General features: G+C 44.4%; 2 protein-coding genes across 4 annotated transcripts in view; both read right to left on the bottom strand.

The window, feature by feature from the left end:
* The window catches only part of LOC144782118 (uncharacterized), a 32,360-nt gene extending 19,054 nt beyond the window's left edge, over positions 1-13,306 (bottom strand). Inside the window, exons 1-7 of one of the 2 annotated variants that reach the window (XM_078661293.1) lie at positions 12,724-13,306; positions 12,199-12,231; positions 11,806-11,898; positions 11,343-11,374; positions 10,412-11,109; positions 9,014-9,089; positions 1,480-1,553 (exon numbers count right to left, since the gene is read on the bottom strand). In XM_078661293.1, coding sequence (XP_078517419.1) covers positions 11,091-11,109; positions 11,343-11,374; positions 11,806-11,898; positions 12,199-12,231; positions 12,724-12,795 — 249 coding nt within the window. In that variant the 5' untranslated portion in view covers positions 12,796-13,306 and the 3' untranslated portion in view covers positions 1,480-1,553; positions 9,014-9,089; positions 10,412-11,090. Of the gene's footprint in view, positions 1-1,479; positions 1,554-9,013; positions 9,090-10,411; positions 11,707-11,805; positions 11,899-12,198; positions 12,232-12,723 lie in introns of those variants that run through there. The other variant, XM_078661292.1, reaches the window with a different exon arrangement.
* A 15,896-nt stretch (positions 13,307-29,202) lies between these two features.
* Positions 29,203-131,463, bottom strand: DAG1 (dystroglycan 1). 2 transcript variants are annotated; one of them, XM_078661290.1, is made up of 3 exons: positions 131,020-131,463; positions 65,025-65,418; positions 29,203-37,933 (listed from the first exon to the last, which is right to left on the bottom strand). In XM_078661290.1, exons 2-3 carry the CDS (start codon positions 65,313-65,315, stop codon positions 35,531-35,533), a joined length of 2,694 nt encoding a protein of 897 aa, XP_078517416.1. In that variant the 5' UTR covers positions 65,316-65,418; positions 131,020-131,463; the 3' UTR covers positions 29,203-35,530. The 2 variants fall into 2 exon arrangements, with proteins under 2 accessions (XP_078517416.1, XP_078517417.1); XM_078661291.1 differs by having other exon boundaries at positions 130,885-131,431.
* Positions 131,464-144,179: the final 12,716 nt, after the last annotated feature.

Below are 144,179 nucleotides of genomic sequence, written 5' to 3'. Positions count from 1 at the left end.
AAAACCATTGAAATTCACTGAAAAAACCATAGGTTATAGACCATATATAGTTAGGAATTAGCATTTACAAAACCTTGAAAATTCACTGAAAAAACCATAGGTTATAGACCATATATAGTTAGGAATTAGCATTTAAAAAACCTTATTTTACTCACACAAAACCATTGAAATTCCATATATAGTTAGTTGCACTAACTATATATCGCGCACCTGCAATCCACTGGTGATGATGTCACATATTACATCATTCATGACATGGTCAGTGACATCACTGATGACATCACTGATGACATCTCAAATGACATCACTGATGACATCACTGATGACAACATCCAGTGACTGTATGTTTCTGTAAAGTTAAAATGTGTCTTACATATTGAAGAATGAGTGGAAGTATAAGTGTCTGGACAAAGGATTTAGTAGGTGCATGACTGAATGCATGAGTGAGTGATTAAATGTGTCTCACTGAGTGCATGGGTTAGTGACTAAAGTGTCTTAATTTGTGCATCATTATGTCTGTTGTTCTGTAAACTGCTGCATGTTTTGATCAGTAGCTATATGATTAACTATATGGGTTACTGATTGATTGTCCAAGTATTTGTATGGGAGACTGAGTGTGTGTGTGGCTGGCTGGGAGGTGTGTGACTCTGTGCAGATCAATGTGTACTTGTATCAATGATTGTATAACAAGGTAAGTATGTGTTAGTATATGTTTGAAAATGTAAGGTGCTCTATGTTTAACTGTATAGACAAGAAAATGGAAGTGTCATTGATTCTTTACAGGACTGACTAGGTGTGTGAGTAACTCCATGGATGAGTGGCAGACTGTGAGTGTCTGTATAGGTGTATGAGTGCATATGATAGTGTTGTAAAGATGAGTGATTGTATGTATGAATGATAGTATGGGTGAATGAGTGAAGGTGTGTGTAGACGTAGGAATCAGTGAGTGCGTATGTAGTAACTAGTATTGGTGTGTCAATGGTTTCAAAAATTATATTCTGTATTTAACACTGGGTGAAACAGAGGTTATATTAAAATGTGAGGAGATGCATTGTATTGTCACATGAATGATATCATCAGTGATGTGGTCATTGATGTCAAATGAGATGTCATCAGTGATGTCATCAGTGATGTCATTTGAGATGTCATCAGTGATGTCATCAGTGATGTCACTGACCATGTCATGAATGATGTAATATGTGACATCATCAGCAGTGGATTGCAGGTGCGCGATATATAGTTAGTGCAACTAACTATATATGGAATTTCAATGGTTTTGTGTGAGTAAAATAAGGTTTTTTAAATGCTAATTCCTAACTATATATGGTCTATAACCTATGGTTTTTTCAGTGAATATATATATATATATATATATATATATATATATATATATATATATATATATAGTGTTGATATGGTTCTTTTTCTAACTATTTCTGTACTTACAGGTGGATATATACAAAAAATAGATACTTCTACCTTGGTGATGTTTTCACTGATGATGTTCTGACAAACAATGTTTCCAGTCTGATTTCCAATATATGAGTGGCAACCTAGTAAAGATTGAAAAGAAGCCTTATAAATGAGTTCACATAATGTTTTTAAAAAATTCATTTATGCTCTTACAAAAGTGTCTGTATGTTCTTAAATAACTTCCTATCTAAAAGTATTTAGCAAAGTATTTTAATTAATGCATTTGTAGTAATGAAACCTGTATTTGAGTAAGTTTTAAAGAATAATGTAGCATATATTGTAGGTTAAGTGTGTATGATACATTGTGTGTAGAGAGTGTGTGTGTGTAAAGAGTGCATGTGTAGAGTGCAAGAAGGTGAGAGAGGGCAAGATAGAAAGTGAAGATAAATGAGAGAGGGCAAGAGGGAGAGACACGGAGATTGAGAGCAAGAGAATAAGTGATAGAGATGGAATTTAAGAGAGATGGTGGAGGAAGGGAGAAGGAAAGAATGAGAGAGAGGACAGGAGGGAGAGTGAGGGCAGGATGGAGGGGGTGGGTGTGTAGAAGTAGGAGAGAAGTCAAAAAGGAAGGGGGAGGGATGTAGATTGAGGAAAGAAGGGAAGGCCAAAGAGAGTATGGTCAGGAAGGAGGGGGAGGGCAGGAGACAGCGGCAGAAGAGAGAGGAAGAGCAAGAAAGGCAGAGGGAGGGTAGATGATGAGTGCAGAAGAAAGAGGGGGCAAGAAAGAGAGGAAGGGCATAAGTAAGAGCAGAACAGAGTGGGAGAGAGGGCGGCAGGTAAGAGAGGGAGGGCGGAAAGGAGAAGGAGGGCTAGAGGAGGAGAGAGAGATGGAGGACAAGAAGGTGAAAGAGAGATGGAAAGGGAGGGCAGTAGAGACTAAAAAGGCAGAAGAGAGAGAACAGAAGAGAGAAGGTCAGAGGTAATAGAGTGAGAGAAGGCAGAAGAGATAGGGAGGGCAGGAAAGAATAGAGCAGAAAGGAGGGCAGAAGCGAGAGGGTGTTGAAAGAAAAAATAAGGAGTGCGGGATAGAAAGTGAGTAGAAAATGTGAATGTAGATGGAGAGTGAAAGGCAGGAGTGTGAGAGATGTAGAGGGAGGGCGAAAGGAAGTGACATTGAAACAAAGGAGAGAGAAAAAAGATCTTGAGGACAATAAAGTGAAAGAGCAGAAGAGAGGTGGAAAGGGAGAGAGTGGAAGAGAGGGGAAAGGGAGTGAGTAGGAAGGATGTAGGGCAAGAAAGAGAGAGGGTAGAAGGGAGAGAGGGGGCAGATATTAGTGTAGTAATGTAGACAGAAAGAGTAAATAAATGCGTGAAAAAGTTGACAGTGCCTCAGGAAAGCAACACCATTGGAGTTTGCAGATTTGTTCTCCATGCACTCACTTTATCATAAACACTTGTCAACTTATAGCCTCTACACATGCCCTCTTAAACATGCACTATTTGCACTTGATCACTCTGTACTTGCCCTCTCTGGAAAACACCCTCTTTGCACACGCCCTCTTTACTCATGCCTTCTCTTCACTTGCCCTCTCTACACTTGGACCTGTGCAGAGAGATCATATGGAGAGAGGCATGTGCAGAGGCTGTGTGCAGTGATGGCGCATGTCGAGAGGGCATATGCAAAGAGGAGAGGACAAGATACAGAGGTAGTGTAGGAATGAGAAAGTGCAAGAAGTAGTGGGAGGGCAGAAAAGAGTGGGAGAGCAAGAGAGAGGGCAGAAATAAAAGGGAAGGGATGAAAGAGGCCAGGAGTAAGAAAGCAGAAAGGTCAAAAGGAAGCGAGGGCAGGATAGAGAGGGAGGGCAGGAAGGAAGGAATAGACGCAGGAGAGAGGGAGGGCATGAAGGAGTGTGAGGGCATGAGGGAAGATAGGAAAGTGTGAGAAAGGCAGAAAGGAGAGGGCGTCAGGTAAGAGGGAGGGCGGAAAGGAGAAGGAGGGCTAGAGGAGGAGAGAGATGGAGGACAAGAAGGTGAAAGAGAGATGGAAAGGGAGGGCAGTAGAGACTAAAAAGGCAGAAGAGAGATAACAGAAGAGAGAAGGGCAGAGGTAATAGAGTGAGAGAAGGCAGAAGAGATAGGGAGGGCAGGAAAGAATAGAGCAGAAAGGAGGGCAGAAGCGAGAGAGTGTTGAAAGAAAAGATAAGGAGTGCGGGATAGAAAGTGAGTAGAAAATGTGGATGTAGATAGAGTGTGAAAGGCAGGAGTGTGAGAGATGTAGAGGGAGGGCGAAAGGAAGTGAGATTGAAACAAAGGAGAGAGACATAAGAGATTGAGGACAATAAAGTAAAGAGAGCAGAAGAGAGGTTGGAAGGGAGAGAGTGGGAGAGAGGGGAAAGGGAGTGAGTGAGAAGGAAGGATGTAGGGCAAGAAAGAGAGAGGGTAGAAGGGAGAGAGGGGGCAGGTATTAGTGTAGTAATGTAGACAGAAAGAGGAAAAAAATGTGTGAAAAAGTTGACAGTGCCTCAGGAAAGCAACACCATTGGAGTTTGCAGATTTGTTCTCATCACATAAGGAACACCATTGGAGTTTGCAGATTTGTTGTTACCTGCACTCACTTTCTCATCATAAGCACTAGTCAACTTATAGCCTCTACACATGCCCTTTCAAACATGCACTATTTGCACTTGATCTCTCTGTACTTGGCCTGTCCGGAAAACACCCTCTCTGCACACGCCCTCTTTACTCATGCCTTCTCTTCACTTGCCCTCTCTACACATGGACCTGTGCAGAGAGATCATATGGAGAGAGGCATGTGCAGAGAGGCCGTGTGTAGAGAGGCTGTGTGCAGTGATAGCGCATGTTGAGAGGGCATATGCAAAGAGGAGAGGACAGGATACAGAGGTAGTGTAGGAATGAGAACGTGCAAGAAGTAGTGGGAGGGCAGAAAAAAATGGAAGAAGAAGAGAGGGCAGAAATAAAAGGGAAGGCATGAAAGAGGACAGGAGTAAGAAAGAAGAAAGATCAAAAGGAAGCGAGTGCAGGATAGAGAGGGAGGGCAGGAAGGAATAGAGGCAGAAGAGAGTGTAAGGGCATGAAGGAGTGTGAGGGCATGAGGGAAGGTAGGAGGGTGTGAGAAAGGCAGAAAGGAGAGGGCGGCTGTTAAGAGGGAGTGCGGGAAGGAGGACTAGAGGAGGAGAAAGAGATGGAAGACAAGAAGGTGAAAGCAGAAGAGAGGTGGAAAGGGAGGGCAGTAGAGACTAAGAAGGCAGAAGAGAGGGATAACCGAAGAGAGAGCAAGAAGGAGGGCAGATGTAATAGAGTGAGAAAAGGCAAAAGGGATAGAGAGGCCAGGAAAGAATAGAGCAGGAAGGAAGACAGGAGCGAGAGAGTGTGGAAAGAAAACATAAGGAGTGCAGGATAAAGAGTGAGGAAAAAAATGGGGATGGAGAGTGTAAGGCAGGGGTGTGAGAGATGTAGAGAGAGGACAAAAGGAAGAGAGATTGAAACAAAGGAGAGAAAAAAGAGAGATTGAGGATAACGGAAAAGAGAGGTGGAAAGGGAGACAGAGTGGGAGAGGGGGGAGGGAGTGAGAAGGAGGGATGTAGGGCAAGAAAGAGGATAGAAGGGAGAGAGACAAAGGTATTAGTATCGTAATGTAGACAGAAAAAAGGAAATAAAAGTTGTGTACAAGTTGACAGTGCCTCACGTAAGCAACACCATTGCAGTTTGCAGATTTTTCACCTGCACTCACTTTCTTATTATTAACACTTGGCAACGTATAGCCTCTATACATGCAGTATTTGCACTTAATCTCTTTGAACTTGCTTTCTCTGCAAAACACTTTCTCTGCACACACCCTCTTTACTCATGCATTCTCTTCACTTGCGCTTTACACATGGACCTGTGCAGAAGCAATCAGGTAAGGAGCATTTTGTTTACAAATGTGCTTTCACTTTGTAAGTTTACCTGTCGGGCATGAGGGAAGATAGGAAAGTGTGAGAATGGCAGAAAGGAGAGGGCGGCATGTAAGAGAGGGAGTGCGGAAAGGAGAAGGAGGGCTAGAGGAGGAGAGAGAGAGATGGAGGAGGGGGGGGGTACATTTCTTTGAATCGGTATTTTAAATAGCTTTTTTGACGAAAGTGCTCTTGATGTTACGTTCTGGGTGGGGCGCGCTTCGCCGGTAAGCTGTTCCACGACGCGATCAGGTAAGGAGCATTTTTGTTGTAAATGTGTTTTCACTTTGTAAGTTTACGTATTTTCCAGTTTTAGCTCTTAATGTATTTTTTCTGTTTCCTTCGTAGGTTCGGTCGTGTATGCAAAGAGGAGAGGACAGGATACAGAGGTAGTGTAGGAATGAGAAAGTGCAAGAAGTAGTGGGAGGGTCGAAAAGAATGGGAGAGCAAGAGAGAGGACAAAAATAAAAGGGAGGGCATGAAAGAGGGCAGGAGTAAGAAAGAAGAAAGGTCAAGAGCAAGCGAGTGCAGGATAGAGAGGGAGGGCAGGAAAGAAGGAATAGAGGCAGAAGAGAGATGGAGGGCATGAAGGCGTGTGAGGGCATGAGGGAAGGTAGGAGGGTGTGAGAAAGGCAGAAAGGAGAGGGCGGCAGGTAAGAGGGAGTGCGGGAAGGAGAAGGAGGACTAGAGGAGGAGAGAGAGATGGACAAGAAGGTGAAAGAGAGCAGAAGAGAGTTGGAAAGAGAGGGCAGTAGAGACTAAGAAGGCAGAAGAGAGAGGGATAACATAAGAGAGAAGGGCTGAGGTAATAGGGAGGCCAGGAAAGAAGAATAGAGCAGGAAGGAGGGCAGAAGCGAGAGAGTGCTGAAAGAAAAGATAAGGAGTGCAGGATAGAGAGTGAGGAGAACATGTGGATGTAGATGGAGAGTGAAAGGCAGGAGTGTGAGATGTAGAGGGAGGGCGAAAGGAAGTGAGATTGAAACAAAGGAGAGAGACATAAGAGATTGAAGACAATAAAGTGAAAGAGAGCAGAAGAGAGGTGGAAAGGGAGAGTGGGAGAGAGCGGAAAGGGAGTGAGTGAGAAGGAAGGATGTAGGGCAAGAAAGAGAGAGGGTAGAAGGGAGAGAGGGGGCAGATATTAGTGTAGTAATGTAGACAGAAAGAGGAAAAAAATGCGTGAAAAAGTTGACAGTGGCTCAGGAAAGCAACACCATTGGAGTTTGCAGATTTGTTCTCATCACATAAGCAACACCATTGGAGTGTGCAGATTTCTTGTCACCTGCACTCACTTTCTCACCATAAGCACTGGTCAACTTATAGCCTCTACACATGACCTTTCAAACATGCACTATTTGCACTTGATCTCTCTGTACTTGCCCTGTTCGGAAAACACCCTCTCTGCACACGCCCTCTTTACTCATGCCTTCTCTTCACTTGCCCTTCTCTACACATGGACCTGTGCAGAGAGATCATATGGAGAGAGGCACGTGCAGAGAGGCCGTGTGTAGAGAGGCTGTGTGCAGTGATAGCGCATGTTGAGAGGGCATATGCAAAGAGGAGAGGACAGGATACAGAGGTAGAGAGTGGGAAAGGGAGGGAGTGAGAAGGATGTAGGGCAAGAAAGAGAGGATAGAAGGGAGAGAGACAAAGGTATTAGTATCGTAATGTAGACAGAAAAAAGGAAATAAAAGTTGTGTAAAAGTTGACAGTGCCTCACCTAAGCAACACCATTGCAGTTTGCAGATTTTTCACCTGCACTCACTTTCTTATTATTAACACTTGTCAACGTATAGCCTCTATACATGCCCTCTTAAACATGCAGTATTTGCGCTTGATCTCTTTGTACTTGCTTTCTCTGCAAAACACTTTCTCTGCACACACCCTCTTTACTCATGCATTCTCTTCACTTGCCCTTTACACATGGACCTGTGCAGAAGCAATCAGGTAAGGAGCATTTTGTTTACAAATGTGATTTCACTTTGTAAGTTTACCTGTCGGGCATGAGGGAAGATAGGAAAGTGTGAGAATGGCAGAAAGGAGAGTGCGGCAGGTAAGAGAGGGAGGGCGGAAAGGAGAAGGAGGGCTAGAGGAGGAGAGAGAGATGGAGGACAAGAAGGTGAAAGAGAGATGGAAAGGGAGGGCAGTAGAGACTAAAAAGGCAGAAGAGAGAGAACAGAAGAGAGAAGGGCAGAGGTAATAGAGTGAGAGAAGGCAGAAGAGATAGGGAGGGCAGGAAAGAATAGAGCAGGAAGGAGGGCAGAAGCGAGAGGGTGTTGAAAGAAAAAATAAGGAGTGCGGGATAGAAAGTGAGTAGAAAATGTGGATGTAGATGGAGAGTGAAAGGCAGGAGTGTGAGAGATGTAGAGGGAGGGCGAAAGGAAGAGACATTGAAACCAAGGAGAGAGAAATAAGAGATTGAGGAAGAGGTCAAAATGAAGAGAGTGCAGGATAGCAGGAGTGTGAGAGATGTAGAGGAAGGGCAAAAGGAAGAGAGATTGAAACAGTAAGGAGAGATAACAAGAGAGAGATGGAGGATAAGAAGGTGAAAGATCATAAGAGAGGTGGAAAGGGAGGGCGGAAGAAGAGATATAGATGGCAGAAGAGAGAGCAAGAGGGAGGGCAGAGGAAATAGTGCGAGAGAAGGCCTAAGGGATAAGAAGAACAAAAAAGAAGGAGCAGTAAAGCGGGCAGGAGCAAGAGAGAGTGAAAAAATAGGTAAGCAGTGCAGGATAGAGAGTGATGAGAATATGGGGGGTAGATGGAGAGTGAAGGCAAGAAGGAGAAGAAAGTAGAAAGGCTAAAGGAGAGAGGAGAGCCTGAGAGAGAGTGAAGATAGGAGGGACAGAGGGATGAGGTAGAAAGAGTGTAGGATGGAAGTGAGGAGAAAATATGGAGGTAGGTGTAGAGTGAAGCCAGGAGTGAGAGAAATATAAAGGGAGGTCAAAAGGAAGAGAGATTGAAAGTGAGGGGATATGAAGAAAGGAGTGCAGGAAGGAGGCCAAGAGCGTGAAAAGAAAAGATAAAGAGTGAAGGATAGAAAGTGAGGAGAAAAAGGGGAGGTAGATGTAGAGTGAAGCCAGGAGTGTGAGAGATATAGAAGGAGGTCAAAAGGAAGAGAGATTGAAAGGTAGGGCAAAAAGAAGACAGAAAGGAGAGAACAAGAGAGATGGAGGAAAAAAACAGAAGAGAGAGCTGGAAAGGGAGGGCAGGAGGGAGTAAGAAGGCAGAAGAGAGGGATGGCAGAAGAGAGAAAGAAGGAGGGCAGAAGGAATAGAGTGAAAGAAAGCAGAAGGGATAGGGACGACCGGAAAAAAGGAGAGCAGGCAGGAGCAAGAGTGTGAAAAGGAAAGATAGAGTGCAGGATAGAGAGTGAAGATAAAATGTGGAGGTAGATGGAGAGTGAAGGCAAGAGTGTGAGAAATGTAGAACAAAGTGTTTGTTACATGTTTTCCTTACCTTTAGGCTGGTTATCTCTCCTTCTAAATGAGACCTTACTAGTGCAGACCTCACTCACAAACAATACTTGAAGTTAGCATCACGAGTGAAAGTTTTTGTGCAATTATGCAGTAAAGAATGCCTAGGACAGACAGCAAGTAATACAAAGAAGAATGCGTAAAGTAAACAAACATTTGTTATTATAAACGTACCGTGTTCACTGAACAAAGTTTTAAGATGTGTAGGTGATGGTGCAGCTGTCTCAAATGGTTTAACGTTTTTTTGCTCCTGTGTAAATAAATGATAGTGTTAGTAAAAGATAACAAGCGCAAGCAAAACAAGCAATAAATTTTTTATGAATATTGCGCTCATAAACATCATATTAAGCCAATGGCCTGTAAAGAAAAGCTGATCAAAGAGAAGTGAAAGGAGAAGTCGAGATAAATGGATAGAACTCTGTGCACATAAGTAGCGCATAGAGTTTACTTGTGAGGAGCGTCCAAGTTTGTATTATATCGCATGCAACTAATAGTTACTATGAGTTCGTGAAAGTGTGCGGGAGCCACATTCCTGTGCTACTCTTAGATTTTACTAGATGTCACTGTGCTAATTCCCTGCTTCACGTTAGTTAGTATGTGTGTGTGTAAAGATATCGAAAAGTGCACATGCATGTAAATGGTGAAGGTAAAACACGCAAAGTTCAAAACAAATGTCTAACATTTTGCGCGCAATGTATCTAAATTTGTAGTGACGTGCGTGTAATGTTGAAGCCTCTCTAAAGCTTACATGCAATAAATTGGTACTATATCACTACACGTAAGTAGCGCTAGTAAAAACAAATTAATTTTGAGTCAAGTCTGAGCTCAGAAACAACAAACACAACGGCCTGTAAATCAAACATGAGCAAACAAAGTAAAACAAATGCGACATAAATGCATATAACTTTGTTCACGTTAGTAGCGCTGCTAAAAATAAAATACTACAATATATTAACACAATGGTCTATATGAGCAACATGTGCAAAGAGACGGTAAAACAAAAGCGGACATAAATGCATAGAACTTTGTGCTCGTAAGTAACGTTGCAAAAAATAAATAATTCTTAGTGAAGTCTACGCTAAGAAACAACACATTATCAAATAATTCTTAGTGAAGTATACGCTAAGAAACAACATCTTAACACAATGATCTGTAAATGAAACATAAGCAAAGCGAAGGAAAAGCAAAAGGACATAAATGCCTAGAAATTTGTGCACGTAAGTAGCCCTGCTAAAAATAATTAATTCTCAGTGAAGTCTGCGCTACGAAAAAATATATTAACACAATGGTCTGTAAAAGCAACATGTGCAAAGAGACGGTAAAACAAAAGCGGACATAAATGCATAGAACTTTGTGCTCGTAAGTAACGTTGCTAAAAAGTAATTAATTTTTAGTGAAGTGTACGCTAAGAAACAACATATCAAATAATTCTTAGTAAAGTGTACGCAAAGAACCAACATATTAACACAATGGTATTGAAAGGGCAAAGAGAAGGATAAAACAAAAGCCGAAAATAATACAAACACGCTATTGCAAGAGGCGTTGTTTTTAAAGGAAGACTAAGTTACTTACTGTTTTCCCAGAAAAGCTTTAGTCCGCTGGCTCGAAGTATACCTGCTGGGCTCGCTCCAAGAAATGATTCCGACGGTTGCCTTACTCCTTTAAATACTGCAAAAAGAAAAACTAACAGTTACTTAATTAAATAACAAAAGCGGTCAACTCTTTGTACTAAAGAACAGCATGTAGGTGTGATGTTGCGGAGGATGTTGCTGTCTCGCCGTATGTAAATTGCAGATAGGAGGCTGCCTGTAAGAATGAAAGGACTGTGGATGTTGTAGCTTGTTAGCAGCGATGTGCGACATCAGCCTATCTTGAATAACAAAGCATGGTGTCCGACAAGTTGGAGCCATGTCCCTTATGGTCTGCAAAAAAAGGGGAAAAAAATAACGTGCTGCTGAGTGGAATTGTAGAAATTTACAACAAAAACACGTTTACAGAATGTAACATTTTTGCTACACAGAAAGTACACAACATGCGCAATTTGTATAAAGTAAACCTAAAAGTACACTAAAGTATGAAATCTACCAAAATAGTTTACCCGACTTTACACAGCATCCATAGTTACCATGAGACACGATCCTGAAAAGAGGTGCATCTTCATTCCTACAGTTTTTAAACGAAAAAAAGAATACAAAATGCCTTACCTGAGGACACATGCACCACGGGCAAAGCGCCAAAAAGAAACAGTAGCTCACATGAAACGGGCAAACCTAGAAATAGATAAACATAGAAAGTGAAAACAAAACGTACAAAGCGGGTCAACGGAGCTCACAAGTAACAGGCAAACACAGGAAAGAGACATTAAGAGCGAAAAGGAGCAACTACTTAACTTTTACAATGCCTAAAGCAAACGTTTCCTAAACACCTAAAAACGTCAAGATGACTTAGATGCAATTCCTGGCACTACGGCCAAAGCGTCCAACCCAAAAACAAAATGGCTTACCTGTGCCGGGCCTTGCACCTCTGCCAAAGCGCCTAACATGGGCAAACATAAAAATGAAACAGACAAAATATTTAAAGCGAAAAGGAAGAAATAGTTTACGTGCAAACGGCCTAAACCAAGCATTTTGGAAACACCCCAAAAAGACAAAATGGCTTACCTGCCGGTCCTTGCACCACGAGCAAAACTAAAAGCCGCATAACATCTCACACGACAGGTAAACTTACAAAGGCAAAACACATTTATAAACCAAATGCTGCTTACCTGATCGCGTCGTGTAACTGCTTACCGGAGAAGCGCGCCCCACCCAGAACGTAACATGAAGAGCACTTTCGTCAAAAAAGCAATTTAAATTACCGATCCAAAGAAATGTCACCCCCCCCCCCCCCACAACAATAACATAACAGTTTGCCCGACAGGTTAACTTACAAAGTGAAAGCACATTTGTAAACAAAATGCTCCTTACCTGATTGCTTCCTGATCGCTTCGTGGGAACGCGGAGCCAAAGCTTACCGGTACAACGGAGCTTACGAGCCAAGCCCATAAAGCTCACATTACACTGCCGAACCAACAAAGGAAACAGAAAAAATACAGTAAGAGCTAAAACGGGAAAATACGTAAACTTACAAAGTGAAAACACATTTACAACCAAAATGCTGCTTACCTGATCGCGTCGTGTAACAGCTTACCGGAGAAGCACGCCCCACCCAGAACGTAACATGAAGAGCACTTTCGTCAAAAATCAATTTAAAATAGCAATCCAAAGAAATGTACCCCCCCCCACAAAAATAACATAACAGTTCGCCCGACAGGTAAACTTACAAAGTGAAAGCACATTTGTAATCAAAATGCTCCTTACCTGATAGCAACAGCTCACATGACACCGCCGAACCTACAAAGGAAACAGAAAAAATACAGTAAGAGCTAAAACGGGAAAATACGTAAACTTACAAAGTGAAAACACATTTACAACTAAAATGCTGCTTACCTGATCGCGTCGTGGAACAGCTTACCGGAGAAGCGCGCCCCACCCAGAATGTAACATCAAGAGCACTTTCGTCAAAAAAGCAATTTAAAATACCGATTCAAAGAAATGTCACCCCCCCACAAAAATAACATAACAGTCCGCCCGACACGTAAACTTACAAACTGAAAGCACATTTCTAATAAAAATTAAATGCTGCTTACCTGATCGCGTCGTGGAACAGCTTACCGGAGAAGCGCGCCCCACCCAGAACGTAACATCAAGAGCACTTTCGTCAAAAAAGCAATTTAAAATACCGATTCAAAGAAATGTACCCCCCCCCACAAAAATAACATAACAGTCCGCCCGACACGTAAACTTACAAACTGAAAGCACATTTGTAAACAAAATGCTCCTTACCTGATTGCTTCCTGATCGCTTCGTGGGAACGCGGAGCCAAAGCTTACAACGGAACTTACGAGCCAAGCACATAACAGCTCACATGACACCGCCGAACCTACAAAGGAAACAGAAAAAATACAGTAAGAGCTAAAACGGGAAAATACGTACACTTACAAAGTGAAAACACATTTACAACTAAAATGCTCCTTACCTGATACTCGAATCTTGCAGCCAACTCCAACAACAAACACTTGTCAAAAGAAGAAATCACGCCGACTCCCAAAAAAAAAAAAAATAACACACCCACCGCCGCGATGACGAACACAAGTGGGTGGAGAGGGAAAAAATTGCGGGAACGCCCCCGTATCTGGTCCGGCCTTGACGGACAGATCCGGCACCCAATGGCTAGCCTCTATTTATGGAGCTAGCCAATGGGAGCCGGGGGACGTTCCCGAAGTCATTATTGTAAGCAAAGGATTTCGCCTGCGCCGAAAAGCTGCGCAGAGCGCAGCCTTCGGCAGGCGAAACCCAAAAAGGGAGCAACATAGTCCCTGGTGCCTAGTAGACTGACTGCCTTCCGGAGGCACTATTGCCCCCACCTGCCTCTTAGGGGAGGCAGCAAGACTGGCACATTTTGGGGGGGGGGGGGGGGGCAATTGCATACCCATTTGGACAGGCCCCACCGCTACGTATAAAAAGAAATCCATGGCCATAGTGGGCTTTCTGCCCCCCCTTTAGGGAAAGCCAGAGGCTATTGGCCCTATCTGCCTCCTAGGGGGGTAAAGGCTGTGGCAAGGTTTGGGAGGTGAGAGGATTGGCATGCCCATTTTGGGCAGCACCCACCCTTACATATAAAAAGAACCAATCACTGGTGCCTAGAGGGCTTTATGCCCCCCCCCCCGGGCAGATCAGGGGCTATTGCACCCATCTGCCTCCTGGGGGGCAGAAATACTTTTTTGGGGGGGTGAGAGCATTGGCATGCCCATTTATGGCAACCCTCTCCCCTATATCCATTTTTTTAAAACTAGTGATTAGTGTGCTTTCTGCCACCCTGGGGAGGCATATTGGGGGCTATTGCCACCATCTGCCTCCCAGGGGTGGCAAAAAGGATGTGACAAATGTTTTTGGGGGGATGGGGCATTGGCATGGCCATTAGGGCAGCCTCCCCCCCACCCACCCGCCCGCCCCCAAGAGTGAATATGCCACAAATTCATTGGAGGGAGCAAAGGCCCTTGCCCATCCCTGGTGTCCAATGGGTGGATCCCTGCTTAGGGATCGTCCTCCTGAGGTGTTCCTCAATCAGGGATCCACTAGGGAGGGGTACCATTGGAAAGCACAGATTCACCCCTTTCCAATGATCCCTCCTGTCTTTCTAAGTAATTAGGGGGCTGAGATCGCCCCCACGTGCACGCAGAAAGTGAAACTGAAATGAGCCTATCAGCTCATTTAAATTTCGGTATCACTGTAATGTCAGCGCGATGTGCGACGGCCTTTCTCACATTACATGTACATCTCCAGGACTACAGAGCAGGGCACTGCCTCGAAGCAGTGGAGAGAGGGGAGAGCTGCAAATCTAAAAGGCGGTAAATGGAGACTTTAGAACTGTTTTTAAAACAAACAACTTTTTATCGTTCTGTCTTCATTTGCACAACAGAAACACTTGTAATACTCACCTATGCACTCTGGGGGAAACCTTTTGTCAACCACACCAGTTTGCTTTTGAAAGTGAATTAAAGAGGAGTATTCACTCCATGCTTACAAGAATGGAGAGACTATTAGCACAATTGTTGGACCTGGCCTCGTGGCGTGGTACCTACCCGCTCCCCAGCACCCCGTTAGCATAGCCATGCACCCAGAGTTCCCTGTGCAGCACCCCGCTAGCGTAGCCTGCACCCAGAGTCCCTGGTCGTCCTGCTCCCTGTACGCCCAGACCCCGTGACCGACGACCAGCCCCGCTGATCCCGTCCCACTCCCGGCTCCGAGCGCCTAGAACCCGCATGCCCCACAAGGCCCGGCACCCATCTTCCCTTCCCGAGATCCCTGACTCCCTGAGCCTAGCGAGATCCCTGACTCCCTGAGCCTAGCGGGACCCCGGCCCCAGCGAAACTCAGACTCCAAGGCGCGCCAGTCCCGGCTGGGGGTTAAAGGGCTCCCCGAGTGAGATAAGCCAGGGAGTTTCGATGGCACCTCCGGCCTCCCCTGAGAGACAGGTTTCTATCACACCTCTTGCCTTCCCCGGTGGGCCAGTTTCGATCGCACCTCTGGCATCCCCGAGTGCTGGCTCCAGACCTGCTGGGCGTATGGGAATTCCCGGACGCATCTTCAAAGGATCAAGGGGCCAACCGCCGGACCTTGCCAACGACCAGCCCCCAAGGCACAAGACGTCCGCCTGCGAGGGTCCGGACATTAAAGGGCCACTGGACTATATCAAGGCCCGCACCACAACTAGCGGGCAGTTGTATCCTGGACAAGAAAGCCCTGCTGATCTGATCGCGGCTGACCTTAAGGAGAACTGAACCTTTGAATCGCTGAGCCCTGCTGACGCTGTCGCGGCTCCTTCTCGTAACACGGAACTGAACCATCGGAGCCCTGCTGTCGCGGCTCGTCCTCTCCAAAGACCTCGGAGCCCTGCTGACACTGTCGCGGCTCGAGCTTGAACTCGAAACCATCTGAGCCCTGCTGACGCTGTCGCGGCTCCTCACGAACTTCTCCGGATCGAGCCCTGCTGACCTCGTCGCGGCTCGAGGAGTACTCTGTTCCGGCTGGACCATCGACGCTACCATCACGACCTGAGCCGACTCGACGTGAGTGAAGCGGTTAGTAAGACCATCATCTTCCGTACCCCCCGGCTCGAGGATTGAGAGCTGTGCGCAGGGTACGCTTCGTACTGGCCTAAAGGCTAAGACTGTCCCGCTTCCCTCTTTCCTAAAGACTTTACGAACCCTCGATCGCTTGTAAATAAGAGTGCGGATTCCTTTTTACTGTTCATAAAGAACTTATTACTGAATACCTAGTGTGGTGTCCGTTCGTAAGTGTGGTGTGAGCTCAGTGTGTACGATCCTAGACTCGAAGTCCTCCCCGGTGGGGACCTCACGATAAGACTCGGCAATATCTGTGGAAGAGGTGGGTCCTGGGGTGGTCGGGTGAGCACAACCTGGCCCTCCGAGATCGCCCCGTCTAACATTGGTGGCAGCTTCGCGATAAGAACCTACGTCTAGGGATCGTACAGTAACTGACACACTACCTGAACGAAGAACAGCCATGAGTCTCACCCTGACGAACGACAAGACCACCTTCCAGACGGAGCTTCTGGAAGACTATACACAAGATCTCCATATAGCTACAACTGGGTTAAGCACCAAGGAAGATTTTCAAAAAGCCCTGACAGCATGGGTCGAGGCCGGAGCCCATCTTCCCCCGCCAACTGAAGACGGTGGAGAGGGAGGTCCGCTAGCCGAAACCCACACCCAAGAGGATGAGAGAGCAGAGTCCCCGACACGGAGAGAGGCCTGTCATCAGAAGAGATGACCGACCGAGAGCGCAACCGAAACCACGAGTTAGAACTAGCGCGCCTGAAGATCGAAGGAGAGCTCAAGTTGGCTGAGAAGAAGCTAGCCATCGAGCAGTTACGACTGCAAGGAGAACTGGAGGAGAAGAAACTCCAGAGAGAACACGAAGGAAAAAGACTCCAGCTGGAGCACGAGCGCGGCCTGAAGGAGATCGAACTGAAGGCCCGGAGCGACGACAACAGAAGATCGGGGACCCGAGAGGCCGTTCCCCCGGTGGAACCCAAAGTCCACATCCCCAAGGATGTCGTAAAGGAGTATTACAAGAACGATGATATCCAGCAATGGTTCAAGGCCTACGAGGTCGCCATGACCTCCCACCGAGTTCCGCAGAAGGATTGGGGGGCCGGGCTGTGGGGTCGATTCCTGAGCGAAGGGAGAGACACCCTGCTCGATCTACCATGCTCCGAACAAACCTCCTACAGCCACATGAAAGAGGCCCTCCTCACAAGGTACGGGCTCACCCCAGAAATGTACCGGCAACGGTTCAGAGACTGCAAAAAGATCCCCGGCACCACATGGGTGGAATACGTGAACTTCTACAGCCGAGCCCTGGAAGGGTGGATCAAGGGCAGCAAGGTGTCCACCTTTGAGGGGCTCATTAATCTCATCGCCTACGAACATTTGTCCACGAATTGCTTTGTGGAATTGAGACAGCACCTTCTGGACAATAAGTTGGCTGACCCCCGGAAACTGGCCGTCAAGGCAGACCGCTGGGTGAGCACCAGAGTGCCCCGAGGGAGACTATGGCCGAAATGAATAAGGGTCTTCCCGCCAGAGGGGAGGGGGGGTCAGAATAGAGAGGGGGTCCCAGGTAGGGTCCCCACGAAGCTCCCCCAGGAACCAGTCCGGAACCTCTCCTCCCACAGCGCGAGCAGGGTTTCCCCCAGCCAAGCAAGGGCCCAGAGTCAGCCAAGCCTGCTTCCATTGCCAGCAGCCAGGGCATTATGCCAATGACCCCCGATGCCCCCTATTCAAGAAGCCCGCCGCTGCGGGTCCCCCAGCGCGCCACATAACCTCTGTAGCCCTAGAAGAAGAAGAGGGGGAAAAGTTCGAGGGGGGTGACCCAGCAGCCATGATTTTAGTCTCCCTGGGTGATAGGTTGATGGTCCCCGGAGCCCCCCTGCCAGACAACACAGAGAAGTACAGCCCGCAGGTGACCGTCAACGGCCATCACATAGGGGCGCTCCGAGACACAGGGGCCCGCATCACTGCAGTAAAATGTCACTTGGTCACCGAAGCCCAAATTGTACCCCGAGTCTCCTGCAGGGTGATCGCAGCTGATAACTCCGTCCGCACATGGAGAGGACGAGCCGCGACCGCATCAGCAGGGCTCCGATGGTTCAGTTCCGTGTTAGAGAAGGAGCCGCGACAGCGTCAGCAGGGCTCAGCGATTCAAAGGTTCAGTTCTCCTTAAGGTCAGCCGCAATCAGATCAGCAGGGCTTTCTTGTCCAGGATACAACTGCCCGCTAGTTGTGTTGCGGGCCTTGATGTAGTCCAGTGGCCCTTTGATGTCCGGACCCTCGCAGGCGGAGGTCTCATGCCTTGGGGGCTGGTCGTTGGCGAGTTCCGGCGGTTGGCCCCTTGATCCTTTGAAGATGCGTCCGGGAATTCCCAGACGCCCAGCAGGTCTGGAGCCACCACTCAGGGAGGCCAGAGGTGCGATCGAAACTGGCCCACAGGGGAAGGCAAGAGGTGTGATAGAAACCAGTCTCTCCGGGGAGGCCGGAGAAAAGTTTGTGTCCTTTCAATGTAGTACAGTAATGCTCTCTTGACGTCTAAAGTGTGTAGAGCTCTTTCTGCGACTGTTTGAGGCTGCGAGAAAAATACAGGCAGCTCAACAGATTGATTTAGATGAAAAGGGGAAATTACTTTTGGAAGGAATTTTGGATTAGTACGAAGAACCACTTTGTTATGATGCATTTCTAGAAAGGGTTCCTGAATGGTAAATGCTTGTAGTTCACTAACCCTTCTGAGAGACGTAATGGCTACTAGGAAAGCTACTTTCCAGGTTAGTAATTGCAATTCACATTTATGTAATGGTTCACAGGGAGGTCCCATTAACCTTGTGAGAACCACATTTAGATTCCACACTGGTGCAGGTGGTGTTTTGGGAGGAATTATTCTTTTGAGTCCTTCCATGAAAGCTTTAATAGCTGGCACTCTAAAAAGAGATAGATGTTGCCTATTTTGCAAGTATGCCGCAATGTGTAACCTGATAGACGTGTAGGCTGAGTTACACTTTTGAAGGTGCAATAAATATCCGATGAGGTGTTGAATAGACACGCCTAAAGGATTAATTTGGTTGTTCTGGCAGTATATGACAAACCTTTTCCACTTAGCAGCGTAACATGCTCTAGTGGTGGGGCGTCTTGCTTCATTGAGAACGTTCATACATTCTGGGGGTTAGGTTGAGGTAACCAAACTCTATGACCTCAGGAGCCAGATCGCTAGGTTGAGCGGAGCTGGGTCCGGGTGTCTGATCTCTCCATGGTTCTGCATTAATAGGCGTGGAGATAGGTTTAGTTTTTGGTGTGGTACTACAGACATTTGTAACAGCGTGGTGTACCACAGTTGTCTGGCCCAAGTTGGAGCGATTAGGATGAGCGTTAGGGAATGTTGCTGTAGTTTGCGTACCACTAATGGAAGTAGTGGGAGAGGAGGAAAAGCGTACGCAAATAGTTTTGACCAGTTAATCCATATCGCATTGCCTTTGGACAATGGGTGTGGGTATCTGGCGGCAAAGTTTGGGCATTTTGCGTTTTCGTGGGTGGCAAAGAGGTCTATTTGAGGTTGTCCCCCACATTTGAAAGAACGGATGAAGAACTTGTGGATGAAGTTCCCATTCGTGGATTTGCTGAGTTTGTCGACTTAGCAGATCTGCCATAGTGTTTTGTACTCCTGGGATGTGTTGGGCTGATAGGAAGATCTTTAGTGGTATAGCCCATCTCCATATCTGCTGTGCTAACTGAGAGAGCTGCAGAGAGGGTGCCCCTCAATGTTTATGTAGTACATAGCGGTCATATTGTCTGTGCGGACTAAGACAGCTTTGCCTGAGTTTGAAAAGCTTTTAGGGCTAGAAACACAGCTAGTAACTCTAGGTGGTTAATGTGGAGTAGCTTTTGTTGCGGTGTCCACCTGCCTTGCATGGTGTGATGCAGGAGGTGGGCTCCCCAGCCGGAGAGCCATGCGTCCGCTGTCATGACTATTTGAGGAACTGGCTCTAGAAATGGTCACCCTTTGGAAAGGTTTCTGGTGTTCCACCATTGCAGAGAACGAGGAGTCCGACCGTCTACCAACACTAGGTCTGTTAGTTGACCTTGAGCCTGGTTCCATTGGCGTGCTATTGCACTCTTGAAGTGAACGCATTTGCAATCTTGCGTGAGGTACTACAAATATGCAAGATGCCATCATCCCTATGAGCTGCATAAACACTCGAGCTGGTAGCGAGTGTTGTGGCTTGAATTTTGTTAGGAGAATTTGTACGCTTGTTATCCTTGCTGGAGAGGGATACGCTAGTGTTAGTTGGGTGTTTATTGTAGCGCCGAGATACTGTTGCATGTGTGAGGGTTGTAGATGCGACTTGGTGTGATTCACTGTGAATCCCAAGTCGTGAAGCAGTTGAATGGTAGGGTGAGTGTGTTGTACACACTGGCTGTATGAGCTGGCTTTTATGCGCCAGTCCTACAGATATGGGAAGACATGAATATGCTGTCTTCTTAAGTGTGCTGCTAATACTGCTAGGCATTTGGTAAACACCCTTGGCGCTGTTGTGACTCCGAATGGGAGCACTTTGAACTGGTAGTGCTCCCAGTCTAGCACAAATCTGAGATATTTTCTGTGCGCTGCGTGGATGGGAATATGGAAGTAGGCGTCCTTGAGATCTAGAGTGGCAAGGAAGTCGTTTAGTACCAGTAGTGGAAGGACCTGTTGAGTGTGACCATATGGAAATTGTCCGACTGAATGTAAACGTTTAGAGGTCTGAGGTCTAGGATGGGTCTTAGAGATCCGTCCTTTTTTGGTATTAGGAAATATAGTGAGTATACTCCTTTGTTTTTCTGGTGCTCTGTAACTATTTCTATTGCATTTTTCTGCAGGAGGGATATTACCTCTTGTCTGAGCAATGTTAAATGTTCCTGTGACATTGGACGCTGCTTGGGTGGCATGTTTGGGGGGTAGATTTTAGTTTCAAACAGTAACCTGATTGAATAATTTGCAACACCCACCTGTCTGATGTGATGTTTTCCCAGGCTGGCAGGTATTGTTGGAGTCTTCCCCTGACAGGAGTGGAATGGGATGGGGGATGGGGGAAGGGGGAGGGAGTCATTGGGCAGAGTCAGAGCGGGAGTTGTTATTTTTACCTCTGCCCTTGTTGTTACCCCTGTACCCACACCTTTGGTAGCCCTTGCCGTAAGTGGACTGTCTGGGGCTTTGTATGAGGCAGAAGCTGTGTTTGAGGAATATCCTCTGGTGGCACCTCTATAGGATGAGCGACGAAAAGAACGTCTGGGAGCCTGCGACTGCAGGGCTCCCATAGATTTGGCGATGTCTGTATCTTTCTTCATTTTTTCAAAAGATACATCCACATTGGGTCCAAATAGGTGTTGCTCATCAAAAGGTTGATTAAGAATGGCACTTTGTACCTCAGGTTTGAATCCTGATATACGTAGCCAGGCGTGTCTGCGTAGTAAGACGCTGGCGTTAACTGCTCTAGACGCAGTATCCGCTACATCAAGGGCACACCTGATGGAGGTGTTTGTAATGTTTTTACCCTCTTGGATGAGTTTGTGTGCTCTATCCTTGTACTTGTCAGGGAGGTGTCTCATTAGTGACTCTAACTCGTCATAATGTGCTCTATCATATCTGTCTAGCAATGCCTGTGTGTTGGCGATACGCCACATGTTCGCTGCTTGAGATGCAGTTTTCTTCCCTGATGCGTCCAGTAACTTAGACTCTTTATCTGGTGGGGCAGCATCACCTGATGTGTGCGAGTTTGCTCTCTTGGTGCGTTGGAAACTACAAGTGAGTCTAGTGGTACTGGCCCTTTAATATATGCCGGGTCTGAAGGGGCAGCTTTATATTTCTTCTCTATACGAGGGTTAATGATTCGAGTTCTGACTGGGTCTTTGAATACTTCGGAAGCGTGTTTAATTACTCCCTCAAGCATTGGTAAAATGGATGTAGACCTTTGTGCGTTATCAAAGGTATCCATCAGGAAGTCTTCGTCTACAGGGTCTGTATGTATGTCTACCCCGTGATATTGTGCAGCCCTGTGTATCAATTTGTTAAACCCTATAGTGTCTTCTGGTGGGGAAGGCCTTGAGGGATATAAGTCATCCTGAGGGAAATTTATGACATCTGTAGTGGTATAATCATCCCATGGGTCAGGTGATCCTGTAGGTGTGGCTGGATCAGGCACGTTACACACCCCCCCCGCCCCCCCCATATCTTCAGAGCTATCATCCCTCTGGTCTATAGAGGATGCTGGGGAATGCTGTGGTATGGGAGGATGTGGTGATGGCATAGGTGGAGAAGGGGAAGGCAGTCTTAAGGGCGAGGTAGCCATGTCTTTCTTCATTGCATGCGGAGCTGGAGCTGGTTTGTCCAGTGGTCGCTTCTTTGAGGCCAAAATCAACTGTCCAGTGATTGGGTCTCTAGCCAGAGTCTTTTGAGCAGGGTCTGGATAAGGTAAGTCTTCTGCCGGAGGCCGATCCTTTGGTGGTGGAGAAGGTTTCAGCACCGAAGCGGCTTGCTTTGGTTTTTTGACAATATCCTTTGTCGGGGGAGCCGGAGTCTCTCTGCTCCGAAGGTTTTCTCGGCTCCGAATGTTTTTCGGTTCCGAAGGTTTTTTCGGGTCGGGTGTTTTTGGATCCGATGTTTTTTTTGGTTCCGGTTGTTTTTTGGAATTCGAAGCTTTGCTTGGTTCCGACCTGGGTTTCGGTGCCGAAGGAGTTGTGTGTTTTGGCGCCGATGGTTTGGACGTCGGCGTAGACGGTGTCAATGTCTTTTTTTGGTGCCGGTAAGTTGGCGCCGGCACCATGTGAAGGCTGACTCGAGCCAGAGTCACCTGAAGGCTCAATTGGCTTCTTAACCGGGCCCGAAGGTGGGGCAGTAGAAGCAGAGTATCGGTGTGCACCCGAGGGTGTAACCGGGGCCTTCTTTGGGGGTGTCGAGGAAGGGTCGGGGTCGACTGTCTTACTTATGACCCGCTGCGCTGGAGTGATGTCCTCGACATCTAAATCTTCTACCTGTTCGGAACCGCTGTCGACGTCTTGTTGTTCTGGAACGTGGACGCCTATCTCAAAGATGTCGTCCGGAATGGAAGTTGAAGATCGAACCATTGTTCTTCTCGCTCTTCGGTCCCGGATAGTCTCTTTGGAGCGGAAAGAGGCACAAGCTGAACAGTCCTTTGCCTCGTGCGCCAGAGAAAGGCAGAGGTTACACACCTCATGAAGGTCGTTGTGGGGAAACTTCGACCCACATTGAGGACACTTCTTGAATGGCGTCCTTTCCATGAGCTGGAGTTGAGGCCTAGTTAGGCCCGAAGGCCGTCGACCGGAATCGAAGTATTCGACGTTGAAGAATAGCGTCGAGTGGAAAAGCGTTCGAAACGTATTTTCTGAAAGTTGGTGAGGATTGCGCACCGAAGGAATTCGGTTTCAACACGGAGCGCTGGAAACACATCCGAGCCCGGTGGCGGAAAAAACTATCTGGGGATGGAGCCGATGACCATGTGCAGTATCATCCAAAGGAGGAGTCACCTATCTCGTGACTTCCAAAGGCTTTTCTACAACAAAACAAACTGCAAACATACGGGCCCAACACTAGGTGGCAATCTATGCATAGTGTGCAATCTGCAGCTCATATGCCTCGAACATGTATTTCCTATGGAGATATATACGTATATACATAAATACATATCACTGTATGCGAATCTAAAGATAATTCAAGGGCCAGACTAGTACAGCTTAGAAAAAGAGAGAGAACGGACAAGCAAAACACATTCTTTTTCAAATTTTTGTCCAACCAGTGCCAGCTCTAGTATCTTTATCCAAACAATAATTTAGTGAATGTATAGAGAGATGGCCATGTGGCAGCTTTATAAATATCTTGTAGCAGAATTGTTTCTAATCTAAGCAGCAGTGGCTGCCTTCCATCTAGTGGGATGTGCATTAGGCTTTCCCTGTAGGCGGCTTCTGACTAAATAGCAACAAACAATGCAGGAAACTATCCATCAAGCAATGGTTTGTTTTGGAGACATTATCAATGCAAAACGGTCCATAACGAAACAAAACTAAAGAAGTGTCTATTATCTTTTGTTCTGTCAAAGTAGAACTTTTGAGCCCATCTAACATCCAAAGAATGGAGAGATCTTTCTGCAGGACTGGAGGGGTTAGGAATAAAAACGGCAGAAAATTAGTCTGATTAATTTGGAAGTCTAAAACTACTTTAGGTAGATCATTAGGACATGCTCTCAAAGCAACTCTATAAATAGTAAATCCATTATGATGAAATACTGTATAAGGTTCTATAGAAGATCAAGCTTGGAAGCCACTGATCCTTCTACCTGATGTAATTGCTATTAGAAAAGATATGTTCCAAGTAAGGTGCTGCGAAGTGGCTTTATGGATAGGTTTAAAGGGAGGGGACACAGATTTGTAATTTGATTCGGTTTCCATGATGGAGTAGGCTGTGGTCTAGGAGGAAAGTTTTATCAAACCTTTTAAATCTTTAATTACTTTTATTGTGACAAATGACTTCTGATTTGAACTTTTTCTATGCACAGTAATAGCTGGCAGCTAAACAAATGCATGAGTACAGAAGTCTGGAGTATGCCAACTGTGATAGATAACGACTGATAACCGCTTCTTGATGAGCAATGGGGTCATATTTGTTCTTTAAACATCATATGACGAACCATTTTCCTGTCCAGTTACATGATGTTCCTGTGAAAGAACATTTGGCTTCTTCAAGTATAGCCATCCATCTTGGAGTAAGTTTAGGTGTCCATACTGAACGATTTCAATAGCCATGCTGTCATATTCAAAGACTGTACACTGGGGTGATACATTCTTCCTAGCATCCTTTGAAAATATGTTTTGCGTGCTCTGCCCTAAATTGTGCAGTACGACTGAAATGAAGAGTAGTTCTGAAAACCACCATAGTCTTGGCCATTTCGGAGTCATAAGAATCATTTTTGCTTTGAACGGTTTCAGCTTAATGAGTACTGTGAGAATCAGAGGTAATGGAGGAAAACCGTATAAAAATATGCTCGACCAATACATGCACAATGGCATTGCCCAGTAATTTTGCTACCCACACTCTTGATGCGAAGTCTGGCCATTTTGTGTTTAACCTTGGTGCAAAAAGATCTACTAGTGGCTAACACTATTCTTGAAAATGATTCTGAAGATTGTTGTTCACTTCCCAGTCACGATTACCATTGTACTATCTACTGGACTATTTTGGAGATGTATCGCTGGAACCGACAGATATCGTGCAAAAAGCCCCTTCTATATAGCTTGAGCTTCAAGGGCTAGAGTTCTGGACCTGGTTCTAACCTGTTGGGATTTTTTGTTTGAATCAACAATGTTTTCCGTTATGGATGTAAAGCTTTGAAAACTAGATGTACAGCTTTTAACTCCAGCACAATTATATGAAAAGAGCATTTACCTCTCTGACCACAGGTCTTTTTTATTGATAGGTCTTGCATATGGGCTCTCCAACCGATTAGAGAAGCATGCACCACTAATGTCTGAGTAGGTAGTTTCTGGAGGAAAGGAGTCACTTTTAACATGTTTTTTCTCTGAGACCACCATCTGAGAGAATCATTGGCTACAACTGTCAGGATCAATTTGTCTTCCAAGCTGACCTTGAGTAGATTCCATTGATCATCCTTCCATTGTTGGAGACGTGCATTTGGGACTAGAAGAATGCAAGATGCCATTGCTCCTAATATTGAACATACTTGGGTTGCCATGGGAGTCGGAGTGTGAAGAAACTGATGACATTTCCTCATAATAGAAAATACCCTCTCCTACTCGTCAGGTGTGCGACACGGAGGACAAACTACAGTGGTTATGGAGCTGCTGTTGCAGAAGAATAAAATTAGGAGGAAAGATACCTAGCTGGCCTGTGAGCGGTCTAAAAGAACTGGGCTGTCTGCTGCATTACTGGCTGCTAAGGTGGTCATTGCCTACATTTTACTCCTGCCTGGTGTAGGCCCAAAGCCAGAATTTCTTTGGAGGAATCAACTGTTCCAAGGTATGGACTGCATACCTACTGTCTTTAACCCATCAAAGGGCAGGTCTATCAGTGATACCAACACATCAGTAAAAAAAAATTAAACATTCCATCTCATCCTGGGGTATCTATGGAGCACAATACTGGTATCAATTGCTCTCGTAATACAATCAGTGGTGTCTAATTATGCACTGATGAGGTATTTTCCGGCATCATGCCAACCATAGATCGACTGAGCCACGGATGTCCTACCATCTTCCTAAACCGCTGGCAAGATCTTGCTGGTCATTTCGCATGAGAAGTACATAGCAGCCTAAAATACCAACTGCTTTTATGGTCTGCAGTACCAGGCTGGTAGAAGAAAACATTTGCTTGCCAAAAGGATCAATCCTACCGGGCACTGACTGGAAATGAGTTAGGATTTACCTTACTGTTCCAAATTTGTACAATAAGACTTTGCTGACTAGTGCGCTTGGTGAGAAAATCTGGATCAGCAGGCGCAGGCCTGTGTCTAATAGGTGGACAAGGACATTGTTTCGATAAGGTAGCTATCAATGCATCCTTCAGGGCATCTGTAAATGCGAGATGGGCTCCGATGGTGCTGGCTGATGGCGTCAACCTCAAAACACGCGCCTTAGTTTCAACGGAGGGCAGATGAATATCTAGTATCTCCGCTGCCCTCCAAACCTCAACTGCTAATGATGCACTTTCTTCCATCGATGATCCATGTGGCAAATGAAGCTTTGCTCCAGGAGAGATGCCAAGCCCACTGTCATTCTGTAACTCAAGGTAGAAGATATTATCATTATAATGAGAAGGAAAGAAGTCATCTACCTCACGGTCATCAGTATCCTGGGATGCACCCAGTTCAGGCACAAAAGAAGAATCAAAACCACAAATAGAATAGAGGCTCATCTCACAGTTGTGTTGCAATAGTGGCTCTAGGTTACAATGCAGCTGCAAAACAGGTTATAATTTCATAGTGCAACATTAGACGAGCTCTGGCTGCTGACAGTTTAGCCAGACATGGGTTTTGGTACTGGGTAGTCAATTGGTGCCGGTAGAGTCTATGTTGGAGCAACAAGAACCAGTGTGAATCTGGAGGATGGCTTGTAATGGGCCAGGAAATGGATCCTTCTGAGACAAACTGCTTCAGGGGAAGGTGTGTTGATGTTAACAGAAGAGTAGGCCCCTTCAGTTCCATGTATTGGTAGGATCCAGAGGCCTTGATTTGTCGTGGGGTCAACAACGGCCCAAGGAACTTTAGGATGGGCGGACCAGCTGAGGTTTTTGTTCCGTGGCTGATGACCTTGGGGGAGAGAGCCTCAAAACTTTTCTTTGGAACCAGAGTGATGCATTGAGCCAGAGCCCTATTTTGCTTTTTTTTGCTTGTGTTTGGACTTTTGACTTAGATTTTCAGTGGGATGTGGAGCGATCACGGGAACAGCCTTGTGACTGGAACCACGACATGGAGCAGGACCCGTGTTAAGACTGTGACTACGTCTTATGCTTGGCAATGTACAGCTTTGCCTCCTGGACTCGAATTGCCTTAGGATGCATTGGGCACACGATGCTGGAGCCCATGTGCCAGTGGCACACCTAGTGTCTGTTCGTGACAAAAATCTGCTTCCTGCAGTCTCAGCATTGCTTGAATCCTATAGTTTTTGGTGGGGACATTGCTACCTAGCAATGTGAAGATGTTTTTGATTAGTCAAAAGACAGTTGTGAGCGGAGGTCCATATTTGCATAAAAAGGCAAAGAAAGAAAGGAAACTGAGTGTACAAGGGAGGCACACGGGATGCAACTTCACTTCATCACTTCTGGGGCAATATGTAGTCGGTGCAGAGTCCTACAACACCAACTACTGGCACCCTGGTGCATTGCTGGAATTTTGTTTTGTATCCAGTCAAGTTCCTGGGGGACCTTCTAATGGCGAGTATTCTGTGGTTGGAAGCATCCATGAGAAACTTCTGATGGGTGGAGGACCTTCCTGCAAATGGGGGAAAGAACATAGTGATAGAGATGTTTGGGTTAATGTTTTCAATTGGATGGGACACGAGGAAAATATCTGCCTAACTACTTACACAGGTCAGATTTTGCATACTATAAACCAGCTCAACGAAAGAAAATGGGTCCAAGAATAACAGATTTATGTCAGAAATAAACACAAGAGACTGCAGATCACAATATTTTTTCTGTTACGTATCAACATCTGGAACCACCATGAACTGACATTGTTGCAACATTACAGAACCATAATCGGATATCTTTTTCACTATCCTCCAAGATAACCTTGTTTCAATGGTCCATTAATTCCAACAGTCCAGTGATTAGTACACTTGGCGCAGGTTGTGCATTACTCCCAAAAACTATGGACTTAAAGCGGCCAAAAGCTCCCAATGAGGCAGCGATGCTACAGGAATTACGCTGAGTAAAAGGAATGAAACATCGGACAAGAACAACTAGAATCATTACATCACTAACATTTGGTTCACCGTTAGTGAAATTCATAATGGTGAACGATCATAATTTCAATTTAATGTGTGTTATTCTCTCTCCAACTTTAAAAAAATAACGGCATTGGGATATTTCTCCTTTGCTACATTTTAATACAAAATGTTAATGAACCACACCATTAAAAAACATTTGATTAGGGGGTAATCTTAAGTGTGTTTAAAAATAAATGTTTCCTTTTTATTCATTTCTTTACTGGTTTCAGCTTTCCTTTCTCTTTACCGTAATGAGGGGAGAGGGTGCCCAGTAATCCAAATTTGGAAATGTCAATATGGAGTTAGGGCTATTGTAAAGTCACAATCATGTTCTTACACGGTTAACTGACATGCCGAGATGAGGAAATTAGAAAAGGCCCAAATAAAACCGAAAAACATTCACCTTTAACAGAATCCTACTGGGACACACCACAGACCTATTACAGAGAAAAGGTCACCCTTCATAACATCTGAGAGCAATTGTTTTTTTTTTAACTGCCATACAAAGCAATGCACAGTTGCAGAGAATATAGTGCGCACCTCAAAGCTGGAAAGAAAATACAGCTGGATACACAGATTAAGATTCCAAGCATTTGAATACAGATTTTTTTTTTTACTATCATACTTCCATTTAAATGAAATCCAATTTAAATCAAAAGTGTATCTGCATCAACTAAATTCAAGGAGACTATGCAATACACTAAGCAACAATTGAAAAGAAGGTATGGAACTAGAGGTCAGGGTTCACTAGGCCAAACTAGTGGCACTGAATAACGTTTTACTACTGACCAATACATAGACTGGAGATGAACGATTCACACAGTGAAGAGACAGACAAGAGCCGGACATACTTGCAAACTTATAGTAAATATTTCACCGAATCACAGATCATGAGCAGAGGTCGATCTCTCGGAGATGCATCAAATGCTCAAGCACGCAAACCAGTTTCAAACAAATGCTGCGTACTGCTTTTGATCAGTTCGATCTTTTTCAACGCGCCGGGCTGCTGTAATGTGACAGTTGATTCAAACGAGTCAATGTTTCAGCACTGTGCAAGAGTGGGGATGGAAAAGTTCTCACGTCAGGTGATTGTAGTAAAGCTCACTTATTTATTTGGATGATATGGTTCTATACATTGTGTAGAAAAAAACATTTAATGGAATCGTATATAAGGAAGCAAAAAAAAAAAAGACATCAGTGGTTTGTGAACACGTTTAATACAAGATTTTCCCTCAACAGTGTATAGTGGCATAAACAAACAGCTCTGGTGCTCAAAATGGGGAAGACTGCCATTATTATTCAATTTGCTGCCCCTTCGACTCTAGTTTCTATGGTGACAAGAAGGCTCAGGCCTAGACACATTTTACGCATGGCCAGTACGCAGTAATTCCAGTTGCCTGGACAACGGAACTTGTTTGTAAGGCCTTTCAAACTCCTAACAGCTCAAGCTTTTGAATGACTTCATACTTGTTCAGGGAGATATTTGAAACTTAATCGTACTGATTCACATATCAATAACCATGATCGCATCAATACAGTAGAAGGAACCTGTTGGAATGGTTAGCTACTACTTTAGTGATTATGCATCAACCTAAAACTTACATGCTCTGCAAAAACAAAAGCTTATTCAGGACAGGTAGAAATCAAAATGTCGTTTTAAGAAATTGCTTTTACCTTATTTTTTAATTTCAGATATTTGGAAATATTTAAAAAATGTAATTTCAACAGTGTCTAAAAAACAAAAAAATGCTTATCTGTACATTTCAACTGCAGTTAAGTCCAAAACCTAAAATGGTTTGAAAACAGTAGAGCAATTACTTACATTCAATGCAACTTTTTCATATATTCAAGTGATAACAGACTACCTAAGGGCTCTACTTTCATACTATAAACCTCCTTTTAAATTAACACCCAAGTGTTAATAATATTTTATCAAATTAACTTTGAATTTAAGAGCTTAACATGGGCGTTTTTTCTTGTAAGAGCAATTTTTATAGATTTTCTTGCTGTAGGCAAGCTGTGAGCGAGCAACTCCTATACAGCAGTACAGAAGAGATACAAAAAACGTTACTTTCTTTCTGTAAGGCTCTTTCAAGTAGATCGAATAGCTCCTGCAGATGCCTACATAAACCTTGCACCCTGGCACTAGACAGGTTCAGGAATGTCACTGGCACCAGGCAACACTGTTCAGCGGTTCGTGCGTGCAGTGGTGAGTCTTCACTTGAAACGAAGTGGGAGTAACATAGACCGTGCCATAGGAGAAGGCGACTTCCGCGCCACTCCTATTTTTCCCCATGCTCCCACAGGGGCTAAAAACGCAGAGGGCAGAGCCTCAAAATATACAAAATGCAAAACAATAGACAACACCATTGTAAAAAAACAGGCAGAAAAGCAATAGAAATTCTGCAGGAGTGGTCATATAAATGAGAAAGAACGTTAAAGAAGGTTAACATGAATTTCTATTGGCTACTCACAGGCAAATTCCATTTAAGAGACACTCTCAAAGCATAGCTTAATCAAGAGGGAAGAGAATCAATTTCTAGAACTCCAATTAGAAAGGTTTTAACCAATGCACATCAAAAGCGCATTTGTGCCCATCATGCTTGTAGAGTGTAGAGCAGGCTGGAAGCCCAAGTTGCTGTCTGACTAATGGAATAAACTGGAACACCCTACAATTACCAACTAAACAGTTTACCTCCGCCCCACAAAGGAGGCAATGAAAATAAATACTGTAACTAGACAATCTCTACACAATTGCCAGACATTTATCAGGTCTAGCCAGTGCAGCTTCTCTTGCCTTTTATAAGGCTATGGTGGATGGTACAAAACAGCTGGCATAGATGGTATTCAATAACGACCATGGGTGGGAGAAAGGACTATCAATGCTATCTTATCCTCAAGTTAGACTGCAATGGGAAAGAAGCCCCGAGGCCATATAGCTGTTCCACCATTTTATCTAACGCAACTGCCATAAGTAAAGCGGCTTATATTTAGAAATACTCTGGCAATCAATTGTGCGTGTGACCTAATGGGGAACCAATGTGGAAAGTGTGAACCAAAATGAGTTCAGACTGGGATACCCTGAAAAGAATTGGAAACATATTTAACAAAGTAATTTAAAAATCTAGACGTCAATAGAATTGTGAACAAAGGTCTCACACCAGAAGAGAATTTGTACGACAAGATCGCTGCTAGGTATCCCTTAACTGTTGTGATATTTAGACATTTTTATTCAAGAGAAACCCAAGAGTAACTGACACTTCTTTCTCTGAGGGCCAAGGAGTGGAGGGCCCCCAAGAATCAAAGTCCTCCCTTATACTATACCCGAGGAGGCTAACCTAGTCAAAGGTTGTACTGCACACAACAGATGAGCCTTAGCTTACAATGATACATTTATGAAAAAGCTAGCCTCACGAGTTTCTGGCATGGCTGTTCTGTGCTGAGACAAGACATCATGCATACTTTAAAGGGAGGATTGCAGCTAAACAGACGTTCAGTGTAGCAGTTTTCTCAAGCTGTCTAGGGCAATCATGAACCCATTGGCCTTATGAAGGAGTATTTTTTAAATGACTGACAAAGTAATGAACAGAAAAGCATAATGGAGAATTAAACTCCTCACCGGAGGAGAGCACTGCAAAATCAAGGTAGCAGGGTGTACTATGGAGCAGTAGCTCAGACACTCCTTGCAATGCATTGATGCAAACTTGTCTATTTTGGAAAAGCATCTTGCCTTGTAGAGGACTAACACTTATTGAAGTCCCATCCATGTTTTACAGACAGTCGCCCGTTAAATTAGCCTGCCTATGCGTTCTGTCCCCCAGATAGATTATGTACAGACAGACCAATTACTCTGTTACTAACAATATCTTGCTATTTGAAGGATCCACTAGTGTTATGTATTCTCTTCTATTTCCAGAGAAAGGATACAACCATCGCTGGAGCAGGCGACTCAAGTATAAAAAGGTGAAGCATTAGCGAGTCAGCGTTGAGGATAAGGATATTTGGAGCTGTTTTCCTAGACTGGACTTCCTGTCTCAGTAGAGGCAACACAGTAGCTGCTGCCCGTCAAAAAGAAATGTTTAACAGCTGGGCCTCGACATCTCCAGAGGAGCTAGAGGTACGCATTCAGGTATGGTACTACATGACTACACCTGTACCCATGAAATGGGGCACTGGACCGGCTATGTTCAGCCCAGTCCGCATCGATGGATCAAGGGCGAATTAGGCTCGGGAAAGCGGAATATTTAAAAAAAGGCCATCTCATTGCAAGATGCGAGTCTCGAGCCAAAACGCAATTAACATTAGCAGATATGAGCCCAGGAAGGGGCATCTTAACTTCCACTGGAGAGATGCCAGGGTCAGCTTGTCATTCAGCTAACCATTGTTTTTGGGTGCATCTACTCAAGATCACATGAGAAATCCTTGTGTGACATTGGAGGCATTCATGTGAATCTCACTGCCTGATACTTGTTTCTTGCACCTGCCAATCAGTCTGAAGACTTTGGGGGGGTTAAGATATCAAGTTAATTCAAAAATTGACACAAAATACCTCAAACCCGAGGAATGTCCAGCATATTAAAACAAAACAAAAGTATGTCTTTGGGTCTCAGGTCTATGAAGGTATAGGAAAACAAACCTTACAAAGTGGCTCCAGTGGCGACTTATATGTTCCATAGTCACCACTTCCCTTTAACAGAGCTGGACTGGACACTAAAAGCAGCCCTGGCAATTTTATTGGACCAGCACCGGGCAGAGAAGGGCTGGGTGGGGGGAAATACACTGTGCTTTTGGTACTGGGGGCCCGAGACTGCAAGCACCATTTCAAAACTGGCCGCAGTAACAAAACCTGCCCCCACCCTTTCAGCCTAGCGAGGAAACGCCTGATGCCCCCTATAGCCAGTGCGGCCCTGCCCGTTAAGTCAGCAACTGCACGTACGATGTGAAACAGTGCCACTTGGCAACAGTGCTATGCCAATGCTGAAGACATTTTTAAGGTGTAGCCTAATGCGTGGGAAGGTGGTTTCAATTAGAAGCCGGAGTGAGCTCAGAAAGCAGGCATTCTACTTAAAACACAACCAAATTGAATGGAATGCACTGCAGTAGCTTTAGGTAACGAAATCTGGTAAAACAGTAAATAGTTTGTTTCCACAGTCAAGTAGTCCATCCCAACTCTGTCCTATTGATGTGCTTTCCTGTAATAACACTGAGTTAATCAAAGTCGGAATGCACTGCAGTAGCTTTAGGTAACGAAATCTGGTAAAACAGTAAATAGTTTGTTTCCACAGTCAAGTAGTCCATCCCAACTCTGTCCTATTGATGTGCTTTCCTGTAATAACACTGAGTTAATCAAAGTCCTTTCAGCTATTTAATAGTGGGGCAATCAGCCAAATAATTATGTAAGTATTTATAGCCCAGCAATCTCCCTATGACTAGGCTGAATGTAATTGACAACTAAAAGGGTGATTAAATGCAACTTGGACAAAGCGGAGACAACTTATGAGCAAAGTTGAAAAACTAAAATATATTATACCTCTGGGCTTGCATCTAAAGGCACAACAGAAGCAGTGATCAGAAACACATATTATGATCAAAAAGGCAGCTGGGCAAGTTTATGTGATTGGGAACCAACAAATAACATTCAACTCCTTTTTAGCTTAAAAGGCTAGATGGGAAACAGCACCCTAGTACGTAACGAGCGCCCTAACTTTATTTAACAATGCTTCTAATCTATTTGGGGCCATATCAGCTCTCATTCACTTAGAAAAACAGTCATATGGCTTACAAGTATCAGCTTTGCGGGCAGTCTGCCAGTCTAGTCACCACAACATCCAGGGTGGAGAAAAATTATTGCAAGTGTTTTATTATTTCTTCCCTAATAATGCACCAAAAATAAATCCGCTCTCATACAGTAAGGCAAAATCATGCTTAAAATGTTTAGTCCAGAACGGAAACAATACGTTTTCATGAAGCCAAAATTATATGATAAATATGTTAGAAATCTGTTTCACTGTTTTTTAAAGGCAAGAAATTAAAACGGAACCTCAAAATTTAAACAAAAAAGAGAAAGAGCAAAAAAAAACTCCATTCGCTGAAATCTGAAAAGCTAAACCTTGTACAAACTGCTGCAAGCACTTCAATTTTTTTCTTTTTTTAATAAAACAATCGAAGGTTGTATCAAAACGTTAGTAAAAAAATCAGGGCTGATTTGCTTGCTTTGCTCAACTACTTATAACAATATTTTGTGTGTATTTTAATGCTTGTAGCTACTGGATATATCCAGAAGTGTGTGCATGCACACAGAGAAAAATCTCTGTATAGCGAAGGACAAGAATCTCCGAATTGCGATTGGGATCGTTAAAATAAGCTGCTCTCTGTTGCTTTTTTTAAAGTGAAAGAACGTCATAACACCACAAAAATATTGCACCTTACCAAAAATAGTTCCCCGAAAAGTGTTTCAAAAATACTTTATGGAATTTTGCCTTTCTGGGGCCGGCCATAAGTGGCTCCAACTCCCTGTTGACACGTGGTGTTCAAATGTTGGCTTGCATGCAGGGCATGGTTCTTGTCGTAGGCAGGGCTGCTCTCGTAAGTGGATTTCCCACCAACAGTGAACACTTCATTGTAGAATTGTCATTGCATGCTGTGTCACCGAAACACAATCAATGCAGAAAGTAGTACTCAAGAAAATGTATCCTCTTCAAAAGGAGTCTCAATACTAGCAACAATTCTCCTGTAATCGTGCTGACAGTGTCAGGGCCAGAAAGATCTGTAAATAGTCCAGAGCAACTCCTACACTCCAGTTGAAGCTACTTTATACATGAACACATGAAGTCAAGCAACAGAATTGTCTAGAGTTTTCTTTCCCCACGCCCCCATAAGACTTCTATCCACAATTCCATATTTATCTACTTGGGTTTGAAACACCAGCGGTGCATATTTTGAGCAAAGCTTATTACCTCATTCATCAATTCTCTGAACTCCTCTGCTCCCCCGACCCCCCCAATTGAAATACCTAACACATACACGTTTAGGTAAAGAGCATATTAAATGTAAAAACTTAACATTGAAATTCGTTGTCTTTTTTTTTTTAATTTAAATTTTTAGGCTACCTTTTTAATGTTACGTCATGTATCTAGACACACGTGAATAGAAAAAACAGTACAGTTAGTGTTAAAGGCAAACAGCAGAGATTCAAAAGGCCACCCCCAGTGCTGTCTGCAAATTCGTCCTCTTTGCTTGATAAGTTTGTACAATCCTGCAGTCTAAGCAAGAAAAATGTGTACGATCAAATAAGAAATCAAAGCGGTTAGCGATCTCAGTGACAAAAATTCCATCAAGTATACTTTAGGGCAAGGGGTGGTGTTGAAAGTCTTCTTGCTTTGATAGATTCTGGACTTTTTGCTAGAAACAGCTGCGTCCTGACTTCTTGGCATTGATTTGCAGGCTATCAATTCATACAGACAACACTGGTGTGGAACGTGTACAGCCAGCCACCCCACCCACCCCCTCAAAAATTTGTTCAACCATTAAGGTGGCACATACGGAGGTGGTGACCTGTACGGGGTCATGTTCTTAGGGCGCGAGCCTTTTCCCTCCATGGGTGCTGTGAAAGGTGGGGGAGGCTGATACGGAGGAGCATTAGGGTCCTCATCCCTCAGTGGCGTATACTCTCCAAGGGTGTCTTGGTTCAAAGGGGTAGTCTCTGGTATATTCTGATTAGGATATTCAGGAGGTGGGAGAGGAGCTTTTTCTTCCTGCAAGATCAATGGCATGCTTGAAGAAGGAGGAGGTTTTGAGTCATCCAGTTCATCTGCGAATATAATAGGTACACCTTTCTTGATGAAAGTTGCCTGATCCTCAATAGTCAGCTTGCCCTTTCGCTTCTTACGATAACAAATCATAGCAATAATCCCAGCAATAAGCAAGATCGCAGCCACAACTACTGCAGGAATAACAGTGTGCAGGTACACATCATCTTCACTGCTTTTCTGTGGATCCCTATCAGCATCTAGAGTTGGGGGTGCAGCAGAGGGTATTCTTCCATCTTTTCCCACAGGAATAAAGTGAACATTTTTGCAGCTGCCAGTGCCAATCACAGAGATGTTCAAAGGTTTGAATTCTGGGACCATGGCATTTGTGAAAAGAGGCAGTGGATAGCCACGATCATCAGCAATCTTTCGACTCATGGCTTTAATCTGTTCCTTTGGACATGGATCTAAAGGAAGAGTATTATTTGTCCACTCGACGACAATGGATCCGTTCGTTATATTCTTCAATGTAATGCTAGTGCTGTTTCGATCTCCGAATGCCATGGCTAATTTCTTGACTAATAAGATTTTTTTATTTATGTCATTAATCACCGACTTGTAATCTCCTTCAAATTTAGCTTTAAATTTTACAGCAGCTCTGTCAGCATTTGTATTGTTATGAACATGAATCTCAAAAGCATCTACAGCTGTTTTACCCCCTTTGTCAGAAGCGTGCATAAAATACTCGTGTTTTCTTCCAAGACTGGCATGAGGCATGCCATACATAAGCTGGCTGGTACTATTGAACTGGACCCATGAGTTTTCTGGAAGCAACTGTTCGTCCTTCATCTTTAGTGTCAGTCTAAGTTTATCTGTAGTACCATCTTCATAATCATAGAAGGTGTCTGAGGGAATTTTTACTTCAAAATAAGTACCCACCCAAGTGACAACTCGATCAATATGGTTTTTTAGTTCTGGGGCATTGTTTGGTTCCAACATCTGAATAGTCCCACTTGTGCTAGTACGCACACGGCCTTGTGTTGAGGTGGTTTCCATTTTGGTAGTTGGTGCTTTGGTAGTAGTATGAGGTTTGGGTTTTGTGGTTCTTGCTTTCTTGGTAGGTTTTCTTGTTGTAGTTGTTGAGGACTCGGTTGTTGGTGGCGTGGCAGGCTTTTGAGTCGTCACTCGGGGTCTCTTAGTTGTGGGTGGTGTTGCTACAGCAGTAGGCTCTACATATCCAGGTCTGGTTGCTGTTGGGCGAATTTGACCAGGTACAGTAGTTGTTGCATCCACAACTCTAGTTGGCTGGATTGGCCCAGGTGTTGGTGTCTGAACTACTATTCTACTTCTAATTGTGACTGTTGGCTTCACAGGCAATGGCACAGGATCTCTTACAGGAGGTGCAGTGGTTTCTGTGGGAGGTGCGATGGATGGCGATGTAGGGGTCGGAACAATCCTTGTTGGGGGTTCCTGAATAGCAGTTGTGGGTGGTCCAATAGCAGTAACAGGTGTAGGTGTTGTATTGACTTGTCTTCGAATTCTCTTGTTAGGCTGAGACTTTTTATTAGCAATATGCCAGCCAACAACAGGGACCCCTAATTGTGCGGACATGGTTCCCTTTTTAGCTGGTGATTCAACCGTCTCAATGTTAGGAACACTGTTCTGGTCCAAAGAGCACCCAAGTTTCCACGATAACAAGGCTCCATTTTCTACAACTTTCTTAGCATTACCTGGTCCAGCCATGAAGGCAGACATGTCAAAGAGTCTATTATTGACAACTGGCACCAGTTTCATGTGATTTAGTTCAACTTCTGAGAACTTCTTCATTCGATTTAAAAGTTCAAACCTCTGCTTTGGTGTCATTTTGGTCAAGTCTGCATCCAGAATTACAGTCAAGATAGTCTCCGGCTCATCTACACCACATACATATGATGTCAACTCATTTGTGTCTTGCGTGGATGTTCTTATCGACTGGGGTTCATTATGATCCTCAGGATGAACTTCAACAGAAAATACATCGGTTGCCTGTGGTATGAAACTTCCATTGGATAATAGCTGCATTGCAGTTACTGCGATATAATAGACTCCCTTGTCTGCATCAAGAGGAAGACCCAATAGACTGCTACTTTCTAGTTCCCAGTGTAGCCAAGATGGTAATGTCGGTTTCCCAACTTCTGACACCTAAAATAAAGAAATAGATTTATATTAATACAACGAAACTAGCATGTGATTTTTTTTCTACATATGAACAAAGTGAAAACCGTTTCCGAATTCGCTTGATACAATACTGTCACAAAATGCGAGAACGCACAAACAGATAAGTCAAACTATATGTACTGCTCTCATAAAGAACCAAGATACAAGACTGATTCAGTATGCAAAATAAATTATTGATAAACTGTACAATCAGTATTTCAAATAATTAGCTCTGAAGAAGAAATTATCAACGCGCAAAAAAGGTTGGGACCTTAAGGACGGCAGCTTTTATTTCACCTTCAAAGTAACTTCATACCTTAGAGGGGAGGAAGCTGGCATCGTATTACAGTGCTCGCTAGAGCTCTGAAAGCACAAATCCCTTCATTTTCATGTGATTCGGTGTAACAATGCATAGTGTCCAACAGATATCGAAATTGTTGCTCAATTCTCATAGTTTTTACGAGTGATTGAAGGATTTGGGTTTCAGCATTTGGGTTTGACTACCTTATAGCGAAAACACTGAACATTTTCTACGGGTTACCACTACTGAAGTCGAAAATGCTAACTGCTCGTGTGCAAGAAGGCTTCCCTCAGTTAGGGCTTACAAGTAGTGCATTTCTGGTCTACCCACACAGAGTAAGGTTCGTCATGGGATTCGACTTTTGATTTCACTACCACCACGAATTAAGACTCAGTCCTGCTGTTGTCTCACATGCAAGTGATCTTTCATCACAATGAATACACACAATACAATGATGCTATCACTGAGTGATTCAAGGTGATGTCTTTCCGCAAGGAAGCAGATCTGGTACTTTAGCTGGCTCCTGATGTTTAGAAGAAGTAGGAGGCGGCACCTGCATAATGGGTTACAGAAGGCCTAGAAACTGTCGGAAAAAGATTTTGAATCTGAATGTGGAATTTACTGGCCACCTTTCAGTAGGAGCCAGCTACACTTGTTTTCATGATTTGGAGGTAGTTTGCTGACTCATTGCAAGATCACCGAGATTCGTGACTTGTATTGCAGCATCATAGCAGAGGAGAGATATCATTAAGCTAGAGAAGAAAATGTAACCTTGAACAGTGATGCACGGTCATCGAGGTCTTAAACCTAGAACAATGGCTTGGTGCAACTTGAGCATCCACCAGCTGAGGCACTAAGCAAGCTCAGAAATGTGATTCAGAATATCCCCAAAGTGGTCAAAGTGACCTCGAATCGCTGGAACCATGTGCCTCAATATTGAAGGTCAGAAAATATCCAGTTAATAAAGGTACTGTGAATTAGTATGTATAGAGGTCCTTGAATGCAAACTACGATTGCAATGGTGCTGCTGCTTAATCCAAGATACTCCAGGTTATTAAAATGGTTCCAAGGAAAATTAATACAAGGGCTGGCCTTGTCCTTTGGCTGGAGAGGGACTCTGAAATATCCAACGGATCAGTGGCACAATGCAAGAAAGCACAGACTAGCATTAAACCAAATCTACTTTCAGTTGGTTTCTTAAGTGAGAATGGCTGATGAACTGGATGTCTCCCAGAATAAAAGCACTGTTAGTCACAGAAAAGAGAAATGTTGGCTCACCTATTTACAGCTTCATTTCAATCTGCTTACTTTTTGTTTCCATTTTTAAAACGGAGGGTTTGAAAAGAAAACCAGAAAATGTTACGATTTTTCATATTCAGTATAATTGAGAATTGGTTATTTAATATTAAATTCGAGGGCATATTTGAGAAAAAAAATTCCACTCAACAGGGTTTTAGAAAGCACAAAAGTTAGACACCATATGGCAACTAAGCCAGGAAGCTCTATTAACCCCAAAGGAAGACTTGTTTTTGGATGGCAAATACAATGTCATAATACAGAACGCCAAAACACTTCCACATAGACCCCCTACTCTAACAACTACGATGCTCAAAATGGAGTAGTTCAATTATCATAGATTATTAATCATATTAAGTATTCCACACTGGTATTGTTTCAAAGGTATAGTTCAAGTAGACTTATGTTCCAATATTTTAAATCCCTACTTTTACGTCACTGGGGAAAACATTGAAGGGAAAAAACAGACCAAGCACACAACAAAAGAAAATTGCTACTTACCCAGTATGCATCTGTTCTTGGCATATGGAGCTTTAGAGTCATATACTGTGCCTAGAGCGCCATCTAGTGTTGGGTCCGGATGTTTGCGCATTGTTTTTGTTTGAAGAAGTCTTTCCAGTCACGAGGTAGGTCTCCTCCTTTCGGTAATAGTGCGCATGGGCATCGACTCCATCCTTCGATTGTTTTGCCGTAAAGGGTGATGATGGAGTTAGTAAGAGTAATAAAGAGAGATGTCCATGTATATTGTATCTAAGTAAGATGTTACGGCAACAGGTAAAGGTACCCGGGGAGGCGGGTGGGCGCATATGACTTTACAGCTCTATATGCAAAGAACAGATGCATACTGGGTAAGTAGCATTTCTGTTTGAGGCATATGAGTTGTAGATCATATGCTGTGCATAGACTATATAGCAGTTATCTCCCAAAGCAGTGGCTAACCTGTAGCTGTTGCAGTGGTCTGAAATAGTGTACGTACAACTGCCTGGCCCACACAAGTTTGCGCTCTTGCCAACACATCTACACAATAGTGTTTTGTGAATGTGTGTGGTGTAGACCATGTTGCAGCTTTGCAGATGTCATCTATGGGTATATTTCCTAAGAATGCCATAGAATCACCCATGTAGCATATTTGAATGCACTTACCTATCCACCTTGCAATACCTGATTTGATATTGGATTGCATTTATGTGGTGGAGCAAAAGCAACAAAAAGTTGCTTGGTTTTCCTGAAAGGTTTTGGTCTTTCTATGTAGTATAGTAATGCTCTTGTGAAGAGCACACTCTGCCACTGAATCTGGTTGAGGGAAGAACACAGGCGGTTCAACAGACTGGTTGATATGAAAGGCAGAAATGACTTTAGGTAAATATTTGGGGTTAGTCCTAAGAACCACTCTGTTTTGGTGTATTTGTAAAAATGGCTCTCCTATGGTTAGTGCCTGAAGCTCACCCACTCTTTTCAGAGATGTGATGGCTTCCAAGTGAGAAATTGTAGTTCACATTTGTGCAACAGCTCAAAAGGTGGACCCAAGAGTCTTGTAAGAACTATGTTGAGATTCCACACTGGAGCAGGTGGAAGTCTGGGGGAATGGCTTAAGTCATTCCATAAATGCTTTAATAGCAGGCACTCTAAAAAGAGACAAATGAGGTTTGTTTTGTAGATATGCAGCGATTGCAGCAAGATGCAAGCGTATGGATGTGTATGCTACATTGGAACATTGTAGATGTAATATATAGCGAATGATGTTTTAGTCTAGCTGATTGATTTGATTGTTGTTACACTAAATGACAAACCACTTTCACTTTGCTGCATAGCATGCTCTTGTGGTAGGGCGCCTTGCCTCTCTGATAATATTCATGCAGTCTGGCGGAAGATTAAGATAGCCAAACTCTAGGATTTCAGGTGCCAGATCGCAAGGTTGAGATGACCGGGATCTGGATGTCTTATCTCTCCATGGTTCGGAGTGAGAAGATTGGGAGTAAGGTGTCGTTTTTGGTGAGGAACTACTGATAGCTCCAACGGGGTTGTGAACCAGGGTTGACGGGCCCATGAGGGAGCAACAAGGATGTGTGTCAGGGACTGCTGTCTGATCTTTCGAACCACTAATGGAATGTGTGGGAGAGGCGGAAAAGCGTAAGCAAATATCCCTGACCAATTCATTCATAGTGCATTGACTTTGAACAATGGGTGTGGATACCTGGATGCAAAGTTTGGGCATTTTGCGTTTAGGTGGGTGGCGAAAAGATCCATCTCTGGGGAGCCCCACATTTGGAAGAATGGGAGGAGAACTTGAGGGTGGAGTTCCCATTCGTAGGTCTGCTGTTGTGGACGACTGAGCAGATCTGCAATCTGGTTGTTTACTCCTGGAAGGTGTTCTACAAGGAGATAGATTTTTTGAGGTATGACCCATCTCCAGATGCTCTGGCCTAGCTGTGAGAGCTGGAGAGTGTGCCCCCCCTGTTTTTGTATGTAGTACATTGTGGTATGTTGTCTGTGCGAATCAGGACAGCTTGCCTACTAGAAGAAGATGAAAGGCTTTCAGAGCTAGAAAAATTGCTAGCAGTTCTAGATGGTTATGTGGAGTTGTTTTTGTTTGAGTCCACATGCCCTTAATGGTATGTTTTTGAAGATGAGCTAACCAACCAGTGAGCAAGGAGTCTGCTGTTAGCACTATCTGTAGAACCGGGTCGACGAATGTCCGCCCCTTGGAGAGGTTTTGTATGTTCCACCACTGCAGAGAGCGATGGGTGCGGCCATCCACCTACACTAGATTTGATAACCGACCTTGAGCCTGGTTCCACTGACGCGCTAAGCATTCCTGTTGGGGACGCATTTGGAGTCTTGCGTAAGGAACGATTAAAATGCAAGATGTCCTCTTTCCTAGCAATTACATGAACACTCGAGCTGGTAGAGTCTTGAGGCTGAAACTGCAATATTAGAGTCTGAATGATCCGGATCCTGACTGGGTTGGGACACGCTAGAGCTTTGAGTGTCTATTGTGGCTCCTAGATACACTTGTGTGTTGGATGGTTGTAGATGAGACTTGGTGAGGTTTGCAGTGAACCCAAGGTTGTGAAGCAGTTCAACTGTTTTTCGGGTGTGGGGTAGGCAGCTCTGTTGCGAACTAGAGATAACTTTTATTAGCCAGTCGTCTAGATAGGGTAGGACGCGAATGTGCAGTCTTCGTAGATGAGCCGCGACTACTGCCAGACACTTGGTGAAAACCCTGGGTGATGTTGTTACTCTCAATGGGAGAACTTTGAATTGATAATGTTGTCCATCCACCACAAACCTGAGGTATTTCCGGTGAGCAGGGTGAATGGGAATATGGAAATAGGCGTCCTGTAAGTCCAGAAAGTCACCTTGCTGAAGGAGTGGGAGCACCAGTTAGAGTGTTACCATGTGAAAGTGGTCCGACTGAATGTACGGATTTAGCTCTCCGAAGTCTAGTATAGGCCTGAGAGAGACATCCTTTTTGGGATTTAAAAAATACAGGCGTATACTCTGGTCCCCTGGTATTGTAATGGGACTGGCTCTATAGTGTGTTTTTCCAAGAGAGAGAGAACCTCTTGCTTTAGGAGGGTGAGATGCTCTGATGACATTGCATGTGATCTTGGAAGAATATTTGCAGGAGTGTCTGTAAGATCCAGGCAGTATCCATATTGGATAACTTTTAGTACCCACTTATCTGAAATGATTGAATTCCAGACAGGTAGGAATTGGGAGAGGCGTTCCCAGACAGGGGTGGAATGATGGGAGATAGCGGAAGGAAGTCACTGTTTGCGGGGGAAGTTCGGATGGAGTTACCTCTGCTTCTTCCCTTACTATGGTTTCCTCTAAAACCTCCTCTGAAATAACCTCTTGAAGAGGGGGATTGGTTGATGTCCTATAGGAGGAGGAGGATTTTCGGTGGACAGTTTTTGAACCACCCCTGTAAAATGAGTGGCAAAAGGAATCCCTAGTGGCAGGTAACTGCAAAGCCCCCCCCCCCCATGGACTTTGCAACCTCAGTACCCTTTTTCATCTTTTCCAGCGAGGTATCAACAGCTGGGCCAAAGACATGCTCCTTGTCGAATGGTTGGTTAAGAATTGAGGTTTGCACCTCCGGCTTGAAGACAGATAGTCTCAGCCAAGCATGCCTGCTTAAGAGTACACTGGTGTGGACTACACAAGCTGCTGTGTCCGCTGCGTCTACGGCACATGTAATGGATGTTTTGGTGATCAGTTTACCTTCCTGAATAAGGTCATTAGCCTTAGATTTGAATTCATCAGGTAAATGTTGTTTGAGTTTCTCTAACTCATCGTAAAGAGCCCTATCATAACGAGTCAACAGAGCTTGAGTGTTGGCAATGCGCTAGTGATTTGCTGCATGAGAAGCCACTCTTTTGCCCGAGGCATCAATAAGCTTAGACTCCTTATAAGGAGGAGGAGCCCCACCTGTAGTTTGTGAGTTAGCTCTCTTGCAAGCCTTGGAGACTACAAGAGATGCTATGGGCAGCTGGCCTCCAATGTACACAAGCATTGGCATAGCCAATAGGTCTCGCCTTTGGGCCATTATAAGTGTTTAGCCATGCAACAGTTGATGTTGCACCAAGAATATTGTGCTGCATAATGAAATACTTGCAAGGTCCCAAAGGCGAGACCTATTGGCTGTGCCAATGCTTGTTCTTTACTGTGGCTACGTATGTTAGAAGTCAGCAACTGCTGACACCAGTGCTTGATAGACAGCTGTGCCCTAGTAAAATGGCACTGTAGTCAGCCTGGTCTTTGTCTATTTTCTTATATTTTCATAAGTTAGCCTGGGACGCATGCAACACCCAACATGTTATACCGTTTACACAGGAAACAACAAAATGTACCCAGCTACATTCCTAATCATGTCACTGTTTCTAGGTTGCACAGGTTACTCTGAAATCGGCAACAAAGGCAAAGCTGGACTTGCGATAAACTGTAACACACAGTGGCACACAAAACGGAAAATGCGGCAATGACATTTCACATATAAGCACATTTCAAACACTGAAATGTCACACAAGCGAACTGGAAACTAGGCGGCTATGGAAGAAAGTTTAGACAGGTGGAGGAAGGAGCGGGGAGGAGATAGGGAAGAGGAGGAAGGGAGAGGGTAGATAGATGGAGGAGACAAGAGATAAGCGGAGACTGGAAATGGGGGAGGAGGCAAACGAGAAAAAGAAATGCAGAAAACGTGACAATGGGAGAGTTGAGACACGCTGATGCGGTGTAAAGGGAAAACATTTGCAAGGAGAGGTGGGATTTTTAACGGGCATCAGAAGCAAAAAAACGAGGCAAAGAGAGAAAGGGACGCTGGACAGATAGAGAAAAGAAGAAACGGGTAAAACAAGACGGAGGGCATTGCTGTGGGGAGGGGAGGAGAAATGCGACACGGTGGGCAGGGGAGGGGGCTGAGCGGGGAGAGCGGCATGAGGGTGTGAAGCAGCAGGGGCCTGAGACGCGCCGCCTTTGATGTGGTAATGCGAGGCAGGAGGGCGGCTGGTGGCATTGTGCACGCGCTTTTTAGGGCTTGCGCAATGACCTAAAAAGCACATGCACTGCAACAAATCGCCAATGGAATCGCCAGTTAGGTAAACTCTCGATAAGCCCCTATATATCTCGCTCCCGCTCAATGCGCATGCGCATTGAGATCGGTCGCTCGACCTAAAAACAGGGGTCGGTAGGAGCTTGTTTATATTTTTGGCCCACCCTAGGTGAAAATACCCTTGCCCTTACAGGGTCTTTAAATACCGCATCCGTGTGTTTTAACATGCCTTTGAGCATTGTTAAGATATAAGTAGCTCTTCGGGAAGAATGAATATGCTACTTACCAGTATGCATCTGTTCTTGGCATGTAGGGCTGCTAACATTCATATCTTTAGCATAGATCGCCGCCTAGTGTTGGGTCCGGATGATTGCACATTGCTGTCCTGGAAGAGTCTTCGAAGTATCACGAGATAGGTGGCTCCTCCCCTGGACTACAGTGCGCATGGGCATCGACTCCATCCCCAGATTGTTTTTAGCCATTGTGGCAGAGATGAAGTGAAATAGTGTAAAGGATGTCCATGCAAATGATTGAATGCAAGAGAGTATCTGCAGCCGCTACGGGCACCGGGGAGGAGGGTGGGCGATATGAATGTTAGCAGCCCTACATGCCAAGAACAGATGCATACTGGTAAGTAGCATATTCAGTTCGAGGCATGTGGGCTGCTAAATTCATATCTTTAGCATAGAATACATAGCAGTCCCTCCATTAACGGCGGTTGACCGTGCCAGCTGCAGAAGTCTGAAAGAGTGTCTTGAGAACAGCCTGTCCTACAGCTGCTTGCTGCTTGGAATGTACATCGACACAGTAGTGTTTGGTAAATGTGTGCGGTGTAGTCCACGTGGCTGCTCTACAAATGTCTTCCAAAGGAATGTTTCCCAGGAAAGCCATGGAGGCCCCCATCTTGCGTGTGGAGTGCGCCCTTGGGGGTATTGTTAAAGTACGTTTAGCTTTTTGATAACAGATTTGAATGCACTTAACAATCCATCTGGCTATTCCTGCTTTGGAGATAGGGTTGCCTTTGTGCTGTGCAGAGAAGGCAACAAAAAGTTGTTGTGTTTTCCTAAAGGGTTGTGTTCTATCAATGTAGTACATCAACGCCCTTCGAACGTCTAATGTATGGAGCATTCTTTCCGCTACTGTTTGTGGGTTTTGAAAGAATGCGGGCAGGTCAATAGTTTGGTTGATATGAAACTGTGACAACACTTTTGGAAGGAATTTGGGGTTAGTACGCAGTACTACCCTGTTTGAATGAATTTGTATGAATGGCTCCTGAATCGTGAGCGCTTGCAGCTCACTAACACGTCTGAGCGATGTAATAGCAATGAGAAAAGCCACTTTCCATGTCAGAAACTGAATTTCGCAGGAGTGCAGTGGCTCAAAAGGTGGGCCCATCAGCCTAGTGAGGACCACATTGAGGTTCCACACTGGAGCTGGCGGTGTTCTTGGAGGAATGACTCGTTTCAGTCCCTCTAGGAAGGCTTTAATGGCAGGCACCCTGAAAACAGAGAGATGCTGCCTGTTTTGAAGATAAGCCGCTATGGCGGATAAGTGTATCCGAATGGAAGCGTACGCTAGATTGCATTTGTAAAGATGTAACAAATAGCAGATAATGTTAGGGATTGAAGCATCTAGCGGGTCAATGTGATGTTCTGTACAGTAAATGACAAAACGCTTCCATTTTGCTGCATAGCAAGCTCTGGTAGTGGGCTTCCTTGCCTCTCTGATAATGTCCATGCATTCAGGGGGCAGGTTGAGGTAGCCAAACTCTAGGACCTCAGGAGCCAGATCGCCAGATTGAGCTGTTGCGGATCGGGATGCTGAATGTCGCCATGGTTCTGCGTCAAGAGCCTTGGAGTGAGATGCAACCTTTGATGCGGTACCACGGGGAGTTCTAGAAACGTGGTGTACCATGGTTGGCGAGCCCACGTTGGAGCAACCAGGATGAGCGTCATCGAGTGTTGCCTTAGCTTTCTTGCCACCAGCGGTATGAGAGGTGCTGGGGGAAAAGCGTACGCAAATTTGCCTGACCAGTTCATCCATATCGCATTGCCCTGCGATTGTGGGTGAGGGAACCTGGTGGCAAAGTGTTGGCATTTTGCGTTTTCCCTTGTGGCAAACAGGTCTATCTCTGGATGACCCCACTGCTGGAAGTACGGGTGGAGTACTGATGGATGTATCTCCCACTCGTGCATTTGATGGCTGTATCTGCTGAGCAGATCCGCCATCTGATTGTCCTTGCCCGGGAGGTGTTCTGCCATGAGGAAAATGTTCCTCTGAATGGCCCACTTCCACATGCTCTGAGCCAGATGAGACAGCTGTGGCGAGTGAGTACCTCCCTGCTTCTGGATGTAGTACATGGCTGTCATGTTGTCCGTCCGGATCAACACGACCTTGTTGCACAGATGTTTTTTGAAGGACTTAAGCGCCATGAAGATTGCCATCAATTCCAGGTAGTTGATGTGCAATGTCCATTGTTGAGTCGTCCACAGTCCCTGCACCGTGTAGTGGAGCACATGGGCTCCCCACCCTTGGAGAGATGCGTCCCTAGTCAGGATAATCTGTGGCACAGGCTCTTGGAACGGTCGTCCCTTGCAAAGGTTGTGTGGATTCCACCAATGCAGAGAGTTGTATGCCCGACCGGTCACCAACACTAGGTCTGTCAGTTGTCCCTGAGCTTGTGTCCACTGATTTGCTAAGCATTCCTGGAGCGGACGCATATGCAACCGTGCGTGTGGGACTATGAAGATGCAGGAGGCCATCATGCATATCAACTGCATGAACACTCTCGCTGGTAGTGAGAGTTGCGGTCTGAATCTTTGGATCAGCGACTGAATGTTGTCGATCCTGACCGGGTTTGGCTGAGCCATAGCAGTCAGGGTATTTATTGTAGCGCCCAGATACTGCCGCACGTGTGCTGGCTGAAGGTGCGACTTTGGGTAGTTTAGTGAGAACCCCAGACTGTGAAGAAGGTGAATGGTGTGGGACATGTCCGCGGCGCACTTCCGTTCTGACTTTGCCTGAACGAGCCAGTCGTCTAGGTAAGGGTAGACATGTATGTTCTGTCTCCGGAAGTGCGTTGCAACTGTCGCCAGACACTTTGTAAACACTCTGGGGGCAGTGTTACTCCGAAGGGTAGGACTTTGAACTGATAATGCCTGTTGTGGATTGTGAACCTGAGGTATCTTCTGTGGGATGGGTGGAGTGGTATGTGGAAATAAGCATCCTTGAGGTCCAAGGTTGCTAGGAAGTCCCCTTGGTTTAGCAGGGGAAGAATTTGTTGCAGTGTAAGCATGTGAAAATGTTCTGACAGTATATACAGGTTGAGGGGGCGTAGATCCAGAATGGGCCTGAGGGATCCGTCCTTCTTTGGGATAAGGAAGTACAGGGAATAGACCCCTGTGCCTTCCTCCTCCACTGGTACGAGCTCGATTGCGCCTTTTTGCAGCATCACCACTACTTCTTGCTGCAATAAGTGCAAGTGCTCTGCCGACATAGGACGTTGCCTTGGGGGAATGTTGGGTGGAGTGGAGGTTAACTCTAGACAATAACCGTACTGGATAAGCTGTCTTACCCACCTGTCTGTGGTGATGGACGTCCAGACTGGCAGGAACTGCTGGAGTCTCCCCCCGACAGGTGTTGGATGGTCGGGGGGCAGTGACAGAGAGTCACTGTTTGTTGGCGGCAGAGGAACGGGAGTTGTTGTTCCCTCTGCCCTTGGAACTATTACCCCTGTAACCCCCTCTATTCTGTTTGGGGTACGAGGATTGTGCGCCACCTTTCGTGAACTGTGTTTGTTGACCCAAGTGTCCTCTGGTAACACCGCGTGCACCTGAGCGACGAAAAGTGCTCCCCCTGAACTGTTGAGACTGAAGCGCCCCCATGGACTTAGCTGTCTCATTGTCCTTTTTAATTTTCTCGAGGGTGGTGTCCACATCTGGGCCAAACAGTCTGTCAGCATTAACGGGCTGGTTGAGTATTGTTGTTTGAATGTCAGGCTTAAAGCCGGATATGCGAAGCCGGATATGCGAAGCCATGCTTGGCGCCTTAACATGACGCTAGTGTTAATCGCCCTAGCCGCTGTATCAGCCACATCAAGTGCACACTTTATTGCTGCGTTTGAAATGAGCTTTCCCTCTTGTATGAGCATTTCTGCTCCCTCCTTAAACTGGTCGGGCAGGTGTTGAAGGAGCTGTTCTAGGGTGTCGTAATGCGCCCTATCATAACGCGCCAATAGTGCCTGAGTGTTTGATATACGCCAGATATTGGCAGCCTGCGCAGCCACCCTTTTGCCCCCTGCCTCTAGCACTTTCGACTCCTTGTCTGGGGGAGGAGCTTCACCCGTAGTCTGGGAGTTCGCCCTTTTGCGGGCATTGGCGACGACCAGAGAGTCCAGAGGCAACTGTCCCCGAATATATGCAGGGTCCCCAGGTGCCGGCCTGTATTTCTTTTCGATACGTGGGTTCACCACTCTCGCCCTGGTAGGTTCTTTAAAGATCTCTGGGGCATGCTTAAGGACACCTTTTAGCATAGGAAGGGTTTTAACTGTTCTTTCTGAGACAGAAAAAGTGTCAAACAAGAAATCTTCTTCCACTGGGTCAGCATGCATGTCCACATTATGATTTGCAGCTGCCCGCTCTATTAAGGCATTGAATGCCGCTGAATCCTCAGTTGGGGACGTACGTGCACCAAAAACCTGTGGGTCCTGTACCACCTGATGGCCTCCCTGGTCACCAGTGTCGTCATACGAGTCCTGATGGACATCAGGGTCATCATTGTCTGGGAAATTGTACTGGTCATTTTGGTCATCCTCCTCTCCCCCTGACTGGTTTGGAGAAGGTGATGGACTCCTCCTTGGTGGAGGCTGAATAGGTTCCACAAGTGCAGGAATGTCCTGTACTGGCCTTTTCTTTTTTAGAGGAATGACATATGATTGTAGTGGTTGGGAAGTGATCTTTCTTTTATAGAGAGTCAATTTCCCTGTTTCGGCATCGATGTAACGCTCAGATTCTTCTTCTGAGGCTTGATGTCGATCCGACCGGCCTCTTTGCGTCGAAGGTTCCGACGTTTCCGTGATCTTTGGCACCGATTTGGGTGCAAACGCCTTCGGTTCCACCTTCGCCGGCAGGGTGTAGAGAAGCTTGCCCGAAGGCTTCGCAGGCACGTCCACTGGTTTCGGAGCCGACGGCGTGTGGGTCGTCGACGACGAAGACTTCTCCTGAATACGTTTGAGGGAGTCAGCGACTTGCTTTGTGAAGGAAGGCGAGGGTTTGGTAACCGACGCCGTATGTCCGGTACCATCGGAGGCCTTCGGCATTGAAGCGGTGGCCGCCGATGCATCTTCAGTTGCGACGGTCCTTGCCTCCGTTACAGGCTTAGTCGCCGGTGCCGTTGTTGTAGATTTGGTGTCTTTGTGCCGATGCTTAGTGCCTCCGGACTTCAGGTCGATGTCTTGAGCAGACTTTGTTTCGACGGCTTTAGTGGATTTAACCGGCGCAACCGTGACCGACACCTGATGGACGACCTTCTTAGAGGACGGGTCCTTGGGCACCTTCTGCGGCGCTGTCGACTCGACAGCCTTCTTCGACTTCGGAGGGCCGGAGGGCGACGGAGTCGATGAGGTAGCAGGCTTCGTCAGTTTTGACGGGACGTCGGCCATTTTAGGTGTTGTCGAAGCCGTAGGTTTCGGTTTTGATGGGACGTCGGCCATCTTAGGTGCTGTCGAATCCGAAGGTTTCGGTTTCGATACGCGCAATGGCGTCTCCGCTGTTGTGTCCGTGGCCGGGCCAGAAGGCGGGGCCGGGGATAGCGGTGCAGGGTCGTGGGTAAGGCCGAGTGGCGATCCCGTGACCCGAGCCTGAATCATGTAACTTTCGGGGCATAGCTCCTCCTCTGAGCTATCTTCCGCGGCCCCATAGACTTCTTCGTCGTCCCCTACCTCCTCGACGTATTCAAGGTCTTGGCTTCGTTCCTCGACTTGTTCCTCGGGATCGGCCTCAACCTCCGTCGACGGGGGTGAAATCTGAAGAGGATGGCTTCGGCCTTCTTCTGGGGGGTCGTCGAATATGTCGTCGGGTGCCGGAGCCGCTCGCCGCGCCGAAGCTTGAGCGTTTTCTTTGACCTGAACTTTGAGCAGGCCATGCAGTTGTCCTCGTTGTGGTCCGGCGAGAGGCATTTGTTACAGACTGGATGCACATCGATATGTGGATATTTAGATCCACAGACGGGGCAGAACTTGAACGGGCTCCGCTCCATGTTAAGGTTGTCGGGGTCTTGCTGCGACGAGAGGGCCTCGATGTCCGAAGAGTTACTTGACTCCGCAGAAATCCGACTCGAAGAGTGGGATGATGCTCGAGACCGCACGCTAACAATACCAACGCAGGGAACGAAGGCCTTTTGGCCTTAAGTAGTACGTTTTTTTCGATTCCGACAAGGAGTCGTCGAAATCACATCCAAACCCAATGGCGGAAAAAAACAATCTGGGGATGGAGTCGATGCCCATGCGCACTGTAGTCCAGGGGAGGAGCCACCTATCTCGTGATACTTCGAAGACTCTTCCAGGACAACAATGTGCAATCATCCGGACCCAACACTAGGCGGCGATCTATGCTAAAGATATGAATTTAGCAGCCCACATGCCTCGAACATAAGTGTTTCAAAGAGGAAAACCTCTTCTAAAGGTTCCTTATGGCGCTCTACCCCATGATATTGAGCAGCCCTGATCAGCTCAATGTACCCAATGACGTCTTCAGGTGGGGAGGGTCTGGAGGGATACAAATCAGGGTCATTGTCTGTGTTTGGGTCTGTATGATAATCCACCCAAGGGTCAGTGTCCTGTAGCCTATCCTGATCCTCATCCCCATCCCCTTCATCCTGTGGGTCAGGTGAAAGTGGTGGTGAATTTGATGGTGTGATGAGCAAGATGGAATCAGTGGGAGAAGTAGGTGGATTATAAGGGGGGAGAAGGGTTAGTACCCACACTTCTTTTGAGAAGCATGTGGTAGTCCTCTAACAGGTTAATCTTTTTTTTTTTTGGAAGAGTGGCATGAATCTGCCCTGTTTCAGGGTTGATCACCAGTTTTTTCTGCTTTGGATCCAAAGGCGGGGCATGGGGCCGAGGCTCTTTAGAGGGAGTGTCTTTCTCTTTATGCGACGGTTTCGGCATTAACTGTTTAGACTCCAAGCCTTTAGGCATCGAAGATTTCAGCTCCAAGCATTTTGGTGTCGAAAGTGGATTCTTCGGCAACGGTGGTATTGTGACCAACACATGCTTGGTGTTTCAATTAGGTGAAAACAGCCAAGAGCCTTGACTCACATCAGTAAGGCAGAGTCCACATAACGTAAAAACTAATCAATTGCCAGTACTGAGCAATAATTATACGTAAAGGCTTTTCAACTGCATATATGACTCAAACATATAAATGCACTAGGAGGTTAATTCATCAATCAATGTTTTATTTTGAGAATCAATTAGACCTTATTTCTTATCAAAAGCATTTTATATACATGTGTAAAAAGACACTAAATCCAACTACATAGACAAACTAATGACCCCGTTGTTGTCCCCGTCAAAAGATTTGTGTTATTTGATTGATTTGGCAATTGCACAAATTAAGACGTTTATGTTAGGAAAACGTTGATTAAGGAAGATTCCTACATGTACTGGAAAAACGTTGCAGATATTCTTTGATGTGGGGATTAGGCAGTGCATTCACCAGTTACATGAGCACTGGGTTGTTTGTTGGATGTTGCAAGTGAGAAAGTGGTGGTATTGAGGAAGAATGTTGGACTGATTGTGTGAGTAAAAGGTTCGGACACATGTATATAAAATGCTTTTGATAAGAAATAAGGTCTAATTGATTCTCAAAATAAAACATTGATTGATGAATTAACCTCCTAGTGCATTTATATGTTTGAGCAATATATGCAGTTGAAAAATCTTTACGTATAATTATTGCTCAGTACTGGCAATTGTTTCGTTTTTTACGTGGACTAGTGTTTCGGCGCCAAAGGGTTTGGTTCAGCACCTGAGTGGGGCTGGCTCGAGCCAGAGCCGGAATGCTTCTCTTTCTGTTTCGGAGCCGGGGCCGAGGGCGGGACTTCGAAAACTTTGTCGGTGCCGACCTTGACCTAAGGGCAGAGGAGGGACCGGAGCCTTTGTTTTATGTTGAGAAGGCAAAGGGGTATCTTTGCTCACGGTACGCTGACCCGGAGGAGGTTGTTTTCCCATGTCCGAGTCGACCTTGGACACAGAGATCTGTTATTCTTCTTCGGCTCCCAGAGCTTGATGTTCAGGGTCGGAATCTTTGCCGAAGATGTCCGGTGCGGAGCCGCTCTGGTGTTGAATCGCGTGGCGTCGAGCCCGACAGTCACGAAGTGTCTTTTTCGATCAACACGAGTCGCAGTCTTTCTCGTCGTGTTCCAGGGACAAGCAGAGGTTGCACACTTCGTGCAAGTCGGTGTGTGGAAACTTACAAGACACCCGGTACAGAACTTAAAGGGAGTCCATTCCATCGAATGCTAGCACGGTTGGTGCGGGTAGGCCAGACGGCCTGCCACGAGTTTCCCGATTGAAGGTTTTCAGAGGTGAGACGATGCACATCGAATGGGTAACCACGATCTATGACAATACCGTCGAGGGTAGTGGAATGCGTGTCGAAGGGGTCCAAAAACAGTACCAGAGCGCAGCAATATGCATCCGAACCAGATGGCGGAAAAAACAATCAAGGATGGAGTCGATGCCCATGCGCACTATCACCGAAAGGAAGAGTCACCTACCTCGTGACTGGAATGACTTCTTCGAACAATAAAGTGCAAACAACCGGACCCAACACTAAATGGCGATCTATGCACAGCATATGATCTACAGCTCATATGCCTCGAACAGTTGCTTACCTTTAATCATAGTTCACCTTCAACATAATCTTCATTGACGTTCTAAGCAACCCTCCCTCCTCTCTGGTGGATATGCCAGAATGTTTATTACCCATTAACTAGAATCCTGTGACTATAAAAAAGAGCTAAGGTAACTGCTGCTACAGGGCATGATGCAATGCTGATACATTACACTACCACATGGGAGTTGTGTCAGTTTAAAGCCCATGCAGAATATGGTTCAACTGGTTGAATTAACTTTGCGTTCACTTGTCCTTTAAAAAGGTTTGTGAAGATATTGCTGGCCTGTTTATACACAAACAATTTGAAAAAAAACCACACAATTTCTTAAAAAATTGCATCACAAAATACTAACAAACACCCACTCCCACCATTATGCCAACAGAAATATTGCACATTCAAAACCAATTTTGCACTCAAATTATCAACGGTTAACACTAACTTCTCTAGCACACAATATTCACCCACCTGCCTTTTATCCATTGCACAATTAAGAGCCTTAAAAGACCCACATGCTCCATTGCGTCCCTAACACATACACCTTCGGCCCTTAACATACGCAAACAACAAACATACCACTATTCCCAACTCCTTGTCTATTACGCAACTACACCAGAAAAACCACTGCACAGCCCATCATCTCTCTGCCAACCACTATCTCCACTGCCTACACACAGAGATGCAACACAATGCCTTCTAAGCCTGTTGGATGAGGATAACGCTATAGACAGAAACTATTGATATCCCAAACAGTGTACAACATCACCAATAGTCCACCTGCTAAAAGTCCAAAGGATAGAAAACAAAATCACCACCGCGAAAACACAATCTCTAAACTGGCCACTAATAAATGGCTGATCCCTTTCCAAAACCAAGTCTATGACCTACTCGCAGACACAGCCTGATTTACTCTTCAAAATCGATTCATGGTTAGGGAATGACATGGCTCCATTATTGCACGAAGCCCTTCCTCAAGGTTTCAAACGGTCACACAAAAATTGCATAGGCAAAACATGAGGCAGACTAGCGGTTATATTCAAGGAAACTGGAATAATAACTAAAGATGGGGACATTTTCATACAAGCTTGTGAGTTCCTTATCGTCAGATACAACTAAACACCAGCTTTCTCCGGTTACTTCCTCCTTCTTTACAGACCACCACCTAACATTCATCCTAATATGCCCCCTCCCAAAAATATCGTCACTAACCTAGACACACTGAGCCTACATCAGATCATCCCCAAACCCACACACATCACTGGATACAACTTTGAAGTCATTTTTTACAAATCCAGAATTAGTCACCATAGAAAGGAATGATCCAGACATGTAGGGAGACCACCTTCTGGTAGTTATCCAACACAAGACACCAAAACTCACTACGGATAAGGTCACCTTACCCACAACCACATATCGACCTCTCAGCTCTCGCATCTCCCGGGGAGACTGCGGGAGATACGAGAGCTGAGAGAATGCTCATCAGGCATCCAGGCATTAGATTACGGGAGCAAGCGCAATTTGCTTGTGGATTAAATACAAAAAATGTAAGAACGATTGAAACACAGCATGAGGAATATACCATGCAACTTTGAGATATGGAGGAAAATACATTTCCTGTAATAGAGATACAGAGAACGTCCCGTGAGTGGAGTACAAATCGCAGAATCGCAGGGAGGACAACACAACCCCCTGAAAAAGACCAGACTCATCACACAACGGCTAATCTACACACTATGACTACCAAAACTTTAAACAACAAGTTATTACACGGATTAGAAGGCTGAAGATACAGCAAGTACTTTAAATACACTGCCGCCTTCTGATGATACTCCCCCAACTGAACACACTACACTAATGCTACATGACGTAAATATCATGAACATGACTGACTGACTCACCCCTTTACACATGTTTGTAGATGCTATTTCCTAAAGATTGGTCGAGTAACCGAAAACACCAACTGTGTTCATCTTAGGTATATTAATAAGCTTTTGTTGATAACTTTAGTGTGCTTCAATCCTCAGTAGAAATACTTCCCTACAGCACTTCTAATGCACTTACATGATTTTTGGATCCAAATATTCTCCATTGCAACAAGAGGAAAACTGTGCTGTCTTGAATAACAGCAATGTCTTCAGTGGTTTGATATTCTGGAATTATCAGATGTAAGAAAATTAAGATAATTACTTACCTGTAATCTGTGGTTCTCCAGTATTGGTGTCTTTCATAGATTCAAATGCATAAATCATTCCCCGTCTGAGTGGAAGTCCCACGGTACATAACAAAGCAATAATATGCAAATAATTACCAAAAACCTTGGAAATAAACAAACAACCAGGAAGTAAAGTAGCCCTAGGCTACAGAGTAAAAGCGTCCACACTCCTGACTATCATAGTCCTTTTGTATAGTCCAAATTGCACCCACTAGAATGTTCTCCCCAGAGGCTCAAGCTCTCAGATTTTCTCGCACAGGAGTGGAGCCAACATCATAGCAAACGGAGCCGGTGAGGTGGGTGGGTGCATGTGAATCTATGAAAGACACCAATACTGGAGAACTTCAGATTACAGGTATGTAACTATTGTTCTTCTCCAGTATTGAGGTGTCTTTCATAGATTTACATGCCTGAATCAGAGTAGATAGCAGTACATAACATAATGCTAGTTAGATGCTCTTTGTATCATAGTATACATATAATAAGAAGCATAAATAATATCATAAACATCTATAAATACATTAGTGCTTACATATGCATACCAGATTAAGATATATATGAGCATGTAAATAAGCGTCTAAAAAGAGCATAGTGGAGGAGGGCGAACAAAGGCACACCTTATTGAAAAAGATTGCGGAGAACTGCTCGTCCCACTGACGTATCTGCATCACTTGCAGTCTCCAAACAGTAGTGCTTGGTAAAAGTGTCTCTGCTGGACCAGGTTGCCGCTCTGCAGATTTGATGGAGGCACCCCAGCATAGAGAGCAGTGGATGAGGAGATCGCTCTCAGAATGTGCTCTAGGCGTGATGCGTAGAGGCCTTCCCGCCTGTTGATGACACAGACTAATCGTCGAGGACATCCAACGAGCTATGGTCTGTTTGGATACAGAGTAACCCTGACGTAGCCACGCATATGCTACGAAGAGTTGATCCGATTTTCGAATTGTATCAGTTTGTTGCAGATAGAACTTGAGACATCTCCTGATGTCCAGGGAATGCAAAGCTTTCTCTGCTGTGGTCTGAAGATTTGGAAAAAATGTTTGCCGAATTACCGGTTCATTAAGGGGAAAATCTGAAGGAACCTTAGGCATGAAGCTGGGATTGGTACGAAGCACCACTGAATTAGATGTGATTTGCTGAAAGGGTGAGTTAATCATGAATGCTTGAATGTCGCTGACCCGTCTTTCTGATGTCAGCGCCAGCAGTAGAGATACCTTCCAAGAAAGGAACTTAAGGTCCACTTTGTGAATACGTTCAAAGGGGTGTCGCATGAGTTGGGCGAGCACCACATTCAAATCCCAAGATGGAGGTGGACGCCGAATAGGGGAAAACATACGGAACAGCCCTTTAAAAAATTGTTGAATAACTCTAGTAGAGTGGAGAGAGTTAGAACCATCTTGTCGGAATCTGGAGATAGCTGCCAAAAACACTTTTAACGTGGAATGAGATAATCCAGACTTTGCCAATTGAAGAAAGAACGGTAAAATCTGTTCTGGCTTGGCCTGAATGGGATGTAAATTGACAGATTGACACCAAGTGCAGAACCGTTTCCATTTAAGCTTATATATCTTGATTGTAGCAGGTGCTCGAGCATTGGCTAAAACTTCCTTACACTCTGAGGGAATATCTAAGTGCGCAAATTAAAGGTGTTGAGGAGCCATGCTGCTAATTTCAAGGATGCTGGGTCCGGGTGACAGATCTGACCATTTTGAATGGACAGAAGGTTCGGTATTGGTGGAAACTGAATGGGATCGCACTCCAATAGGAGGAGAAGCTCGGTGAACCAGTATTGGCGAGGCCATCTGGGGGCAATGAGAATGAGGGGGCAAGGCTGCTTCTTCATCTTGGAGATAACCTTGGGTATCAGTGTAATCGGAGGAAAGGCGTAGGCATATATTTGTGACCAGTTTATGGAAAGCGCATTCCCGCACGAGTCCCTGTGGGGAAGCTAGCTTGCGAAGTATAGGCATTTGCGGTTCTGGTTGGTCGCAAACAGGTCCAGCTCGGGACTGCCCCATTCCCGGAAAACATCGATCCAATATTGGTTGATGCAATTCCCACTCGTGGTTGGATATCTGAGATCTGCTGAGAGAATCCGCTAGGACATTGGAAATCCCTGGAACATGGACCACTGATAGAGTGATCCCGTGGCGTAGCGCCCAGTCCCAGATCTCCTGGGCTTGCTGAGAGAGAAGGGCCGACCTTGTACCGCCCTGTTTGTTTAGGTAGTGCATACTGGTCGTGTTGTCCGTCCAAATAAACACCGACGTCCCTAGTATGATGGGTGGAAAAGAACTTTAGGGCCATGAAAATGGCTCTCAGCTCCAGGAGGTTGATGTGCCATGTCCTTTGTTGCACATTCCACTTTTCGTTGACTGTCATTCCCTGAAGGTGTGCTCCTCATCCTGCGAGGGAAGCGTCTGTTGTGATTGTGAAACTTGGGACTTCCGATAGGAATGTACATCCCTCTCGTAAGTTCTCTATCAGAGTCCACCACAGTAGTGCTTTTTTTTATTCAAGGCGTTACGAGAATGATGTCGAACGAACCGGACACCTGCAACCATTGGAGCTTGAGTTCTTCTTGCAAAGGCCTCATTCTGAGACGGCAATTTGGTATCAACGGGATGCAGGATGAAATCATCCCCTGGAAAGATTTGAAGAACTGAAACGCACTCTTTTTCTTGCAAGAGGTGAGCTAATTTTCGGATCTTGAGCTGCCTCTCTTGAGACGAAAGCTTGTGTGAGTTGGGTGTCCAGTGTGGCTCCCAAGAAGGTCTTCCTTTGAGACGTAAGTAGATGAGATTTTTCGAAGTTGATGGAAAGACAGAGATTGGAACAGCGACAGACATCTTTGGACGTGTGCTTCTGTCTCTGATAAGGAATTCGTCTTAGTAAGACAGTCGTCCAAGTAAGGGAAGATTTGAACGCCTTCCAGGTGAAGGTGTGCAGCCACCGGAGCTAGCACCTTTGTGAACACACAGGGTGCTGACCGTAGTCCAAAAGGGAAGGACTTTGAACTCAAAATCCCTGCCAACCACTCTGAACCATAAGAACTTTCTGTGACTGTGGAGAATAGGCACATGAAAATAAGCATCTTGAAGTTAGAGGGTGGCAATGTGATCCCCCTACCGAAAGAAGCTGGAGGATTTCTTGAAGCGTTAACATCCGGAAGGACAGTTTTTTCAGGTATTTGTTGAGGGCGCGCAAGTAGAGGATGGGGCGCCATTCCCCTGTCTTCTTGCGAATGAGGAAGAATCTGGAGTAGAAACCCGTTCCGTTTTGCAATTGAGGAACTTTTTCGATCACTCCTTTCCGAATCATTAAATTTATCTGGGTGAACAGCTCCTTGAGATGAGCAGGAGGTGGGCCTTTGGGAGGAGAATTTGGAGGGGTTTTGATGAATTCCAAAGTGTGGCCTCTCGCCACTATATCTAGGACCCACTTCTGTGTAGTAATCTTGGACCAATTAGAGTAGAAATGGGATATTTTTCCTCCAACCTTTGATTGGGGAACAGGCAGAGATGGTGGCATATCTCATAGTTTCTTAGAGGAATCCCGCCCACATTAGGAGAACCTCCTCTTTGATTGCAAGAAGTTGTTACCTCGCTGTCCGTACGTTTGTTGTTTGTATGGTTGATATCTATGGTTACTTTGACTGGCTTCACCTTGGGCCAACTCATGCTCAGAAGCTCAAACAGGCAGTCTATTTTTTGCTGCCAGTTTGTAGGACTTTAGGCTAACTATCTTTAGAACTGAGTATTGTCTAGTAGGGACCAGTAGAAGGTCCTGATGAGTAAGCAGTAGGGGACTGCTTATGAAACATGTCGACCAGGTAGCAAGCTAATTGCTCTACCACAAAACCCCCTTCTTAATGTTCCCAGCCAGAGAAGTGAATAAAATATATTGTTTCTACTTGCCAGGGAATTTGTAACTTCTTTTTACTTACACTCACATATTTAGGTCCCTACACTTCACTGACACCACTTACACAGCACCCAAACATAGCCTTCTGTCACAATAACTAGTGCTCCCGCGTAGTCCGTAGGTCGTAGCACGTCCCGCCCCGTAGAGGGACGGGAAGACCCCCATGATGAAGCATAACACTAAAGGACTTTAGTGTGTGAGGGGTATTTTTAAAAAGCACATAGTGCCCTCATCTTTTCAGATCTAAGAGAGAGCCTAGCATCACACTATATACTGAAAATCAAAATATAAAAATAGTCACCATCACACATTGATAGAATCCTTTTGTTTATACAAATCTGTTAGGAGGGTGATTCTATCATTTCCTCTACACTTCCTCTATTGTTTTGGAGGACCTGCAGATCTTACTGCGGATACTGGTGCTGAAGAAGGTTGTCTTGGGGATTTGTACGCAGAGACAGATACTGGAGGCATGGGCGTCGAAGGAAGCGACTCAGCCGATTCAGATTGAGGAAACAGGCGCTAGTAGTCGTCCAACATATATTGCAATTTGTAAAGAGGGCCAATGGCATCTGTGCTGTAGGCACCATAGCAGGTGCTTGGTGTTCAAGGAACTGCTCCTCTTCCTGATCTTCATCCTGATATTTGATGAGCAGCTCAGATGGACTCCTAGCAGTGCGGAACCAGTCATCCACATCTGACTGCTCCTCGCCATCCTCAGAGTCCAGTCACTGGTCAGGTAGCTTCAGCAGGGAGAGAACCGCCAGTGAAGAACCCCGACTTTGTAACAAAGACGCTTCCATAGACGGCGGGGCAAAGGCGATCGTAGACTGTGTGGAAGACCAAACTTGTAACTCCTTACAAGACGATAGAAGAGGCGTCGGCGGTTGTTCCGTCGACGGTGCCGCTGATTAAGATGGTGTGAGGATAGTGACCGCCGGCGAAACAGTCAACTTCGTCGACGGGACAATCGTCGTCGACTAGGTTTTCAACGACGAGGCAATCTTTGTCGACAATGCTTTTGACGAGGCAATCTTCGTCGATGTGGCCGTCGACGATGAGGTAGTCTTCGCCGCCGGTGAGGTAGTCGGCGGAAAGCTGATCTTCGTCGACGAGGAATCAGTCGACGGAGTGGCCTTCGTGGACGATGAGCCCATCAACAGGATCTTCTTACCCTTCGTCGCCGACGATAGATGGCATCACTTTCGTCGATGAGATGGGTCGAACTGTAACAGAGACCAGCGTCGACTGAGAAGAGGCTGACGACATTATCATTTTAGGCCTCGGCGACGAAAAGGTGACTGTCGACGTCAAAGCAGCATGGGCGAGGATTATAGTCGACCAAGTAGTCGTCGTCGATGCCGTTGACGACGGAGCCACTTTCTGAGGTAAAACTTTTTCAGGAAGTCTTTTTGAAGCCAGAGACTTTCCAGACTTTTTCGGGGGCGTAACAATTCTAGATTTTGAAGGTGGAGAAGCCTTTTTTGGTGAAGAAGATGAAGGCAAGCTAGAACCCTTAGTGGATTTTGCTTTTCTCAACACCTTAGCCCCAGGAGAAGATACATCTTCCTCAGCCATCCTCTTCCTAGAGGATACAGATGCCCCAGAGGCCACACTTCCTACCTCAGATAAGGGGTTGTCCTGATCCTTGATCTTCTGCAGCCACAGAAGAAGGCAACCTTCCCTGTCTCGGAGGGTCTTCTGAGGGAAGGTCCTGCAGATCTTACACGAGAGCTGGATGGATAACATAGTCACTGAGCAAGTTGCAGGAGGTCCACATACTACACCCTCCTTGGCTAGTCCAGGATGATTAGAATGACATGGGCTTGGCGAAATGTCCTCAAAACCCAAGGAATCATGGGTATGGGGGAAATCTGTAATGGAGTGGAAAGTTCAACATCAACGGAAAGGCATCCACTAAGGCTACTTGCAAAAAAAATGGAGAACAGATCTGTGAGCAATGTGCATTCTCACAAGCAGTGAAGAGGTCCATCGAGGAGTGCCCCAAAGGGAGAGGATGGTCTAGACTACTTATGGATGAGAAAGTCACTTGTGGTCGGAACCGTCAAGCAGACTCAGCCTGTTGGTTCTGGTACTGGTGGTGCCTATGCAGTTACGCTGTGGCCCAAAGCCACTTGGAAACTAGGTTAGGACTCCATGCCTTCCTGCATGTGGAAATACCACGTTGCAGTGTTATTGTCTTTCAAGACCTGAATGGATCAACCACAAAAGGAGAGCAAGAAATCTTTTCCCAAACTGCTTTGATGGCATTGAGCAGGGTCTTTTTAAAAGGGAGAAGATGTTCCTACCACAGTAAAGCAGATTGCAGAACTTCCATTAGGATATTGCCAGGATTGGTGAAAACAGGCCCAGGCACCAAAAATAAATGTGGCTCCGATTAGTTAAATAAGATATTTGAAAAACAAGCATTTGCAATGCAATAGGTCTCGCATTAGGAAAGTTTGCGCTATTGGTCTTGTAAATGACAATTTTATTTATGTGTTGGTTTTGAAAATAGCTAAATTAATAGCTTTGTCATTTACAATGCCGTGATGCCGTGGTGGTGCTGAGTGATGCCGTGGTGGTGCTGAGTGATGCTGAGCGCTGCCGGGGCGGCGCCGAGCGGTGCCGGGGCGGCGCCGAGCGGTGCCGGGGCGGCGCCGAGCGGTGCCGGGGCGGCGCCGAGCGGTGCCGGGGCGGCGCCGAGCGGTGCCGGGGCGGCGCCGAGCGATGCCGGGGCGGCGCCGAGCGATGCCGGGCTCGGCGCCGCCGCCGAGCGATGCCGGGGCGGCGCCGAGCGATGCCGGGGCGACGCCGAGCGATGCCGGGGCGGCGCCGAGCGATGCCGGGGCGGCGCCGAGCGATGCCGGCGTGGCGCCGAGCGATGCCGGCGTGGCGCCGAGCGATGCCGGGGCGGCGCCGAGCGATGCCGGGGCGGCGCCGAGCGATGCCGGGGCGGCGCCGAGCGATGCCGGGGCGGCGCCGAGCGATGCCGGCGTGGCGCCGAGCGATGCCGGCGTGGCGCCGAGCGATGCCGGCGTGGCGCCGAGCGATGCCGGCGTGGCGCCGAGCGATGCCGGGGCGGCGCCGAGCGATGCCGGGGCGGCGCCGAGCGATGCCGGCGTGGCGCTGGCTGGCGTGGCGCCGAGCGATGCTGGCGTGGCGCCGAGCGATGCTGGCGTGGCGCCGAGCGATGCTGGCGTGGCGCCGAGCGATGCTGGCGTGGCGCCGAGTGGTGCTGGCGTGGCGCTGGGTGGTGCTGGCGTGGCGCTGGGTGATGATGTGGTGGTGCTGAGGGACTTATACTGTAGCTTCAAGGCAAGCATAGAATCATCTTCTTTAATGGGGGCGGGGCATCAAGTGAGAGGAGTTTGAGTGTTTGAAAAGATCATTAAATAAAAATAGAGGAGACACCACATAATAGAGTAACCAAAATCCTAAATGCTCAGGAGGTTCCTAATCAACTCTACTAATGAATTAATAATTTGTGGCTAGGAGGGGAGGGGTACATAGACCGAGAACTAGACGGGAGGCCTTGTAAGGTGAAGGAAGCTCACCACTGCAAAGCAGAGGCCCATCCGTGTTCACAGACAGCTAAGCTTAGGAAAAACGTTGAAGCGGGTAATGTACACGTCATGAAAGATCAACAGATTTTACTTAAGGAGTGGTGACTGTTTAAATAAGAGGCCAAAAAAAACTAGGGTTAAATAATTTTAACAAGCACAAAAGACACGCAGGATACTTAAAAGCGCCCGCGAAATGTAATGAAAAGCGGCCGCGAAATGAAATGAAAAGCGGCCGGAAAATGCTCTCGGCATTGCGGGGGCGGGGGGCGCATTCCTTTGCAGTGTGAAGCAGTGGGCGGGGGAGCGGATCCCTTTGAAGTGAAGCTCTCGGCATTGCTGTGGCGGGTCTGATGCAATGATGCGAGGCAGGCGGCTCGGGGAGCAAATGGCAAGCGCGTGCACGGGCACATGCACTCGGCGCAATCCGCCTGGTTTAGCTTTCGTGGATCCAACTCTATAAGTCTCGACATCTGCAATGCGCATGCGCATTGGCAGAGGTCGAGACCTAAAAACTGGCCTATGAGACAAATTGAGAAAGTTTTGCACGTGTAAAAACACACTGTACAAGAGTTAAGCAAGGAAAACTTCAGGGATTTGAGCTAGATGGAGGCAATGTTTGTTTTATTATCAGGAAACTAGATAGTAAAACAGAGTCAGCAGTCTATAGAACAGGCCCACAAACAGCCAAAAGCCAGCCAACACACTGACCTGCCAGACGGGTAGTGCCCTATAGGCCAGTCCGACCCTACAGCCTCCACAGTGGGAAAGCGTAGGTCTAAAACTTCCACTTCCTTGCTCAGTTATGCAAGGAAGGAGGGGTCGCCAAAGACGTCCATCTCCGATTCCAGGGATGTATCAAGGACACTTGTGTTTTGCAGTGACAAGCACTTTGCTGTATCCGAAGGAGCGGAAGGCTAACATCTGGCTGCCTCACAACAGTCACTGTCATCAGGGAACACCACCTCCGGCATTTGAATATGGTCCGAATCTGGCCGGCACAAAGATGTAATCGGTAAACCAGTGTATGGACACGGTGTCAGAGCAGACTTCAATTCCTCCTGCGGCAAATCCTTGTACCTCTCTCCTGGAGTTATAGGTTAGTCTGTTCTTCAAACCAAATAAGGAAAAAAACATTGTTTTTCATCTTTTGTACCTCAATAACAATGGCTACCGAGTTTCCAATAAGTTCTAGAATAGTTTACAAATGCATGGATGTCGTTTCATTAGCATTTCACTAGTTTCACGTCCGTTATGCAAGGCATACATTTGCTATCATTTACAATCATTAAGTCAATGGATATTTTAATTTTTGACAAAATCGGTCTCACCTGTATAACTTGACCATTAGAAGCAATCAAATTGGTTGGGACTGTCAGTCTGAAGGGTCGCCCAACAGCTGCCGAGCTATCGGGAATTCCCATCAAAGGACCAACAGAATCCTTGGGCTCTGAAAATGAAGAATGCATGGATGCTTCCAACTGGTGCTCAAAGTCTCGTACGATTTCAACTGGATCATTTGGAGAATGGGATTCAACAGAAACCAATACAAGAAGCATTATGAATAAAGTTCTCCTCAGTGGAGGAAACAGCAGTAGAAATTTAAAAGTCATTGTTGCCATTGTTTTTTTGATACAGTATTCCAATTGGGACAGATAGCAACCAACAGGGTCTGCATCAAAATATTTTCATGGACTGCTTTACATCAGCTCGAGTCTCCAGAACCTAAAAAAAAAAAAAAAAATTAACCTCAGACGTTTCACATATACGTTTGCACTAATTCACAGACGTCCGTCCATCTTGTCTATAGAACGTCGACTCATCTATATACTAGTGTAGCAATGAATTCCAAACGCAATAACCCAAAGTGCTAGAAACCACCTGCATTCAAAAGTACCCATCAAATATTGAAAAGCATTAACGATTTAATAGGTCTGATCAAGTCAGCCTGTAATGAACATTTTTGTCATTTTAAGACTGAAGAATTGTCATGAGGTGTGGGGTAGCTTTGAAACTTCGAATGACCAGGGGCAGTGTAGTGGGTAATGTTCCTTAATGGCCACCTCTCAAGATTATGTCATGTAACATTGGCATGTACAGTGAATATGTCCAAATGTGAAAAACCACTGTTGCTGAAACTGTATGTGCCACACAAAGCAAAACAAAATACCTCCAATCGGGAAAGAGGGCACAGTGACGGAGAAGGAACTAAAACAGCAGTGCCTTCATCTTTTTGAAGGAGCCTGTAGGGCAAGCGCGATGAGCTTTTTATATAGGAAGGGTAGACGCCTAGGAAAGCTGTGTGTGACTGGGGCAAGGAGTCAAGTGGGTGGCAGGAGAAGCACAGATGTTGGATGCATTATGTGCAGTGGCAAGTGAGGGCTGGGTGGGGCGTGCAGGGGAGGGTCAGATGTAAGGACCACGTTGCTGTCTGGAGGAAGAACAGAGGGATCTAAAGGAGGACCTGGAGGCACTTCCACAGCAGGTGGCACAAAGGAGGAACAGAGGATTTTTGTAGCACAAAAATCTGCCTGTGTTTTAAAGAGATCAGGGAGTTTTCCAAGCCTATTGAGTACGAAAATCGACTTTTGTTTACTCCTCTACAACTAATTTCGGAGAGGACATACATATGAAACAATTCTTGGTAAAAGTCGAGAAGTCTGGTTATTAAGAGTTGGCACACTTGTAAACACAGGTATCCACAAAAGCTATTTAGCAGATGAAGTCAGGCCAATGGCTTTGTCAATTTTTGCAAAAAGGGACTGCTTTAGAAAAAAAAAAAGGAATGGGACAGTCAGTGTGACGATTCATTTGAATTCTTAGATGAAAAATAGTCGTTATTGCTTTTAAAAGGAAGCCTTACTTTATTGTGGCATGGACACTAAACAGCCAACAGAATGAGGCGGGAAAACATCATACAATACATCACAGACAGCTGCCTTGCCAGGTACGGCCTAAAAATGCGGCTGTGGGTCAAGAATATTCTTTTTCGTGGACTTTTGGGAAAGGATTCTGAACTCAAAAACAACACTTGGGATAATTCTTAACTAACTGACTACGTTCCCTCAAATTGGGGTTATTTGGAAAGAAGAATCATTCTTGCCACTCAAAGTCATTTGTTTCAAAGGCATGCATTAGGAAATTTAGACGCCTCCAACTCTCTCCCCGCCAAAGAGGGACAGTTGACTTCTGCGCCGTACCGTTGTCGTAAGAAAATCATTTTTTAAGCATTTTCATTGCCAAGTTTTTAGAACTCGCAGCATTTAAAGGATGGTGGTATGTGCGTGCTGTCACGCTTTTAGTGCAAAGTTTGCAAGTAGGTTGTGCGCATTTGTTGTTAGTAGAGGACTCTGTTCTGTACTACAGAGAATGTTGCTCCCTTTAGGTTCTTACTACCTTGGAACATAACTTTTACTAATTCAAGAGGAGGGCGTAGGCATAGTGAACCCAGCCTGCATTTGCAAGTGTACACAACACGAACTGTTACTTTAATTTGCTTGAACACCAAGATTATAGTGCAAGTAAATCTAAAAAGTCAATGTGATGCAAAATTTCATGTATGAACTATGCATGAGGACACGATTAGCAAAACACCATACTGACTAAAAGTCCCATTTCATAAGCAATTTCCTTCCTTCTTTGTTTAAACTGAATGAAATTCAAATTGAAATCCTGATTTCATTTTTCTATACAGGCAGGATATACAATTCAAGTGTTATGGGGGGGGTCCTTGAACGATCCCTACAGCAACCCGTTGTGGTAAGCTTTTTTTGAGACTACATACAGCATGCCTCCTTGTCCAGAGAAGGAAAGGTCAAACTGTAAGAAAAGATTGCATGTTATTTTCAAGCACGAGATGAGCATTGGGCACGTGCAGGGTTGAGAACCAAATGGCGTGCAGGTGGAGGTATTTGGCAAGCAAGCAAAAGTATCACGTACTTTCAAGTCTACTGCCCAACCTGGGTGCTATAACTGGAATCTGTGTCGCTGCTGTTCACAAACTTCCTTTAAAGCCCAATAACACCAGAACTCTTCATACACCATCTTGTGAAGCCATTCCAATACACCTTTTTTTCCCCAAGTCTTGTATACTAGGCAGCGCATTTACTGTCTAGTAGTGCAAGACATATTGCTACCTTCCAGCTAGCTTAGAGCACACACACTGCTTACCATTGGTTTGTTTCATTGTCACATTCACTTGCTTGGTTCTTCCTCCAATTTTCACTCTCCTGGGGGATGGGCACCTTACTGCTTACTTTATAAGGCATTACTTTTTTAGGTCTCGCCTAGCGACGCATGCGCTGCGCGCTTGCGAGATCTATTGTCATCGGTTTTCTTTTGGAAGTGGGGTTAGTGACCGTCCGGTCTTTTAGGCCCCGCCCACCTGGACTGGACTCATGGGCGTGTCAGCACTTGACATTGCCACGTTGTGTCCTTGCTCACACTTGAGCCCCCCTTCTCTAAGAGGCTTGTTTCACAATGTTCCATCTCTAATCGGGGCCTTAAGTCTGGCCATTGTTGTCAACAAGAGCAAGGAAGCGGGTCTAATTGAGAGGGCTTCGAGCCAAGCCCCCTCGGGAGGCGACACTGCCTCGTGCTGCACCACGGTCATTAATAAACGAGAGGCGAGGTCGAGGCTGTCAGGGCCTAGTGCAAAGACCCTTGCTTGAGGCCTGAAACCAGCGAGGAAGAGGAGGTAATGTTTTAATGGCCTGGCCAGCGGGTGCCTCTGCTGTCCGTCACGCTTAATCTGCTTCTCTTTTGTTTTGCACTTGAACTGTGTATTCACTTGTAAAATAACAACCACACCTCTGGACTCGTCTGCGTTGTGTAGGGGGCCAGGACTGACACGCAATCACCCTGTCAATTTTGAACTGCAAATGCGTACGTTTCCTAGAAACGTTTTGGGGGTTGCAGTTCAAAAACGGGCAATTATTGGCAGATAAAGTGTACAAGGGAGGTGGTTACAGAGCGAGGGTGTGAACTACAAATATTACAGAGCGTGCTCCTGCCCTTACCCCGAACTTTTTATTGTAAAACGTAATTGCCCCGTGTGGTCAGGAAGAATGTCTCACTCCTTACCTGCTTCGGGACAGGCGTGCATTCTTGGAGTCTTACTGGGAGTGGACCAACACAGTGGTATCCTGCCGTCCTGAAGATACAAGCACCTAAGAGCTTAAAAAACGCCCAGACAAGCCCTGCCACCTAGGTGCTATGCACCCGTGGGCTCTGATGACGTGACAAGCCTTCCTGGTTGCCTCTCTGTGTGACACATACCAAGAAGATTTACCCTCAGGCCATTGCTCCTAGAAGAGCAGGGTGAAAGGTGAAGCGTACCCCGCCCACTCCTCCACTCTCTAGCCCCGGCTGGCTCGGAGGAGCCGGAGCTCTGCTGCTGCATTGTCCAGTCAGAAGGCTCTTTATTTTAGAGCGCCTGGGAATAGCACGGGAGGGGGTGGGAAGGAGCGGCGTGTGGGGGAGGGGGGACAGTATACCTCCATGATGTTTGGAGGAAAAGGCTCAACCCTTCCTGCCCAGGAGCACTGGGAACCAGATGCATACATCCTCTCACAATGCCTCCCTCCCCCGCCAGTTCCCTTGAAGCCAGAGTAGTGTGCGTAGAGGTGATAAGTGACCTGACAGATGTGTCGGTGGAGGCTGCACCCGGCGCTGGCCGCGGCTGCCAAGTCCAAATCTGCTAACCGGCTGGAAAGTAACAGGGGCTGCCATAGAAAGTCCAAATCTGATAACCGACTGGAAAGTAGCAGGGGCTGCCATAGAAAACAGTGTCAGTGTGCCCCAGTTCGTGTTACTCACAGTGTCCTTTCCCTGGTTCACCGGAGGAAGAGGCTTTCCTGGAAGAAAGCAGTGCACACCTTGGTGGTATGCATTATTTAAAGCCCGCCGCATCTGTGCCAACGTGTGCACCTTTCATTTAGAAGCTGGCAGCTGCCACTCTATTGTACCCTGGACCCACCGGCCCGCCTGGAAAGCATAACATTTGTAGTCGCATTAATTAAACAAATGTGTAGCAGTTATGTATATAGTGAGAACTCTGAAGTGTATTCAGAATCTTGCACTTATGTTGGGGGGGGTGGGGGAATTGCGGGGTGTAGGGTTTCTATCTAGTGTTCAACGCAAGGGGCAAAAAAACACACACGGTTAGTATGGATGGAGGCCCATGCAGTCCCGGAAGAAGCAGGTCTTCTATATTTTTGTATGGACATCTGATCCATCACAGGGTGTTTTTCCAGATCTTTCTAAAGTTGGAAAATTCATATTTTCTGGTCTTATCTCCTTTTTGCATCTGCTGATTTCTAGTCCAACCAGGTCAAGTCTTGTATTGCTTTAACCCCAGTATCTGGTGATTTTCTCGGCCAGGTAGGGTGGCGTGTTAGTAGCTTCTGTGTTGAGGATTTAAGAGGTCAGACTAGTGCCGATCCTTCAACACCTGTTGTGTTCATCCCAAGTTTATTATTTGCACTCCATGAGCATGACATGCACGTCAATTCACCAAAATGCCTGGGGTTGCGGAAGTAACATCACACGCCCTTTCAACTTCACTTTCTCACACACACGCTTACATATACACACACACATTCACACTTACACACAGACACACTCAAACACTGTCACCCACAAGCACGCACACAAAATACATTTAAAAGCATTTTTTACATACCTCATCTGCCTGAGGTCATAGTTCAGCTAATTGAACTCATTTTTATAACAGTGAAATATATATATTCCCCACTGTTAGTGTAATAATATCATTGACAGAATCCCCACCTAACGTTTATAAGGAAGAGCGCCCTGGCAACCCCTAGATAACGTCGATACAGCATGATGTTTTATTTTCACTTGCCTGTTGCCTCTACTCCCTACTACTGCCCTTCATATTGCTTATCCTATCTGCACCCACCCTCTCGCCTTTTGCTTTTCCTCACTACAAACCACTCACACCCCCCACCCACCCCCACTGCTTGCTCACCTGAGTGCTTCTCCCCCTCTAGCTCTATACTGGTCCATTGCTTCTGTTTCTCACCCTGCCCTTCATATGGCTTCCCCGACCCACACCCTTTTTCTGTTGTCCATAGCTTCTCCTCCCGAACTCCCTTTCTGTTGTTCATCATCCCTGATAAATGCTTAGGTTCCCCACTCCCCACCGCCCTTTTACTTTTCCAACTCTGTAAATGTAAATGCTTTTGTATTTATATAGCGCACTTCTAACTAGAGGTCTTGTAGCGCTGTATTCATACCGCTGTGGAACCCGTCCTGGCTTTCCTGTGAAATGTCCACTCCTGGGCACCCCCAAGGTGAAGTCAGGCATCCAAGCGCTGCTGGGGCCGTTGTGGAGATTAAGCAAGCTATTGCCCAGAGTCCCAGAGTGGGACCCATGATTAGACTAGGCACCGAGGCGAGCATTATCAGGTCCAGGGAAATTGAGTCCAAGACCCGCCGAGGTGGGAATTGAACCCTGGTCCCGGGCCAGACCTCTGCATCAGTGTCTGGCGCTCTAACCATTGAGCCACGCTTCTCCACTCTCCGGCCCTCCACGTTGCTAGCCTCCCGATACTGCAATTTAAAAAATAAAATCTTGCTCTCCCCATTTTGTAGCTGCACCCTTAAACAAGCATTTGCAATGCAATAGGTCTCGAATCTGCGAAAGTTTCAGCTGTTGGCATTATAAATGACAATGCCTTTTATTTACGTGTTGGTTTTTAAAACATAAATAAAAGGCATTGCCATTTACAATACCAATAGCTTCAACTTTTGCAAATGCGAGACCTATTGCATTGCAAATGCTTGTTGTTTTTGTGTAAGCACTCGGAGCGCATATGCTTAAAAAGTTATTTCCAGTGAGCGTATCTATCTCTCTCCGTGCTTATTTGTCTCCCATGTGCGTTACCCAACCTGTGATAAGCTTGCCCGCATGTGACCCCTGTGCATGTTCCTTTTTTCGCCCGTATGATTCTAACCCCTCCGAGCTTCATTGGTTCACGTTTCACCCCTCAGTCCACCCTGCTCCCTCTCACCCATTTCGTGTAATCTGCTCCCTGCATGTTGCTTCTGCCCATCAACACCCGGTGTTGCTTTACCCCCTTAGTTCTAGTGTTGCTTTCAATTGCCTCCGCATTTGTTCCCACACACAGGCTCTGCCCACCCCATGTTGCTTTCTCACACCCCACCTGCTTTAATAAGGAAAACACTTTTGTACGTTTATCCTTTGTATTTGCCAATTCAAGTCGCATCAGCAAATATAAAAAGTAGTTTTTTAAAAAGCACCACATTTTATAGGTGCAAACATGCAAGTGGCGCATGCCTACAAGAAGACGCAATCCTTTTTTTCTTTTCAATTTAGCCATGCTGGACAAATCGCACAGGGGAGATAAGGAGCTTTGCCAATGCTCGTTTTAAAAAGGCACTTCCCAATTAAATCTTGATTAATCCTCCCTCTAGCTGTGGTTAAGAGAGCATGCACTTAACTGCAAGTGAGGTTTTTTTCTTTCTTAATATGGTGGCTCGGTTAAAGTCACTTTTTTGCAGTTGCATTTTTGAAGAGAAAATAAGCAATCATAAATACGACGCTACCCAATTTTAAGGGCCCAGTTACATGATTTGAATTATAACTGTAGGACTAGGTACTCTTTACAAAGGGTGGAAGGATTTGAGAATATCTGTATAACTGGACCGGCTATCCTGCCATTTTGGCATTAGCTGGAAGGCTGCAGGCTATAGGGGCTGCTCTCAAAGCAATCCAGGATTCCATTAACCAATAATGCTCCAAAAGGTTCTTTCTAGCTAGAGACCATAAAGACATGGACATTTTTGCTACAGTTGTTTACTGGTTTCCAGTCCAGCCTAGAGTGGATTAGGTATGCAAAATGACTGATTTACATACGGTCATGAACAACCAAACCACATTTAGACCGTTTAAGGATACACGTTTTGGTGTGTCCACAATTCTCCTTCCCATAACTTCCAAGACAGCCCCCATGCAGAGATAGCCATCATAGAGCTACTGCATGGATAGCACATTTTACTAATCTGTATTCCCCTAAGGAAGATATTGGAATCTCCCACCTCATTGTTTCGGCACATATAGGGCCCGCCCCTCATGCTAACGCGTGGCCGCATGCTTTTAGGACGACTTCAGGACTACACCAAAACAAATAACCTCTGGGACCTACAGTACAGTTTTAGGAATGGGCTGGGAACTGCAGACCAGGCCATTAATTTAGATTTACTAATTGGGAAGTATATGCACATGAAAGGTGGCAATCTGTTTTTAGTTTTTGTAGATTTATCTTCGGCTTTTGATTTGATAGTTCACGATAAGTTATGGGCAACCATGGCCAATATGGGCATGGATTGCACCATTGTGAACTTCCTTAGAGAGTTGTACGCCCAAGGCAGCGGTAGAGTACGTTATGGCCTTAGCGGCATTTGTACTGAGCCATTTAAAATAGGAAGAGGAGTATGCCAGGTATACGTAATGGCCCCCTTCCTGTTCAATCTCTATATTAATAGCGTAGGCGATATACTGGCAAGTAACTGAGCTGACCTACCCCAGGTGGGACATCGGCCTATACCAGCACTTTTTAAAGCCGATGACGCAGTGTTAATGGCCGCACGCCCATTACCCTGCAGCGTCTAGAGGACGAGTTTGCTCAGTTCATGCGAAACCTTGGGCTAAAAAAATAATGTAGGCAAAACCTTCGCCATGAGGATTGGGAAGAAGGCCACTCGCTGCCGTGACATCCTTACTGAGGCTTCCATAATTCAGTTCACAGAGTCATTCTCATATCTGGCCATTGTCTTTAATCAATTGGATTATTGGCAACGGACGATTAAACCAAGCAACTCCACTTTATGAAAACAACAATGGCTCTATTAAGTTTTGCTAGACAGCTTGGCTTTAAACATCCGAAGGAAATGATGACAATTCATAAGGCCAAATGTAGATCCACTGCCATGTACGGAGCTGAGCTCTGAGGGCATGGAAAGATTGATATACTACAGCTTGAAGAAAATGCTTTTTTTAGGTCTCTCCTTGCTCTCCCGAAAGTAGCACAACCTACGTGTGTCACTCTGAACTAGGAGCCCCTTACATAGCAGACTTGATCAGGATCCAGCCAGTGCTATTATGGCACAAAATATGGTTATCCAAACATACAACTGTAAAGCGAGCCATAATTGCTGACTGCCAAAAATCCTCATATGCCCTTAACATCCCGTGGCACAAATACGTGCACAACTTTCTGACAGACCTTGGTCATCCCGAATATTTCAATCTCCTGGTCAATGTTCAAAGGAAAGCCTTGAAACTGAAATGCATCTCATTACTGGACAAAATCAGATTAGCATCTGAAATGTGTAAACCCTCTGAGCGGAGGAATCAAATGATCTTGACTAGTTCTTATATGAAACCATATCTAGCCAATGTGTATAATCCGCGCCACAAGTTTGCCTTAACCCGTTTTCGGTTGGATATTTTCCACCGTTTAGTTTTCCTATTACTAACAACTGGTCACCTGACCTGGGGAATTGCACGTTTGATGATCCCTCACCACAGAACACCATGCATACCGTGCTTTTCTGCAAACACTTTTCAGGTTTCAGACAAACTCATTAAACCCTTGTTATTACAGCTGGGTTTTTACACAATGCCGCCCTGCGTTTATTTATCTGCAAATGCTACCAAATATTTTTATTTGTGCAGTAATGTCACGATTTTTGCTGGCCGTTTATAACTACAGGAAGCGGTTGTAAATAGTAATTATGTGATTGTGCAGTGACAACAGTTTAATATTCTATTTGATATTCTTGTTTTTATATAGAATAAACTTTTGTACCTTGTTTTAAACTCGTACTTTGGCTATTTTAAACTATTGTCATGGATGTATTTTTGTAGCTTTTATGATTCACTTTGTGACTTCGAAGAAAGCTTATTTTGATTTGATACTGAGGCTCATCCCAGAAGAAAGAATATCAGGACTGAGACTGGCTAAAGGCATACTATTTTTAAAATGTTATAAATTATTCAAAACCAAGCGTTTTTCTGTCGATTACATTTAAACTCAGCCTGTGAAAATCCACATATTAATATGGAATCAATATTGAACATGTTATTTCTGGGATCTGCTTTACAATTTTTCTCGGGCATGTGGTCCGGTTTACTCTTAAGAATAGTGGTGTCCAATTAAAACGGATTATAAAATGCACCAACAACATAATGAAATTGATTTTCGCACTAGTTAACTTACTAAAAATGTCACCCATTGTGTAAAGAAATCCCATACCACACCCCTGCTCTTTTCTGAAGGTCTGTTACTTGTGCAATGAAGCTCATCCATGCATTACAAATGTAACATTTTGCATGAATCGAAGTAGGAAAAAGCCATTGTATTGTAATTGCATTTGTATAGAGCTTCCTACTCCTGACGAGGCGTCAAAGCGCTTTTTCAGCGAGTAGCACGCTACTCCGGGACCCAAAGAGGACTATTGTTGAATTAGTATAGCGAAACATGCAAGTACATTTTTAATTGGTTGATCGGTTAGTCAGATATTTGGATTCAGAAGGATAGAAGAGGCAAAAGGATTTGTATTTATATAGCGCTTGTTACCCCTGATCGGTGTTGAAGCACGCTAATCCAGAAACCCATAAAGGATTAGTGGTGAATTAGTATTGTGAAATATGAAAGTAATTTGAGTGGTGGATATTAGTCCGTTATTTGGAATGAGAAGGATAGCGGAGGGCGAGAAGGGAAAGAAAGGTTTGCGTTCATATAGCACCTGTTACCACTAATGGGTGTTTAAGCGCTTTTCCGGCGAGTGGCATGCTACTCCGGACCCATAAATGACTCAAAAGCAGTAGAAACTGATCACATACATATATGGTTGACTTGGGGAGAGGAGTTGGCCTAATGGATAGGGCGGTCATCTTGAATCAGGGGAACCGGGTTCGTGTCTCGGCAATGACGCTGAACATCCTGTGATTCTGGGCAAATCAGTTAACCTTACTGTGCCTAACAAAAATGAATGTGTCCTCATGTAATGCAAATGGCGCTATGTTAGGCGCTCGGATACCAGATACCTTCGGGTCAAGTTTGTGCAATATAAATTTCCGTAAAATAATGCATCCACTTTAGCCTGCATACAGTGTGGGGCTGTGATGGTCTGGTAGGATTTTGGACCGGGGTGTGGGACTGTCTATCGGAAGTGCTGGGATGGGACCTCCCTCGTACCCCCAAATTAGGCCTACTTCATGTCCTCGAAGGGGTGGGGGGTAATATTTACAAGAGACACCTACTCCTACTGGGCCTTACAGTAGCAAAGAGGGATGTGACTCAGGCCTGGAAGGACCCCAGAGCTCCCAAAGTGGTTGTGTGAACAAAAGGCCTTGATTTTTGCATGGGATTGGAGCGACCAATATTCAAAGACAGAGGCTGCCCCACAAAACATTATAAAATATGGAAAAGGTGGGCGGACTACAGGGGTCTATGGCTGGAACCTCCGGCACTGATAAGAGATGTGGAGGGGCGGGTGTGATGGGCACATAGGGGCGATGTTATACACACTGTGTATGAACACTTTCTACAGTGCTTGAGAGACGCTGCGCAGGGGGTAGGTAGGGGAGGGGGTGGGCCAGAGAGGTTGGGGGCCAGGGGCATGTATTCTAATGTTCACTGAATCGCTGATTATGCTGTACTGTACTTGCCGCAGTTCCTCCGGGGTACTGAGTGCTGTGTCTTATATGCGATTTGTCAATAAAAAGAGTTGTTAAAAAAAAAAAAATGCATCCACATGGTGCAATTATTTTCTTACACAGATCATTCTCAATTTACTTGCAATATGCGGGTCACAAACACTGAAATTGGAAATGCAACTTCTATACCCCTCCAATTTATTCATACGTTCTTACTGTTCAATCAGGTGGGAAAGAAAAGAGCAGTGATTAGAGAAACAAGCATTGGCAAAGCCAGTAGGTTTTGCCTATGAAAGAACTATTGGTTTTACCCATTTATAAGACGATGCACGGGGGGGGGGGGGCAGTTGAGCAACGTTGCACACAGCAGCATGTGTTAAGGTGCAACAAGGCTTAAAATAAAGGAAATAAAAAAGCTATGACACGGCTAGTGTTGACCACGTCATAGCGCTCTTCTTCCCTTTTTTTAATAAAATAAGAATGGTTGGAAGGTGAAGGGAAAAGTCATAGGAGGGAGGCCCTGGGGAGGAGGATGAGAGCAGCAACACCACAAGCGGAGCAGGGGAAGCTCATTAAATAGCCTGTGCCAAAAAAATAGGAACGGGTTCTTGTGTACTGTAACTAATACTCAACTAATATAGATCAAGTGCGCTGTTCAGGCAAAACCAAAAACATGAATCGGAGGGCCAGCATCTCGATCACCAGTTGAAATGTGCACAATGCGAAAGAGTACATATTCAGCAAAATCGGTACATAAGAAAAATGCAACCATTTCGAGTATATTGCAGATATTAGTAATTCTTGGTTTTCTGAAAAACGATGCATTGATTCTTCTGAATTAGGCATCTATCTCTGGACAAACAGGGGCAAAAAAGTCATAAAATCAACTTGCAAAAATCAAGTAGTTCTTTATTTTTTAGATAATTAAGGGGAAATACAATAAAGCATTCAAATATTAACAATATATTCCAGAATACGTTAGCAATGACATCAGAACTTGCTTTCACACATTCTCTGAAATTGAAAAAAAACAGCGCAGTAAAGGCAAATAAGACTGGGATCTGTTCAAACCAAGATTAATGTCTAAATGGTTAAAGGGATCTTGCCAGACCATAACCAACCTCCTAAAACTCCTAACAATAAGTATCTGTAGACAGCTATAACCTATGCCGAGTCAGCCATATAGACAAGCGTTCTAACCAATCGATAGAAAACCTCTGCTGAAGCAATCTTAAATAACAGTACAGTTTTCATCTTGCCAATCCATCATATATAGCTCCCAACAAATGTCCAAAAAGATGCACGCCAAACTCATGTTCCTCTCTACTGGTGCCAAAATTACTAAATTAGATGATCATATTCTGAAAAACAACTGAGTTTTTTGTAAATCGAAACAAAAAGCTATAGGTGTTTTTCCTATGGTTGTGGTTATAAGTAAACAAGAGTTACATTACAAAGTATTCCACTGCAAATAAGAGCATTTAGTGAAGACCTTCCAGGATTGTTTGGGTAGAAAGAGAAAACGCATGGTAAATGCAGCTTTTAATCATAGGAATAAAATTCCAGTTTTAATAATTATGGCCACGTGTGTCGGATTTGGTCCCACAAGCTTGGTGGACTTTGCATAATTAAATTTACTTAGAAAACGCCTCAAAGGGAGGTATGTGGAATACACAACTAAATTATCGTTTCCAGGCCTGTTGTAGGTATAGTGCCAGGCAAAATTCCAAAAGCTAGCGAAATATTGCAACTTGTATCAATCGACAAAAGCATTATGTTCATTCGTAGGTGCAAATGGGAGTCACTGGTGCCCAGTTAGTACCAACAGAATCCCGATCTGAATTAACATGCACCAAGAAAAAGGCAATTTAGCACACTGGATGTAATCATCTAGCGACACCACGTTCTTTCAAAAGCTAACCCTAAATAAACATTCTCCACAATGTTGAAAGAATACTGGACAAAGGCATAATCAACACTGTGTGCAGTTTCAGGTTCCTGCCAACAGTCAACTCCAATTATGCTAAACACACAACAGTATCCTCTACAGTCTCACACCAACGTACAACTACACGTAGTCCATACTATTACGATAAGGAGTGCTGCGAATGAGGCAAATCAAGAACAAAGTCCACTATAAAGACCAACATTTGCCCTCATTGTACAAGGCCTGCAAAAAGACCAGTCCAACGAAAACCAGTAACACGAAGATTATAATGGAAGAGCCCACACCACAAAGTGTGTATGCCAACGCACAAGAGGGAAACCAGCAGCATGACAGCAAGGAACATTTAAAAGATAAAACATTCAAGTAATGAAATAAAATTATGTAATAATCCATTACAATATAGAAGTACTACCTCGCGACCTACATTTCTTTTATCTAATTCAACATGAATTCACCATAGGCTGCACATAGAGTTAGACAATAACAAAAAACAAACATATTTATGTATCTTTATTTATTTTCTTCATCTTGGTTATCAAAATTATTTTTAAACCATCTTTTGCCAAATTTACATATAAAACTAATATTATAGACATATACCCATAACTTTACAATATAATAGCATTTTCATATGTCACCATCATTGCGTACCCGTTTTCCCGGGTTGAGATTCATGTGGATTCTGGAAAAGGAGCTTTGTTGGACCCATTTTAAGGTTTTCTGACGCACATTTTAACCCAAGATGTTGGTTCTATGGAGTGGCGAAATATAAGGACATAGGACACAAAGATCCTAGTGTAGTGATCTCATAAGGGTCGTGTGTTTGCAACAACATACTTTTAGTTAATTTAATTAGTTAAGGGGATTTTAGAAAGTGGCAATAATATTCGGGAAAACGGTTGTCATTTCAATACAAATAATTGTTGAAGAAAGATTGGTAGTTTCCCCTGGGTGTAGCGATATCGGTCTGATATCTGGCAGGTCCTGAGGAAGGTGGTGCTCATCCATTCTACAAGCCACCGAAACGAGTCAACCAATGCTATTCAGATCCTGCTTAACCCCTTCGCTGCGGCCGCGATTTTTCCGCTGTGCGGTAAACAAAAGAACAGAGCGGGGCCGCGACGAACCACAGCCGTCATCCGCACACGCCCACCGCGGGGCGTGGCGGCTGGGGTTCGTCACCAGCATGGGAGGGGTTAATGCTGTTGCTCTATAACGGTCGTGGAGACTAAAAACAACTTTATGTTTCCCACTTTCCAGATATATGTAGTTATGAATGTGGTATGAGTGTAGTTAAAGAGGTAAGCATGTTTGAGAGTTTGTTGGAATGAATGTTGCTGTCTCTTTACCTAGGGGTTGATGATGTTGACATATGAAAAAGCTATTATATTGTTAAGTTTTGGGTATATGTCTACAATATTAGTTTTATATGCAAAATTGGCAAAAGATAGTATACAAATTATTTTGATAAAACAAAGAAAATAAATAAAGATTCATAAATGTATGGTTTTTGTTATTGTCTACCTCTATGTGTAGTCTGTTGAATTCATGTTGAATCAGATAAAAGAAATATAGGTTGTGAGGGAATCCGGAGTGGGGTTGGAGGTCTGAAATCACACAACATAACATGCCTTTCCACTTCTATATAATTGACATCAACAAAACTCTCACAGCCGTCTTGGAAGTCTACTGCAGTTTATACAGCGATGAGATGCAGTGAGCAGTTGACTTCATCTTCTCTTATTGAACATCACTTTTGTAGAGAACTGCGTTCACAGTAAACGGTCTCCTCATTAAATCTTCAATTTGATAATCATTTAACTTTTCCTCATAATCAGCAGGGGTGTGGAATTTAATGAAATATGTACTTGTCCATGGGACAAGTAGCTTCATAAATCTACTTGTCCTGTAATAAAATCCACTTGTCCCTTTGGTGCCACACAGTGCACCGTAAAATAATGGCAGCAATCTCATTATAGAAGAGCTCTGATAATAGCCTCTCTGGTTAATGTCAGGCTAATACTATAGAAGGATTTGACGTTTGCAGTTTTTCACCAGCTCTTCTGTAATCTTTTCCCATACTGAGAAAGGTTGTAAATTTCCCCTGACAACGGCAGAAGTAAAGCTTCTTCCAGGGCAGGGAAAAATGTGGTTGGAGGAAAGGTGAACTTGTAAACACTCAACAGATTTCCACTGGGACACATTCATCTTTGCTCATGCTAAAATGCACTTTACAAAAATTTTATAGGATTACGGTTTTCTGGCCTACTTAAGGAAATTCATGTGAATTCATGAAAAACGTAAATCAACATTAATATAAGGACATATATCATGGGGGCACTTTTGTGACTTTCTTTAACATTTAAGCCCCTAATTCAATCTGAGTTAACCAAGACCTTTTTGTTTTTATTAAAATGCTTTCTCTTCCTATCTATCAGCTGGCTTCATTGTGTGTGAAAGCATTCTGCTCTTCTACAAAGTAGTTTTGTTCAATGCCAGGAATTTCTATGGCAACCAAATACTGGCTGTCCAGTAAGAACGCGCTGGCAAACAGCACCACGCCTACCGGATAGTCCCCAGGTAGAGAAAGGAGCATAGTGCAGGCCAAGTGAGTGCTCAGAAAGTTAAAATACCCCCCACTTTGATCCAAAGCTCTTATGCCACCAAGTAAGCGAAAAAAGTCATTGAATTCTCTCCAGAATTGCTGTCTCTTCCATCTAAGCATCTATCCATTCATCATTTCACCCACTGATATCTAGCATGTCACCTTTACATTGTCATCCATTCATTCTTTCATCCATCAGCCTTTTACCAATATGTTCATCCATCTGTTTATTCGTCAGTCCATCCGCTCATCCATATCCAAACCTACCCATCCATCTCCAAACCTAACCATTTCAGCCATCCGTCCATCTTTCCGCTCATCCATACAGCCATCCTTTCACTAATCCATCCATCCACCCACCATTCTACCCATCCATCCTTCGACTCATCCATCCATTTATCATTTCGCACCCTAATCCATACACCCTGTAACCCATCCATCCATTTACTCTTTCCTTCATTATAACATCCTTTGTCCATCCACCATTCCGTCACTCAACCATCCATGTCACTCCTCCATTCATTTAGCAAGCCACACTTTTACTCACTCATCCTTTCACCCACACATCCATCCATCCATCCATCCACCCACCCACCCACCCACCCACTCTTTTACTCACGCCCACCCTTTCACATTAATTATGAGCCTTTGTCTGTCGAGCTGTAGACAGAAGAGACCCATCTAGTGCTCCACCTCTACAGTAATTGCTAACGTGGCGCATTCACAAAACCCCTGTTCAACCTATCCTTCCAACTCCAAACCTATTGATTAAACTCATCCATCCCGCCTTCCTTTCACTCATCCATCCTTTTGCACATCCATCAATCCTTTCAGCCCACACATCCTCCTTTTCGCTCATATTCATCCACCCTTTCAATCATCCCTCGAACCATCCATCCTTTCGATCATCCATCCTCCTTTTCACTCCTAATCCTTCCACCCTTTCACTTCCTCCATTTATGCTTTCGCTCATCCATCCACCCTTTCACCCATCCATCTTCCGTTTCGCTCATATAACCATCCACCTTTACACTCAACTATCCACCCATCAACCCTTCCACCCAGCCAGCCACCCACCCACCCGATTCATCCACCCACTGATTCATCCATCCACCCACCCATCCATCCACCCACCCACCCACCCATCCATCCACCCACCGACCCAGCCATCCATTCATCTACTCTCACCCATTAATCCACCCTTTTATTCAGCCATTCATCTTTTCACTCATCCATCCTCTTTCACCCCACCCATCCCCTCATCCATCCCTTCATTCACCCTTGCACTTATCCATCCTTACACCCATCATTTCACTCATTCATCCATGCATCTATCATCCACCCTTTCACTCCACCCATTCATCCATGAACCTATCCATCCAGCCTTTCACTCATTCATCCATGCATCTATCATCCACTATTTCACTTATTCATGCATGTATCTATACATCAACCCTCTCACTTATTCATCCATGCATCTATTCATCCACCCTATCACTCAATTTCAAATCCATTATGGGCCTTTGTCTGCGGACCTGCAAACTGAAGAGGCCCATCAAGGACTCCACAGGAGCTGTGATTGCTATGGCAGTGTGTTCAAAATGCCCCTGGTGCATGCACAAAGTGAGATGAGAGGCCTAGTGCAAGGACAGAAATGTGGGTGGCATTAGGCCTGCATGATAGCCTCATGGAGAAACTAATTAGCTTTAATGTTAGCCCTGGATGACGTAAGATATGAGAGGCCAAGGGGAGCGGGTCAGGGCTGTCAGGGAAGGCTGTGGAGGGTGGTGGGGTGGGGTTAGCAGGTTTAGGCAGCCGGTGAAACATAAGGTGTACAGGAAAGGTAAAGTGCAAAGGAGGAGGGGCACGAGCTGCATGAGAAGAGAAAGCAAAGTAAGTTGAAAAAGCAAAGTGAGTTGAAGATGAGCAGGGAGCTTGGGGCCGTATGAGGCCCAAGAGTGGAGCAGAGATTAAAAGGCAGGGGTCATACAGTTCAAGTCAGAGCAAGGGGCCAAGAGGCAGATACGGCAGCCTCTTCCATGCCAGTGCTGTGAGTGTTCTGGAGCTGCAGAAGCACGATGTTTGTCTCATGCTCTAAAAGAAAAGGAACGCGAGGCTGGGAGCCACACGAGCCAATGGAGCTGGCTGCAACTTTGAGCTCTTCTTTATCATGTTGTTCTTCTGCTCTGGGGAAATTAAAGTGCAGGCCCCCAGCGTTTGCATGGACCCTTACACTGCCAATAAACTGCTCAGAGCTACTGATTAACATGGCTGTGACCAACAGAGTTGAACAGCAGTGTATCGGATTACCATAAGACTGTCTACTTGTCCTTTGGACAAAATAAAAATTAAAACCTCTTGCCCTCCTAAGAAATCTAGATGTCTTGGGCGTCGGGAGATAGGAATTCCCCACCCCTGTAATCATCACTATAATCACAGTTGTTCCAAATAAAATTAATATTTTTTATGTTATCTCTATGCTCCCCACCCAGCCCAATACCCTTGTAAATCCCCTCCTTTATTCTCAGGAGTTCATCTACCTCTTAAGTGAACCTTTGGTTCCTGCGAAAACGTTAACTACATCTTCACCCCAAGCTTCTGTAATTCCTCCATTATCCTTTCCAGCTCCAACTTTCATTGTTCTGTTGCCTTACTTAGATCAGAGCTTATTGTGCAGGTAAAGTATTTTAAAGGTCAAAGATTTAGCTTTAAGCGTCAGCCCTAGGGTCTCTTCCTTAATTGTACAAGTCAATATATTGATGAAAATGTTCCCTTGGTTCTTTCAATTTGGGTTTGCGCTTCAAGGGGTCCCTTTGTTGATATCCGGGAACTCTTTTCTAAAGGCTTTCAGATAGATGCCTTCTAGTCCTTCAGGGACATTAATAATGGTTAAAATTATTCCAACGGGAACTATCTTCTAGTTTCTCAAGATCATCTTTTAGAGTTTCAAATAATCCAGGGCTAGACAAATCCACTCGCCCGCTCGCATTTGCGAGGGAGAATGGATTAGGACGAGCTATTTTTAGGTCCTACTCGCCCTTTCTGGCGAGTAGGAAATTAAACTAACTTTTGTCCTCTGTCTTTAAAAACAGAGCAAAAGTGACAAGATAACACGATTTAAAGGCATTTTTATTGCTCACAAACGAAATGAGCAATAAACATGCCTTTAAATATTGTTATCTTGTCACTTTCGCTCCGTTTTCAGAGACGGAGGTCAAGTGGGCTGGAGTCAGGTCGAGGGGATTTTCCATGGTACTAGACCTGCAGGACTAGTACCATTTTTCGGATTTGTCGAGCCCTGTAATCTATATCAGTGGTGTTCTTTACAATATCCAGATTGGCCTTGGCCATACAAACTTCTACAGCTTTGGTCCTTTGATATCTAGTTTCATTTCCAGTGCTCGACACCTTGTCTGAATATATTTGTGGTTCCATTCGGAGTCCTCACACATCCTTTGCATTTCTGATTTGATATCTTATAGTATAGACTCGAATGGTATACTCCAAAGGAGGTGTTCTCCTCTTGCAGCTAACCGGTCATCTGTTCTATAATGTTCAATGAGTTCATTAATCTCAGCTTGATCTGCAGCTGCGTACTCATTACGATGGGTATCAGGTGTTGATGTTGCTACATGGTATCTTTTTTTTTTTTTTTTACTCTTTACTCTTTATTAAACATCGCTCAGCATACAGTGAATACGGCAATTGAAGCAGTCATTTAGTATGCGTTTTGCATCAGAGCAGAGAGCACCAGAAATATGACATGGTTATACACTTGAAATGGAGCCTTTATGGCTTTTAAAAATGTAAGTCCACAGCAGGTAACACCAAAAGTGTAGTACCCTCCCCAACACCACACCCATACTCAGTAACCTTGAAAAGTCACCAGTTGCCCCACACTTTTTACCACTCCTTAGGTCAGCCTCTGGTTTGACAGACCACTTGCTCCGCCCGCTGGCACCAGTCAAAATCTGCATCCCAGCTTTCAACTCTGGGGGTGGGGAGCAGCTAAATCTTATATTTGGGCCAGGACACATCCCCTGTTCTAGACAAAATAATCCTCTTTGGGAGGAGGGGGGGGGGGGGGGGGGGTATTGGGGGGGGGGTTAATGGATGCGGGTCGTTGTGCCCAAAGTCTGTGTGGTGTTACGATTAGCCACCTCTGCTGCAAACACCAGCCAAATCGCCTGATATTTTGCCTGGGACACCTCCCCCGGTTATAGCCAAAATAATCCACTTCACATCTACGGGAACCTCCTGAGCCATTCTCTGTACCATGTCCTCCCAAAGCGGATGTATTGAAGGGCATCTGCAAAGTATGTGGAAAAATGTGCCTTCCCGTCCAGACCCCCGCAGGCAGAATGCAGAGTCCACCCCTTCTCATCTTCTGGAGGAGCACTCTAGAGGAGTACCATCTATGCAGGACTCTAAATTGCATCAATCTAAAAGAAGTACAAATCACTACCTCTTGCCGACTTTGTAGGGCATTTGGCCAACCATCATCATCTAAGGGTCCACGGTCTCCTTCCCAGGCCTCTCAGTGCCACCATTGGTTCGGGAGTTATCATCAAGTTTTTTGAAAACATTAGAAATAGCCTTATACATCAGGGGGTCCTGTAGTAGACTATCCATTAACGGCACCGCCTCCAGCAGTTGTTGCCCATTCACTAAATGTCTCATATGAGCATGCCCAAGCTGTAGGTAACTATAATGCCCAGTCTCCCATTTCATACTCTTGATGCATGACCTCGAACATTACTAGTGCTTGCCCTCTCCAGACATCTCCCAGTCACTCTATGCCAAGCAGGGCCCAGTTCAAACAGCCTTAGTTACCCACTTCCTTCAAGAGATCACTGTCCCCGAGTAAGGTTTAACCAGTAAGCCTATACCCCATCCTTGATAGTTGGTTGCTTCTCTCCACACTCAACACCATCTGCATCAGTAAATCCTGCTCCCGTTTTCGACATTATGGAACTGCCAGGTGACCCCATGACCTATACCCTTTTTATCAACTTGGTATGCCGGGTCCTCGCGATCAACAAATACCCAGTCATTGACTACCACCAGTTCTGCAGCCCAATAGCATTTAACCCCTTCCATGCTCATGACGAGCTGAGCTCGTCATGAGTTGCGCCGCTCGCATGCTCATGACGAGCTCAGCTCGTCATGTAACGCGGCTTTTTTAAAAAAAGCTGCACAGCGCGAAAAAAGCCGCCGCACGCATGCGGTTAATTATGTCCAGGACTGCCACTCCTCCATCATATACTTTGGAGCTTACACTGCGCAGGTTGCTTCCATTCCACAACAATTGAAAACTTCTACACTGCACTGCCATTTTGATGTTCTGATAAGTGCACAAACTGGTATTGTGATTGGATGCAGTTCTCACGGAATATCACGGAATAAAGACTTGGAAAATAAGTAGCAAAACAAAGAGAATGACGATCTGGTAATGAGCAATAATTAGTAACAGCCTAGGAAAATACCAGCTATTAAGGATGAAGTGTCATGACTTCGTGACTGAGTATATGTAAACTTTACGAAAGGTGATGTACATTCTCAGCCGTGCTCCAATATGTGGTAAACAAGGAGGCCAGTTAACAAATATTGCTGTCAATAGAGTGAGGTGAACAGTAAATTATGGCAATGAAGTGGTGATGTACAACAGTCCCTATGTGAGCACATACCAAGTAATATATTGCATGCCCAGAGCCTCGTTATGACACAAGCTGCCATAGATAATGGCAGTGACAAAGTGACATCAAGAGCTCGGTGTGTGACTGATCATGATGTCAGTGCTGTATGACTGGAACATGGTTGGGGGTTGGCTGTCCTCCAGAAGGAAACGGTTTGAAGAGTGTTCTTTTTGGCAGGAAATATCCAGAAGGAAATCTTGAGCACTAGCTTATGTAGACTAACAATCCAACGATGAATAAAACTATGTTCCTGTTTGCGATCACCTGTCTCCAGTGAAGAACTGCAAACATAAAAACAATGACACTGAGAATGAGAAGATACATGATGATCATCTGTGGGATCGAAACACATCGAATCAGATCCTTGTTGCCACTAAAAACAGGAGACCAATGCGTAGATGGGTAAAGTGAAAAGTTGAATGAAAGAGCCAACGCCATGCAGCCTGAAATCTGAAATCCAGTGCATAGAAATACACCAGAGTAAGCTCATAGTATGGAAAGTAGAACACAGTTTAAAATGGGGTTATTGCTATATTCTAAGATGGCGGCACTAGGTGGCTATCGCTACACATGCACTCTTGTACAGCAATTAAATACTGGAGGAAAAGTTGGACACCATGATTTGATTTTTCAAAACCAACTACATTTACTTTCCCTACATTTACAAACTGGCTATGTGCATTACTGGGAATCTTTGCACTCAATTTCTTGAGCTCAGTGTTAAATGTGTATGCCGCACATTAAAATCACTAAATGCTGTTTAATATCAACTGCATGTATGCTATGTATATATTATGATCTACTATAGGTATACTATATGTGGTTATAATATATAATCAACAACACAAGCAGTTTTCTGAATTTTCCTTGTATTCTTGTTTTTAGTGTACATGAGCTAGGACGGTTGGCTCTCAGGATACTTTGGAGATTTAGGATTGCGCTTACCTTATCATCTGATGTTTGGTAAGTGCGCCCTGATTAGCTCAGATTGTATTCTACTCTGGACGTGGCCTTAATTTTTTTTATTTTTTTTTACCAAACATGACAAAATTCTAGCCATATATTAGGGTACACATGACCCCAACAGCAATGTTGTCAGGGTGGGGGCAGGAATGATTTTCAGTTCATATTTAAAAACTCTCACTTTTATTAAATACATTGCTAAAGCATGCTGTGGCAGCACACTAACGTACAGACAGACAATTGCTATTGAAATGGCCACAAACTCTCACTGACCTGCAGATTTAATCTAAAATGATATAGCGTGCAAACAATAATGTGTGGAAATAAAGGCTCAGCAAATATTTCTCATTTGCACATCACCAAGTAAAGTATTCTGGTTTATATGAACCCTATTAAATCATTTGTTTCTGTCTCACTTCAGAATTACAAACAAGGGCTTTCTTAACTACTGAAATACGTTTTAAACAATTTCTACAGTTCGTTTTAAACAATTTCTACAGTTCATTTATTATTATTATTATTATTATTAATAATATTTCTAAAGCGCGAACAATGGCCCATGGGCGTCTCGGCGCTAAAATATCTGTAGTATTTAACCAGAGAGGGGGGAGCTGAAATTAATGATTAAAAAGCCAAGTCTTGAGTTGCTTGTGAAAGAGCCAAAGAGGCTATTTAAAAGTTGTGTGCACAGCATGTTTTCAGATAATTCCCTTTGACAAATTCTTTGACTTTGCAGTCAGAGTGATCACCAAATCTGGCTCGCTCCATTGGAGTCTTTGACCTGGGAGCCAGGGACAAAGTTGGTGACATCATTACAGATGGAGTCGGCGACAACTCTTCTCTATGCTCCGGAGATATCGGATCCGGGGACGCGACCTCGACGAACCAACTGCAGAAGAACTGCGTCAAGACGCATGGCACCGCTTCTTCTTATGTTTTCTTTTTAACGGCCTCGATGTGTGGTGTAACCGCGATTCCGAACGAGGTCAAGATCTCGAGACGACCTTCTTCTGGAGCTTAGCTTTCGTGATGAACAAATTTGCCTCTCTCTCCTTCAAGGCCATCGGATTCATCTGGTGACATGACGAGCAGGCTTCAAAGTCATGGTCCAATGACAAAGACCAGAGACAGAATTCATGTGGGCTAATGATGGGCATCTGACCACTGCGTTCCGTACACGTTTTAAAGCCAGACTTCCTCGGCGGGGACATCTTCACTAGCAACAAAGTTGCACCTACAGAATAGAAGAAATCTCCCAGAAAAGGGGGAGCCTGAAAAAAAAGAGTAGGCCCTAAAAATAGCTCACCCCGACAAAATAGGGCTCGCCACAAGTGAGTGAGCAAGTAGATTTCCCTAGCGATTCCATTACTGATTACAATGTATTAATTACAATTTGTCATTGGGTGAAATTTCTTATGTAGTTTTTATAGCAAACTTCATGGTTCTTTCGTTCTTAGTGTATACAGGCCAATATATCTAGGTCCTGAGAACTTAAAATGCTTTGAAAATTGATCACTAATCGTCATTACTATTTGTAAGCTTCTTCCTCCAGTTTTGAATTTCATACTTTAAACATACTCACATTCATACACTTTTAAGTTATTAGCACATACAGTTCAGCTAAGAGTACTAAACCGACCAGTCCTTTTTTAATAAAACACAACGCATAGAGTACTAAACAAAAAGATTTTGTGTATTAACCACTGACAAGTTACTGCTACTAAGTACTGTTATTGTTTGTATAACTCTCCTTCATCTCACATACTCCAAGGACTCATGCATTCCCTAATATGAATACAACTGGGCATCATGGTCCAGAAGCAGGTCCACAGGCAGTCTGTGCTTCGGATTTTTAACATATATAGTAAAGCATAACAATTTATCACAATATTGTCTTTTTTGGACAATATTTTGTTTGAAAAGCCTGAAGGTGTGCTTTTGTAGAAACAAAACACATGTTGGCTGTTTTTCTAATGTAAAAAGTAGTACCATATTAGAAAAATAAAGTATTTTAAAATTGGAATCAAACAATTGACTTCTTTCATCTTTGTGATAGGACATGATATAGAATATCTACAAATTAAGAATAAATCCAAAGCATAACATTTAATATTATTTAAGTTGCCTCTCCATCATGGAATTTATGGTGTCCAATAGGTGTCTTGGGTGACTGGCTGTTGGAGGTGGTCAACTATATCCTGTGACATAATTCAGCAAACTTTGAAAAGTATTGGCTACATTTCAGCTGCTCTCCCTCTGAGATTGGACTTTGGTAATGGGCCTTTCATGACGCAAACAAAAAAACAGCATTCCCAATGCAATAGGTCTCGCCTTTGGGACCTTATAAGGATTTAATAATGAAGCATGTTGTGCGACCCCGGAGCTTTCAGTGAGCAGAGTAGCTGATCAGCAAACTGTGTCCTGTGATTTTGGGTCAATCACTTAAAATACAAGCAGTGATCTTGGAAGGGTGGTGGGTGCGGGGTGAAGTGGTAGGGAGAGACGGCAGAGGGTGATCAGGAAACAAGAAGCAATGGTGAAAATGAAAGCGGTGAGGGAGTGGGGTAGAAGGCACACAATGTAACTTAACAGCATTTGAGCTTCTAAATGACTCCATCTGGCAACATTAAAAACCAAGCATTTAAAATGCAATAGGCCTCACATTTACATGAGTTTGTGCTATTGGCATTGCAAATAACAATGCCTTTTATTTTTGCTTTCCTGGTTATATAATAAATAAAAGGCATTGTAATTTACAATGCCAATAGCTTAAACTCGAGTAAATGCAAGACCTATTGCATTGCAAATGCTTGTTCTTCTAGGATGCTATAATTAGCACAACAGGGCCAAGCTTGGCTGCTCTGCATTCTTTGTTGTTAAACTTGGAAGTAGCAGATTCTGAGTAAGAGTTTCAGCTTTGCATACGAAATAAGGCAACACATGGAGTGATAGTGTTGGTTGAAGAGGAAAGAGACCACAGAATGTTAATGCCTTCATTTTCTTTCAGAGCTGAGCCACTGTCTTGATAGGAAATAGGTGCCTTCCTCTCATGTCTACGTTTTACGGTCTACTAGCGAACTGTAGTGCAGGACCCGAGGCATTAAGTGAACTTAGCCTTAATAGCGTTTTTTTGTGTGTTTAATGTGACCTCCCTATTCCCATACATTCCCTTATGGATTTTAGGCGTATAAGGTTAATTTTTGCAGCAGTATATCTACAATATCCATGCGTTGAAACATCACATTTTATATCAGAGGCAAAAGCCAGCAGTCGGGGAAAAAAAAAAACATACGAATACCAGTTAAATTAGAGAATTTAAAAACAAGTATTTATATTGCTATAACCGTGCACAAGCTAATAAAACACTGTTTTAAATATATGGGTTTCCTTTTGTTGCAAAGTGCAGGGTCTGTGCTAATCATATGGCGCGGAGGAAACCCTAAGACTAAGAATGCGGTTTCTATGAGATATCAGTGCACTTAACTGTGGGCGGAGAGAGCAAATTATCACTGTAATTGTTACACTGAACTAGAGGTAGCAAACATTGTGCGCTGACATACTCCGAGATGTAGATTATGCCAAGAACAGCACAAAACTAGCCAGACCTAGGAGAAAGACAGGCTAAAACACCCAACCCCCCACCCCCGTACTAAAGCAAAAGATAAAGGGAAGAGGCTGAGAAAGCAACGATTCTGGCACCTCCATTTACAAAGAGTTCACACTCAAGCACTACCACCACCACGGATTTGAAACACCTATCTGCAGCCATAATACTTAAGAACCTTCATCCTGCATGCTGCAAAGAACAATCCAAATTACACGATGCATTTTTTCCAAATCCTAATGTACCGTTCTAGACGTCTGCTGGATAAATGCACTTCAATAAACAGACAAGACATTTCAAGTGCATGTTGCCATGGCGACGAGGCCCAAGGGCAGAAATGCCGCTTAGTAAACTTCTAACCTTTCAGTTATTGAGAGCAGCATTTACTAGAAGGCCGCAAGGCACTCTGGGAGCTGAAGAGAAGTCTGGAAGCCCACACTTCTAATGAATTGAGCGTTGCTTCTTTGAACTCAAGGGCGGAGAAAAAGTGAGGTACATCTAACACTGCTTAGGTAACAAGTACAAATGCGTCTCACTCTCGGCGTAGCCCGTGGGTTAACTGACGCTCGGTAAACAAGTGGGAGGGGCAGGAGGAGTGCGGCAGGGATGCACAGTGTTTCCCTTGCGGGAGCGAGCACCATAATTGCTAACAGATGGTGCCGCAAGCTCCCGCAAGGGAGAAGCCAAACGTGCGCGCGTTACAATTGAAAGCAATGCAAAGCGTGCACGTTTTTGGGCAAAAAAGCTGATCGATTCCAAGAGGTTCCCTCCTATGCAGGGCATGTGCGCTGCTTAGGCGAGGCCTAAACAGCAACAAAACGGCATCAAACATGCTGTGTAGGGTGTGCGGTAAGAGCTGCCGACTCAGGAGTTCGAGGCTCTGCGTCGGCTGAACATCCTGCGATTCTGGGCAGATCACTTAAAATACAAGCAGCGATCTGGGAGGAGAGGTGGGGGCGGGTGAAGGAAGAGATGGCACAGGGCGAGCAGGCTGCGATAAGCAGGAAACAAGACACAATGGTGAAAATGAAAGTGAGCACATCGTTAAAAGGTGCACGGCCTCTAAAGAAACAATTAAACCAGCGATGCAAATGCCAACCGAAACATGAAGCACATCATTCGTGAAGCAGGAGCTAAGCTGATATAGGAGCTGAGGCAAACAAGAAAAAAATAGGGTGCATAACTGAACCTATATAAAAAGAGCTAAGACCACATGTAACGGGGGCAGTCACCTAGGAGGGTTTAAAACTCCAAAAGGCGGGACTAATTAAGCATGCATACATGAAGGGCACGAACAAGAACAAATGGAAAAGATGGGAGGCGCTTCAAGACAGTCTAGTTTACAGCAGGCCTCGCAGAGCATGTGCCGTCAAGGCTCGACCTAAAGAAAGATACTGAGAAAACAGACTTGCTTAATGCCTGGTTCAGACTGTTAAAATAGAGCCAACTACTGTATTTTCCAAAAGAGACCTCAAATTTTCCCAGACAATCCCGGTGTCCTGACGCGGTTCTTAATTTTAAAATACATATCTCTGTTTTTAAGACATGTCAGGCTAGCCTGCAAAGTAGAACTGAAAGGTATGTTCTTCTTTCACAGGTGCCTCTGAAGCCTGGGTGTGTGCGACTCAAACGTGAAGCCTACTAATTAAGTTGCTATTATCCAAGGGCAATGGTTTCTCTTCATAGCATTGCTATTCCATTCCCATCACACTGAGTGCAGAGAGACACTTCTTTAATATGCTTCTCTACATAGTCTCGGTGCATAAACTCACTCCCCAATTTTCTTAGTGTTTTTTGTTCCATTATCTCCGCTATGGTTTACTCCACAGAGTACATTATACTGAGTATGTAGTGTTTCAATAAACCCTAGATGCCAAGAAGCACCATACAACTACAACGTTAAAGGAGTCCCATGTATCCAAAGAGGTGGAACAAACCACTATCGTACTAAAGGAAGCTGCTTCGGAAGGAGTTTGTGCAGAAGCATTTGCATTCTTAAATATGGATTTCACCTAGTAATTCAACAATTATAATACACGTTTGACGCTTCCTTCGTCCGCTGTGGTGCATTGTTTACATATACTGAACATTGTAGAAAATGTCCTACTGTTAACAGCAGAAGAAGCAACACATGCAATAGTTAAAATGGGTATGGAAACCTTCAAAGCATGTATATGTGTTCAGAAAGCCCACTGAAGAGTACATTTACGGTGCTATGTCAATTAAAATACTTTCCACTGCATAACCGACTCCCACACAGAGGCAATGTGGATTTCCAGACCACAAACGATGCCTTGTCAAATCAATATAGTGGGGTCCTTTGTGTTTGAGGAGCACAGATACAATGTAAAATGTTATGGGTGCATTTGTTTAAACTGCGGGATTCTTTTCCTCCTACAGCAACACTTTCCAAGCTATTCCTTCTCCCTGCACGGCCACTTTCAGAACAGGCAACAATTACAGCATCGTTTACTAATACAAATTAAAACCATGCGGTTCAAGCACATGATCAGTACAAAGGAAAAACGTAAGCAAAACAAGTGGGGAAAAAACCACGAGATTTACAAGAACAAGCGTTTGGTAGTGGAAGCCGTGGTAGTCCTTTACTCAGAACTTTTATCCCAAAATAGAAACAGGCATGGGCCAAGGGTACTAGACACTTTCCAAGGGAAAACCAGCACAAACTACGCAAACGTGAAATATAAAATCAAAATACCCCTTGCACTCGGGCCACTCTCGGTCATTAACCGCATTTCACCAATCACAGAGACCAGTTGTGGAAGTTAAAAGGTCGCAGAATTATCCAAGCAAATACTTAAAGTGACTGCTATCAAGAGTTTATTAATTTTCTCTCTTTTTTTTTATTTATTCATCACAGTCCATAACAATAAGTTGATACAACATTTAGTAATAATAATCAATGGTCCACTTGCTGCGAGTGTCTGCTATCTTTGGGCTTAAAATAAGCTTAAACCTTTGGGTAACCCGCCTAGGCTTATGCGGCCAATAGGCTGTCCCTGTTCATGTGCCTCTAGGCTGCGTCTGCCATGCTTGCTTCCGGGAAGTAACCCATCAGTTCATTTTCTAGTTGGCTCTGTCGTTTGGCATCACCAAATGTCATGTTTTAATGGATGCCTCCATCGAGCCAATCTCCGACTAGAGAGTCTTTGTTCAGAAACATCTCATCACTCTTTTACATCCGGTAACCTTGCTTAGTGAGGATTAATGGGAAATTACATTTTCTGCAAAATGGAGGATTTTTACATGTCTGAAAGAGGGGGCGGGTGCTCTAATCAGTATATTTCCGTTCTTTGAAGTAGGATGATTGGCCTATAGGAACCTAGATAAACCGCGGTCCAATACCAAGGCCAATATCCCTTTTTGGCACCCTTACACCTTGGAACTCATTGCTCCTCACCATTCCTGGGAGTCGATTTGCATTAATTTTCAGCAGGCTTCACTCTTCTATTATTTGGTATCATTTGTGTGTCACAGAAACAAAAAGGCAAAAACTGCAGTGGACGTTTAAAGGACAGTGTGTGCTCATCTTTTGCTCCTGCGGCTTCCACAGTGTCATAGCTACGGCAGCCCCGAGATGGTCTTCTAGGGTTGTGGGGCCATCGCATCCTCTTAATCTAAACAGAAGCTGGTTATACAAGGTAGTCTTCCGCACCAGTGTGCCAGAACTCACAGCAACATGCAAAATGTGAAGTGCTCAAGAGAAATCTGGCAGAAACCAACCCCTGTTCTGGCACAAAAGGATAGAACATTGATAATAAGGTGAATATGTGCACAGCTGTCCGGGACGTTGGCGTCTGGGTGCTTTGCCTACTCGAAGAACAGCTCCACAGGCTGTGGAGACTAAAAGGCAGTAAAAAACAGAAGAAAAAAAAAAAGAGAAAACAGCAGTGATCCACTTCCAAAAAAATAACCACTTTGTGAAGATTGGTATCCACATCTGCCAGCCCACACTTGCTTCTCAAATTCTGGGAATGGTTTCGCAGTTTCCCATTCATTTTTTTTTGACAAAACTGGTTGTGATCACTCCAAAGTACATTCAAACTGTCGCTGTTCTAACCTATTATATATTGTGAAGCGAATTTTCCAAGTGCAATTTTGGGCTTTAAAGTGTTTATATTCACTTTTTATAATTCTTTTGTTTCCTCCCAAAGTTTCGCACACTTTTTTCGTGAAGCATAAATGCATTACTAGAGCGCCAAATGTAATCGGCCTTTTTATCTTCCACAACGAACCTATCAAAATAATGATCCTCTATTTTTTTTGTTCGCCTTACCAATACCTGAACTCAATACTTTAAGTCCTTACAGAGAAGTATGAGGACAATTTATTTTACCATTTTATTGGTGTTTGAAAGTTCAATGAACACTGGGCACTTTTGACATCTAGAAACCCAGGTATATCCAGGGTCAAGAGGCTTGCATGCGACCTACCACATTTTCTCACTCAAAATGCAAGGCAATGGTCAAACTTAGGCTAATATCACTCATTTTTCCTCACATTTCTTTAAGTTCAGGAATGTGCTAGAATCCAAAAAATTTATCACCACCATTGCCACTTTTCGGATTGAAAAAAAAAAGTGTACATGCGACTGGCTTTGCCACACTATTGGGGCACTCATTTTATCAGATGCAGTGTGGGACTTCTGGGTAGTTTAAATTATTTAGCTCTCCAGTGATTCTGTAAATTTCCCCTTTCAGAATTGTGAGGACAGCACATAGTTTTAGTCAAATTTTGAAAACATAGTAGGATCCATACACGTCAAACAACCCTGAAATCCCTTGGTAGTCTAGTTTTCAGAAATGTGTGGGTTTAGTAGGTTCACTTCGGGGCAGCAGAGCCAAAGCCCAAATAACACATTTAGCCAAATTGCCCCAAATAAATGTTTTAAAAAAAGAAAATCAGTCAATTTTCATGGTGAAAATTTGATGTCTCCATGCTGTGTTTTGGGTCGTCGTGGGTGGTAGGCCCAGCCAAGCAGGAAGGTGAGAATTTTGTGGAACCCATTAGATTTCAGAAGGTCCCCTCACATAAATATGAGGAACATGCATGGAGTTCTGGTTAGGAAAATGTACAGGGATCCATCAAGTCATACAACCCTGGACTTCCTTGTCTAGTTAGGAAATGCCCAGGTTTAATAGATTTCCTTGGGTAGTAGCAGAGCTTGGGCACAAAACCAGAACTACCCACATCGCCAAAAGGTTCAACTTTCAAGCCAAATTTTTATGTTTTTTATCTGGAAAAGGATGAGAACACAGAAAAGAGGAACAGTTATCAAATTATTTTCTCTTAATTTTTGGCCTCTCAATGTAAGCCAACGTGCTAGATACTCCTTTTGCAACATGCCGTCGGAATCATATGACAGAATGAGCAACTAAATTCAGAGTGTACAAATACCCACTACTTCAAATTTGGCCCGATACGTTTTGGGTAAAAAAAAAAAAGTTATGAAGGCTGATGCGTCAATTGCCCCAAATATCAGGAACAGCTTAGAACTTTGAGAGAAAGCCTCAGCACCAAAGCGAATAAACGGCTAGATTGAAAAATATCACACTGCCCCACTGCACTGCTATAGGTTGGAGAAAAAAATGGGTCCCAATTTTGCATATTTGTCCCAGTAATTAAAAGATAAATGCACTGAAAATATCATCTGATGACATCATTGCTTTTTTGTAATGCGGAAATATGCTTTAAGATTGCTTCTCTGTGTCTTGCACCCCAGCAAAGCAGTGACAGTGGCTTCTTGGGGAGGTCTTTAACAGTGGCACAGCCTGCAGCAGCATATTTATTTTGTAGATAACACCAACATCTTGAACACAACCAGTAAACCATGCGCTGCATTCCAATACTGGTGCACAGCTTCTGTTTTCTTTAGTGTTAAGATCGCACTTAAATATCATGAAATGTGACACAAGTAGCAATACTTTTTAGGCCGCAGGAGAAGAGAGACCGTTTTAACAGTAAAGGCGAGCCACCTGGGTAACGCTGCATGCAACCTCTATATGGCTGGCCTGTGTAACCTGTCTAAAAGATCACAGATGGAAGCTCCAGGCTTAATTGAGAGGCCTAGTGAAATCTCAAGTTGTATGCTCACAGATCCAAAGAATTTGAAATCAAAACACTTTTTGTGTGATAGTTAAGGGACCGTACAATATTTGGTGTAGAAGAATTTCATTTACAAATGCCTCAAATCCAATTATTTGATTAATGCTCTTAAACAAAGGCAAAGTATGGCTTGGGACAGCTCTGTGAGGAATGAAAAGTCTCGATTATAAATCTATACTTTTACAAGCCAAAAATGTGGAATTCTGGAACAGCAGAAACAAACACTGTGGTCTACTCTGGTAAGGGCCTCCAAAGTGGATAGATTGCTAATCTTATTAATTGTGTTTGAATCAGTTAGTGAGCCCTCTTGGCATACAAGGTACCAATGAGGTCTGTAAGATAGGTATTGAGTCTTTGCTAGCTAAAAATGACTGAATATGTCAAATGGAGAAAAAGCTTAAAATATGCACAGTATGAAAGAGTAGTACAAAGCTATTGACCTAGAATAACTACCTGAAAAAAACAGAATCTCTTCTGCCTGAAGATAAATCCTTCATTATCTCTCTAGGATTTGATTTGAGCTCGTGGCATGTCCTTAACATTAGTGTCAATGTAAACCTTCATGCATACTCTTCTTCCTACACTACCATGTACCAAGGCAGGGATATCCATCACAGTAATGAAGATCCTCATAAGATTTATCAGAGTAAATTTCAATTACTCAATTTTATCCTAAAGCAGGTCTCAATATTAAGATCAACCTCAACCACGATTCCAATCATTAGGAGTGTATGAAGACACTTAGTAAGACTAAAGAAACAATACCATGCCTTGCGATCGGATTCAGGTTCTGGCTGCATTGGCCCAATCATTAAAACTGATCTAACTATATCTCTTTGCGGTCAAATTCTATACATTGATTAGCTTAACCAAATTTATGATCTAGAATTTTTATTCCTCATAAACAGATTTCTTCCAAGCCACAGTGGACCTTCTCTTATTTCCACAAATTTCAATCATTCGTTTTGATGAGAGAGAAAAAAGGGAGAGGTTAAGCTACCATACACAGAACAGTCATGAAAAGCAAAAGTCTAAAAAAAAAAAAAATACTCAAATTTTCATTTTTTCAAGTTTAGAAGTTTAACCATTGGAACAGAACACCAATCGATTTCACTTGATCTTTCATCTGGTGTCGATCTTCTGTTTGCCGATCAATTGAAAGCATAGTAGTAAGAAACAAATCATCTGGCCCTGACAAAAATTCCATGAGTGAGCAACAAGATGACTAAAGTGGATATGGCCATTTCACAACTGTCCTGCTTTATACTCAATAACCACTCTAAATAGTTCTGGTCTGCGCCCACTTATGAAAAGGGGGCAATATTTGGTCTCCAAATAGCTAAGAGCTCAAAACCTATATCAGGGTCCTGGTTTGTCCAGTTCCAAATACCTTTCTATCCACTATGCACCAAAATATCATCGTGGGGTCAAACTAAACTGCTTTGTGTCAGAAACTTCAAAGACAGCAGTCCCAATTTAATAGAGTCTAAGATTTCTTCCACTCATAGGAATATACCAGATTAATGTGAAGTAAACTATCATGACAAACAACGTTGTCTGGATCATGGTCAGCAAAAATATAGAACAGCAAATGTGCTATTAGGGCGATGGAATGCAGTTTGAGATAAAATCCTTCAAAACATCACCTCTTTGAAAAAAATGATTTTTAATGAAAGTAAAGCAGCTTTCTCCGATATTACCATGGAAACAAACAGATCTTTGCAAGACTTCAAAAGATTCTAAGGTTTCAAAACACTTCCTTTGAATCTTACTGCAGAAAAAGAGAAAACGGACTTCTTTAATGCAGTAAGCCAAAATGATCTAATCAACACAATCGACATGGCATGTCTCACTATTATCCTAGGTGGGCAGGAGTGGATGACTTGACATTTCAAACAGCAGGAAAAACGATGGGAGTATCTTCTTATATCAATCTGCCTATTTGAACACTCAAGAGTGCATGCCTGACTAGATGCATCAAAATTATCATGAAAAAGCAGGAAAACTAATTTACATGAATATCGACTTCACATAGAAACAAGATGTTTCTTCAAGTGAATAAGTGTTAAACACAAGATAGCAAAATAAATAAATCTGCTTAAGAGTGCGCCACTCAGTGCAAAGTTTGGACTCTGCCAGTCTTGAAATCCCCCTCTCTTCAATAGTTCAAGAACTTCGTTTTAAAATTCCCTGAGAAAGCGTGCTTAAATTTGGAACTTGATTAATAGTGGGCAGAACTCGCAGAGTTACATAAAACTTGAGAGCTTCCACAGAGTTCCATTAATGGGAAGAAAACATGCAGGTCGGACTGCAATTTAGCGCCAGTAGCGCAAGCCTGTGGCACTCCAGTTGATTTTGCTGCCGCTCATCTAGAAAATGTATTTGAGCAGCTGGAAATTTACTTAAGAAGTAGCCTTCTGGACACGACCACACTAGAAAATGGCGTTGGGGGTCGCCAAATCTCATTCACATTTCTGGAGCCTTGTGGAATAAAATCATGCCACAAGGGAATTGGCAGAATTTTGCTGGAACTCCATTTTAGAAGGGTAACGCGGAGTTGTATTATCCTGCCAATTCCACAGGCAAAATGAAATATTACACCCTCCTTAAACTTGCTACCTTGGATAAGGAGAATGATTGCACCTGATCACAATTTCAAAAAGAGCTGAAAGACATACTCTTCCAGAGTCATTTAAAACCATGATTGGACATTAGTTTCCCATTAGGGAACATCTTTGCTCAATTGACAGACTTTTTTTTTTTTTAAAAGACCGGGCAATCAAGTGGTGAAGTACTATTCCGGAGGTAAATATACTAAACGTAATGACGATAATATCTAGACTTATCACCAATCAACTCACTGGCTACCTCCAGGAAGGCAGGTCCTTATATTTAACAATTTTACTTTGCATAGTTTATATACCAGTAGACCAATGTTAGAATGTTACACAACCAGTAAATACATTTTATCCTGGCTAAATAACTCAAATTCCCTCGTTGATCTTTCTTGTGCTATAAAATTAATATTTTTTTAAATGCATGGGAACGTGAATCATCATCACTAATCAAGACCTAGGTGAAATACATCGATAAGGGTAGTGTCACAGATAATGCTTATGTTAATGGCAGCTATAGAGGAGTTGCTCACTTGAAAAATACCAGGAGGGTCAGCTGTACCCTTGGAGTTATTGGTGAAACAAAAGGAACCTCTTTAAAGACTAATCAGAACCACACTCAAATCGGATGTAGGGTTAATTGTTCGTTCATCCTTCGTGTTACTTAAACAGCTTCCTTCTGCTCACAAGACCTGATAAGGATGTTCAAAAATATTTAAATCCAAGAAGCAGTGAAGGAAACTTCAAGATCACGTACGCATTGACTTACCCTTGTAAATACTGGAGCAATAGCCACTAAATAATTTAGCATGGATTTTTTTCATGCAGTTTTATATATTGCAAACTCGACGCAAAAGGTACTTGGGGCGGAAGCTCCAGTAACATTGCACAAGGTCACAGCAAGATTAAGGGATTTGTCCAAAATCACGGGATGTTCAGCCAACACTAGGACTCAAACCTGGTTCTGCTGTTCAAAAGTTAGCAGCCCAGGCCACGATGCCAAATCCTCTCCCTCTTGCTTTTACTGTTGAAATTGGTACTGGGAATACAGCAGTTGCACCACCACCACACCCTGCTGCATCACTTCTTGGTCCTTTCTTAATGCAAGCAGTTATATTTATACCCAACACAACTTACAATAACTGGATGTCCCGCTAACTGCGAAGTTGGCTGAAAGATTTAGGTCAGTAAAGTTCTATAGCTGCGACAACCGTTCTCATCTAAGAAGCATTTCATTTTATGTTGTCATTATCGATCAAGTTGGATGATGCTCAATCTAGCCATGCTAACACCATGCATAGCAGTTCTCCCTACAAAACTGAACTAAATTCGTGACAGTTCGTATGATTTAAGGATGGCTTAGAGGGTTCATATGGTTTCAGACAAATGTGTGAACACTGTGGGACACATTAGTCTTTCTCCTATAACTGGTCTAGAGTCTAAAAAGGATGCCATATTAATACACCAGGAAAGTCTTGTATCCAACAATGAAATACACATTCACTATTATCTGGAAATCTGAAAATAAGAGGAAGCCTAATTAACTTGATACATATGAAGTGTGGTGCGCCACACGGCTGCAATCTGGCAGAGGTGTGTGGAACGGGTACTGCGACGGGCCCCCTTTCATAGGGAGCTGCCGGTTTGGATCCTAGCACCCATTGTGGCTATGGAGGAGCACATGTTCTTTAGGGACTGGAGAACTGGAGGCTGCACAACCTTGGCTGACCTCTACCCGGGTGATCCGTTGGTCTCTTACGAGGAGGCTGCGGAGGCTTTTGGGCTGGGTGGGGGACAATATTTACACTATCGAGGCATTCAGGAGGTGGCGAGGGAGTCATGGCCCGGATTCCCGGAGACGCCTCAGACGTCGCATACATTGAACATCATTCTCTCCTGTGGTAGGGGTCGTAGACTGATTTCCTTGCTTTACTTCCCACTCCGTCAGGACTCAGATCCACCGGTCCAGCCTGCTTGGATCGCTTGGGAAACAGATCTGGGGGCGGCCCTGGAGGCGGGGCAGCGCAAGCGCATAGGGAGTCTCACACGTAAAGTATCATGTAATGCACGGTTTAATCTCACACACTTTAATTTTATGCACCGCACCTATATGACCCCAGTTTTCTTGCAGCGCTTTTCACCAGATAGGGAGGACACCTGTCCCAGATTCGGGGGAAAGGGCAGGGTTCTTACACTTGGCCGGAGATTGCGCCTTTGTGAGAAGTTTCTGGGCGGATGTGGTGGGACGTATATCCGCCGCTACCGGCCTTAGAATAGACTGGACGCCGCTCCACTGTCTGCTGGCTCTGGTTCCTAGGCCTAAGAAAAAGAACCTTCCCTACAAATTATTGCAGCTTATGTTAGTCCTGGCGCGGCGTAGGGTGGCCATTACATGGATGGGGCGGAGGGCCCCGGAGATTGCCACGTGGCTGAGGGATGTTCGGGAGTGGTCTCTGGCGGAGGAGACTCATATGCAATACGCGCGCAGGGATGAAACTGCAGGAAGACTTACTGGCATGGAGAATCATGTGTGCTGCCGGTCTGACCTTGAGTGATTCTGAGGGGACTAGTGAAGAACTGTGGAGAAGTGTGGCTCAGGGGTTAGAGGCAGCAGACCCGGAATCTGAGAGTGGTCCTGGACCAGGGTTCAATTCCCCGCCCCGGCGGGTCTTGGGCTAAAAATTCCACGGACTCGATAATTCTCACCCTGGTGCCTCCTCGACTCACGGGTTCACACTCTGCGACTCTGGGCAACAGCTTGCTTAATCTCCACAACGGCCCCTCGCGGCGGGATGCCTGACTTTCACCTTGTGGATACCCTGCTATCTCACAGGGGAATATCAGGAAGGGTTCCCTAAGCAAGCGCCGGGACACCTGCTTTGCGGGTAGCTGTGCGCTATATAAGCTCAACTACATTTACATTTACATTTACATTCACGTCTGAGGGGTCGGGAGCTGGAGGGAGGGGGTAATGGGGACTGTTAGATCTGCGTTGTCGGTGGCACTTGGTTGCTACCTCATGTCCACTATCGCTATCTCCTGATTGTAATATTTGGATTGTTATTATATCCCTCATGACCGTTTATTGCCTAGTGATACCAGAGTTCCTACAGTGCCTTAATGGGGGGGGGGGGATCATAGCAAGCATGAACAATTAAACAAGTTATCCATGAAACAGGGAATACAAAGAAAGCAGTTGTCAATGAAACAATTTATGAAGCATTGATCACTAAAGAGTGGGGCTTCTGTGAAATCAAAATATGAGCAACCCGGTGGTGTCCAGTTGTCAACTAGCTCACGGAGGTTAAGTTTACCAGCAGATGATATCCTCACCTTCAGATATACTTGCTAGGAAAATATTAATCTCTGGAAGTCAAACTGTAGTTTGAAGGTAAAGGAAGAGTTATATTTTAGTCAGATTTTGTCTATGCAAATGTAACCACACATCTTAGACCGAAGCATAAATCAGGTGGGGCTCTACATTGATGGCTTGCAGACACAGTTGTGGCTGATGTGCTGCCAGTAATGATTCCTAAGTAGCTGTTGATAAATGATACTTTACGACGAGGCTGGTCATGACAGGACATAGGGTCAGTCTCAATGACTTGAGTTCATGAACTTAAGGTGGTAGAAGGTGTGTGGGTATCAATCAGCTTGAAAAGTCGTTCTGGTATCTAAATAAATGGTGATTAATATATTAAAGTGAATGTGAAATTCCCACTCTTACATACATACATTTACCCTCTAGTACCACTTAAAATAAAGTTCGAGATTTCGCTTTTGTCCTAGGAAGAGGACACTCGTTGTTTCAGTTGTAGATGAAGTAGAAACTGGATCTCAGCTGCATAACTATCTGCCATCAGTGATGAAGTAAACGAACATTAGTGCTGTAAATTTAAATGGTGATCAGACAGAACTGCTTTGGCCAACAACTAGCTGATTTTAAACATAAAGTATCGGGATCATGCTTTCTGTATCTAAAGAGGTTAGTCACAATTCTTTAAATGCTACCTAAACAGATTCAAAAGAAGGTAGTCCAGGCAACCATTTAATCAAGGCTTGATTATTGTAATGCTCCATATGTAGGATTACCGCTTACAATCACAACTCTGTTGCAGAGAATTAAGAACTGGAGGGATATTGCTCATAGTGGAAAATGCTACGAGTCGGTCGGTTTCTCCCATACTGGAAACCTTACATTGACTGCCAGTCGATAAAAGAATTCAGTTCGAAGTTGCTTCTCTGGCCCGTTATGCAGACTATAAGCTGTGCCCAGAAGTTAACTGAAAAATGCAATGCCTGTTTGCCCAGCCACTCACTACGATCTACAAATGCTTTCTTTCATTTTTTTTTTTTTTTTTAAGTGTACCTCGAATAGAGGAGGAGGAGGAAAGAGGGCTGTGTCTTTTTGTTTTTGCCCCCCCCCCCCAGACTGTGAAATGCCCACCCTCCTGAAACAGGAGAACAATCTCTTAAAATTCCATAAAGGATTTAAAACATGGCTCCCAACAATTTTGAGTCAAAGGCCCTTTGGATTTTTACAGTCTTTTAGCGTCAGGATATCATTTCAAGGTAATAGTTTGCACTTTACAAATCCATTCATCATTATGAAGAGGCAGTGGCAGTAGAGTAGATTTTTTTATACAGATGGCAAAGCGGTTTTGCACCGAGGATGGTTAATGTACTCCAACCCAAAATTATAAAATGGGGCATAATATTAAGTGCACGGATTCTGATGTACGAGAAAGATTCTTTAATGTGTTTGCTATTCCCCTATTACAGGAGAAGCAGTAAACTGAGGCAGTTAAGTTATAAAGATGTTATACTGTAGCATCCCCACACTGGATGAAGGTGCAGCAGCTTACAGATGCAATTTGTATTTCGGTGTATTTGTGCACACTATGGCACCTGCCACTGGAAAATAACAAGCAACACCGCATACAAGACAGAAAACTAAAGATGAATCCAAAGCAGCTGAAATATTTCACACAACTTGGTATCCCCTAGCACACGACATCATTAAACTATTAGAAACTATTATACCACTTCATAACAACCTAACATTATTCTCAACAAGCAAGTAACACTCCAACCAATCAAAACGCTCAGCTAGTTTAGATTTAAAGTGATAATGTGGGTCCCAATCAGATAACTTACTTTCAAATAACTCAAATGCATAGTCAAGGAAAGCTATTAAAACAGTACTCCCAGATGGCAAGTCCGGCAAGGGTAGAAACTGTCGGCAACATAAACCAAACAAAGTGCATACAAACAATCTCGCAAACAAACCGTACTACAGATGTTACAAATCAGACATTCAAAAAATAGACTGGTATGTGGCAAAATCCTGGTGGGCATTAACATACCTGAATTCTGAAAGCTCACAAGGCAACAAGTACTCAAAGCACAATGCATACCTGTAACAGGAATCATTAATGAGTGGAACACAAAAGCGGATTTGAAAGCAGGAAAGCAGACGCCTGAAGCATACGATGATCAAATATAAAAAAATGTATCAAAATAAAAACAGCCCTAGACAAATTTGTAACTCTAAAAAAATAGATTGAAATTAAAGATCATCAAGAGAAATAAATAACCGCGCTTTAACAGATTGAAATATCCTCCCAAAAAAGCACATAAAAATATGCTGCTTTATCCAAAAAAAAAAAAAAAAGTATGCATCTCGGAAGGACCCGTCAAACTAGATGTGCTTAGGAATATTAGGAAAAGGCGATACCGAAATGTATAAATATCTACAATTTAGACACGCACTCTCAGGCCACATGTTAATGGGGTAATAAAACAAGCATTTGCAACGCAATAGGTCTCGCATTTGCAAGAGTTAAACCTATTAGCATTGTAAATGACAATGCCTTTTATTTATAGGTTTTAATAATTAACACATAAAAGGCATTGTCATTTACAATGCCAATAGCTCAAACTCTTGTAAACGCAAGACCTATTTAATTTCAAAGAAGCAGCCACCAATTTCCCGGGCTGCTTAGAAAGTGAAAACATGCATGGCTGATTAGAAAGTGAAAACATGCATGGCGTGCCGAATGTTGCAGGAAAGCGTGTCGTGCCTGCAGTAGGAGAAACTCATTAAAGCAAATAGTGCTTACGGACTAAATAAGACATACCATGTAACTGAAGTAAAAGGGCCTGGTCTCCTGGGAGGATACAAATTAAGACAAGGCGGTATTAAGGAGGGACTAACAAGCCTATTAATTAATCAGATGCCAGCTTTTACGAAGGACATTGACGCAAGCCAATGACAAATATGGGTGGAGAGTGAGTGGGGCTTCAAGTCTATACTTGAATACAGCATGCCTCACAGGAGCAGTGCATGTGCATGTGCTGCCCAGGCTCAGCCTAAAAACAGAAGACTATCGGTCTGCCAGATCAGTGAACATGGTAAAGGTGGACAGGAAATTAGGGAATTAATCAGGGACAAGACTGCTGTGTTTGGATGTCCTGTGAGACTACAGCATTCACAAGGCCCAGGTCTATTAGACCATACACACTGGATCGCAGTGTCCATTAAAGAGGTCTAGGTCCCTGCGGAATGAGCCTGGGCCAAGGGCAGGCCCATCTGTGAGCCATCAGCAGCCGAAGTGGTTGGGTCACCCCTCCTGATTTTGCTCTGGTTTTTTGTCATTATGTGTAAGGCCAATCTCTACTAGTGCTACTTCAGATAAAGAATGTCTGCTTCCAGGGGGTCAGTGTACTTAGCAAGGTCATAGCAGACCTATATTAACATGTTGCAGGCTGATGAAGGGGTGGCAGTTGTCTACTGATGGTACTAGGTCAGTCCTTGGTTTGCCTTGGGAACACTGCACTTGATCTGCAATGAAGAGTTGGTTCTCCTCATTCTGGAAAGGTTCATGCACGTGGCCCCTATTCAACTGTGGATTTTCATATGATCAAAACCTTCACCCTGGTTATTCCAGAAGATCACAAAGTCGTTTACATTTAAATGCAATGACTAAGATCCACCGACTTATAAATATGAAACAAAGCGATCAATGAAATTGGACGACCTAAGTGGTCTGACTGCCCAGGGATTTTTTCCAAACCAGATAAACTGGGTGTTAGGAAATATTGTCTTGAGTGGAGAATTCCAGTAACTGAAGAAACAGACCTTGTGAAATGTTACTTTCTAACAATTAACACAAAAGGACTCCAAGCTTACAGGTAAGATTTTGAGCAAACTGTTGACTGATGTAGATTTATAGGGGGCACAGTACATCGCTCACTTTGCTTCTTTGAGGGTTGTGTTGTGTCCTTATTGCCATGGTTACTAGAAGGTCATCGTGGAATCCCTGTAGGGGTTCCATGTGGAGGGTTGGGGGGTCTGTCAGTTACGCTTGGACCTCTGGAGTTTTCAGATGTATCAGGTTGTGCTGTCTACAATAAAAGAGGCAGTTTCATCCTCTTCAACTTCTTCATGTGTGTTCTTTCCATTCGGAAGAACCCACTAGAGGTTGGCTATTGAGAAAAGCTTCAAGCCATTGTCCCTGTGACAACCAATCTAATTTAAACAATAATTCACTTCCTTTCCTGCAATATATTTAAACCTTAAAATAGTAAATACATTGCACCATTCTTACGCAATCTGCACTTTTAACTGCTGTGTGGTTTCGTTTATTGACAGCGTTACCTTGTTGGACATATGTTACTGTAGGCACGTTTTTAAAGACAGCTGTCTTGGTATGACCTAAATACTGAATAGTTCGGTTATCTGTTATTTTATATTACTTAATTTTACATTCATATTACTGAGGTTTTGCAATGTTTTTATTGCTTTCATTGCATTATTTTCCCGTTATGGGCTGTTAAAATGTTCATTTTATGGTTATTTAGCACCGAATAAAACTATCATTGAGTTACAAGTGAAAAGTACACATTTCTTTATTTTAAACTGAAATTTCAATATCTGTTTTATCTAGGTGCATTGCCTCCTTTCCAGAAGTAATATTTGTGTGGTACATCGTAATTTCTGTTAACCAATCGTGAATTTTAAGGATCTGAGCAACCTGGAGAAGAGTGCAAAAGCAGTCGACGCGTGTATAACATTACTAAATCAATCGTTTAGTATTTCAAACAAGAAGTGCAATAAAGTGAGCAAATTTACCTAGCAGATATTCTCTGCATTACATTCTCTGTATTAGGTTTTTAATGACCGCATGCACATCCCAGCGTGGCTTTATAAATACATGATACATAAATATGGTGAGATTTGTGCAAAACAACAAAAAGATGTTTTATAAAAGACAAATTGTACAAGGAACTCTGAACACAGGTTACAAGCATCAATTGTATTTGAATATATTTAATTGAAAAAAAATTTAAGTAGATCCCTCACACACTTTGCCATGCCCTTTATTCAGTGCTACATGGCTATCACTCCCTCCCTCGATAAAGGTGGAGATGCACATCAATAGGCCAGAAAAAGAGGCATTGGAGCTTGCACCTTAGCAGGCCATATTTAAACTTCACAAGTAATTTGTGTATTCAAAACTTGCCTTTGAAGCAAATTCACACCACAAATCATCTCTGCGTTCTTCAAATTGGGATTTTCTATTAATCGCATAATCTTACCACAGAGAGGTCTCTAGGCCTTTGAAAAGTGGGCATCCACATTAAAGGATACTTAGAAACCCTGTATGTATTAGTCAAGAATGTTAAGTATTTCCAATTAAAATATATTCACTGTGCGGCTGATTGCTTACATTAGCACAGATAAATGGCTGTGCATTCATTGATGCCAAGTAGGCAGATTATGATTATTAGAAAGTGGACCACTACCGACATTAAACCGTTTACAAATACTTGTATCCTATGTAGTTCTTTCCTCCAAGGTACTTGTAAACTAGGTACCTCAAAATAGGACACTGAATCAGGTATGTTGGTTATCCAGATCATGAATGTGCACAATTATTTTTTAAAACACATAATCGCAAAATGGCTACATAATCAAGGACAGGACTGTTTGAAAAGGACGGTAGACTACTGATTAGAAGAACTTTTAACAGACAAGCAGATCTACATGAATTAAAGTCAACACTACAATAGGATTATTGGTGAATTTTGCAGTGTTCTTTTACTGAGACCCACACCTGGAATAGCATGTTCTACTGAGGGCTGATTCTCATTTGCAGTGAATGGTAGAATCTAAGCAGCCACCCTACACTTTTTACGATCAGGTCACTTCATACATGATAGCATTCTTCATATCTGAATTGAGACGCTGACATTGTTTCTGCTTAAAATCAAGGTTTCCTAGTTGCCTTACATTAATACTGCTGCAAGTGCACAGAAGAGCGGCAGCTATATTGGAATTTTTCTTTTTTTTTTTTTTTTAAAGAGGAAAAAACATTTTAAGATGGCAACTGCACGCGCACATAAAGGGGACCTCCCACGCACACACAGGGGACCTCCCACGCACACACAGGGGACCTTTGGGGGGGGGGGAATGGAATAAGCCTTGGCAACCCAATAGGTCTGTGCCCCGGTGTTACATGTGAGCCCTTTTCTTCATTAAGACATCAAAATAGTAGGTTGAGACAGTATTGCCAGCAAAATTTACAGATAAGAGATCCTGGTTTCATTGTTCATAGCAACAACAAAAAAAATGAAATAAAAGGTAACATCTCAGCCACTTAAGGAAAGGGACATATAATGAAAAACTGTACAATTCAAAAGTAGAGAGTTGAAGAAGTGACGCCTAGGGTTCTGCTGGACAGGCAAGACAAACAAGATAGGGGTAGTAGTGGTTAGGACTCAAAAGCAGTGCAACGGTTTAATATAACAAGTAATTTAACAAAGGAACCAAAAAAGTGAAGTAACTGTTCTTTTACAAGGACGACTGCTACTGCCTGCTAGCAATGGCAATCCTTAACCACCTGGGAAGAAGGAAAAGGAAAACATAAGAGTGTCACTGATGAAGACTCAACAGGGCTCAGACCCTCGTATACTTCATTAGTAGTAGGCAGGGAAACAAAGCAAGAGAAGCAAACTGTTTCCTTCATATCTGGTGGTAAATTTCAATTAGGTAGGTACAGAATGTGGCGACCGAAGAGAACACTTTTTCGGTGGATTAAAGTTGTCTAAATAGTATTTGGTAGTTTTTGGGTGTGACTAATCCTTGGAGCAGAGCCCAGCTTTCGTCCCTTCTCTACATTGAGGGACGAAGACATGGAGTCATACCCCTCCAGAGTAAACAGATAACAAAATGGGTCTAATTTGCCCAGTCTTCCGACAAATCCAAGTGGAAGCCACACTAAAACGCTTTGTGATTTGAGTAAACACCTAATCCATTGGCGAGTCAGATCATCCCCCAAAGATGTTGAGCAGAGCCATCTGCACCCAAACCTGAATCCTGATACCATCTACATACATCTTTAAAATACAAGCATGGCTTCCACACCAGTTTGCTGCTTCTACGAAGGGTAGTATGACAAAACTCCCACCTCTTTTCTTGCTTAATGCAATGCTATCTGTGCAGCAGGTCTGAGACCAGTCTGGCCTAGACCTATTTTAGGGATGAGGGTTCTAGAAACTCTTTAGCAAGCCACAAGGAAGGATAAGAGAGAAGGTAAACCTCAAATGCTGTAGCACTTGCGTATGCAGAAACTCAACAGGATGCAAAACTGCAAAGTGAAATGGTTGAAACAGCAGCTGAAGTATAATCAGCAAAGAATGGAGACAGCAAAGAATCCATAACAACAGCAAGAGGAGTGCTATGAGAACAAGGGGAGGTGAGGGGGGAAATCCAGACAGACTGGACGGCCGGAATGGCCTAGTAATTCACAGTCACAGAAAGAGGAGGAACATAAACAAAACGAAGATTGTTCCGTCAGGAAATGACGGGTTATGGGCATTTGGATAGTGCATAGAATACTTTTAGTACAGCCTTCCAGTGTGTGTGATTGGCCAAGTATTAGAATTCCTTAATCATGGAACCGTACACCATCTCCACAGCCTGAAAGTACTCCGAGACAAAGACCGAAGTTATGAGATGAACAGTAAGCAAAAGAAAGGTAAGAAACAATTCCTCTCACTTCGAGGCAATCCGAAAAGTTATAGGGCTCTAAAAGGAAGAAGTGCTGGCTACAGTTTAAAGCTTTGTACTGGCAAATACTAAACAGAATTTCAAATCAAGCTAAATAGAGAAAAAAAGGTCAGGTAGAGCATGAGGACAGATAAAGCAAATTTATCTCAGGGAACTACAGGCAAGGAAAGAAGGGAGAAAGAACAAAGCTGACAGTCGAGAGCATAAAGTGATTAGCATAAACTGTCCACAGTCATCTCAACAAAAGTAGTATTCCAGTCAGCCGAAGGCTTGAGCACATGAAGCAAACCTAACTTTAGAAAGTAAAACTAAGAAACAATTAAATATTTCCTACTCAGTAGTTTGGAGAATGAACGAGGCTGTGATTTTGTAGGGTCTCTGGAAACTCACAACATTCCACTATAAGTTAAAGTCCCCATTTTCTAGGTCCATTGTCCATTTCATATTTGGAGTTTCCTGACTGACAAACCTTATTCTTCCATTAAGACTATAAATGATGTGGTTTGTGACGGATTTATTTTACCACCGCATCAACAAACGATTAAAACAGTTAGTTCCAGATGACCAGAAATCATTCCAGGCTCCACCATTTCACCCCCTGCAGTGGAGAGGTCATCTTTCCAGGAGCAGCTCTACCTTTTGCAGCACATTACAGTAATATAGAGTAGCAGCTGTGGCACCTAGTATCTGAATGCTACACTTCGATGATGGAGCCCAATGTGGCATACAAGAATGAATCTACTGCCCAGCATTAATCCTTCATTCCATTCTACCTACTGCAAACATTGGAAAGATGGATAGTCAGCCCTGGACCTCTCCCAAAACACACATATTGAAGTAGAGGGAAGATTTTGCCCACACAAGAAAAATGGTGCCACCCAAACACTAGTCATTCTGGATTGACCAAAGAGGATGTCAATCCTAACTAAGAATTAACATGGACGATATCAATCAGGATCAAATGCTCCTTCAATACTGAGCTTTGACCGGGCTAGACATGCATGTCACTGAAAACCGTGTGCCAATCTTGTCTTACAAATAATTTTTCGTGGCAGCTGATTTACAACAAATTGCCATCTTACAGGTTGCCTAGTCAGGTCCCTTAATAGAGCTGACATTTTAGCTGCAGATAAAGAATATTTCATCAGAAAAAAAAGGCCGAAAATGTACAAAAATCTACTAGATGCTCACAATCCAATGGTAATCTTTATTGTAGAACTCCCAGAAAAGAACAAAGCCAATGAAAAACCATGACTTTAGGTGTTGAACCCGGAAATAAACGTTTGTTTCAGATTAAGCTGCAGAATAACCTTTTGCAGTATTTTGGCTTTCAATAAAACAACAAGAGCTGGCAACAGCAATAGGTCTCACCTTTATTACCCATTGGCTTTGCTAATGCCATTTGCCAATACTGTGCAGCATAGGCAAAACAAATTTTTTGCTGCTGCGCTACAGCGTAGGGCAAAAAAATAAAAGTGCAATGATGCAGCCGGTGGCGGTGTCATTTCGTAGGGTTTCACATTCTTTGGTGCATGACATCCATGCTTCAATAACCACGTGTGCCGTTATGTGACGCCTGCTGTATTTATTTATTTTTACTGATACGTAATGATCTAGAATTTTTTTTAAATGTCACCCGTTAGTGCAAAAGAAGTTTTTGTAACGTGGAGACAGCAACGATTTTCTGCCTGTCGCTACAAAAGAATTAAATACATTTTTTTAAAGAAATCAGCTGCATTGCTGGCAGGGAGGATAAAAACCTAAAGCCAGGTAAGTGGAGCGGGGGGGGTGGGGGGGGGGGGGAGAAGCAGCACTTGAGAGAGACGCCAGAACAAAATGCAGGGTTTGAGATTGTGGAAAGCAGAAAACATGTCTGCACTCATGTTCATGTTATACAACATATTCTCAAGAATTCAGCAGAGGAGATGCAAACAGAGAAGGCAACATACGAAGGAGGGTGTAAAATAGAGAGCAGGGTGAGATTATATATATATATATATATATATATATATATATATATATATATATATATATATATATATATATATATATATATCTCAGGAGGAAAGCACACAAGGGAGAGAGCTGGAAAACACATGCACTCTAAGTTCTAAACCAAAGAGCAAAAAAAAAAAAACAGTAGTTCCCTAAAAGTGTACAGTTGAAATTTACAAGTCAGTCAATCAAAAGGATGGTAAAGCGGCTATGCCTCACGGGACCAGCACAAGGAAAGGAAGGTAAGCCACTGAATAATAAGCACGCAAATGAGGGACAATAAAGGCCAGCCAGTGGCAAGCGACAGGTGGGCGGGCTGTAAGCAAACAAAGTAGGTTTGCTTTTTCGGTCATATGGTTCCCCAACTGCAATGAACATTATTACTTTCAATATAAGCCCGTTCTTTAGTCCAATACCTCACTCCATTCATCCAGGTGCCTCCAGAAATTATGAAAAACCAGTACAAATGCGAGTTTTAAAGGGAGGGGAATTAAAAGCATTTAGGGTCAATTTAGAAAGGAACAATTGCTCAAAAAGCCAAAGGAGTAACAGCAGTCGATTTAAACAGCAGGAGTAATTTCTGCAAATATTACTGCTCGAAAACAAGACAGTGGAGCACATCCTATTCTTCTAAAAAGTGGATGTATGCCAGTTGCAAAAGCCATCGCCAGTGGCACTGGGTAAAGAATGAAGTTTCCAGATTTCTTCAGTGTCAGCTTTAACAAAGATTGTCAGCACTGCCCACATGATGGCACTGTTACGACATCTGGTAAGAAGGTAAATTAACTATTCAAAAGTGGCAGTGTCCCTGCAGATAAATTCTCATGCTAGAATTATTATGTGATCTGATTCATAAATAATGCAGTGTTAATCTGCACTGTTTTTCAAAAGGAGTATACTCCAGTTCAATGAATGGAAAATAATATTTAACAATATCAAAGTCGCATCCATTATATTTGATTCCCATTTTGCTATTTACATACACTTACGGTCAAGCACATACATAAAAGCTGCAACTTAGTTGGCTTACACTTAAGACAGACTTATCTTTTGAGTTCAGAAATTTAAATCCTTATTATTATTTCAAGTTGCATATGTATTACTTTTTTTATATGACCCACAGTTAAAAGTATATATTCATGCATAAATATGTACGCATGGTTGTGGTTGCAGCAATTATTTCTCAGAAAGCCCAATACTCGGAGTAGCTCATAATTAGGATGAATGGGTTGCCATGTGAAATACCGCTACCAAATCATTGGGTGAAGAAGACTGGTGCACCACATTCAGTGTAAAAGGGGTTTGTAAATCGGAGGTTGGTACCAGGCAGTTTGTACAGTGTCAATTCTTCTAATATATATCAATGATATGACTGCCGTTGACGCACTCGCAAAGCCGAGTTTACTATGGACTGACAGTGTGTAGGTAACAGCGGGCAAAACAATTCAAGCATGCCTAAATCTCTGTTTCATTCTGGTCATCACTTATATGCACTAAGAAAAACTCGGAGAACAAACATGCCTGCAGTAAAAAAAAATCCACCAATGCTATGCTGGTCCTTCCAATTATGCATGTAGCTATATGCTTATCACAGATGACTAGGAAATACTTTTAAAAAAAAACATAGCATGGCAATGGGGAAAAACTGGAAGGTGTTTCACATAGTTTCAAGCAAAGATATCACAAAAGTTGACAAAACAAATAGTTCACAAAATGTAATAAAAGTGTGATGCCAGCTAGTTGTTGCAAGGAAAACACTACGCATCTGCTTACTTAATATAGATTTAGTGAAAGTAAGTGGGGTCGTGAAATTTACTTTCCATAGTCAAGCCCACAGAGTGTATTTTAGGGGCGGACTGGAGGTTGCTAACGAGCCCAGTATGACCACAGTAAAGCTTCTGATACTGTCACGCACCCTCAGATTCAACACGCAACCACATACTTAGCAAATTTTGATACCAGGCAATTGTACGAGTGTTACACATGGCTAATTTTATACCTGAAGCAACGGGTTAGAAAGAGCAATATAAATAATAACAAGCATTGGCAGAGCCAATAGGTCTCACCTTTGGGACCTTAGAAGTGGACTACTGGTAACAACATTTTCAAAACAAGACACTAGAGCAGCGGAAACCTACCTTTCTATGTAAAGAAAAGACAATCCAAGCATACGTAAATACATACTGAAATGATTCGACCTAATCCGTAAATACATGACTCGACCTAATCCCCGAGTGCATGGAAGGATATGGACCCTCCTGTCTGCTGTTTGAAGGCTGGAACACAGCAATATTCAGGGTTCAGTGGTGGGCCCCTGAGGCCATACTGCCCCGTGCAAATGGTCCACCATTGAAAGCTACATACCTGGCATTACCCTTTACGTTCCACGGTTTCCGCCAAGCTGTAATGTAACTTATTAACATACTGTTCTCTCAATATTATTAATTACTCATACTCAAAAATCCAAAAACATGTCCTCTGATGATGCCCAGAGTACATTTCTAACTACACTGCTAACTGCAGATGGCACCCTTAAACTAGTGCCTCGGGGCATCACAGGGCATTCTACGAGGGCACAAGTTGTGACAAGCTATCTGCGTACTTTGAGGGAAGTCAGGGGGTATAGGTGGTCATCTGACAACATTCATCTAAACGTATGCACTGGTTTAGTGATGGATACGGGGCCAGCACCCCTGTAGCAGCTGCTAGAACAGATCAGAATGAGTCTGCCAGGGTCTGCGAGCCAAGGCAGCAGCAGCAGCATGCTGAGCGACCCCAGCACAGGAGGTGAGGTGGGGGAAGGCAAGGGGATGGAGAGAGCCTGAGGGGAGAGCGGTGAGTGAAGGTGTTGGTCAGGTTGTAGGAGGGTGCGAGGGATGGCCAGAGTGGGAGAATGATGACATGTGAGGCGGGAGGGAAGTGGGCGAAAAGTGAGGGAAGAAATTGAGGCAGACAAAAATTTCTGGAAAATAAAAGGGGGCCAGGTAGGAAAGGGGGGGTCGTTTTTGGAAGGAGGCAAAAAAGCAAAGGGAGAAGCATAGAGGTGAAGAGGGGAGAAGGTGTGAGGAGCGGGGCGCTGAGAGAAGCACGGAAGTTTAGTGAAGCTAGGGATATAAGGATCAAAGAGCAGTGGAGAAGTAAGATGAAGGCGTAATAAGAAAGTGGAGGGGCCAAAGAGGCATGGAGAAACAGGAAGTAAGTTCAAGGGAGCGTGGAAGCAAACGAAGGAAGAGGCGAGAACGGCTTAAATGCAGTCATGGGAGAGAAGAAAGGAACTAAAAGAGGGAAGTGGAAAAACAGAGTGGAGTGATGGTGGAAAATAAGGGGGGAGAGGCAGAGTGTGGAAAGGGAGAAAAGTGGGGAGAGAATGATTGTTTTTTGCAAGCAATTAAATTAGTTTGCAGCAATACCGCCCGATCTGAAGTGCGTCTCTAAGTGGGATGCACAACCATTGGTTATGCTACTTCTTAATTCTCAATTTAACATGCTCCGAGCCCTTAAACACATCTTCAAAACAGAAAGACAGTCATCTTATTGTAGACTGTTACTGCAGACATTTCCACAGTAAATTACTTTTAGGAGAAATGTCACAAATCGCATTCTCAAAACCCACGTCTTTGAATGTATGACTAAATCTACCGCACCTTGACAGACCGCCGACAATCTCCATTCTCTTTCGGAACACTTTACTCACCGTTTGAGTTCTGCCGAGACATTTCTTTCCTGATTGCAATTATATTTTCTAGATTAAATTATCGTCTCTGAAGCCTGCCTAAATAAGCCAGTGCTGCACAGAAGTTTAGTGAAGCAAGGAAGATAAGGATCAAAGAGCAGTAGGAGAAATGAAGGCGCAATATGAAAGTGGAGGCGCAAAAGAGGCATGGAGAAACAGAGGAAGTAAGTTCAAGGAGTAGGGAGTGTGGAAGCAAACGAAGGAAGAGGCGAGAACGGCTTAAATGCAGTCATGGGAGAGAAGAAAAGAACTAAGAAAGAGGGAAGTGGAAAAGTAGAGTGGAGAGATGGTGGAAAATAAGGGGGGAGAGGCAGTGTGGAAAGGGAGAAAAGGGGGGAGGGAAGAGATACGTCAGGAACTGGAGGCGAGATGGAGTAATGAGCGGTCAGAGAAACTGCACGGGAAAGAGAAGAGGGATTGGAGACGATGAAAGGAGGGAGAAGGAGACACGATGGAGACGACTGGAGCCCGCGAAATGGCAAACTACGGGAGAGAGAATGAATCAGAAAGAGAACAAGCATTGGCAGCGTGGCTGTGAAAGCGACGCGGCCGCGCAAGTGATCGGGCTAGAAGCAGCAGCTGTTTTTAAGCACACTCGTGCTTGTGGCACCATCCCCCTTGCGGGAGCGAGCAACAGCCAATTAGCATGCGCTCCGCTGCTCGTTCCCACCAGGTGGATGACGTCACAAGCACAAGTAGGTGCTTCCAAAAAGACAGTAGAGCAACGGCTAAAGGTCCTCCTATGCAGTGCAGCATGCACGCTGCGTAGGCAAGACCTAAAAAGGTACTTTGGAATGCTTAGACAATAATACAACGCTAAACCATATTTAGGTAAAATAAAATTAAATTCGGCTGTTTTTCTCAGCTAAGAACTGCCTCTCTCTAGTCACCCTACGCAGTTATGAATCAGAGGAGGCTGATCGGCTGGCATCAATACCGCCGAAGGAAAAGCACAGGTGCAAAAGACCCATCTTCTTAGTTTTAAAAAGTATGTTGCCATGGCAGAGTTCAAACCTGTTTAAGTCTACCAACTTGTAAAAGTTGAAGGCATTGCAACGGGAGCAACAGTGGAGTGAGGAGAGTTTAAAGTGGTGCTCCGTGACCTGTGCATTAGTACACGTGGGGTCCAACAGACGTTATGCAGGGAATTAACAGAGATGGAGGAGAAAATGTGTGCGCTGAAGCTTCAATCCCCAACTGGCGCCCAGGTTATGTAGTACCAGACAGAACAGGGCAGAATACAATTACAGAGCCATGCAGAGCACATTAAGAATACCGACACTTGTGGCCAGGCATCAGTCGGAGGGTTACAATGTGAGGCGTACTGTTATTAACAAACGTAAATGCTGGACTACGATGCTGGAGAAGGACACGGTTTATTCAGGTAAGCAGAGACGGGAACGGACCCCAACACTTGGCCGGCCCAACAGTCCTCAGCAACGATCCCCTTCTATCTCCTAACTGTCCCCCACCCACATTCAAACCTTCCACATTCCAACCTATTGTTATGCACGAGACCTCAAGGCGTCCTCGAGCTCCCGTGAAACAGGGCACGAGCCCTACATTACACTTACGCTGGCCTGGCTACTGAGATCGGACGGGGTACTGTTAGGTGCAATCCGAGAGAGCACAGGTGCTCTCCTCGATACTCAGGCAAAGAGCAATGCAGTGTTCCACTTTTACTATGCAACACTCTACACACCTACCCCATCCCAAATGAGAGGCGACACTGGGATGTCTGCTTTTCTAGCTCCCATCCATCAACCCACTTCACAGAACAGAACTACAGGAACCGATTACTGTCCAAGAAATACAAGTAACTAGAACAAAAACAGCCAGGGTTAAAATTCTGGGACTATACCGGTTCCCGGTGGAATTGTAAGAACGTGTGTGTCGGGGCTTGCACCCAAACTATTTCGAGCGCACCAACGCAAGAGTGCATGGGACGCCTACCGGACTTCCTGAGAGAGGTGCTAATAGGGGTCCTCCTAAAACAAGTTAGATATACCCTATCAGTGACATCTTACAGCCGGCTCTCCCTATTTAATTTAGATTAGATTATAAAATATGGAGGAAAATGCTGGCAGATCGACTTATATCAATAGCTCAAACTTTAGTACCCCAAGAGCAGATTGGTTTCATTCCTGGACGGAACATCGTTCTTAATCTCGGTTAGCTATTTAGGATTGGTCAATGAGACACCGGACTGGGCGCCTCTTTTTTGGGAGTGCCACGTTTTAGAGGGCAAGGGTTGTTTACTCAGTTCCAAGTCTGCTGCCACGACAAAGTATACCTCTTTTGCTTTGGTGCTTTGGGCAAAGTCTCTTATCGGCAACACAGGTCTCATCTTGGTCCTTCTTTGATGCAAGTTTTTCAGATCTGAGATTCTGGAGTTAGGAGGTCGCTTAAATTCTAGATTTAGGGGAGTTAGGGGTGCGAGAGCTAGAAGCCAATTAATTGATAGCTAGTCCCTGCAGCTAATCTGCCCCTCAGGTGACCACATCCGGTTGTGTAGACAACCTTTTCTACGCAGAGCCTTCTATTCTGCCAGAATTCAAATTGTGGTGTAGTTATCAGGCTGCTCACCCTGGTGATGTGGCAAGCCTTCTGGGGTGAACACCTCCCTGCAGCCTTTGAAGTTCACAGTCTTGATGTGCCATTTCACTAGCCTGCTTGGGACGAGGGAAGTTTGATCTCCTTCCTGTCCAAGCCTTTTTCCCCTAACTCACAGTGGGGATCAGAGTGCCTGGCAGGAGTTCAGAATCCTGTCTTGGTGGCAGCAGGTGCTGGAAAGCGCAAGCTGGTCCGCGAGAGCGCAGTGAAGCTGGGGCAACCAAGTTGGCAACCTCTAGGTGCCACCTGGGTGCATGCTATTTCACTCAGGGCACGAGAATCATGTCAGGGGTAAGAAGGCACTTTCTTTGATACCAAACATGATATATAATACTTCACCACCTATGCACAGGGCATCTCTGGTACCATATACTAGGGACTTACACAGGGGCAAAGTGTGCCAATTTGGGATTACTAAATCGAATATAATGGCTTTGGGAGAGAGCACAGACACTGGGGTCTGGGCAGCAGACTCCAGTGCACCAAAGTCATAACCATCAGCAATTGGAGTAAACAGTGGGGGAAAGGGGACCGTACAAAACGGGGCACTTTCCTACAGTACTAGAAAAAGTTATAGCGCTATTAAAACGTAAATGTTTTCATTAAAACAGGACAATGCCACGAAAATTCGGTAAATAAACAACCCATTCAAAATCCTTGCAACAGCCCTACGATTGTGCGCTTTGGCCTTAACGGGCAGTAAGCAGGAACTTCGGATCATTCTATACGGATTTAACAGCATAATGAAATCGGCATAGATTTAGAATGCACCACAGTGTGCATTAAAAAAAAGTTTTAGATTAATTACAAAGTGTTCACTCAGAAACTCCATTTCCTATCTACACCAAATAATCAATAGCAGGCGTGGCCCAATGAATTAACTTTAAGAGAAGAGAGCCTAAAATAGGAACCAGTCATAGCTTGGCAGGCAAAACCAACAAAATATTTAGCATTTTTGTGGAGCAGCAGCCAATTCCATTCTGTGAATTGTAGAGAAATATGAAATAGTTGTTTGGGGTGTGGATGATCTGAAAGAGCAACAGAGAAGGAGGTTCAAGAATCCAAACAATGTAATAATGCAGGGCAGGCGTGTTTGTGAGAGGCAGTAGTGAACTGAAAAGCGGTTTTAAATTCGCTCATGTAATGAGCCCACCTCCCGGACCCCACCCTCTAGAGAGCCTGTATCTTTGTAACAGATACAGCAACACACTTAATTACAAAATCAGCTTACAAACGTAGGAAATAGCCTACTTATTGAAACATCATAGTTAAATGGTTATGATTAATCACTTAATAAAAGCAGCTGAGGAAAAGTTTAATGGCAGACAGATTGCAGGTTGGTATTATAACTGTTTAGTGCGCAAAACTAACTATTATGTCTCTAGGAGCGTAAGGATCATCGCCCAAGGAGGTGCATTAAGAACATTTTACTATTAATATACTTAGGTTGTTTTAAAATCTAATTCCCGCAGCCTTAGTACATTAAAAAAAAGATAAGCAACAAGAGAGCGGGGAGCAGACAGAGCAAGGCTGAGTCCTAGGAAAGCAAGTAGGTGAAAGAGAGAAATGTGGTGGGGATAGGGAAGTAGCCTGTGGGCGGGGAAGCAACTCGAGGTCGAGTATAACATGGAGGGGCGGGGAGAAGCACACAGGTGACAGAGGGCACATGGGCATTGAATGCTATGGGAAAGAAGTATACGAATTAAACAACAAGTTCTCATCCCAACAAAAAAAGTAGAGCTTGAAAAGCAAACAGTTAAAGCATTGAAGGCAGTCAATCAAAATGGTGAATCTGCTATAGTCCTGATGAAAAAATACATGATTTATAAGTTGGGACACAATAAGAAGCAGATAAAAGGGTGGCAGGAAAGCCAACTAATTATAGACAATGGGTAACCTCCAAGCCCATGTATATTCTTAGTAGGCACACAATATGTTTCGCAACAAACAGTGCATTTGCGGTCTAGTAGGTGAGACCTTAAAGGAGGGCCCAACAAACTTTGAAATTCTTCAATGGGAATAAAGTGTCTCTCTGTGCTTTATATTTAGTACCATCAATTGTCAGATATGAAGTTTGACACAATTTGAGATGGCCAGGTACATTTTATTTCTTTAACTAGTATTTGGCCTACAAAAAAGGGTGGGGGGAGAGCCCTACCATGAGGAAAATCAACTGAACACAGTAGTACAGGCAGACTGGTAGAAGGAATTAAAGTGTTAAAGACTGCAGGAGTAATAACTAGCTGTAAGTGTGCTTTTTAGGTCTCCCTATCAGACAGCTTTGTATGTAGGCAACGGGCTCTTGTTGACCGTATCAAAAACGTAGAGGGCTTAGAGCCCACCTCAGTCTTTCCTGTGCTTGGCTCTACTGACGCTCATTTGCTTGCTTCTTTTTAAATGACTTGCTGTCTTCTTATGTTGTCCAATCCCCTGGAATAGTCTTTTTACCATGCGTTTAACTGGCTGACTTGTATCCTTCCAGTGCTCATATTTAGTGGAATATTTTTTTCTTTAAGCACACCAGGGCGGCTCCTCCATGTGGGCGGAGGAGTGTCGCCCCACTGCTTTGCTTTCTCGCAATGCGAGAAGCAGAAACATAAAATGGTATTATATTTTTTTTTTTATTTAACACCCCCCCTCTCCGCACAACCCCCCCTTCTCTCACAACCACTATTTAATCCCCAGTGCACCTCGGTTGCTCCCACACCACTTGTGTTTTGTTTATTTTGTAGATTTTTGGGAGGGCATAGAAACTACCATTTGGTGCAGGGCCACTCCACAATATGCTTAAATCGGTAAAAATTACTTTATATTTTATTTATTTTTTCTACCAATTGCTTCAAGTGGTCTTCACCAACTTAAATCGGTAAACAAAAGGGCACCTGCAGGTGTGCAAACAGCAATAAGCATGTGCTTGCCTACAGAATAACAAGTGAACTAGTAGTGTTGTTGGGTGTACGAGCTAATGCACGCATTTTGAAGTCTTGCTTTGCTTATGGTGTACAGCATAAGTAAAAAGCATTGGTGAAACTAATAGGTCAAAAGATAGATAGCTAGACAGATGGACACAAACAAGTTAGAATGAGGGAGACCTTTTGGATAAATAAAGTAAATACAGAGAGTGTTGGATTAAATATCGACAGAAAGCATTATAATTTGCTGTAAGATTTTGGTGATCCAAAGACAATTCAGAGTTGGTACTTGTCACTGGGGGAAGTGTAACGATTCTTGGTTGATCTGGTTACCCTATAATATTAGAGCTGAGGCAACCGAATAGTCAAGATTTTGTATTTGTATTTATTTATTAACTGTACAATTAAAATCAATACAGTAAAACACATTAAAAAGAGCAAGATAAAAGACACAATAAAAGTGGTGGAGCTTCAGATGGAATTTAATGGATATCTCCACCCCCCACCCCGGCGCCCACACAGTCAGCCTGCGCCTATGGTCATTGTCATTTTCATATGTCCTTGCTCAGGTTTCTGCACCATGGGAATTGTCCACATTCCCACTGTCTGTACGCCGTTCTCCTTGGCCTTCAGGTAAAAGCCATAATATGGTACAGTCTCAATAAAATGGGTAAAATGGTGCAAGGGCTCAGTGTTTGATGGGTGCCAGGCTGCTTAGGTCAAAAGGTGAGACCTATTTGCTTTGTCAATGCTTGCATCAAGGCGGGTAATATTAGATGAGAGTGACAAATTAATATATCCACTACTTTGAGACTCGTAGCTCAATTTCCAGTGTGGATGATTCACCAATTCAAAACACAAGATTTATCTAAGGAAATTATTTACGTTCATGTCCAAAGTGAAAAGAGAAAGAAAAAAACAACATGCGTGATGTATGACGCAACAGCTTACGTCCTTGTCATTCTGTGAATACCAACGCACCTCATGCCTTCTGGCATTTTCAGGCATCTGCTATGCCTGTCATCCGTCAGTGACATTTGCATAATTAAGTACTTGGATTTCCGTTTTAGTGACGTCAATATAACTCTTATTATGTCATGCACAGTGCATTTTTAATGTTTTATTAATCATTCTCTAGCCTATTGGCCAGCAGTTCATTACAACACGCCAATACAAACTGCATTTAACTCCGATATACTTTTTCTTTACAATGCATTAAATCAATCTCCATGCAGCGACTAATAATGGCTTAACTGAAAAAGTTTGTATGCAATATTTTTCATCCAACATATTTTACTACACCCAAAGCGCTCCACTTAAATCTCCGATTTTTGTGATCAGCGCCCATGATAGCACGTGCTTGTGGACTCCAGCTATATAATGTGGGCAGGACCAATTATTAGAACTTCCTGGAAACAAGTATGATAACTTGAACAAAGCTTTGGAAGATAATTTTGAAGACCCAGAAGTGTCCCTCTTATGGAGGAAACGACTGGAAAATAATGAATATTAGATTATGATATTGGTTTATTTGGTTCTTTAGTAGCACACTTGTAAATAGATCAGAAAGGAAAGGGGAACTGCAAGATGAAATGAAGAGCGTAATGGGCTTGGCAAATAACTACACTCAACGGCTGGGTTCATTGTTAAGGTTACAAGAGACCTAAGGCAAATTTCTGAAATTGATGGCTTCAAGAGAAAATGGAATAATTTTTTTCATAGTAGATATACATGGTAATCCCTCTTGCTTTCGCTCAATAAATATTTAGAAGAGGAGCGGAGATTACCTTAAATGTATAATCTTTATATCACAATGCCATCACAAAAACTGGATGAAAACACATTCAAGATTGTGCAGTCTAGTTGACTTTTTAAATATAGAGCGTCACACTGCACTTCTGGCATTTCTAACTACTGTCAATAAATGGTATTGCTAATAATTAATTGAATCCTATCCACATTAACGAGCTGATGGGCTGAATCGGACTTGCCCGGATTCGAACTCCTGATCAAGGACTCACTGAATACTTCTGCAGAGAGCATTTAGCTTACCAAGACAATCAGCTGACAAAGGGCATAAGTCTCCAAGTAAGTCATCCACTCGAGGTACAGAGGAATCCTTCCTTTTTATGGCATGGTTTAGAAACGTTTGTGATGTAACTTCACACTGAAATCAAGCTTTGGCACTACAAAGCAACCGTCCTTACTGAAGCTAGAACACATTCTCCCCTGAACACTGCTTACAGGTATCTAATCACAACTTTAACTTTCACAGTTTCCACAACAATCATAATTGAGATGCGTTTTTCTTGACCCAGTGCCCTCAAATTATTCACAATCATTTCCCACGTCACTTCTGGCATTATTTTTTTTCCTAAGGAGTGTCTTTTTACTCATAAATCCTTAATGCTTTCACTGGCAGAGTATTATGTGGAGAACAGACTCAGTCACTCAGATTACGCAACAAGAGGACACACATATGTGGGTTTGGCAACAATTGCCAGTTTATCGCCTGACATCCAGCACCTAGACACGCTATTCAAATGGGTTTCTTGATGCTGTTCTTAAAACTGTGAAGCGAACCAGACTAGTAAGTGCTCAGCTGTTTCCTGGAGAATGGCTGTGCACGTGGGATAGTCTGATGTTCATGGGAAGCATGCTGTAGATACTAGGCACGGAACTGAAACGGTTCGCTCACCTCAAGTACTGGTGTAGAATTTGGGTACATCAGAAGAGCTGCCAGATTGTTATGATCTTAAAGGTGAGACATGCTATCTTAAAAAAAATACAATCTATCACATGCAGAAACCTACAACTGCTGATACACAGTGTCTTTTCTCTGTGCCCGTCATAACTGATAGCTGTATTTTGAGCTTTCTGGTCCACACCCAACAGGTTGTTTAGTAACCTAGGATAAAGGACACTTCAATGATCAGCATTGCCACTCTGACCACTAACTTCTGTTTTTATTAAGATATATATTTTGCAGGGCTTAAAGTTGCAGTTTTTTACTACCATATTAAACACAGGTAATAAGGCTGCCCAATCAGTAGGCCAAGCTTTTTAACCTTATGTATGGAACTGGAAATCTACATTTAAGAGATTTGACGCTGGAGTGGCTGCTAGCGGAGGCTGATTTTTTTTAGCTGTTAACTTGCCGATAATTACAAGTCATACATAGCTGAAAGTCTACCAGTCAATGTTCCAGTTATCCATTTGCGTACGATCAGAAGAACATTTAATATAAACGGGATTGGGATTGGATGGACACCTGTATCCATTGGAAAAGATTGAGAAGGGAGTAACCGCAGAGACAGAAAAAAGGCTGAAGCCAGAACAAACTGTGGTACTCCACAATCTAGCCTAATGGGGCTAAATGTAAAAGTTCCTAATTTTATCTGCTGGAGTCAGATAATCAGGAGACACTATAAGCATCTTGTAGCATTCAGAATTTTTACCATTCTAGACAGATGCTGTAAAAAGGTGTGGTGGTCCATTGTGTCAAAAGCCTTTGAAAAGTTTAATGCACTAGTAAGAAAGCTGTATCGTTGTTGGCAATAGAGAAAGTAGACCCCAACACTCCAGGAGTGCTGTTTCTGCCCCCCCACTGAATTGCCTTAAGTCCCCTTTCCCAATGAACTGCTGATTAACTGCGAATCCTGAGCTTTACAGTTGGTAAAATCGATTTAGTAATTTTTTGAAACTACAAGAAGAGTGTCAATTGGTGAAACATTTAATAAATCAGTGGTTGGGCTTTTGTGGACAGAAGTTTCCAAACCATTATAAATATCATTGCACTGGCCTCACAGACAAACAGACTGACTAAACAACAAACAATGAGAGCATGTTTGAGCAGGTGGACGCACGTTCCCTCAGATTCAGGTTTAGATTAATTTAAGATGTTTCAGTAGAGATGAATTTGACCAACTCCTAAGAGTTCTAATGGGCATGCCTCTGTTCAGAGAATGGGTGTTAGGAGACAACTACTGACCAAGTGAATCTATTCAATTTTACCAACAAATGTAAATGTATAGGCATTTATATAGCGCACTACTTACCCGTAGGGTCCCAAGGCGCTTCGACCGCTGCGAAACCCTTCCTGGCTTCCCTGAGAGATGGTCCCTTAATGGGTATCTCCAGGGTGAGACCAGGCATCCCCGGCGGTCTGGTGGGGCCGTTAGTGAAGATGAGGCAAGCTAATGCCCAGAGTTGCCGAGTGTGAACGCTGATCAGAGTGGGCACCGAGGCGAGAGAATTATCGAGTCCGCTGACCCTGGTCCAGAAACCTGCCGCGCCGGGAATCGAACCCTGGTCCCGGGCCGTCCTCTGCTCTCGGGTCTGCCGCCTCTAACCAGTGAGCCACACTACTTCACAACAAAGAGTAGTTTAGATTCTCAAAGCTCTTTGGAGTGTATACCACTATATTCCAAGAGGACATTATGATATCACAGACTAGTACAAATGGCAATAACAGAATGTGAGTGTTCGTGCCAGAGACTAAAGTTACTGAAACAGGTTTCATTGAACACAAAGGTAGGAAAAACCATGGCATAGAAACCAGACCAAAACAGACTCTGTACTCGGATACTTATAAAGTTTGCAAACTGGTCTGTAGTAATGCAAGACTATGAATTAATCTGGATCACTGAACCGTGGCAGCAGATTTTCCCAGCTCTTAGCAGAGCTCAGTCCCATTATTGGGAATTTATTACAAACAAATTATAGACTGGCTGCAGCTGAGACATTTGTCAAGGTAATTTTAGCTCAACAAAAATGCAGAATAGAAAATGCAGTTAGAAATCATACGTTTAAAGGGATATAATATCTCAGAGGAGACAGTCTCCTCCAAGCAAGCGTGTGAAAAACAAAAAATGGTAAAAACAAGATAACTCATCAGTATGATCTGGTTTGAGCGTATACAGTTAAGTATACTCTATGGTTTTAACCAGTACGAACAATGTACAACATAGAACATAATAGATACCAAAGTTTAGTCTATTTAATACCCATAAGAAAAAATAGAAAAACAAGTATCGAACCAGCTTGCCGTGTAGGCAAAGTCAAGAAATATACAGGTAGCCAATGATCAAAGAGTATCCTAACAGCACTAATAATGCTCACTGTGTTCCTAAGCATTGAAAAGTCCATGATGCTTCTGTTCGTGGAAGTTTAGTGTTAAGCCCCAAACTCTTTTCAGATATCACCGTTCCACAGCCCGACGACGCAGTAGTAAAAAGACCATTAAGATCAAACGGCTCACCAAAACAAAATAACCACGAGCAAATAACTCGAGCAGAAAGCTAAGTCGTTAAGACTTGACATATTATCAAGCGAAATGTGCGTTTAACATAGTAGTCCAATGACAAAAACACGCACTCTGAAGCAGAACCAAAATAACTTTTTCAATACACCAGAACTTGTTAATACGTTAAAAAAAGTATTTTTTAAGTCTAATCTCGTATACCTACTGGATTGGTAAAAGTGGTTTTGTTTAACCCAGAGTCCACCCCACTCCAAGCCAGCCAGCCAGCATTCTACATTCCAAACCACAGTCTCTTATATGTCTTCTCCATTTACCCCTTAGTGCTATGAAGAAGTCTTCGGGGATCACCTTCAACACATATGACACATCAAATAGCCTTTTAACTAGTGCTCGTTGGTACACTGAAGCTGCCCAAAAGTACCTTTAGGGCTATAAAAAGCTAAACATGATCTAACACACACCACCTTACTTCTCTGCCATTATCTTCATCGACGCTTACCGCTCCCTCACCAGTGTTTGAGGGCACCGTCAGAGCAGTCAGAGCAGCATACGGTCTATGACATCCGTAGTAAAAGTATGCGTGGTAAAGGCTGTCGTTGTAACCACGCATGCGTTGTAATGCATGCGTGGTTAAGGTTTTCGTTGAAACGGCCTCGTTGTAGTGGCCGTTTCCCCTCTTTCTTCCACCATTCTATGTGTTCTTCCTTTCTCCTGCTCCCATTGCAGCGTTTTGAAGTTGCAACGGGGAACACGCGATACACAAATAATCTAAGACAACACGAACAAACAATTCATTACTCATACAAAAACACAATCTCCACCAAATCAGACTCCACTGTGCACAATATCTCTATCTACATAAAATGGACACAAATATTCAAGGTGGGATACGTTCCATAAATATTTACTTGAGCAATTTTTTGACACTACTGGCAAAAGCTAATTGTAAGAATTCTGTCAACTCCCTGCATATTTATCCTGTTTGAATTCGGAAGTCTCCAATACTCAATGTAAGCATCAATAGGAGCTTCTAACAGCTGTAAACTTCGCTCTCTGGTGTGCGAACCCACACAGGAAAAAAGAGCGCCCGTGTAAAGGTGTTGGCAGCGAAGAGAACAGACACGACTGCATCTCTTAAAAAAAAGCAAAACAGAAATGCGACTGTCGTGACATATGTAGCAGCAGGGTGTATTCCCTTTAAAAGATCTGCACTAATCATTCTTTGCACGAAGTCCGAGCTCGGTGGCTTTGCAGGTGGCACACAGACACCCAACGGCCATTTTTAACAAAATACTGCAATGTTTAAACAGGTTCGAAACCGAACTCTCCGTTTCACTATGAGCGGCTGTAAAGCAATCCCACTCCAGACAACCAACCCCCACGCTCCAGAGCAGCAATAACATGTTAAAAATAGGACCTTGCGCAGCCTGAGACCCCTGCATTCCGCCTGGCCAAGTGAGGGCTCCGGCTGTGCGTTCTCGGCCCCCTCGCCGAACATGGAGCTTGGCTGTGCACCTTCATTCTTCCTTCCAAGGCACCTGTTCACCCCTGGCCTGTATATGTACAACCACCTCGAACCCAGGCCTCCAGCCTGTACCCTTTACACATCATGTTGGCCTCTACGCTGTACTGTTGGTTCCATCGTCTGTAAATCACGACACGCCTTAAATTCCAAGGCTTGCGGGAGTTCCTGCACTGCATTCTATGCCTATGTGGCGCTCCAATTCCATGCTTTGCGCTCACCGCGCACACACCTTCAATAATGGTCCCCTTTCCCGCCTGCTTGCAGGTCCTCCAGGAGGCCCCCCTGTTCTGTCATACTACCCTGTCATCAAACAGTGTTTTGCCATGCCAAATATCCCACGGGGGCTCCTAAAAAAAAAACGAAGCCCGGTGGCCACCTCCCTCCGGAACACTTCCATTCTCTGCTCCCACGTCGCAGGGGAACTCCTAATGCTCCTGTATCCCGAATAAGCTTTTATATCTTGGCTTCATGTTCTGGCAGATCCTGTCGGAGCTACTCTTCTAACCAGCTCCCACACTCGAGGAGTCCACATTTATCCAGGGGCCTGTTCTCCGATCAAACCTCCTGCAGACTATCCTGTTATACCATTCCTTCAAGGCTCACCAGCTCCTGTAGATGACAGTTCTTGCATGTCCTCAAACCCTGCAGGAGCTTCTGTTCTACTGTGATACCAGACCTGGCTGAATTTGCCCCTATTTCTGCTCCCGCCGATGTTCTTTTCCTTGCCTTGCCCCACGGTCCTGCAGGAGCCCCTGTTCTTCCAGGTCACAATGGAGCCCGTGTTCTGTCGTGCCCTCGGAAGCTCCTGGGCTCCATTTAAGAGCGCCAGTCGTCGGTCTAACATACTCCAGGTGATTCCGCAGGTCCCCCCAGCTTCCGCTTACTCCTTGGGCCTCCCCCGCGTACTCCACACCAGTGCTTCACAAAGACGCTTCTGAGCTCGAAGGCAAGCTGACTCCCCGCGGCCTCTGTTCATTCATCGCCTATATACAGTTCACAAGCCTCGCTAACTGGGGCCTAGCAGCAAGTCTACCGTTCAGAAAAATCCAGTAGCCAAGGCTTTTCCCACGATTTGCCCGGAAAGACATAACAGCAGCGCAAGAGACACCTGGATTCAATTCCGACTACCATTGCAAGGTGCACGAAAGCAAAACACCTCAAAATTAGTCAGGGACCTGTGGGAGGATTCCTTGCCGGCACAGCACGAGATCATATCCGAAATAAAGGCCAGGATCACAAATAACCAGGCGACGCATGTATGATAGAGTAGGGAGTCACACCATCAACAATGGAAAAGAGAGTAAAATATACCACCAGACACAGCAACACCGAGACACCAATATTTTCCCTCCACACACACTGTCCAGGGACAGCATCAAACCAGCAAGACAATTCATGAGCTACGCAAGGACAATAAACAATAACAAAATGCACCACCAAACTGCCCTTGTGAAGCAGGGCCAAGCCACCCCAGATAACACAACTGGGCAACGCAGTGAGGCAAAACGCCCCTTCCAGGCAGCAGCTCGAGGACAGTAATCTACCATCCCTACCACACCACCAGTGCACACACCTTTGCATGGCAACACCGAGATAAATACCACCCACTTTCCGGTGCAGTACCGCCTCCTCAGCAGCAATACCACCACATACACGGCAATTAAACCGCATTCACCGCCAGCGAAAGCACTCATTCATCCGCACTCAAGGCATTACCAACGAAAGTCTTTACACTGTTTTACTGCATCAAGTGTAACCCCCACCCTTCTTTTCGCTGCAAAACAACCCATCACCATTCCAGGTTAAACATTACCTCCAAATGATTCCTTGAAGTGATACCAAGGTACAAACAGAGAGAATCCCGGTGAAATAGCACTGGAGGAACGGATGCCCGGCCCAGTTGGTGAACGCGCGCACTGCCCTAGCACAGATCCCGTCAGACACTCACCCGTCTGGTCCAGCAGGTGCGGCCTTTCCACCACCGACGTCGGAGGTCCACGAACAACTCCAGTCGCCGCCCGCTTCCTTCCACGGGGCCTGGGCACCAACCTATTGCCACCTCCGCGGGGCGCGCGTCCTCCCTCCGCAGCCGTCCAACGGCTGCAGCGCGCGACCAGCAACCTGCCAGCGGCGCGCGCCCAACACTGCAGCCCTCTGCTGCCCGGCGCGGAAAGCGCCAACTGGGCCCTTAGTAGGGGACTCAGTCCCAGAGGACCCTGCGCTGATAAACCACTCAGCTGCCGCGTCAATTAAATCCCCGCGTTCCGATGCACTGATTTCCAGACTCGGGCCTCTCCTCTAGCCCTCTCGATCCACACTCTCTCTCAATCCTCGACTCCCTCTACTCTCCCCCACCTGCGCTATTGGTTTGCCCTTCCTGGACCGAAATCCCGCCCACATTTTGATAGACACACCTATAGCCCCGACCGCAAAAGAGTCTAGTCTAGCAAGTCTCGCCCATTAACTGTGTCAGCCTATTGACTGCCCGCATTGCCCTTCAAGCACCGCCTACTGTGACAACCTTCCAATCGGCTGAGAGAGTGCTCTAAAGTCCCTGCTCACTCGCTGCCTCCCTACGTCAGCCGCGCCCCTTGTCGCACACGTCCTGCCCCTACATGGTTTCTACCCCTTGAGCTTTACCCAGGTAAAAACCAGTGAGTGACTGCTTGTTCTTTCATTATGGCAGCAACGTTCAGCCTCTTCCTTCGTCCAGCGCACCGACCTAGTCCCTCGAGCTCGGTTTATAAACCGTCCCCTTCTAAACTTTCTATCCAGCGGACACTGCTAGGCCCTAGCGCCTTTCCAGATTAGGCAACAGAACATTTAAGAACCTGACGTTGTGCTTAAAAAACACGAGGGCGGTCAAGGTGAAGGGAGGAGGCGTTCTAATGATGCCAGCGGCAGTGCCGCTGAGCCAGTCACACGGATTTAGCGGGGAGCAGATCCTATAATAGAGCCATCTCTATGCCAGGGGGCGGTGTTGTAGGTGGCGACGTGACAATTTTTTTTCGTACTGGAGAATAAGTCCTCATTAATTCATGGTCTACGGTTATTTATTCTTTGCAGTCGTGACATTCAGGCAGTCGCCCACTATGACCACAACAATTGAGATCTGAGTTGTTTGTTTGGCATATTTGAAGGTAGGGTTGGGGTTTGCCACCTGACCGTTTTTTTTTTACCGGCACCACCGGTATTATAGTGTCCCGACAAAAATAAGCAAAATCGCAATAAAGCCGGTATTTTTTTAGCCTTTTCCTATGCATACCTGAAACCGCAAATATAAACAGGAAACACTCTTAAATGTGTTCTCCAGCGGCATTAACGATCTCTGACTGATAATTAAAGTAAACAAAGGGGAAAAGTAATGTTACAAATGAATACATATGATTTTGTTTAAACTCCTATTTTGTATCATGTCTAGGTCTTTGCAGACTCTTAAAACAACAGCAACATGTCAAAATATGTTATGTTTATTCTTCTCTGTTTCCTTTTACCGCACATGTTCATTTGTATTCTTAGTCCTCGCGCTGCTGCCACCGTTGCATGCCCATGCCCAAGGGTTCTGTGACGTGCCTAGATTCCATGGTGGAACCTTGGGCATGGGTGACGGTTGAATGGCAGTTGCAGAGATGACCAGCTTAGGATAAGATGTGCCAGGGGCGGCTCTAGGCTCATGGTGGCCCTGGGCAGGGAGCGTAGGTAGGGGGCCCCGGAAGAGGAGGCCCCGGAAGAGGCGCGGAGGATTATATCTTTGGAAGGCGGTAGTCTGTTACCTTGACGACCACAACCATAAGGTAGCAAGCCTTAAATATCAATCAATCAATCAATCAAAGACATTTATATAGCGCACTACTTACCCGTGGGGTCTCAAGGCGCTTGGGGGGGGGGGAGTGCCGTTACTGCTCGAACAGCCAGGTCTTGAGCTTCTTCCTGAAGGAGAGGTGGTCTTGGGTCAGGCGCAGGTCGGTCGGGAGGGAGTTCCAGGTCTTGGCGGCCAGGTAGGAGAAGGACCTTCCTCCTGTTGTCGCTCTTCGGATGCGGGGGACGGCGGCGAGGGCGTGGCTGGCTGATCGGAGGTGGCGTTTGGGAGCGTAGAAGTTGATTCGGCTGTTGAGGTAGCTCGGGACTTGATCGTGAAGGGCTTTGTGTGCGTGGGTGAGGAGGCGGAAGGTGATTCTTTTGTTGACGGGGAGCCAATGCAGGTCTCTCAGATGTCCGGAGATGTGTCTGTTTCGTGGGATGTCGAGGATGAGTCTGGCTGAGGCGTTCTGGATCCGCTGGAGTCTCTTCTGGAGCTTGGCGGTGGTACCGGCGTAGAGGGCGTTGCCGTAGTCCAGTCGGCTGGTGACGAGGGCCTGGGTGACGGTTTTCCTGGTCTCGGTGGGGATCCACCAGAAGATCTTCCGAAGCATGCGTAGGATGTTAAAGCACGACGAGGAGACGGCGTTGACTTGTCTGGTCATGGAGAGGGAGGAGTCCAGGATGAAGCCCAGGTTGCGTGCGTGGTCCGTCGGTTTGGGTGCGGAGCCTAGGGCGGGGGGCCACCAGGCGTCGTCCCAGGCGGAGGGTGAGGAGCCCAGGATGAGGACCTCCGTCTTGTCTGAGTTCAGTTTCAGACGGCTGGTCGTCATCCACTCGGCTACATCTTTCATCCCTTCGTGCAGATTGGCTCTGGCGGCGGCGGGGTCGTTGGTCAGGGAGAGGATCAGCTGGGTGTCGTCGGCGTAGGAGATTATGTTGAGGTTGTGTTGGCTTGCGATGGCCGCGAGGGGGCTCATGTAGACATGTATAATGAGATGGCGCTTCCTCTGAAATAATCGTAGTCTAATATCATGTGATGTACCTTTATTAATGTCACCAAAACCAAAGGACACTTCTCCTATGCAATTTTTTTACATACATTTAAAAGTATTGAAAGCAAGGCAGGGTTGAACTTGAAGAATATTATTTCTAGTTTGGAAGCAATAGTTAATTACGATACATACCATAGGGCAGCTAGTTTTATTAAAGATTGGTACTCGGGTGGAAACGAGGGTAGCATTAGGGCCAGAGAACTCAGCTATTTTTACCCGAAAGCCTTGGTGGGGGATCTTCCCGGGATTTCTAAATGGTATCATAGAACGGACATGCCCTTGGCTTTCAATATACCAACTACAAACCACTTTGCCCTACTCATGGGCCTCGAGGGCGTTGATTGACATCCCCCCCTAAAGAGACCGGTCCCTTACTGGTGGGAAATGCCTCTATGTCACCACCACATAACACCAGAAAGAATACTAAGGCACCCCATGCACAAAAACATGAGCCAACTTTTATTGGAAGGGGGGTCAACTCGGTAATCGATTTCTCACTTTTATCACACCGTTACCAAGGGCTGGCCCTTTCTTGGGAGACACTAAAACTCGCTTTCGCGGATCACTACCCGCTCTCCATGGAGCTGCAAGTAAAGGGACAGTCCGCCAGTAACAATAAAGTGTACCCGATACCTATTGCCCTGGGGAAATTAAATGGGTACTCACTTAAATGGGAAAAGGTGGACCCAGAAAAATTCCTGATAACCTTACTGTCTAGAGTTCTCGATCACGCCTTAATTTGTTTGAGCGATCTTGAACAACCAGAAAACATTTTAGACTCTTTTAGTGAAACTACTAAAGAGATAAACAACCTGTTAATGAAGCCATTAAAAAAACACCTAAGCAAAAATAAGGGTTGGTTTAATAAGGAATGCTCTAGAGCGCACTCACATCTAATAGCGGCTCTGCACGAAAACCCAAGATCTGTGGCCCATGTAAGAGAGGCGCGTAAGCTTTACAGAACAGCATTAGACACCAGGAGGAAGGAATTAAAAAGAGACTTATGGGACAACTTACATTCAGCCTCCCAGAAAAACGATAATATCGCCTTTTGGAAGGCAGTAAATGCCCCTTTTTTTAAAAACAGTGACAATGACGCTATAGATATTGCAGTGTCGGGGGAGGCGTGGGTCGAACACTTTACGCATCTCTATAATAACAACCTCAATCAAAGTGATTGTACAGCCCCAAACCCGACTAAGGAGCTCCCGTCCCAGTTCCCGCTGGGAATTACTTTCGATCATAGGGAAGTTACCAAGGCCATTACTGATAGTGCGTCAGGCAAGGCACCCGGACCAGACGGAGTCCCCATTGACATATATAAAAGTAGGATAAAGCTGTGGGCTCCCCTTTTAACAAATGTTCTGAATAGCATTAATACTGTGGGTTGTATACCCACATGGCCTGAGGCAATCGTGGTCCCAATTTTCAAAAAGGGTAATAGAAATGATCCTGCCTGCTACCGTCCAATTTCACTTCTGGACGCCTTGATGAAGGTAGCAGGCAGCATCATTCTAAACAGGCTTCAAGACTGGTCGGAAGAGAATAACACCATAACTCCCCTTCAATATGGCTTTCGTCAAGGGAAGGGTACTATAGAGCAGAGTTTAAATCTGGCCCTCCTCATTGCCAAATATACAGAGGCAAAACACGAAAAAAAGACAAATGAGGTGGATGCTGTTTTTTGCCGAATATGACTTTGTGATTACTTTCAGGCCAAGGGTTGACAATAGGAAGGCGGACTCACTGTCCTGACAAGAAGTTACGGAAGGTTCTAATAGCAAACCTGCTCTGGAATCTATCGTTGAATCTTCACAAGTGATCTGTGTGTTAGGAGAGGAGAACTTCTTGAACAAAGTAAAACATGCAAATACCAAAACTGAATGGTAGTCCTGGGTTATGGAAGTAGGCGGACGTGCTATGAAACAGGGGCTCCCTTTTGTTAATAACAATCTGATTTTGCCCACCTTTGATCTAAGGAAAAAGGCGTTCACTTGGTGTCATAATTCCCCGGTGGCAGGTCATCAGGGAGTGCTTAAAACAGTTCAGTTAATGCAAAGACATTTCTGGTGGAAAACCATGAAACAAGATGTTTCCTCTTGGGTGGCTCAGTGTGAAGACTGTGCTCGGGCCAAGAACGACAACAGTTGGAAAAAAGGGAAGTTAATGACCATGCATCCTCCACGAAAACCTTGGCAAAACATCAGCATGGATTTTATTACAGGGTTGCCTTCTGATAAGGGTAAAATGGCAATATTGGTTGTCATTGATAGTCTCACTAAACTGGGACACTTTATTCCATGTATAAATCTTCCTACAGCAGGGCAAACAGCTCAATTGCTGGTAACCAATGTTATTCGATTACACGGAATGCCTGAAGTAATTGTATCGGACAGAGGACCACAGTTCATAGCCAGGTTCTGGAAATTCTGGTGTCAAGCCCTACATATCTCTTCCACGCTTTCCACAAGTTTTCTTCCTTAGACAGATGGGCAGACAGAAAGACTAAATCAGACTTTGAAAAATTATCTCCGATGCACCACCAGACCATTTAGCTCCAGAAGAGGTGTGAGGCAGGGCTGTATTTTAGCCCCACTCCTGTTTACTATTTATATTAACTCCCTAGACAAAGCCTTGGAGGGGTCTACACTTGATATCCCTTATGTGGGGGGGTCCGCAGTACCGTACTCCTTTACGCGGATGATGCGGTGCTCCTAGCCCGCCCAGGGGTGGGGTTACAGAGGCTTCTTGATGCATTTGGTCACTTTATGTCCTCGTTAGACCTTTTGGTTAATAATAAAAAAATCACACATCATGCTGGCAGGGAAGTGACAAAGACCAAAAAAGTTGAAATCTTTTAGCTGCTGCGAAGAGGGGATCTGGAGGGTACAAGTGTTTACCTACCTGGGTGTGATATTCGAAGAGAAGGGTTCATGGACCCCACAGGTGGATGCAAAATCTTTAGCTGTCACTAGATCCACCTCCGCACTTTTGAGCTTTGCCAAGCGTCTTGGGTCTCGACCGATGGAGGCATTATTGAAGGTTTACAAAACCAAATGTTTATCTATAGCCTCCTACGGAGCTCCATTGTGGGGCCACTCACACTGTGGCAAACTACAGACAGCAGAAAATCATTTTCTTAGGTCCTTATTGGGCATTCCACAATCCACACCAGTCTTATCAATACACACTGAGTTAGGATTGGGATATATCACTGATTTGCTCCAACTAGCGCCTCTAGTATGCTGGACCAAAATTTGGCTTAACAAGGACATTATATTGAACCATAAAATTCTCAGGGACTGTATGTCCTTGGATAATGCCTCAAAAATCCCGTGGTTGGAATACATAAAGGGGGAGATGGGTAGACTTGGCAGACCAAACCTCTTCAGTCACCCAAACACTATACTTCAGGAAGACCTGAAATGGATTAAAGACAACTTTATGAGGAGGGCAGTTCAAACACGGGAGGAGAAAGAACTAACTAAACCTAGAGTTAGAGCCAACTTTCTCCTTCTGACCACGCCCCAAATTGAACCCTATCTAAAAATCGTGAGCAGACCATTCCATCGCCATTTGCTCATTAGATTTAGGTTCAACATAATCCAATACTCCCTGGGTGATTTTCCTGTGTTGGGTGTTCCTGATGAGTCTACCCCGTGTAGCTGTGATAACTTTTCTGAGCAAACCCTCATGCATTTTGTCATGTTTTGTAGCCACTACAAAGAGAGTAGATTGAGGTTCTTGGCACCCATTTTAAGAGATGCAGGTTTCGTCCAGGTACGGCCTGCTCTACTTTATCTCCAGTTATTAGGTAGTACCAGGACAATCTTCGGGGTTGCTAGCTTCCTGGTCGCAGCCATGCGTACAAGGACCAGGACGCTATCCCCGAGACAACTGGAAGGGTGACCTTATCATCCTGTATTCCTGCTATTGACTTTATAACCATTTTTAACTTTTTAAACTGTGTATGATTTATACCGATGTGAACCTTTATACGTATGTACAGTGGATACCTTGACAGATTTGAACCCTCGATTGTTTTTTAACTTCATGAACTTTGTTAAAATTGTAATCAATTTTTTCCTATATGTCGTTTGTTGCTTTTATGATTTTAAATGCAATCGAATAAAGCTTGTTCTGACTGACTGACTGATCTCCGATGCTATGTTGCTGCGGCTCAAGGCTCATGGGTATCACTGTTATAGATGACGGAGTTGGCGTACAACAATGCTTGGCATAGCTCCGTGGGACTGTCGCCTTTTTGTGAGACTTATGGATTTGATGCAAGTATTCTTCCCATCTGTATTCCTGAGGGTGTGGCAAATCAGCCATCAGTTATGAGTAGGATGAAGAAGCTACACTCAGTGCATCGGCAGGTCACGAAACACTTGATTAAAGCCAAACAAGAGTACAAAAAATGGGAGGATCGGCACAGTACTGATGGGCCAGTGTATCAGGTGCGTGATAGAGTATGGCTATCCACCAAGAACATTCGTTTCGAGTTACGTAGTGTTTTTCATCCGAGATACATTGGGCCATACACCATCGTGAAGCGGATCAACCCTGTGGCATACCAACTGAAACTGCCAGGTACACTTAGAATACACCCGGTGTTTCATTGCAATCTTCTGAAGCCTGCCTTGTCTGCCAGGCGTCCTGCACTTCCGCCGGTGTTGCGTGATGGGGGATTGGAGTATGAGGTGAAATGCATTCGGGATTCCAAATGGAAGAGGGTGTCCTGTGGTATCTGGTTTCGTGGAAAGGGTACTCTGCTGAGGATTATTCCTGGGAGCCGTGTCGACATGTTCATGCTCCTGCTGCTGTTAGTTCTTTTCATGTGCGGTTTCCGTCGAAGCCTGGCCCTAGGAGGCGCTAGGAGGGGGGGCCTACTGTCAGGATCGGTTCGAGCAGGGCCTGCGTTACGAGTACTGGACTACAACTCCCATGATGCTTGGAGGGGAGGAAGTACTTCTGGCGAGGTCGCGCTTAGTCGGATGCGCATGATTCTGACTGTTGTTCCAGTTCGACTGGTGTGCGAGGATTATCGTCCGCCGAGTGTAGCTCTTCCTGTTCCTGTCGTGCGCTCTCTTTCAGGGGCAGAGTGTGATCCTCCTGGCTGGGTGAAGAGATGTATCGGTAAGGTTAAATACCTTATTCCCTGAAGTGGAGCGCGGTGGTGCCTTACCACGCGTTGCCGTAGTCTTCCTGTTTCCCCCTGATTGAGTGCCGGAGAAGCGGAGCGCTGTGGTATCATGGAGCCATGCATTGCCATATTCTTCCCGTTTTCCCCGGAGTGAGTGCTATCGAAGCGGAGCGGAGCACAGTGGTGGTGTCAAGGAACCACACGTTGCTGTGTTCTTTCTGTCCCTCCCCTGATTTTACCAGAGAAGCGGAGCGCAGTGGTAGGATACTACACGTTGCCGCGTTCTCTCCTGGATTTGGATACGTAAGGATTATTATTGCTAATCACTTTGCCATTAACGCGGAGTCCATTAACAAATATCAAACCTTCAAGCATTAGGGAGGCTTCCCTTTTCAGAGGTTGATATATGACTACTTTCTTGAAAGCATCTGCTTTATTTATGGTATGTGTGAATGTGCTGAACAAACAGAGATGGGGCTGTGTTCACAGTGAGTGTGGTTATAAGTATTCATGTGAATTTCCTGTACTTACAGATTTGTCACTGGAGGAGAATGGTCTTGGATGTTCTACTACATTAAGAGTGCAATCAAATATCAGACAGGTATTGAGGAGCTTAGTGAGACCACATGAGAGTAGCCTTATTTCACATGCCTTGTTTATATCATTGTCTTTATTTTGTTTCAGGTTCTTTTCCCTGCTGTCCCCTTCCGTTTCCTTTCCCTCGCTTGATGGTTCGAACACGCTGTGTTTCCACTTCAGGGTGTTGGTGACATCCAGAGGTGGACCCCTATTAGCGACAACTGGATCCTGCGGAGCATACCTGTTGTACAGAATACCGATGCTAAAACCATTGTCAATTTCTTACGGAGATTATTTCTTAGAGAAGGTCTTCCAAATTGTATAATATCAGACATTGGTCCACAATTTGTCTCAAGCACTTTCAAAACATTCCTAAGAGAGAATGGCATCTCTCATAAAACCACTTCCTTGTACCACACAGCAGGTAATGGAGCAGTCAAAAGATTTAATCGTGTGATAAAGGGCGTAATCCAACTAGCCAACCAAAATGACCTCTCATGGAGGAAACAACTTACCCACAACCTCTGGTCTTTTCGTGTGACTCCGCGTGAGTCTACGGGTACCAGTCCTTTAGTACTACTAAGAGGTAGAACCCCCATCACTAAAGATAATGTGGGATGGGCCACCCTGAAAAGAGTTTGTTGGTCTCCTGATAAGGTGAAAAAGAATACTCACAGATGAATAGCAAAAAATATTATGACTCTAAACATTTATGTTCTTAGCCCCTGATTTTAAAGACCATTATTGCGCCCACATACCTGCATTATAATTGTGCCCCCACCGCGTTGTAGAGCGGAGTAAATTGTTTTCTCATTGCCTACTCGTGGCGCCTTGCCGCCATCTTGGGGGTGTTTGGGACCTTCAGCATGCCACTTGCCTGAGCGCTCTAGTGCTCAGACAGGAGATCAGGTGAGCCTCTACTTAAGGCGAGCACTTTGAGCAGCTCGACCTTTGGGAAAGGTGTACCTTTTATTCTTAATGCGCGTTATTGCTAGCGTGTAACAAGGCGTGCAGCGCTAATTCTATTTTAAAAAATACAGTTTTTTTCATCTTTGTTGTACTTTATGTTCTCAGCCCCTGATTTTAAAGACCATTATTGCGCCCACATACTTGCATTATAATTGTGCCCCCACCGCGTTGTAGAGCGGAGTAAATTGTTTTCTCATTGCCTACTCGTGGCGCCTTGCCGCCATCTTGGGGGTGTTTGGGACCTTCAGCGTGCCACTTGCCTGAGCGCTCTAGTGCTCAGACAGGAGATCAGGTGAGCCTCTACTTAAGGCGAGCACTTTGAGCAGCTCGACCTTTGGGAAAGGTGTACCTTTTATTCTTAATGCGCGTTATTGCTAGCGTGTAACAAGGCGTGCAGCGCTAATTCTATTTTAAAAAATACAGTTTTTTTCATCTTTGTTGTACTTTATGTTCTTAGCCCCTGATTTTAAAGACCATTATTGCGCCCACATACTTGCATTATAATTGTGCCCCCACCGCGTTGTAGAGCGGAGTAAATTGTTTTCTCATTGCCTACTCGTGGCGCCTTGCCGCCATCTTGGGGGTGTTTGGGACCTTCAGCGTGCCACTTGCCTGAGCGCTCTAGTGCTCAGATAGGAGATCAGGTGAGCCTCTACTTAATGCTCACATCTCCCGCGCAGCGGTGACGCGCAGCGGAAGCGCCTGACTCGTGCCTGACTCGTGCCTGAGTCAAGCCAGAGTCTGCCCGTCTGCGCCCGTCAGCGCTGAGGAGGCGTGAGAGGCGGGAGACTCTGAGCAATTTGTACTGCCTATTCGTAATTCTTAGATTTAGGTATGTCACGTGATTTTTTGTTATCTTTTCAAGGGCCCCAAGCCCCTTGTAATTGTGCTATATTACCTCAAAGTTGGCATGGCCCTGTCTGCTGTGCCCATTGTCACACAACATTAATTCCTGAACCCCATATAGAGACACCCTCTGACTCTATTTTAGTGCGGGGTGGTTTAATCAATGCACGCTCCTTAGCGAAAAATGCCCAGAACATTTGTGATCTCATCACTGAATCACGTTTGGACTGGCTTTTGGTCACAGAAACGTGGCTAAAGCCGTGGTGTAATCCTGCCCTAGCCATAGCCCTTCCTCATAATTTCCTTATCCAGCGTTTGGACAGACATGGACAACGGGGAGGAGGTCTTGCAATTATTTATCGAAACACCTTTAAATGTTCCACTCAAGAACTGACGGAAATAAAAGAGGCAGAAGCTTTACTATTCTCCTTGGGAATCCATGATACTTTTGTTTTCTCTGGGGTCCTTATCTATCGTCCCCCGGGCCCTCCTTCGAAGTTCTTGGACACAGTAGGCGATGCGCTGAGTGACTTAACACTTAGATTCTCCAATTTTTCTGTACTGGGTGACCTTAACCTGCACCTTGAGTCCCCAAATGATTCTGGGGCTAGTTGCTTTATGGATACAATCGAAGTGTTAGGTCTTACTCTTGTGAACCGGGAACCCACCCACCAGGCAGGGCATCTATTAGATTGCATCTGTTCCAATTACCCTTACCTGACAGCTAAATCCCCTTGCCCTCAGGTATGGACAGACCATTTTTTTTATCCCTTTTAATATAGTTGGGATTTTGAAACCCACCATAAACCCTTCGAAGTATAATAACAAACCCAAAATTAAAACTATCCCGGATTGGAAGTCACTAGCCAGCAGACCTGACATTATTCAGAAACTTAAAGACAGTATGCCAGTCCTAGTCGATCTTACCCCGATAGACAATCAGACCTTTTGTGACTGGATTGCTGGAGCGGGAACTCTGCTAAAATCATCCAGAAATGAGAACTCTAAATCCAGGAAGACTAAAAAGAGCGCCCCTTGGTTTTCAATAACCTTAAAGTTTGAATTAGGTGAAGTTAAAACACTGGAACGGAGGTGGCGTCGAAATTACGACACCGCTGCACGTAACATCTATATAGCAGCGAGACGGAAGTATCATGCAGGAATAAAATCCGCAAAAAAACACACTATCTACAGGCCATATCTATAGCCGGCCAGGAACAAAAAGCAATTTTTAAGATTGTCAAGGATTTCAGGAATCCTTCAGCTCTATCGCAAGAGATTCCTCCATCGCAGGATCTCTGTAACGCGATATCTGATTACTTTGATAACAAGATCCTGGCTATTACGAAGACCTTTCCATCAGGAGCAACTGCGACGATGGATGTTGAAGAGATAGTGGAGACGATATCTTCCCCTTGCTTCGATGATTTCGCCCCAGTATCCTTGGAGGAAACTGCTAAAGCGATTTTAGCCAGCAAATCGGGATCTCCTTTCGATCCCTGTCCCCCTCCGGTGTTGCATCTTTTAATAGAGATGGTTAATCCAATGATCAACAGGATTATTAATTCCTCTCTAACTACGGCAAGTATCCCTATTGATTGGAAACTTGCAGCTGTTAAGCCTCTCCAAAAAAAGGCCCTTGCCGATCCTACTACCCTCTCGAACCTGCGCCCAATTTCCTTGTTACCCATTCTATTCAAACTGACTGAAAAGTTTGTCAATAGTCAACTGACTAACTTTTTGGAGAAGAATAACGTTCTCCATCCTAATCAGTCAGGATTCCGGTCAGAACATTCTACCGAATCAGCCTTACTCTTCACCGCAGAAACATTAAGGGCTGCAACGGATCAAGGAAAGAAGGCTGTCCTTATCCTACTTGACCTGTCGGCAGCCTTCGATACGGTTTCACATAACATCTTAGTGGACCGGTTGACTGCCGCAGGGGTAGGAGGACAGGTTCTGGCCTGGTGTAGGAACTTCCTTACCAACAGACGCCAAGTAACAGTGCTAGGCCCATATAAGTCTGAGGCCAAAGACGTCAGCTCAGGGGTTCCTCAGGGCTCTAGTTTGAGCCCTGTTCTTTTTAACCTATATATGGTACCCCTGATGTAACTGATCGCGTCATTCAAGATCAGTTCCATTTCATACGCTGACGACACCCAACTTATATTGGTGTTGGATAGGGAGCGGCCAGACGCCGAGGAAGATCTTAAGGACTGTCTTGCAGCAACTTTTAAATGGATGACGAACAACCATTTAAAGTGCAACGCTGGAAAAACCGAGATTCTACTTATAGGGAATCACAATCTTTTTTCCCCAACAATGTGCTGGCCGGCGGAAGCCGAAGTGCCCCCCAATACAATTGCATCTGCCCGCAATCTGTGCATCAAATTGGACAACCTACTATCTTTCAAACCCCAGGCTGTAGCAGTAGCAGGCATGTGCTTTCAGATCATTAAAGCACTAAGGAAGTTTTTCGATCTACTCCCACTATCGGCGAGGAAAACAGTCGCAGTGGCCTTAATAAGTTCTAGGCTGGGCTATTGTAATGGACTATACGTTGGAGCTAATAAAATTGTTCTCCACAAATTACAAATGGTCCAAAATGCGGCAGCCCGCCTTGTACTGCGTCTGCCTTGTAATTCATCAGCCTCAGCAGCACTAAACATCCTCCATTGGCTATCAATAGGTAAAAGAATCTTGTTTAAACTTCTT

Source organism: Lissotriton helveticus, chromosome 9, assembly GCF_964261635.1.
Source record: "Lissotriton helveticus chromosome 9, aLisHel1.1, whole genome shotgun sequence".
Lineage (NCBI taxonomy): Eukaryota > Metazoa > Chordata > Amphibia > Caudata > Salamandridae > Lissotriton > Lissotriton helveticus.
Note: the sequence above shows the minus strand (reverse complement) of the source record. Positions and strands in the feature narration are given on the sequence as shown.

Excerpts from the sequence above, each read along its gene's own strand:
- DAG1 (XM_078661290.1), bottom strand. The coding sequence starts at position 65,315 with ATGGCAACAATGACTTTTAAATTTCTACTGCTGTTTCCTCCACTGAGG. Across the intron at positions 37,934-65,024 it reads CTAATGGTCAAGTTATACAG|GTGTCAGAAGTTGGGAAACC; the intron begins GTGAGACCGATT and ends TCTTTATTTTAG.